The sequence below is a fragment of the Tachyglossus aculeatus genome, chromosome 21 (genome assembly GCF_015852505.1).
Source record: "Tachyglossus aculeatus isolate mTacAcu1 chromosome 21, mTacAcu1.pri, whole genome shotgun sequence".
NCBI classification, from domain to species: Eukaryota; Metazoa; Chordata; class Mammalia; order Monotremata; family Tachyglossidae; genus Tachyglossus; species Tachyglossus aculeatus.
Window position 1 is genome coordinate 8,248,656 of NC_052086.1, and position 143,398 is coordinate 8,392,053.

The 143,398-nt window shown below is 48.8% G+C and overlaps 3 protein-coding genes and 1 non-coding gene across 5 annotated transcripts; all 4 read left to right on the forward strand.

The window, feature by feature from the left end:
* Positions 1-624: 624 nt before the first annotated feature.
* On the forward strand, positions 625-762 carry LOC119942984. The gene has a single exon (XR_005455474.1). It is a non-coding gene; the product is annotated as a small nucleolar RNA SNORA7 (small nucleolar RNA).
* Positions 763-18,434: 17,672 nt separating this feature from the next.
* On the forward strand, positions 18,435-92,515 carry CORO1C (coronin 1C). Its single transcript, XM_038762573.1, has 11 exons — positions 18,435-18,508; positions 41,828-42,027; positions 57,676-57,798; positions 74,081-74,210; positions 76,627-76,808; positions 78,286-78,405; positions 81,309-81,413; positions 83,889-84,034; positions 86,063-86,120; positions 86,812-87,057; positions 89,888-92,515. The coding sequence occupies exons 2-11, from the start codon at positions 41,833-41,835 to the stop codon at positions 90,005-90,007; spliced, it is 1,425 nt and encodes a 474-aa protein (XP_038618501.1). The 5' UTR covers positions 18,435-18,508; positions 41,828-41,832; the 3' UTR covers positions 90,008-92,515.
* A 15,523-nt stretch (positions 92,516-108,038) lies between these two features.
* Positions 108,039-116,141, forward strand: SELPLG (selectin P ligand). The gene is given in 3 exon segments (XM_038763472.1): positions 108,039-108,260; positions 114,281-114,956; positions 114,958-116,141. Coding segments are annotated over 3 exon segments (1,287 nt in total). The 5' UTR covers positions 108,039-108,223; the 3' UTR covers positions 115,532-116,141.
* Positions 116,142-125,191: 9,050 nt separating this feature from the next.
* Positions 125,192-135,776, forward strand: TMEM119 (transmembrane protein 119). 2 transcript variants are annotated; one of them, XM_038763492.1, is made up of 2 exons: positions 125,192-125,287; positions 133,993-135,776. In XM_038763492.1, the coding sequence occupies exon 2, from the start codon at positions 134,020-134,022 to the stop codon at positions 134,914-134,916; it is 897 nt and encodes a 298-aa protein (XP_038619420.1). In that variant the 5' UTR covers positions 125,192-125,287; positions 133,993-134,019; the 3' UTR covers positions 134,917-135,776. The 2 variants fall into 2 exon arrangements, with proteins under 2 accessions (XP_038619420.1, XP_038619421.1); XM_038763493.1 differs by lacking the exon at positions 125,192-125,287 and adding an exon at positions 133,070-133,111.
* The last annotated feature ends 7,622 nt before the right edge of the window (positions 135,777-143,398 follow it).

Genomic DNA, 143,398 nt, shown 5'->3' on the forward strand with positions numbered 1-143,398 from the left:
GCTTGGCATGTAATAAGTGCTTAACAAATACCACCGTTATCATTATTAATCCTAACTGAATCAAGGGACCTATCGTGCCACCAGAAAGAGTGAATCATCACCGCATATCAGATCAACGCTCTCGGTGGTATTGGCCCCAGATTTCTGATAATTGCAATGAAATTATGTAGGTGCGGTCAGCATCTCTCCGAGATGTAGTCATCTCTCTAACCCTGCTCTGGGGATCGGGATGCCTGAGTTATGGTTCCGGTTCTGCCTGTAGGTAACAGGGACAAAGGCTAAACTCACCCTTCACCGTAAACTGCACACTCACCTGTCCTAGCCCAGACTGGGGGGTAGTAGTAATAATTTGTGGTATTTTATTTAAGGAAGCAGTGTAACCAAGAATCTGGGAGTCAGAAGGACCTGGGTTCTAAAACCATCTCCGCCACTTTTCTGCCATGTAAACCTGGTCAAGTCACTTCACTTCTGGGCCTCAGCTACCTCATCTGGAAAATGGGGATTAAGACTGTGAGCCCCATCTGGGACAGGGACTCGTATCTACCTCAGCACTTATTGCAGTGCCTGACGCATAGTAAGCGCTTAACAAATACCATAAAAAAAGCACTTGCTACGTTCTTGGTACCCCTCTCAGGGTCGTACTTGGAGAGTTTCCAGTACTCTTCCAGTCTCGACTACGGAAGGGAGAGTCAAGCAGAGGCCTATCCGTTCCATTCCTAGCTTGGGCAGTGGCTAGCAAGTGGAAGGTAATCTGCTACAAGTCAAAACTCAGCCATGCTGGGTAGCTGCTCCCCGGGAGAGAGTCAAGAGTGGAGACTCGAGTTTACTCTGCGGAAGGAGGCAGTGGTAAACCACTTCTGGAGTTTTATCAAGAAAACTATGGATGCACTACAGAATGATTGCAGATGGAGGTGGCGCATTCTGGGAGGTATGTGTCCATGACTTCGCTATGTCGGAGATGACAGCAAAAGACAAGATGTTCTTGGTGTGTTGTTTTTTTTTAATGGCATTTGCTAAGTGCTTACTGGGTGCCAGGCACTGTATTAAGCACTGGGATGAAAACAAGATAATCAGATTAGACACAGTTCATGTCCCATGTGGAGCTCACAATCTTAAACTAGACCGTGACCCCCATGTGGGACAAGGACTGTGTCCAGCTGATTATCTTGTACTTACCCCAGTGCTTAGAACAATAGTTGACATAGTGTTTAACAAATACCACAAAAAGAAAAAAAAAATCCCCATTATACAATTGAGGTAAGTGAGGTACATAGATGTTGTGACGTGCTTAAACTCATAGCAGATGTGGCAGAGCCAAAATTAGAATCCAGGCTTCCTGGCTTGTGCTCTTTCCACTAAGGCCACGCTGCTTCTCAAGAACTGGGGAGGTAATGAAATCATCAGAAATAGGCCCTCCCCTATGTGGAGTTCACAGGATAAGGAGAAGGGAGAACATTCATTTTCTCCCCATTTTACTGGTGAAGAAATTGAGGCCCAGAGAGATGAAGTGACTTGTCCAAGGTCTCACGGCAGGCAAGTTGCAAAGGCAAGATTAGAACCCATATCTCCTGACTCCTGGGCCTGGGCATTTTCCACTAGCCTATACTGCTTCTATTCCTGATGGAAGAATCTATTATCTGTCACCTTTCCACAGAATTGCTGTAAATAAGCAAAGCTCACGTGCAGTTATTGGGGAGAGTAGCCTAGCAGTTATTAGCTTGATTCCTCAGTCCCAGGTATTAAGAGTAAAATACCTTCCAACTGGGAAGGGGAAATTGGACCTAACATTTACCGTCTATGTGGATATGTAGTGTAGCAGATGTAACTCAGAAAGCTGAGGAGAGTCTAAATCCTACCATGAGATCTATTTAACCTTCCAGGTTCAGGCGGAAGAACGGTAATGGCGCTAAATACCACTGACTGATAGATCGATTAGAAGTCAGCACAACCAGGCTCCTCGGTGTTTGTTTTTGAGGTAGTCATTCAATCTTATTTATTGAACGCTTACTGTATGCAGAGCACTGTACTAAACGCTTGGGAAAGTACAGTACAACAGTAAGCACACACATTCCCTGCCCACAACAAGCTTGCACTATAGAGCAGTGGAGGCAGGCATTAATATAAATAAATTCAGATATGTTCGTAAATGCTGTGGGGCTGGGAATGGGGAGAAGAACAAAGGAAGCAAGTCAGGCCGACGCAGAAGGGCATGGAAGAAGAGGAAAGGGGGGCTTAGTCAGGGAAGGCCTCTTGGGAAAGATGTGCTTTCAATAGGGCTCTGAAGGAGGGGAGGGTAATTGTCTCTCAGATTTGAGGAGGGAGGGCTTTCCAGGCCAGAGATGGGTTGTGGGCGAGGGGTCAGCGGTGAGATGGACGAGATTGAGACACAGTGAGAAGGCTAGCATTAGAGGAGCAAAGTGTGCGGGCTGGGTTTTGGTAGTGTTGAGTCTTGCTGCCTTGACGTCTCATAAGGCCCTCTCCATTAAGAATTGAGAAAGTTACACTTTGCTTTATAAGGTGTCATTTTTCTTGGAACCATCAGAAATTTAGAGGCTGAACCAACCAATCCTTGGCATTTAGCTTCTTCCAAGGAATGCAAAATGTGGCTTACGCCTGTCTTTTATCCTCATGGTGGCTTTGGAAGCAACTGAACACCCCCATCTGAGACAGAGTAGCTCACAGGCCCTCTACCAGCCCAGAGCGCAGTCTCCTGTCAGAACCTGGGCCCTTCCCAAAGCATCATAGGATCTTCCACCACGAGATTCCAAAAGATGACCGACTGGAGAGGCATCTTTCTCTCGAGACAACCCCCCTGCCCCCCGCATAAATGACAGGTGATTCCAAAACACCAAGAGGGGCTGCAGAATCCAAGACTCCTCAGGATCCACTCGCTAATGCCTCACTCCAAGCTAAAGGGATACACTGGGGGCATATTTCTTTTCAACAGTCCTTGCCACATTTCGCCTTTAAAGGCAAATGGTTTGCACAATTTATGCTTGTAAGGAATCCAGTTTCAGCCTGGAATGGTGTTCGCTCTGTAAACTGCCCCAGTGGAGAAAATTTCTGTTTACGTTGGCAGGGGGACAGCGGAACACCAGTGGTGTTCTTGGGGTCTAGGCACGTTTTTAAATTGTCCGCGTGAAGGTAGCTTATTTGAAGAGATCAAATCCTGCCTTTTACGGGTAACTGAAATGGGTAGTTTTCTTGAGATGGGAGATTGGATTGAAGGAGGTTGAATTGGATTAAACAGGTCTGGGAGACTGGCCCTTTGTTTAATTGTTAGTTTTTGGTCATCAGTTTAGCCTCATCTTTCCTCTGGGACCAAGAGGTCAGTCTCTGAGGTAGATTGTCTTTCCTTGGCCTTTAATCACTAGCTGACAGCAAGGAAGCCCCTATGGGCGTATCTTTAAACTTGGTTGCTTCCCCAATTTTTAAGGTGTTTGTTAAGCGCTTACTGTGTGCTAGACACCTTACTAAATGCTGGGGTAGATATGAGATGATCGGCAGGAAGACAGCCCATGTCCCCCCGTGGGGCTCACAGTCTTATTCCCCATTTTGAAGATGAGGTAACTGAGGCTTGGAAAAGGTAACCGACTTGCCCAAGGTCACACAGCAGAGCAGGATTAGAACCCTGGTCCTTCTGACCCCCAGGCCCGTGCTCTATTAAGTAGGCCACATTGCTTCTCATAGCCTTAGTGGCGTTATACTTGAACGTCCGTCTCCCCGGGTCGATTGTAATAATAATAATAATCATGATGGCATTTGTTAAGCGCTTACTATGTGCAAAGCACTGTTCTAAGTGCTGGAAAATAATGGTGGTATTTGTTAAGTGCTCACTATGTGTCAAGCACTGTTTTAAGTGCTGGGGTAGATACATGGTAACCAGGTTGTCCCACATGGGGCTCATAGTCTGAATCCCCATTTTACAGATGAGGGAACTGAGGCCCAGAGAAGTCAAGTGACTTGCCCAAGGTCACACAGCAGACAAGTGGCAAAGCCGGGATTAGAACCCACAACCTCTGACTCCCAAGCTCTGGCTCTTTCCACTGACTCATGCTGCTTCTCTGTAAGGTCCTTGAGGAAAGGGATTGTATCTCCTGATTCATGTACCCTCTCTAGCGCATATCGCACACAGATCGCAAGCTCTTCAGAGGCAGGGGGTGTGACTTTTATACTCTCACAGGCCCTCAGTAGAGTGTTTTGCACAGAGTTTTCAACCAGTTCTACAGAGTGATTGATTGTAATATGGATGTGAACGTTGGCTGATTGATTTTGGATTCCGTGAAGATGCCGTTACTGATACAATTCTAATAACAGGTATAAACAGGTGTGCAGTAGACTAGATTTTTAAATTTATTTAACCCGCTGCTCTGGGATCAGTAGTAGAAAATAATCAAGAGAAGCGGTCTTAATGGATAGAGCATGGGCCTGGAAATCAGAAGGACTTTCACATGCCTGCTGCTTAACCTTGGGCAAGTCACTTCACTTCTGGGCCTCAGCTACCTCATCTGCAAAATGGGGATTAAGGCTGTGAGCCCCAGGTGGGGCATGGACTGTGTCCGACATGATTGGCTCGTATCAATCCCAGCACGTAGAACAGTGTTTGTCACTTAGTAAGTGCTTACCAAATACTATTATCATCATCTGTAAAATGGGGATTAAGACGAGGGGGCCCCAGGTAGGGCACGGACTGTGTGTCTACCCCAGCCCTTAGTACAGTGTCTGGCTCATTGGTAAGTGCTTAACAAATACCATTAAAAAAACTCCCCATTTTCAGCTGCATGATAGAAGCAGCATGGCATGATGGATAGAGCCCAGGCCTGGGAATCAAAAGGTCATGAGTTCTAATCCCAGCTCCTCCACTTATCCGCTGTGTGACCTTGGTTAAGTCACATCACTTCTCTGTGCTTCAGTTCCCTCATCTGTAAAATGGGGTTTGAAACTGTGAGCCCCACGTGGGACAGGCACTGTGTCCAACTCGATTTGTTTGTGTCCACCCCAGTGCTGAGTATAGTGCCTGGCACAAAGTAAGTGCTTAGCAAATACCAGTTATTATTATTATTGTTATTATGGCTATGACTCAGACACCTTTATCTCCAATGTTTTCATTTCCAGAGCTCAGCTTCCCTCAGCTCGGCTCCTGCCGCCAGATTTCTCGGCTCGGAAGTGGAGCCCTGGTTTGCAGGGACCGGGCAAGGAGCACTAAGGCTCTGGAGCAAGTAGGAGATGGGTGGCCAGGAGTCCCCACAGAGAAACACTGTGTGCTTCTGCCAAATAGTGGTTATAACATCATGCCAGGAGGCTGCATTCCCAGGTGGACGGGCATGATGTCATATTGACTGGAATTCCAGATGGCTGGCAGTACCCGCCCCAACTGTGACTGTGAATTAAAACTTCATTCATGCATTCAATCATTTATTGAGCGCTTATTCTGTGCAGAGCACTGTACTAAGCACTTGGGAGAGTACAATACAACAATAAACAGTGATATTCCCTGCCCACAATGAACTTACAGTCTAGGGTGGGGAGACAGACATCAGTGCAAATAAATAAAATGACAGATATGGGACATAAGTTCTGTGGGGCTGGGAGGGGGGAAGAGTAAGGGGAACAATTCAGGGCATTGCAGAGGGGAGTGGGAGATGAGGAAAAATGGGGCTTAGTCTGGGCAGGCCTGTTGGAGGAGGAGATGTACCATCAGTAGAGCTTTGAAGGTGGGGGAGAGTAATTTTCTGTTGAATTTGAGGAGGGAGGACGTTCCAGGCCAGAGGCAGGATGTGGGCGAGGGGTCGGTGGTGAGACAGCCGAGATGGAGGCACAGTGAGAAGGTTAGCACTAGGGGAACCAAGTGTGCAAGGCTGGGTTGTAGGAGAAAAGTGAGGTGAGGTAGGAGGGGGCAAAGTGATGGACTGCTTTGAAGCCAATGGCAAGGAGGTTTTTTTGATGCGGAGATGGGCCACCACTGGAGTTTTCTGAGAGGACCATGACGTGTCTCGAATGTTTCTGTAGAAAAATGATCTGGGCAGCAGAGTGAAGTATAGACTGGGGTGGGGAGAGACAGGAGGTTGGGAGGTCAGCAAGAAGGCTGATGCAGTAATCCAGGCGGGATGGGATGAGTGCATGGATTAAAGTAGTAGCAGTTTGGGTGGTGAGGAAAGGACACTTCTCCTGGTTTGCAGAGAAAAATGGACTTTTTTAAGCCCAGGAAGTTCAGTACCGGAGAACGGTGCTTTGTTCACAGTTAGCACTCAAGAAATACCATTGATAGATTGATTGACATCAGGCAGGAGCCCATTGGAGTGCCAGACTGAGAGTGTTCATTCATTCAATCGTATTTATTGAGCGCTTACTGTGTGCAGAGCACTGTGCTAAGCACTTGCGAAGTACAAGTGGGCAAAAACGGTCCCTACCCAAAAACGGCTCACAGTCTAGAAGGAGGGAGGAGTGTGTTGCAAGGGCAACCCCAGGCCTGCCCTGTTGCTGTAAAGCCACAGCATTCCCCATTAATAGAGGTTTCCCTTCTGATTGGGGCTGGATCCTTTCAAATAGCTCATAGCTGCTGCCCCAAAGGCCTGGGGTGGCTCAGTAATAGAACAGTTGTGATTCTTTTAAATGGTATTTAAGCCCTTCCAATGTGCCGGGCACTGTACTAAACGCTGGGATAGGTAAAAGATAATTGGGTTGGACACAGTCCCTGTCCCACATAGGGCTCACAGTCTTAATCCTCATTTTCCAGATGAGGAAACTGAGGCATAGAGAAGTGAAGTGACTTACCCAATACCATCACACAGCAGACGAGTAGCAGAGCTGGAATTAAAACCCAGGTCTCTGGCTCCCAGGCCTGTCCACTTTCCACTAGGCCAGGCTGCTTCTCTTGTTAAAGTGCTTACTATGTGCTGAGTGCTATAGTAGATACAATACAATCAGATCAGACACACTCCCTGTCACAGGGCTCACAGTCTAGCGGGGACAAAGAACGAGTATTTTACTACCATTGTTCAGGTGAGGATACTGAAACAGATAAGTAAAGCGATTTGCCTAGTGTCACCCAGCGGATAAGTGGTGAAGCTGGGATTCAAACCTAGGTCTCCTGGCTCCCCTGGGCTATTTCTACTAGTAGCAGCTGGCCCTGAGCACAGGGAACCCAATGAAAACACTCTAAACTTTGCAGTCCAATATCAATCAATCACGAGTATTTACTGAGTGCCTAATGTGTACTGTGTATTAAGACATTGAGCCCATGTGGGTCAGGGCCTGTGTCCAACCTAGTTTGCTTCTGTCCACCCCAGCGCTTAGTTTGGTGCCTGGCACATAGCAAGCGCTTAACAATGCCTATAATTATTATTACTAATATTATTATTGTTATTGAGCCCTTGGTAGGGTACAGTGGAGCTGATAGACATGCCTCCTGCCATCAGAACTTGCAGTCTGCTGTGTGCAGAGCACTCTACTGAGTACTTTAGAAGCACGAAAGATTACTCTCCCCCTCTTCAAATCCTTATTGAAGGCACGTAACCTCCAAGATGCCTTGCCTGACTAAGCTCTCCTTTCCTCTTCTCCCATTCCCTTCTGCATCACCCTGACTTGTTCCCTTTCTTCATCCTCCCCCCCAGCCCCACAGCACTTATGTCTATAGCTGTCATTTACTTCTACTAATATCTGTCTCCCTCTCTAAACTGAAAGCTCACTGTGGCCAAGGAATCTGTTTTTTTGTTATTTTGTACTTTCCCAAGCTCATAGTACAGTGCTCTGCATACAGTAAGTGCTCAATAAATACGATTGAATGCATGACATTTAGTCAACCTGATTCATGCCCTTGAGGTGCTTCCAAACTAGGGGAGGATGTAACTGCCAAAAAAAATTACAGATTGGACTGTGAAATTTCAAAAGCTTTTCACAGAAGCAGTGGTCGAAGCGTTTACGTATCAATTGGAGAATTTCCTAGAGTCGCCTAATGATAATCCCCTAAATAACCAGTTTCAATTGGCACACACCGATAAAAACACATTGCCTTGACACTGTCAAAGATTTTCTAGCAGTGTTTCTGGAAAATCACTTCACAAGAACATAGGTAGCTTATTGCGACTGCAGTAAAGTCATATTGGGATGGCCAACCCAAGACATATCTGTTTCTAATAATAATAATAATGGTCATTATTATGATAATAATTATGGTACTTGTTAAATGCTTACTTTATGTCTTGCACTGTACTAAGCACTGGGGTAGACACAAGATCATCAGGTTGGACACAGTCCCTGTCCCACGTGGGGCTCACAGTCTAAGCAGGGGAGAGGAGGAGGGTTCAGTCCCCATTTTATGGATGAAGAAGCTGAGGCCCAGTGTGGGATTCGAATCCAGATCCTCAAACTCCCAGGCCCGGGCTCCTTCCACTAGGCCATGCTGCTTCCCACACTGCCCTAATGAAGAAGCTGGCAAGCACCAAGGCTCAAGAAAAGTAGGCAAGCTCTGGGGGAATTAACTCTCCTAACCCTCTATTTTCAGACACTGTAAAGCGTTTACAGATCTGGTGGGGAAGAACCTGGACTCCTTTTTTGGCCGATGGGTTTTCAGTTCACAAAGGCCCATGTTTGGTGCTTTTCTAAGCGCTCCCCAGAGCTGGCTGTCCTAGCTGTCTGGGGTGATGAGCTGCACAGAAGCAGGGCGGCCTAGTGGAAAGAGCCCAGATCCGGGAGTCAGAGGACCTGGCTGCTAATCCTGGCTCCATTCCTTGCCTGCTGTGTGACCGTGGGTAAGTGACTTCACTTCTCTGGGCCTCACTTTCCCCATCTGTAAAATGGGGTTCTACCCCCTACTTATATGGTGCAGGACAGGGGCTGTGGTCTGATTATCTTGGGAAATAGCATGGCATAGCAGAAAGAGCAGGGGCCTGGGAATACACGGGTTCTAATCTGTTTGGTCAATTGCTGATGTACCACCTCTGTGTCTCAGTTTCCTCATCTGTCAATGGGGATTCAGTACCTGTTCTCCTTCCTCCCTAGACTCTGAGCTCCATGTCAGACAGGGACTATGACCAGAGTCTGATTACCTTTTACCTACCTAGTGCTTAGTACAGTGCTTGGCTCATTGTAAGAGCTTAATAAATACTACAAATACGAGAGAAGCAGCATGGCTCAGTGGAAAGAGCACGGGCTTTGGAGTCAGAGGTCATGTGTTCTGCCACTTGTCAGCTGTGTGACTTTGGGCAAGTCACTTAACTTCTCTGGGCCCCGGTTACCTCATCTATAAAATGGGGATTAAGACTGTGAGCTCCCCGTGGAACAACCTGATGACCTTTTAACCTCCCCAGTGCTTAGAACAGTGCTTTGCACATAGTAAGCGCTTAATAAATGCCATCCTTACAATTATCATTATTACCGTTACTTTCTTTGACTCCTAATAACAGCCACTTTTTGTGGGTGGCATATGGTCATTAATAATTTTGGTATTTGGTAAGCACAGCCAAGCATTGTGCTAAGCACTGAGGTAGGTACAGTGTGATAGAACGAGGTACAGTCTCTGCCCCCAAAGGGGCTCACAGTCTAAGGGGGAAGAAGAACGAGTATTGAATCTTCATTTTACAGATGAGTTAAGGGACTGATCTGGTTATCCTGTACCTACCCCAGTGCTTGGCACAAAGTTTACACTTAATAATTTTTATTATCATGATGATTACATAGCACAGCCTGCTGAGAAACAGCATGGCCCAGTGGATAGAGCAGGGGTCTTGGAGTCGGAAGGACATAGGTTCTGCTCCCACCTCCGCCACTTGTCTGCTGTGTGACCTTGGGCAAGTCACTTCACTTCTCTACACCTCAGTTACTTCATCTGTAAAACGGGAATTGAGACTGTGAGCCCCACGTGGGACAGGGACTGCATCCAACCTGATTTGCTTGTGTTCAGTCCAGCACTTAGTACAATTCCTGGCAAACAGTGAGCGCTTAGCAAATGCCACAACACGAGAAGCAGGGAAGCAGTTTGCCTAGTGAAAAGAGCACAGCCCTGGAAGTCAGAAGGACTTGGGTCCTAATCCCGGCTCCGTCAAGCTGTGTGACCTCGGCCAAGTGACTTAACTTCTCTGTGCCTCAGTTCTTCCATCTGCAAAATGGAGATTCTGTAATTGTTCTCCTTCCAACTTAGACTGTGAGCCCTATTTGGAAACTGTCAATCTTGTATCTACATCAGTGCTTAGTACAGTGCTTGGTACACAGTAAACCCTTAACAAATACCACAGTCGTCATTACTGTTATGAGTCCATTAAAGCTACGTTCCCCCAAGAGGCAGCAGATGCACTAATAGTGAATCGTATTTATTGAGTGTTTACTGTGTGCAGAGCACTTGGGTGTCTGTTTATTGTTCTATTGTACTCTCCCAAGTGCTTAGTACAGTGTTCTGCACATAGAAATTGTTCAATAAATACCATTGAATGAAGGAATGAGATTACAATATAATATAGACACATTACATTCCCTGTCCACAATGAGCTTACAGTCCAGAGGGGGAGGTAGACATTAATAGAAATAAATAAATTACAGATATTAATTGAGGGACTAAGGAAGAATCCAGACGAGCACATTTATTCATTCAGTCGTATTTCATGTTTATTCATTCAGTCATATTTATTAAGCACTTACTAAGCTCTCGGGAGAGGACAATACAACGGTAAGCATCACATTCCATGTCCTGGGGGAGAAATCAGGCAGGATTTTCTACGCTCTTCCTGAATCCAACCCTGGGGAAAAGAGAGTCCTCTGGGCCTAGACAGGGAGCGGTTTGCGCTGCTCAATTTTTGCTCCCAAGCTCATCTGGAACCAAAGCTGGGCGCGGGGCTGCCGTTCAGGAGAGGAGCGGCCCATTACCGTTGTGTCCAGTGTTCCTTGTTATGATCGAAAGTCATATCCTGTTATGACGTTGCTATGGCAAAATGAAACAACATCTGGAACAACAGAAGTTTTCTCTCTGCTCGATGACTGGCACGGAGGCTATTTATAGGCTGGATTCTGGACGGTTCTGGGGGAAGACAAAGCGACGAAGGGCTGGGATTCAGAATAAAAGCTAGGCCAACCAGGATGATCCACCCATGGCATAGAACGGAATCACCCCCCTGTCCCTAACAGCACGGGAGTTGGGTCGAACCGATCACAACCACCAGCCTCGTTTTTGACGAGTTCCACCGATGGGGTGGAGAATAATACTGTTCTATTGTGTTCTGGAGGACGGGACAGAACAAGGTCATCGTGTCTGTCCTGGTTAAGGCATTGACTTCCTGTGGGAGCAAAAGCTGAGTCCTTAGGATAACTTTGGTGAGGGCTGTGTATAATAATAATAATTATTATTATTAAAAAATGGTACTTGTTAGGCGCTTACTGTGTGCCAAGCACTGTTCTACGCGCTGGATTAGGTACAAATTAATCAGATTGGGCAAAGTCCCTGTCCCACATGGGGTTTATACTCTTTATCCCCATTTGAAAGATGAGAAAACTGAGGCCCAGAGAAGGAAGTGACTTGCCCTAGATCACACAGCAGACATGAGACAGAGCCAGGATTAGAAGCCAGGTCCTTCTGATTCCCAGGCCCGGGCTTTATCTACTAAGCTACACTGTTTCTGTAACCTGAGAGGGGTGAGAATAACAATTAATAATGGTAATAATAATAATAATGACAGAGAAGAGAGTCTGGTTCTCAGTCCAATTTTTCACTCTGCGGCGGGGTGGTAATAATATATTGCTAATAAAGATTGCCCTATGTTAAGGGCTTCCTATGTACCAAACACTGTACAAGGTGGACACTATCCCTATCTCACATGGGGCTTGTAATCTAAGAGGGAGGGAAAATTGATATTGAATGCCCATTATGTAGATGAGGAAACTGAGGCACAGAGGAATCAAGTGGCTTGCCCAAAGTCACATGACTGGTAAATGCAGAGCCGGGATTAGAACCCAGGTGCTCTGACTCCCAGGACTGGGCTCTTTCCACTAGCTTCGGACCAGGGATTTAGGGGGATGAGGACCAGGAGGGGACAAACTTTGATGAGTCAACAGACCTGAGAGTCACCATTTTGGGTCATTTCATGAGAAGCAGTGTGGCCTAGTGGCAAGAGCCCAGGTATGGGTGTCAAAAGGACCTGGGTTCTAATCCGAGCTCTGCCACTTGTCTGCTCTGTGACCTTGGGCCTCACAGTCTAGGTCTGATGATAATAGCAGAAATCATTATCTTCACCCAGTTTGTGGGTCCCCCAGATTCTGACCTCTGGCCATGACTGGACGGGGGTTGACGGTCTTGTTAAATCTATTCTATGCAGCCTTAATTATAATAATAATGATGATATTCAAGCCTTCCTTCAGTGTGCAACAGAATAGCATGGTTAATGGTGCTATACAGAAGCAGCATGGCCTAGTGGATAGAGCGCAGGCCCGGAGTCAAAAGGACCTAGGTGCTAATCCCGTCTCTGCCTCTTGTCTGCTCTGTGATCTCGGGTAATTCTCTCCCCGTCTAGACTGTAAGCTCACTGTAGGCAGGGAATGCCTCTGTTTATTGTTATACTTCGCTCTCCCAAGCGCTTAGTACAGTGCTCAGTAAGCACTCAATAAATATAATCGAACGGCTGACTGAAGTCACTTCACTTCTCTGGGCCTCAGTTCCCTCATTTGTAAAACTGGGATTAAAACCAGGAACCTCATGTGGAACATGGACTGTGTCCAACCTGATTAGCTTGTATCCACCCTAGCGCTTAGTACAGTGCCTGCTACATAATAAGTGCTTAATGAGTGCCAAAATGATTGTTTTTATTCTCCTCCTTGGCCACCATCTCTAGGGTCGAGTGGGGAGGGGAAAAGGTTGGGTGACAAGAAGTCAGTCAGCACTGTGTTGGAAATGCGGCCCTTTTGACTTGCGGTTTGGGTGTGTTGGGTGGTTTCTCCTAGTTTGCATGAACGACCACATGCTTCCGGCCCTGATTCAGCTTGTCTTTGCAAGTGGGAAGAGGAGTAGGGACAGTGACATTTCTGCTGCCTTTGTGGAACTGTACTGGCCATTAGAGGGTGGGAACGCCGAACCCTTACATTTTCTACCTTGGCTGTGGTCTCATTGATCTTTGCTATCCGGCCCTTTGACAACGTCCTCAACTCCTCCGGCCCACAGCGGGAAGGGCTGAGGAGAAGGTGGTCCTTCCTTGTTTAGAGGAATTGTGGGGGGAGGGTGGTGGTTATAGGTTTTCCTTCCTCCCTTTCCCAAATCTTTTTCTTCAGGGCCCACAAAACAGAGTGAGAGGTGGTGTGCCTTGTAGATTGGGAGTCAAAGGACGTGGGTTCTAATCCCATCTCTGTACCTTGGAAGAGTACAGTGGAACATCAAACAGACACATTCCCTGCCTATCACAAGCTTACAATCTAGAGGGACTGTAAGAAAAAATTCATCTGGGAATAGGCTATGAGAGAATCCATCCTCTGAGCCTCCATTTACTGTGTGTCAAGCACTGTTCTAAGCGCTGGGGTAGATACAGGCTAATCAGGTTACACGCAGTCCCTGTCCCATATGGGACTCACAGTCTTCACCCCCCTTTTTTTTTTTTTACCTATGAGGTAACTGAGGCCCAGAGAAGTGAAGTGACTTGCCTAAAGTCACACAGCAAAGTGGCGGAGCCAGTATGAGAACCCAGGTCCTTCTGACTGCCAGACCTGTGCTCTATCCACTAGCCCATGATGCTTCAAACTCTCCCCACTGAAAGTTGCCTTGGCATCGGAAATTCCTTGTTGCTTTCCGCTCAAGCAGCAGCACAGACCATGCCAGGAAGACAGGGTGCTGAGCAGAAAGCCTTCCGAACCACCAGCATACAGTCTCCCCTTGCAGGGGAACCTGGGAACGGTTAAATCCTTGGCTTCTAAAGCCAGATACTTTCTCCCACAGGGGTGACTTCAAAGAGCTCTGTCTCCTGAGCCTTGTAGTCAGACAAGTGTTCCTGGGGTGGGAATCAGAAGCCGCCCTGTCCATCTTGGCATAAAAGGCAGGCGTCAGAGCTGGGCTTGGGTTTCACCCCGTCCGGAAACAAACGCCACAGAGAGGCATTTTTCTATCTTTAGAGAAGTCAGTAAATCATATTTATTGAGCACTTACTGTGTGCAGAGCACTGTACTAAACGCTTGGGAGAGTATGATAGAACAATACAGCAGACACATTCACAACCCACAGTCCAGAGGACAGTCTAGGACAATCAGCACTTATGTATATATCTCATTTTATTTACTGCTGTCTGTCTTTCCCATTCCAGACTGTGAGCAGGTTGTGGGCAGTGTTTTAAGAGTTTGTCCGTACTTCCTCTCAGAACTCTCCTTCCCCCTTCACATCTGGCAGCCCTGCCATCTTCAAAGCCCTACTAAAACCACATCTCCTCTAGGAAGCCTTCCCTGACTAATCTCTCCTTTTCACCCTATGCCCCTCCACCCTTTATTTTGAATCCTCACCTTCCAATAATAATAATAATGATGATGATGATTGTGGTATTTAAGTGCTTCCTATTTGCCAACCACCGCACTAAGAGCTGGAGTAGATACAAGAAAATCAGGTCCTACACCAGGCTCACAATCCAAGTAGGAGGGAAAACTGGTATTGAATCCCCATTTTTCAGATGTGAGAACTGAGGCACAGAGAAGTGATGTGACTTGCCCATGGTCACATTTCAGACAGGTGGTCCTTGTCCCACATATGGCTCACAGTCTCAACCCCCATTTTACAGATCAGGTAACAGGCACAGAGAAGTGAAGAGACTTGCCTAAGGTCACACAGCAGAGAAATGGTGCAGCAGGATTAGAACCCATGACCATCCGACTCCCAGGCCTGTGCTCTATCAGATCAGGTCCTTCTGGCTCCGAGGCTTGTACTCTACCCACCAGCCCATTCTGCTTCCCTACTATAACCCAATCCACAAACCCCCGCTCTCCTCAGGCTAAACTATTCTCTGTACCTCATCTATCTCATCCTGAACATTTGCCCACATCCTCCCTCCGGCCTGGAAATCCCTCCCCGCTTACGCAACAGATCTTCAAAACCGTCCTAAAAACCACATCTTCCCCAAGAGGCCTTTGCTAAGCCCTCAATTTCCCCTATCCACCCTCCCCTCTGTGTCACCTATGTACTTGGCAGACTCACCCCAGCCCCACAGCACTTCTGTAAAAATCCTTATACTCTGCTATTTTCCCCAGCTGCAATTTATTTTAATATGTCTCCCCCTGTAAACTGTAAGCCCCTTTTGAGAAAGGGTCAAGTTTACCAACTCTGTTATATTATCCTTTCCCAGGCACTTAGTATAGTGCTCTTCCCGCAATAAGCGCTGTTACCATTGATTGATTGATTGGATTAGTATGGTAGTTTGGATGGAGAAGGAAGGGCGGGTTTTAGAGATGCTGTGAAGGTAGAATTTGACAGGATTTGGTGACATTGAATGAGAGAGGTGAGTTGAGGATAATGCCAAGAGATAGGGAGGATGGTGGCATTATCCTCCTATCTCTCCGTCAGAGAGATAGGAGAACCAGAAGAAGACAGCGTCAATGAAGCTGAGGTGAGATAGTATTTCAGTGTAACCTAATGGAAAGAGCACGCACCATCTTGGGATTCAGAGGACCTGGGCTCTAATCCTAATGCGGCAACTTGCCTGCTGTGTGACTTTGGGCGAGTGATTTCACTTCTGTGCCTCAGTTTCCTCATCTGTAAAATTTGAATGAAATGGCTATTTTTCCTCCCTCTTAGACTGTGAACCCCTTTTGGGACGGGACCTATCTAACCTGCGTTTGCGTTTCATGAATGCTCAGTACAGTGCTTGGCATAAACACAAGTATTATTATGATACGGAGATCGACTAGGGGAGGGAGGAGGCCCCAAACGCTTCACAAATGCGGTCAACTGAAGCCCAGCAAAACGAAGAGGAGGGTCAGGTCCCTCTGAGGAAAATAGAATGGGGGTTCCAGGTAAGTGCTCAGACCAGGGCTCCACGGGGAAGCTCGCCAACCCCTCTGTCTTGCCACAGGCCCCTCGTCCACATCCTCCCTCTGGCCTGGAATGCCCTCCCTCGTCAAATTCCACAGTCAATGGACTTTTCCCCTTCAAGGCCTTAATGAAGGCCCATTTCCTCCAAGAGGCCTTCCATGACTAAGCCCCCCTTTCCTCCTCGCCCACTCTTCCGTGTCGCCCTGACTCGCTCCCTTTATTCAACCCCCCCCTCCCAGCCACACAACACTTAGGTCCAAATCTGTCATTAATCGATTTCGATGAAGGTCCATCTCCCCCCTTTGGACTGTAACAAGATAAAATAAATAGAATAGATATGTACAAGTAAAATAGAGTAATAAATATATGCAGACATATGCATATAGTATACATATATGCACATCAATCAGTCGCACTTATTGAGCGCTTACTGTGTGCAGAGCACTGTACTAAGCGCTTGGGAAGTACAAGTTGGCAACATATAGAGACAGTCCCTACCCAACAGTGGGCTCACAGTCCCGGCTCCGCCACATGTCTGCTGTGTGACTTTGGGCAAGTCACTTAACTCCTCGGAGCCTCAGTTCCCTCATCTGTAAAATGGGGATGATGACTGTAAGCCCCCCGTGGGACAACCTGATCACCTTGCATCCCCCACCCCAGCGCTTAGAACAGTGCTCTGCACATAGTAAGCGGTTAACAAATGCCATCATTATTATTATTATTAAAAGACTGTATACATCATCATCATCAGTCGTATTTATTGAGCGCTTACTATGTGCAGAGCACTGTACTAAGCGCTTGGGAAGTACAAGTTGGCAACATATAGAGACAGTCCCTACCCAACAGTGGGCTCACAGTCTAAAAGGGGGAAACGGAGAACAAAACCGAACATACTAACAAAATAAAATAAATAAATAGAATAGATATGTACAAGTAAAATAAATAGAGTAATAAATATATACAAATACATATATACAAACATATATATGGATGGGGCAAAGCCTACCTAGGGGGCAGGGTGGGATAAACCTTCCGAGTGGGAGGGGGGGAATGGGCGGGGCCAAACCTTTCCCACGGGGGCGGAATGGGCGGGATTAAGCCGTTTTGCGTGGGGAGTGGGTGGGGCTAAACCAATCAATCGTATTTATTGAGCGCTTATTGGGTGCAGAGCACTGTACTAAGCGCTTGGGAAGTACAAGATGGCAACATATAGAGACAGTCCCTACCCAACAGTGGGCTCACAGTCTAAAAGGGGGAGACAGAACAAAACCAAACACACCAACAAAATAAAATAGATATGTACAAGTAAAATAAATAGAGTAATAAATATATGCAGACATATATACATATAGCATACATATATACATATCAATCAGTCGTATTTATTGAGCGCTTACTGTGTGCAGAGCACTGTACTAAGCGCTTGGGAAGTACAAGTTGGCAACACATAGAGACGGTCCCTACCCAACAGTGGGCTCACAGTCTAAAAGGGGGAGACAGAGAACAAAACCAAACACACCAACAAAATAAAATAAATAGATATGTACAAGTAAAATAGAGTAATAAATATATGCAGACATACATACATATAGTATACATATATACATATCAATCAGTCGTATTTATTGAGCGCTTACTGTGCAGAGCACTGTACTAAGCGCTTGGGAAGTACAAGTTGGTAACATATAGAGACGGTCCCTACCCAACAGTGGGCTCACAGTGTAAAAGGGGGAGACAGAGAACAAAACCAAACACACCAACAAAATAAAATAAATAGATATGTACAAGTAAAATAGAGTAATAAATATATGCAGACATGCATACCTATATACACATCAATCAGTCGTATTTATTGAGCGCTTACTGTGTGCAGAGCACTGTACTAAGCGCTTGGGAAGTACAAGTCGGCAACATATAGGGACGGTCCCTACCCAACAGTGGGCTCACAGTCTAAAAGGGGGAGACAGAGAACAAAACCAAACACACCAACAAAATAAAATAAATAGATATGTACAAGTAAATATATGCAGACATATATACATATAGTATACATATATACATATCAATCAGTCGCATTTATTGAGCGCTTACTGTGTGCAGAGCACTGTACTAAGCGCTTGGGAAGTACAAGTTGGCAACATATAGAGACGGTCCCTACCCAGCAGTGGGCTCACAGTCTAAAAGCCTGTATACATGGATACATTCACACGGAAGGGAATGGGCGGGGTTAAGCCGTTCACGTGGGAGGGAAGGGGCGGGGCTAGTCGATCGCGTGGGAGAGTGGGCGGGGCTGGGGTGGTCACGTGGGGGTGGGCGGGAACAACGATGACGTAAGGTGGTGGGCGTGGCATGTAGGGGGCGTGTCCGTGCAGGGCGCGGTCTGTGGCGGGGCGTGTCCAGCAGGGGGCGTGTCCCGCGGGCGGTGGCAGCGGCGACGGTGCCGGTCCTGCTGCAGAGGGAGGGCGGGTGGTCGTCGGGGCTGAGGGGAGGCCGGCTCCTCCGTCTGCTGATCCCGGGCAAGGGCCTCGTCTGGTGAGCGATGAAGGGATTTGGGGGGTGTCCGGGGGGCTGCAGGGCGGGGCTCAGGGGGTTGAAGGGGTTGCTAGGGGGTGGATGGAGGGATTTGGGGGTGGCCAGGGGCTGCAGGGAGAGGGGTTGAAGGGGCTCAAGACCGGCTAGGGTCTGCTGGGGGGGAGGATGAAGGGGGCCGGGGGGGGCCGGGGGCTGCGGGGGAGGAATAAAAAAGGGATTTTGGGGGTGGCCGGAGCCTGCTGGGGGGCAGAAAGGAAGGGGATCAGGCCTGGCCGAGGTCAGCTGGGGGAGGGATGAAGGGATTCAGGGCCGATCGGGGTCTCCAGGGAACGGTTGAAGGGGTTCAGGGGTCGCTAAGGGGTGGATGGAGGGATTTGGGGGGGGCCAGGGGCGGCAGGGAGAGGGTTGAAGGGGTTCAGGAGTGGCCAGGGGCTGCACTAAAGGCGTTCAGGGAACCCACGGGAGGAGGGTTGAAGGGGTTTGAGGGGGGTTGGGGTCCACGTGGGAGAGGGAGGGAAGGAGGGAGGGAGGGAAGGAGGCCTCCGCCTCACCGCCGCTGACCATTGGAACAGGCCAGGGGGAGGTCAGATGCTCCCGGTGGGAATGTAGAGCGGCCAGCAGCCCACCTCCCCCAGCCCATCCCCTGGGTCCCCCAGATCTCCCCCCCTTCCCCACCCCTGGCTGTCCCCTCCCCTGCTCTCTTCCCTTCCCAGCCACGGCCGCCTGGGCTTTACCGAGGAAGAAGCCTGGCAGGTAGGCTGCCAAAGCCAGGAAGAAAGGGGCTTCCTGGGGCCGGGGCTAGTGGAGGGAAAGTGGGGAGAGGGTCCCCGGGCTGGCCTGCCTTCCTGGGGGAGTGGTGACGTCGTCCCGTCCCATCCCGGGCCTGGAGATGGGGATGCAAGTGGGAAGTGCTGGCCGCGCCCACAATCCCATCCTCTTCGTGGCCCCCATGGAAAGAAGAAAGGCGGGCTGCCCCACTGTTTTGGGGTATGGAGCCAGGCTGCTTACTTCCCGAACAAATTGGACCGTGTGTGGATCCTTCCCCGCCCCCCGAGGATGGGGCTGAGGGGGGCTCTGTGAACCCCTGCCTCTATAGATGGGGTCTGGGGGGGCTACCCGTGGTACTGTCAGCGTGGCTCAATGGAAAGAGCCCGGGCTTTGGAGTCAGAGGTCATGGGTTCAAATCCCGGCTCTGCCAACTGTCAGCTGTATGACTTTGGACAAGTCACTTCACTTCTCTGAGCCTCAGTTCCCTCATCTGGAAAATGGGGATTAATGTGAGCCCCCCATGGGACAACCTGATCACCTTGTAACCTCCCCAGTGCTTAGAACAGTGCTTTGCACATAGTAAGCGCTTAATAAATGCCATTATTATTATTATTATTACTCTCCCCTCTAAGGACAGGGCCTAGTGGGTCACCTATGATCCTTACTTCTGAGGAAGGGGACCAGGGAGCCCTATGACCTCTGAGGAGCCCACTGTTGGGTAGGGACTGTCTCTATATGTTGCCAATTTGTGCTTCCCAAGCGCTTAGTACAGTGCTCTGCACATAGTAAGCGCTCAATAAATATGATTGATTGAGGAGGAGGCCCCTCCATTGAAGAAGGGCCGTCGGCTAAAACACATGGCCAAGTACTCTTTTCCCCACATGGCAGTGGCATTCGAAGGTGTGTTTCGGTGTGGAATTTTGCACAGTCGATTCCGATGTTTTCCAAAATGTGTAGCCGGTGAAAATACACGTTGGAGAGAGAGAGAGATACTGTATTTCAAAATCCTTTTATGGCATGTGCTCCGTGCTTGAGCTAGCGTTTTTTGTGCTCTCTAATCAGCGACTGTCCTAGAAGAGGTCTTAGTCATTCCAGAACTTGGGCCCATCCTCCCCCTCCAACAGCAAAGCACTCCTGACACCACTGCTTGGTGTTCAGAGAGAGAAAAGAGACAGAAAAGAACCCACAGGGCCAGTCCTGGAAGGGTCTGCCCCGTGTTCAGCGGAAACTGCAGGGATGGGGAGAGGTTTTCTTGGATTTGATTCTTCCCAAGCTCTGGATATTTATTTCAAAAGATACTGAGTTACCGCCAAAAGTTTTTTTGGTGTGTTTTTTTTTTTTTAGGCTGGCCTTAAATCAGCCTCTTTTGAATTTTTGATGAATATTTCGATGTGAGTGCTGAGCAGAAAATATCAGCGTTGGAGTGGCCAGGGGGTAGGGGGGATGTGGATGAAAAATGAAATCGACTTACATATGTCATCCAATTTTGCTGTAGTTGATAGCCGTATTTACTGAGGGCTGTTTAAACAGAGGTATAAAGGTCAGATCCACACCTCGATGACAAATTCCACTGGACTTTTCTTCAATGTACGGAAAGTCTAGTCTTTTTGACTTTCGTAGGCACCAGGAAGTTGAATTAGCTCTGCCCCATTGGTAAATTTTAATGGTCATTCGTTGCTCTGCAAGCCAATTGCTTTCATCAGCATTTATGGCTGCCGTTTTATGTATGGGCCCGTTTAGCTTCTCTTCTAGCAAATGGCCAGCCCAAACGGGATTGAATTTTTCTGAGTTATGTCTACATGCTTATTGCAAGTGCTACTTCTGGGATTCATTCCAAGCGTGAACGGGGAGAGCCACTGCAATGGCAATGAGATAGAAGGCTCCGAGAGTATAAACCATCAGTTCGGCATTGTATGACAGAAAATGGAAAGACTATGAAGTTTAATAGCGACTCGATGCTCATTGTTTAATGTAGGCATTTTAATTGCGATCACAAAACTGATTTGGTTCTTGTACGCTGGGCTTATTAAGAACCCTTATTACACCTCTGGTCATTTTTTTGTGAAGCATGGGTGGATTTTGGTGACAGCTTTTCCGTTTTGAATCATTCAACCAATGGTATTTATTGAACACCGTATTAAACGCTTGGGAGAGTACAACGCAATAGAATTAGCAGGTACGTTCCCTTCCCTTAAGAAGCTTACAGAATGCTTACTACAGTGCCCTGCACACAGTAAGGGCTTAATAAATGCCATTGATTGATTTTTGAGGAGTGAACCATGAGTAGTAATAATAATGATAGTACTTGTAAAGCACTATATGCCAAGCACTGTTCAAAGCACTGGGATAGTTAGAAGTTAATCGGCTTGAACCCAGTCCATATCCCACCTGGGGCTCGCAGTCTAAGTAGGAAGCCCAGAGAAGTGAAGCGACTTGCCCAGGGTCACAAAGCAGACCCATGGCAGAGCCTAGATTAGAACCCAGGTCCTCTGTCTTCCGGGCCCGGGCTCTTTCCGCTAGGCCGTGCTGCTTCTCTGTAACAAAACAGTTAAACGCAAGGTTTCCATTTGCTGACCACAGTAGGTGCCCCTCCCAGAATTAAAAATGCTGTTTCACAGACTTGCAAAGAGAGCCTCTATAGCGGAAAGCAATTATAAAGATTCCCGAGTATCTCATATAATAAAGGATGAAGATTCCTCTGGAATATTTCAGCGGCACTATTGTAGCAAAGGGTATTTATTGCCCCGGCGGAAATCCTTTAAAATGACGAGTAAAATTCTAATGCGTTCTTCAGTGCTTCCCCATTCCATTCTCAAATTTTCCTGTACTGTAATTATGAGTAACAGTCACACTAGTTAGAAACCATTTAAACCTTAAATGTACAACTTCATCAGTTTGTGGAAAGCAAATGCATCAGAGTGGGGAAAAATGTGATTTGAGTCTTAGTAAAGATGTTCCTTAGATGAGAACAAGATGTGTTGAAGTCAGTCAGTTCTCCAGGCCCCTTCCAGTAAAGGTGAGGTGACTTTTTATGCTCATGTTTGATGTAAACGATCCTCTCCTTTACCCCAACTCTCAGAGCCACCGTCAACTGTTCTGAAATTGTGACAGTTGTCAAAACAATGTATTACATGTTTTCCTCAGGGCAGAAAATCCTTGTTCAGGTGGTTTATTAGGGCAGATTGCCAGGGAATATATTTAATGTGGTAAGGGATTGCTGGACTAGAGGTTTTCTCAAAGTTCCTCCCAGCTCTGTGATGCTAGTACAGCAGTAATGCTTTGTGCCGATTAAAATGGGTGGTAGCGGTATTAATAATAATAATAATAAATGGTATTTGTTAAAGTGCTTACTATGTGTCAAGCTCTGTTCTAAGTGCTGGGGTAGGTACAAGGTAATCAGGTTGGATGCAGTCCCTGTCCCACATGGGGCTCAAGGTCTTAATCTCTATTTTACAGATGAAGGTACTGAGGCCCAGAGAAGTGAAGTGACTTGCCTAGGGTCACACAGCAGCAAAGTGGCAGAGCCGGGGTTAGAGCCCAGGTCCTTCTGGCTCCCAGGTCCGGGCTCTGTCCTCTAGGCCTTCCTGCTTCCCAAGGCGCTTAAGAAGCCCTCACTTTGCGCAGAGCACTGGGAGAAAATGCCCCAATGAGGATTCAACCCGCTCCCTGTCCTCAGAGCCTCATTATTACCTCCTGCTAGTGGCTGGGTCATTAGGGAACCTTTTATGGGTAAAACGTCCCAAGTGGAGAGACGGTGTGGGCCAGTGGAAAGGGCAGAGGTCTGGAATGGGGAGACCAAAGTTTGTCCCAACTCTGCTGCAGCAACAGTGGAATTTGCAGCCATAGCAGAAGCACATACTGAGCAGCCGCATGGTGCAGGGCAACATACTAAGCGCCTGGGAAGTACAGCGTGATGAGCTGACACATTTCCCGCCCACCAGGAACTTAGATTTGAACGGGGGAGACAAACGTGAAAATATTTATAACCAGAGTCGTCAAAATAAATGCATGGAACAGACACATTCCCACGAATGCTAAAGCAGGTGTAAATGAGTTTCTGCCAGTGTTGACTGAATGTATGATGTGGTTCAGGGTGAAGGAAAGTGATTTGGGGAAAGCCCGTGGGACCTTGGGAAAGTCACTTGACCTCTCTGGGCCTCAGTTCCATGTCTTTAAATGATCTATTTATTATTATTATTTGTTCATATTGATGTCTGTCTGCTCCTCTAGACCATGTAATATTATTAGTGGAGAACGTGACTGCTAACTCAGCTGTATTGGACTCTCGCACGCACTTAGTACAGTGCACTGCACAAAGTAAGTGCTTGATAAATACCATCAACTGATTCCCTTGTGGGTCAAATGGGGATAAGACCACTGCTGGTGCCCATGTGGGACAGAGACTGCCTATTATCTGATTGTCCATTATCTACACCGGCCCTTGGCATATAGAAAGCGCTTAATAAAGCCATCATTATTTATCATCGGTAATAAAACGTTGTCAGTCGGTTGAGCCTTCTGGTTCTCGTCACTCCTCACGGGCCTGGATCCAACCAAGGCGATCCGGCCTCAGAGAGGGTTGCGTTCCGCCGGTGGTCGCTGAATTGGGAGAGAGGTACCAGCTCCATCCCTGGCACACAAGGCCCAGGTTGATTCCGGCTTTCCCAGGAGGCCGGTGGCGTTCTCCTGCCTGCCTGATGGCGCCTCGGGAGTCTGGAGACATCTGCTGTCGTGGCTCCGTCACGGGGAAGTGTACACCGTTGGCAGGGCCCAGGGTTTGAGAGCATTACGGTGACATACCACTCTTCGTTAACATGTAATACGGAGGCTTTTCCCCTTGAGAGAATTTAAGGAGAAACAGCGTGGCCTAGGATTTGGAAGGACTTGAGTTCTCATCCCGGCTCCACCACTTATCTGCCATGGGACCGTGGGCAAGTCACTTCACTTCTCTCATCTGTAAAATGGGGATTAAGGCTGTGAGCCCCATGTGGGATAGGGGCTGATTAGCTTTTATCTACCCCGGCCTGATGAGCTTATATCTACTCCAGCGTTTAGTAGAGTGTCCGGCACATAAGGAGCACCAGATACCATGATGTAGTGGATAGAGCACAGGTTTGGGAGTCATGCAGTTATGGGTTCAAATCCTGCCTCCATCACTTGTCTGCTGCGTGACCTTGGTTAAGTCACTTTATTTCTCTGGGTCTCAGTTACCTCATCTGTAAAAGGGAGATTGAGACTGTGAGCCCCACATGGGACAGGGATTGTGTCCAGCCGATTTGCTTGTAGCCACCCCAGCTCTTAGTACAGTGCCTGGCACATAATAAGTACTCAACACCTACCACAGTTATTAAATAACATTTAAAAAAAAAACAAAACCTGGTCTGGTCACTTGAGGTTGTGGATGACATTGGGTTGGGTCCGGATCATCCAGAGTGACTGTTTGTGTCCTCCCCGGTTGGGCCCTGCTTGGGTTGGAACAGGACTGGCTTTGCAGCCCAACCCTCTTCCAATTAATCAGTCAGTCAGCATGGCCAAGTGGAAAGAGCCCAGGCCTGAGAGTCAGAAGGACCAGGGTTCTCATCCCAGCTCCGCCACTTGCCTGTTGTATGACCCTGGGCAAGTCACTTCATTTCTCTGTGACTCAGTTATGTCATCTGTAAAATGGGGATTAATTATCTGTACCCCCTCCTACTTAGATTGTGAGCTCTGTGGGGGACAGAGACTGTGTCTGACCTCATTATGTTGTATCTTCCCCAGCACTTAGAACAGTGCTTGACCCAAAGTAAGTGCTTAACAAATACCACAGTTATCATCATCATCGATGGTATTTATTCATTCATTCATTGTCGTATTTATTGAGCATTTACTGTGTGCAGAGAACTATACTGTGCACTTGGGAGAGAACAATACAACAGAATTTGCAGATAAGTTCCCTGCCAGTAACAAGCTTACAGTCTGTCAGTGAGTCTTTGTTGGGATGAGCTTTTTCACAAAGGGTAATGATGATCATTGGGGCATTTGTGGAGGGCTCACTCAGTGCCAAACACTGTACCAAACGCTGGAGCAGGTACAGTGTCAGGGGCTTAGACCCCTTCCCTACCCCATATGGGGCTCACTGTCTGAGGAGGAGGAAGAATAGATATCTTATCCCCATTTTACAGATAAAGGAACTGAGGCCCAGAGAAGCGAAGTGAGTTGCCCAAGGTCTCACAGCAGACAACTGGCCGAGCCGGGGTTGGAACCCCGCGGGATCGTGAATTGGATTTTGCTCACCATAGACTTCAGGCTAGACTGTAAGGTCATTGTGGGCAGGGAATGAATTTACCAACTCTGTTGAATTGTACTCTCTCAAGCACTCAGTACAGTGCTGTACACACAGCTCTCGATAAATATATATAGTTTTTTCGTATTTTTTAAGCACTTATTATGTGCTAGGCACTCTTCTAACCACTGGGATAGATACAGGATAATCAGGCTTGACACAGCCCCTGTCCCACATGGAGCTCACAGTCTTAATCCCCATTTTACAAATGAGGGAACAGAGACATAGTGAAGTGGTTTGCCCAAGGTCACACAGCAAACAAGTGGCAGAGCCAGGATTAGAATTAAAATCCTTCTGACTCCCAGGCTCTACCTACTAAGCCATTTGCTTAACGGGTTTTACAGTGCTGTGCACATAGTAAGTGCTCAATATATACCATGGATTGATTAATCTCATTATTTGACAGTTGCATTTTCGCTTGGGAAGCTACTGACCAATGCCTCTTAACCTCTAAAACCTAAAGTACTGTTTTGGGGTGGCTTATTTGGAAGTCACTTGGGGGGCATTCTTTTACCCGGAGCAACATTTCTTGGGAATTTCTGAGAAACAAGTTGGCTCCTTATTGGGTGCAGTTTCTTCCCAGGATGGTCTGTCACCAATAACATTGTAATTGTGGAATTATGGCAAGGAACTAAATGGAAAAGCATTTTCTGTTGGGGCAAATTAGACGTGATGAATTGTGAGAACACCATTTGAAGTTTCTTGCTCCGAGGGGATTTTACATCTTGAGAGACAAGGGCCCTTCCAGAAGTCCATTAATCAACCCGATTCTGAGGAACAAAACCAAGTAAGATTGACCCACAGTTGATCTCTAATGCCAAAGAGGCAGAAATCTTTTTTTCCTTTTCCTCTCCCATTGCGGAACAGCAAAATCAAAGCCAAATCGATGAGTTGTAAGGGCAAGGAGGGGGGAAAAAAATCCGTTCTTAAGCAGATTGGGGTTTGGAACACGGGGCGTGTGATTTGTTTTGCCAGAGGTGGATAAACACGGTCGAAATGGGCTTTCTGTCATCCAAACCAAGTGCTTTTTAGGGAAGAGCGTTGCCGTCTTGGCAAGAGGTCGATGTCATGATGATCCCAAAGGAGGTTGTGCTGCTGAGTGTTGGGAGATGGCACATCTGGCCATCATGTGAATGAGAGCATTGTGGTCATGAGGAGAAGGCTTTCTGCAAAAGAACACTGGAGCAGGGTCCTTATCAGTAGAGAAAATAGTCTCTCATCCTGCTGTAGAGATGCACAATTCTAGGCAGTTCAGCTAAGGCAGCGGGGAGCCTGAGAAACTGAAAGCTAGAAGATCCGGTCCCAGCGGCAAGAGTTAAAACCCCATCATTCTCTCTTTCATTCAATCCTTCAATCGTGTTTATTGAGCGCTTACTGTCTACAGAACACTGTACTAAGGTCTTTGCAAGGATGAAGTCAGCGTCGTATTCTTGAAATAAAATAAATCAACCGTTGGTTTTGGTCCTGTAAACCAGGCCCAAATGCCCCACTTTTCCATTTAGGAAAAGTGGCTCACTTGTGGTAAGCATTTTTCTTTTTTTCCTTTCTCAAGTGGGCTAAGGCTGTATAGAGCGTGAATTCATTCATACCTAGTCGCTGCCTTTCACATTCCTCGGGGCAGTCTTGGTTTCACACCCCAACATTCCCCGTCAACTGGTCCCTTATATCTTCAGACAAAGACTTTATTCTTTCCCATCAACACAGTCTCATTTTGCGCGCATTAAATAATCTATGAGGTCTTGGCCCAGATTCTTATGGAATCCACTGACATCCTCCGACCGGGACTATTTAGAAAGCTTTTTGCGTTAATTATTCTGTAACGGGAATGCTACATTACAATTTGCAAGATGTGCTTTTGGAAGAGCCGTGTTCCCAAATCCATTTGTAGGGAACCGTTTCCTTCACTGGCCACTCTCTCCCTGGCTTCGCAAGCGGGCTCACCAGTACATCGCTCTCACTCGCTTCACAAACTCGGACCAGAGGCGATCTGGTCATCCACGGTGCTTAGAAAGCCCAGGAAAAGCCACCACAGTCGGGCAAAATCTCGGGATGGGAAAAAATTTCAAGGGACAGCCCCGAGGAGCCCACGTCCGGGACCGATAAAGCCTCCCAGATTGTAGCAGACGTAATTAATACCCTGGGAGATTGGCAGGAGATGATAATGGGTTCAGAGCCGGAGCGGTCTGTCTCCGGGGAACAAAGAGAGACCGGCGGTCTGTGCACGTGACAGCTTCGCATGGGAATCTTTCACCGACATGAAATTGGACATGGATTCCCTCTGTCTGTACCACTGTCGCTTCACCCTCCCGCTGACAAAGCCGCGCTATTTCCGGGTTCTGAAAATGCCGTCGTTGCTGGCGTAATGTTGAGGGTACGGAAAGGGACCCATGGTTCAAAACGTGGACTCCTGGGCTGTTTCCGCTCCTGACATTGAGATCTGAGGGGAGCCGTAGGGGCCGCACAACCTTTAAAAAAATGAAGGCGAACCCTGATTGTTCTCGTCTCTCACGGTAGTAACGGACTCAGTGTGTTTGGTTAAAACTCCCTGTTATGTAGGCGATAGAAAGGCAGTTGGTCTGGGAAGCTTCTGGGAGAAGAACAGTGGAATGAGGGGAAGTTAGGGTGCAGGGGGAGAGTAGAGAGACCAAGCTATCCAGCATTCACTGGTCTTTTTGCTTCTCCTCTCCCAAGCCTCTCTCCAGCTGCTTCCCTGCTATCCCTACTGCTCTGGCTTCCTCCTCCCTCCTTCCCCTATTGTTTGACTGCTGCTTACTTTAGGTAATTGGAAGGGCTTCCAAGCATCTAGCGGAATTATGTAAATGTAAAATCTGTTGGAGGGTCGTTTCTGCCCAGTCAGTCACTGAAAAAGAGGATCACCGCTTCAGATGAGAATAACTGTGAATGTCAGACAGCCTGTTCCACTGTCACGTTTACTGAGCGCTGCCTATGGGCAGAGCGCTGTACTAAGTGCTTAGGAGAGTACATTCTAAGTGTCTGTAGACCTGTTCCCTACGTATAAGGAGCTTACAATCTAGAGGGAGAGGCAGAAATGAACATAAATAAATTACAGATACTTATGTAAGAGCTTTGGGGTTGAGGGCGGGGTGACTAATTAGGGTGCCAGTCCAAGTGAAAGGGTGACACGGAAGGAATAGGGGAGATGAGGGTTTATTCAGGGAAAGCCCTTTGGAGGAGAGGGGCTTTTAATAAGGCTTTTCCAGGCTCACAGATGGTGGTTCCATCATGTCTTGGGAGCTTAAAATCTGAGGAGAGGTTTTCCTTTTTATCCAGAATGCTCAGCAATAAAAATCTTAGCAATAAAACTCATTCTGCATCCCTAAGCCATCATCACCAACAAGCGGAGGGATTTCTGAAGACACCTTGTCACTTTGCCATCTCGATTTCAGTTTTAACTTCTCAGTAAAGACAATCTTTAGGCGATGACCTGCAAGCTTCTCTCGGCGAGTGAGAGGGAAACTAGAGCCCACCTCTCCGGCTGTGGCTTTGCGAGGCGATGCTCAAATAAATAGCCGTATTAGAAAACATCTGTATCACGGACTCCCTCTTCGTATCTGTAAGGCGAGACTCACGTTTCTCCTAGCTGTCATCACCTTACAGTGATTCCGCAGCCGGTTCTTTCCAAGGAGAAGATTAAATGCATCTGAAGAGCTCTAAAAGCAATGATTATGAACGTGCAGGGTTGAATAATTCAGTGATAGAGTAGACTAGATAAAACGAGACCTCACTGACAGAGGACAGTTGTAAATCGCCTGGTTTTCCTCTAAATCTGCATCGTTCCTAGCAAATCCAGCTTTTGAGATAGCAAGATATCCGGCTGGGGGTCGCCTCTGGAATCAAAGCAGAAGGGGTGTAACGCTAACTGGTGGGTGGCAGGATTGAGTCATTGGCAAACAGCCAAGTGTTAACCGAATGACCAGAGCCAAGAACTGGATTGGCAGGCAGTGACTTCAGGATTCCCGGTTGGGAAAGCCTTTTAGCCTTTGTTCCTCAGTTTCCCCAGGTACCTCCCGCAAGTGTTCTGAGGATAAAGCCAGAACAACAGAGAAACAGCATGGTGCAGTGGATGGAGCACGGGCCTGGAGGTCAGAAGGTCATGGGTTCTAATTCTGACTCTGTCACTTGTCTGCTATGTGACCTTGGGCAAGTCACTTCACTTCTCTGTGCCTCAGTTACGTCATCTGAGAAATGGGGATCAATATAGCCCCACATGGGATAGGGAGATGTGTCGAATGCGATTTACTTGTATCCACCCCAGCACTTTATACAGTGCTTGGCTCATAGCTCTTAACAAATATTATCATTATTATTAATAATAATAATAATAACAACAACAGCAACACCTTTATCAGGGGTTGCCAGGCATTGCTTCCCAACCTGTCCCTTCCATTGTGCTTCATCTTCTGCAGGAATGGAATATTTATATTAGTGTCTATTTTCCCCTCTAGACTGTTAGCTCATTACGGGCAGGGAACATGTCTGCTAACTCTGTTGGATTGTACTCTCGCAAGCACTTAGAACAGTGCTCTGCATGTAGTAAACACTCAATAAATACCATTGATTGATTGATTACTCATGAAGAACAGCACCCGAGTGACCCAAGAGTGTCCCTCTCGCTTCCCTCCCCCACGACACAAACCAATTCGGGTTTGGGGCAGAAGCGTCTATTTCCAACAGTCCAGTTGCTTAGACCACCGTAATGATAATAATTTGATTATTTAAGTGCTTACTGCACGGTAGGCCCTGTACTAAGTGCTGGGGTAGTTACAAGATAATCGGATCAGACAAAGTCCCTGTCCCACACAGTGCTTATGGTTCTAATCTCCATTTTACAGATGAGGTAACTGAGGCCTTGAGAAGTGAAGTGACTTGCCCAAGGTCACCCACAAGGGGTGGATCTGGTTAGAGCCCAGGTCTTTCTGACGCCCAGGCCCCGGGCTGTTTCTCAGAGCCACCGGGCACGTGGGGCACCTGTGCCCTGGGCTAGAGCGAGCATGATCAGGAGCTCGCCTGAGCAAATGCAATATGATCCGAGATGGCGTGCCACAATTCTCCCAGCTTCCTGTGCCGTTCTGGCCGGGAAAGTGCCGCCGTCAACTTTTGCCGAGAGCCTTCCAGGGATTCATTTTGAAGCCTTTCAGATTTAAGGTATTCTTCCAGTGGGATGGTTTTTAATGCCACAGGAAGTTCTCTGGAACGGGCTTGGTTATTTGCAGCAGGATCAATAATTTTGATTACCCGCACCCCCAAACCACAAACACACATCGCTTTCTATATGATATTTACATAGCTTGATCTTTAAAGCTCCTGCCAATTGGGCTCGATTTCCAAAGCGTAAGTTTGGGGAGGTTGATTTGTTCCATTGAGTTTTATCTGACAGGAATCCCCAGACTCCTGTTTCGAGTCATGTCTTCGGGCAATTTCAGGTAGTTGTCCAGATTTTCTTAAAAAAAAAAAGCGGGGGGGGGGGGCGGCGGGGGGGAACTCTGTCGGACAAGAATGGAGATGTTGTTTTTTAATTATGAAATGGGTGAGCATCTTAGGAGCAAAAAACCCGGGGCCCTTCAGGAGGGAGAGGCCCAGGCTGGCACCCACATCCAGGACTTGGCTAGATACCTTTGGCTTGGCAGCCCCAGGGACGGGAGAGTGCCCGTCTGGCTGTGCTGTCTCTCCTTCCTCTGCGTCCCCTGATACCTCTGGCTCCATCTGGATTCCTGGGATGCACTGGAGAGGCCCAGATGGAGGGGTTCATGGAGAGGAGGAGGAAAGGGAAGGAAGAGCTGGAGGAGGAGGAGGCCATAGAGGTGCCCATGGGGAACAATCCCTTACCTGAGCAACCGTGGGCTGGGCCCTGCTACCCCAGGGTCTGGGGTGAGGGGGGAAGGAAGCGGAGGAGGCGGAGAGGTGGGGCTTCCCAAATTTGCCTTCCCCCATCTCCATCTATGACCACCCGGGATCACCTCTCATTGGAGAGACTCTCCCGGAGCGCCCCCTCCCCTCCCCTTTTCTGGTTTAAAGAGAAAATCTTTTCCTTCCTTCTAATGCTGCTTGTTGCCCCTGAGGCTGGAATAAAGACTACAAGCTGGAGTGTGGTGGCTCACAGTTTGCTGAAGCTTTATGGTGGCCATTAAGCGACCAGCCTGTAGGTACAGGGATTTTAATTCTGGTTACCATTTGTTGTCTGTCCATTAGTGGTATTTATTGAGCACTTTCTGTGTGCGGAGCACTGGACTAAGCACTCAGAAGAGTGCAGTACAACAGAGGTAGCCTGATTCCCATTTGGTGACCAATCTGATGGTTTTATCCCTCTCCCAGCGCTTTGTACAGTGCTTGGCTCAAAGTAAGTGCTTAACCAATATGACGCTTAGTATTATTAATAGAGTTGGGGTCCCAAGCGTTTAGTATGGCGCTTTGCACACAATAAGCGCTCAACAAATGTCATTGAATGGACAGGATCCCTGGTCTCAAGGAGCTTACAGTCCTAGGTACTCTGTTTTAGAAGTCATTTGGCATGGGATGGCATGGAAGTTCAAGTGTGTATGGTCAGGGTGGCCCCGTGACCTAAAATCAATGAAAATTTTTTGTTTGAAAATCTAGCCATTTCACTCTCCAGGTCTCATGACTCAAAATGGGAGCGCGAATGAAGAGCAAATTGATTATCGTAGCCTTAAGTTGGGGGAGTTGAGCAGAAGCCCGTTTTACTAGTGAACACTACATAGCAATTGCATAGAGTGAGAGACCCTTTGACCTTCAGTAGCTCTGGACAGCGACTTTGGCACTTAGAAGGAGGAAGCCTTAAGATAAAAGAACATCTGTAAGGAAGGAAGCATGTTTTGAGCTTAAAATGAAAGTCTTTGTTAAAACAGATGTCGGAGACAGGGATTGAAAATCACGTTAGCAAATTGAATTATCCGGGTTTCCATTTAAGGTCTATGTGTATCTGTTTGGGAAGTGTGGTGGGTCAACTAAACCAGAAATGTCAGTGTAACAATGAATTCGGAGCCAGAGTTGTTGCCAGAAGGGCCTGTTCAAAATATGGAGCAATCAGTCGATTATGACTTCATCATTTTGTAGTTTGGTTGACTTCTTTATGATTGATTTTTCTCAGTTGTCGGGTTTTGTTTCTGGAGCGGTATCTCTGTTCCACCGTCACTCCATCACCGTCACTCTGCCTTTCGATTCTTTGGAGTGACCTCAAAAAGCTTTGAAGGCAAATATGCTCATATACCCTTTTCCTGGCTGGAAAGAGATAGGAGGGGCGGAGGGATTGGAAGGATTTGCTATCAGTCTTGTAGACACTCTAAATGTGGTAAAGATGAAGTCCTTTGTTTTGAGGCAGGTTTTTCAATCTGCTCTATTCAATCCCGGGATTTTGTTTTGGAAAACCTGCATCTGCTATTTTTCTCTCAGTATATTGTTTTTTATTGGTATTTATTAAGTACTCACTATGTGCCAGGCACTGTACTAAGCACCGGGATCGATGCAAGCTAATCAGGTTGGACACTGTCCATGTCCCTGGTGGGGTTCATCATGCCCATCCCCATTTTACAGGTGAGGTAACAGGTCCAGAGAAGTAGAGTGACTTGCCCAAGATCACACATAGTAAGCACTTAATAAATGCCATTATTACTATTATTATTATATGTACCTAAGTGCTCCATGGGCGTGGCTGGTTTTACTGGCAGGGCAGTAGCCTCACTGCTTCCCCTGTCACCAACTGTTTCTTTGCCAGTCTAGAGATTGCCCACCTGCCCGTCTCTCCCGCTTGGCAAAGGAGTGGAGCCTAGGGAAGAGGTGCGGGGAGGAGAGGGAGGGGTGGTGAAGAACAGGGGCACCTCAGGGACAGGCAGTTCATCTGGGCTCACTCCGGCCTCCCTACCCTGCTGAGGCAACGGAAGCGGCGTGGCCTAGTGGCTAGAGCCCAGTCCTGGGAGTCAGAAAGACTTGGGTTCTAATCCTGCCTCTGCCGCTTATCTGCTGTGTGACCTTGAGCGAGTCCCTTCGCTTCTCTGGGCCTCAGTTCCCTCATCTGCAAAATGGGGATTGAGACTGTGAGCCCCACTTGGGACAGGGGCTGTGTCCAATCCGATTTGGTTGTATCCATCCCAGCACTTGGTACAGTGCCTGGCACATAGTAAGCACTTAAATACCACAGTTGTTATTCATTATTATTATTGTTTCAGGGGAAGTTGTCTAGAACAAACTGAGATCTTAAGTAAGCAAGGGATTGGAAGGAGTAAAAACTTTTTTTTTTTTTTTGGCAGTGAAGTAGTTGTGTGCCAAGTTACATTCTTTTAGTTTCTAGAGTCTTTGCTGCACACTTAAGCATATGGCTTTTTTTTTTCCTCTGAAGGGGGAATGTACCCTGATAAGGGAATAATTTGAAAACAGACCAAAAGGAATCAGTAACCCGGATGGCCTATTGTTTTTTCCTAAAGGCCAATGAAAATGATCAAGTTTAAGGTGTGACAAGATTTTCGTAGCCAAATGTGTTAGAGCACGGGCCTACGTGTCAGAAGGACCTGGGTAAGGACCTGGCTCAGTCACTTGTCTGCTGTGTGACCTTGGGCAGTCACTTCATTTTTCTGTGCCTCAGTTCCCTCACCTGTAAAATGGGGATGAAGACTGTGAGCCCCATGTGGGACGTGGATTGTGTCCAGCTCAATTATCTTATATCTACCTCAGCGCTTAGTGCAGTGCTTGGCACATATTAAGCACTCAAATACCATTTAAAAAAAAAATCAGTGGTATTTATTGAGCTCATTCTGAGTGTAGAGCACTGTACTTGTCTGCTGTGTGACCTGGGGCAAGTCACTTAGCTTCTCTGTGCCTCAGTTACCTCATCTGTAAAAATGGGGATCGAGACTGTGAGCCCCATTTCGGCTGTGTCCAACCCGATTTGCTTGTATCCACCCCAGCACGTAGCACAGTGCCTGGCACATAGTAAGTGCTTAACAAATCCCATAATTACTATTATTATTGTTATTATATTGTAGGGCAGGGAATGTGTCTGCCAACTCTACTGTATCGTACTCTCCCAAGCACTTAGTAAAGTGCTCGACACACAGTAAGCATGCAGTAAATAATAATCGATTGATTGGGAGAGAACAGTTCAACAAACCTATCAACGTCCCTCCGTCCCACCGGGTTTTCTTTGGCGGAGATTGGCATGGCAGGATGGCACCACCTCTTTAAGCACGTTATGTCCAAACGCTCCCTGTTCATGAACTCGCGGAGAAGGAGCCATGCATTGTAGTGGTTTGATCAAGGGTCACATTTGAAGGATTGGCTAGGATAGAGCATGGGCCTAGGAGTCGGGAGGATCTGGGTTCTAATACCGGCCATGCCAGTTGCTTGCTATGTTTCTGGTATTGTGCAAAAACGCTCTGGGCATGTTACTTTGTGCAGAAACGCTCTGGGCATGTTACTCCCCTCCTCAAAAATCTCCAGTGGCTACCAATCAACCTACGCATCGGGCAAAAACTCCTCACTCTCGGCTTCAAGGCTGTCCATCACCTCGCCCCCTCCTACCTCAACTCCCTTCTTCCCTTCTCCAGCCCAGCCCGCACCCTCCGCTCCTCTGCCACTAACCTCCTCACTGTGCCTCGTGCTCGCCTGTCCTGCTGTCGACCCCGGTCCACGTCCTCCCCCTGGCCTGGAATGCCCTCCCTTCGCACATCCGCCAAGCTAGCTCTCTTCCTCCCTTCAAAGCCCTACTGAGAGCTCACCTCCTCCAGGAGGCCTTCCCTCTCCTTCCTCTCCCCGTCCTCCCCCTTCCCCTCCTCCCCGCCTTACCTCCTTCCCCTCCCCACAGCACCTATATATATGTATATATGTTTGTACATATTTGTTACTCTATTTTACTTGTACATATTTATTGTATTTATTTTATTTTGTTAATATGTTTTGTTTTGTTTTCTGTCTCCCCCTTCTAGACTGTGAACCCGCTGCCCTTCTACACTGTGAACCCGCTGTTGGGTAGGGACCGTCTCTATATGTTGCCAACTTGTACTTCCCAAGCGCTTAGTACAGTGCTCTGCACACAGTAAGCGCTCAGCAAGTACAATTGAATGAATGAATGAACCTTGAGCAAGTCACTTCATTTCTCTGGGCCATAGTTTCCTCAACTGTAAAGTGGTGGGGTGCCTATTCTCCCTCCTGTAATCTCGTAGTCAGGGAATGTGACTGTTTATTGTTATATTGTACTCTTCCAAGAGCTGAGTACAGTGCTCTGCACGCAGTAAACACTCAATAAATACGATTGACTGACTGACTGAATGAATACTTAGACTTAATTAGACAAAGCGGGCAAACGGCAGAGCCAGGATTAGAACTCCTGACCTTCTGACCCCCAGGCCCTGGATCTTTCCAGTGGGCCATGCTGCTTCTCCATGCTGAGAAATGCTAAAGGAAGGCTTTGACGGTGTGTGACTATCATCTGGGGAAAGAGTAAGCAGAGCAGCAAGTTATAGCGGGATTATACAGTGTGCGCTTTGCTCAGCTCTTGATAAGAAAAGTAGGTCATTGGTATAGAGCGAGCACTTTATTTCTATCGGAGTCTAGGATTGCTTTTTTCAATGACAATAATAATAATCATGGTATTTGTTAAGCACTGTACTAAGTGCTGGGATAGATCCAACATAGTCAAGTTGACCACAACCCCTGTCCCACGTGGGGCTCACGGTCTTAATCCCCATTTTACATTTGAGGGAACTGAGGCACAGAGAAGTGAAGCAACTTGCCTAAGGTCTCAAAGCAGACAAGTGGCATCTGATTCCCAAGCCCGTGCTTTTGTCACCAGGCCATGCTGCTTCTCATGGCTGGGTTGAGAAGCTCTTCCCCTCTGCCCTGAGCTCGTTATGGGAAGGGAATTTAATTCTGTTGGATTGTCCTCTTCCCTGCACTTAGTGCTGTGCACATAGTAAGCTCTCAATAAATACCATCGATTGATCGCGCAGGCACTCATCCCTGTGCTTTGTAAATTATTTGGGGCCCGTTTTGCCTGGCGGGGCGAATATCAAATGTCCAAAGGTCACAGACCTATGGGCGGAGAAGACACAGAAAGGAGAAGGAACCGGGCAGCAGCACGATGTAATGGTTAGAGCCCAGGCCTGGAAGGTCATGGGTCCTAATCCTAGCTCTGCCGCTTACCTGCTGTGTGACCTTGGGCAAATCATTTCACTTCTCTGGGCTTCAGTCCCCTCATCTGTAAAAATGGATTAAGACTCTGAGCCCTGTGTGGGACAGGGACCGATTAGCTTGTATCTGCCCCAGCACTTAGAAGAGTGCCTGGCACATAGTAAGCGCTTAACAAATACCCCAGTATTAGTAGAATAATAAGAGAGGGCTGAATTGGGGAAGGCCTCTGGGAGGAGCTATGTCTTTAGGCTGACCTTGCTTGACACTTGACCATGCGTACGGCCATTTAGAGGACTCTCCCCCCTCCACATTTGATGGGTCCCAATTCCCCTAGTGCATGAGGGTTTGCCATCTGTGACAGCTTTTTATTAAAAGCAAAGCCACGTTTCCTACCAGTCAATTTAGTCAATCAGTCACTGGTGTGTATTGAGCACTTAACTGTGTGCAGAGCAGTGTACTAAGAGCGCGAGAGAGTACACAACAGAGTTCATATCCCCCATACCCTGCCCTCAGGGAGCAGGGGGAGGCCCACATGAATATAAATGAATAAATTATGGCTATTGACATAAGTGCTGTGGGGCTGAGGGTGGGGTGACTAAAGGGTTTAAAGTGATTCTTCAGTGAAGTCTTCAGCTTTCTTTCACAAAGGGAAAAATCAAGACTTGAGAGTTAAAGTGAAGTAGATTTTTTTTTCCATCCTCTGTCTCTGTTGTGCTCTGTGTGGAGATTGTTACCATAGCAGTTTGTCAGATAAGTGGTATTTCTTTAACAAACGAAAAGGCATACTTCTGCAGAAGGCTCATCTGTCCTCTCCCCTCCTGCAGAGCCACCCACTATTCTTTTGCCTCAGACAGTTTTCGCCACTTGAAAAAGGGACCATTTCTTTCCTTGAAAGATGTTCCATATCTTTTTTTCACACCGGAGTGCTCAGCACAAGTGCTCCGCACCCAGTAAGGTGCTCAAACAGGGCTACGATGGGTGCTCCCAGGCAAGACTTTCCAGGCATTATGCTGTCACCCTCTCCGTGGCACGTGCTGTGGCCCAAAACCTGGGCGTTGAATAGCTTTCTTTATTTCCAGAGTGAGGTTCCCATTTTACCAAGCAGTCGGATTTATTGAATGCTTAATGCGTGCACTCGAGAAGCAGCATGGCTCAGTGGAAAGAGCACGGGCTTTGCAGTCAGAGGTCATGGGTTCAAATCCCGGCTCCGCCAATTGTCAGCTGTGTGACTTCGGGCAAGTCACTTAACTTTTTCTTCCCCTCTAGACTGCGAGCTTGTTGTGGGGATGTCTCTACCAGCTCTGTTGTATCATATGCTCCCAAGTGCTTAGTACAGTGCTGTGCACACAGTAAGTGCTCAATAAATTTGATTGATTAATCGGTAACTGTACCTCACTCTTGACTCCCCCCACCTCCAGCCCCTCCCTGTTCCTCTGATTTGCATCTCCCTCTCTACTGCTCCCGCATCCCCAACAAAATCAATCGGTTGGTGGTATTTATTGAGCACTTACTGTGAGCTGAGTACCTGCACTCAGGAGAGGAAAATGCAGTAGAATTGGTAGACATGTACTCTGTTTCAGTCAACAATAATAATACTGAAATAGAGAAACTTGCAGACAGGCCTATGGAGCTCACCTCAAAAAACAGCCCAAAGGTATCACAGAAACTCCTTCCTGGTGATGGGGTTTCTGAATTATAAATCTACCCCTGGATGGTCTTGGGACCCATTGTGAATAAATAAAGCATGGATTTTCAGCTTTTTGAGGAACTGGTGACAGCCTGAGAAGGAATGTTTTCAAGTTGTACAAAAAACCCCAAACCACACAACCAAACAAGCACTTGAACTCCATAAAACTAGCTATTTGTTGGACTGTGATGTGCAGGGGGAGATCTCTTGTGCCTTTGGCAAAGTAATAAATGTAGCATTTGGTAAGCTCTCACTATGTGCCACACACTGTACTAAGCTTAGATACAGCACAGTCAGATCAGACATAATCCCTGTCCCATATAGGACTCACAGACAAGCCATTCTAATGACTAAGTAGCTCATTATTCCTTTCCTAAGGAAATTCTCAGCCACATTCAGCATCCTTAGCTCAGTGAGATTCGTATTCCCGAAGAGAAAGGAATCCTGCATCAGGACAATGGTGAAAATTGCCTGCTTTTGTTTAGAATTAATGATGATAATTTCTCTGTCCTTCTTGGCAGTGTTTGCATCGTTCCTCACCTTTGATTTTTAAGCCCCCGAAATTTTTTTTATTTGACAGTTTTTATTTTATTTTGACATTTAATAGCCCTTAAACAGTGTTTATTAGAGCCCACATGGCTGTCTTTTCCCGGGGCGTGGCGGGGAGGTGAGCCAAGTCGAAAGGCTTACAGCCAAAGGCAAATGTCCCTTTGCAGTGGAAGTACGCCCTAGTACATCACGTCAGTATAAGTTCAACATACACAGGGTTCCCCGAGAGAAAGCCAAGTGGGATTTTTGGGGTGGGGGAGACCCTAATTTTTGTGCTTTGGATGCTGTTCTTCCCAGTTAAGATGGCTTTTTAGTAGTTTTGATAAATTGTTGAAAATTAAGGGGGCTTTTCAGCCATCTCCTAAATAATAATGATAATAATAATTGTACATTATATCGTTATTATATATGAATATACATATATCATACAAATGTTTATAAATACATGTACATAATATATGATTATATAATATATGATAATGTGTAATGATGTAATATGAATAATGTTATAAATGGATGTTATATTAATGTGGTATGTTATATATGGCATATATGAGTATACAGATATGTGTAATATAAATGTTATGGGTATAAATATAATATAATGTATATATACATAATATATATGTAAATAATGATTATTATTATTGCATTTGTTAAGCGCTCACTGTGTGCCAGGCAACGTACTAAGCACTGGGGTGGATACAAGCAAATCAGGTTGGACACAGTCCCTGTCTCATGTGGGACTCACTGTCTCAATCCCCATTTTACAGATAAGGGAACTGAGGCCCAGAGAAGTGAAATAATGTGCGCAAGATCACACAGCAGACAAACGGCAGAGCTGGGATTAGAACTCATGTCCTGAACGAATTGGGGTAGAAAGACAAACTGAGCATGGGAATTTAAAATCTGCAGCAATTTGGGGATGGGTAAAAAATTTTGTCTAATCTATTTACAATGACTAGAAATGGCTTGTGGGTTTGGGGTATTGGAGATTAAGTGTCAGCCTTGTTAGAAGTGGGATGGTAGGAGGGCTTTGAAAATGGGGACAGCTAGGAATTGAAGGAGGGAGTGCTTAGTACAGTGCCCTACTTGTAGGAAGTGCTCAGTAACTATGATTGATTGGAGGTCTGGACGGGGCAGGAGACAGCGAGAACAAGGGGCCCTTAGGTCAGATGGGAGGAGCCGAGGGAGAGAGTTGGGGAGTAGAAGAGACAGCTCTGCTCTGTCCAGCTTGCGAACTCTTCCATATATTCATTCAATCGTATTTATTGAGAGCTTACTGTGTGCAGAGCACAGTACTAAGTGCTTATTCTTTTGGGGTTCGGGGGGGGGGGGGCACACAGTGCTGTTGCATCTTTAGATTGGAAGCTCTTTGCGGGCAGGGAATGTGTCACTTGGTGGTGTATTGTATAGGGCACAAGAAACCATTTCCCTGCCCCGGGCAAATTCTAGAGCGGGGAATCCGCTCCCTCCCCCCATCCCCGTAAAAAATGGTGAGGTGAAGAATACCCTATGTTTAGGCATCAAATTTACATTCACATCTGGTGATTTTAGAATTGCTCCAGAGATGGCCCTGAGGGAGACAGATAGCACTCAAGGCACACTCCCTCAGCCCACCTTTGCCGCTGGAGGCATGGAGGCATAATCAATCAATCGTATTTATTGAGCGCATACTGTGTGCAGAGCACATAGTGCAGAAGGCTTTCTTCTCTCCATTCTGGCCTGCAAGTTGGGGGCAGTTACAAGCCATGGGGCTTCTTTTTTGGAAGAGCAGTGTGGTGGAGTGAAAAGAGCCCAGGCCTGGGAGTCAGAGGACCTGGGTTCTAATTCCACCTCTGCCACTTGTCTGCTGTGGGTACTTGGACAACTCACTTCACGTTTCTGGGCCTCAGTGACCTCACCTGGACAATGGGGAATAAGACCGTGAGCCCCATTTGGGACTGGACTGTGTCCAACCTGATAAGCTCGTATCAATCAATCAATCAATGCTTAGTAAAGTGCCTGACACATAATGAGTGCTTAACACGTACCATAGGCAAAAAAGAGCAGAGAAGAGCCTAGCCAAAGAGCTGGGTCTGGTTTTCCTTCAGGAGGAGCTCGTGTCTACCCCAGCGCTTAGTACAGTATCAGGCACACAGTAAGTGCTTAACAAATACCATAAGAAAAAACAGCATGAGAGCCTGGCCACAGAGCTGGGCCCGGTCTTCCTTCAGGAAGCATCCAAGTACAAAGCCTTTCCTGGCTTCGGATGTAAAGCATTTTGGACTTTAAAAATGGCCCGCGGCAGGAAGCCTGGACGCCTGAGATCCGCCACTTTTCCCCCAATCTGAAGTAGCAAGTTTGAGACGAGCTGGGTGCCGCTCCACTGTGAAACCAAATTCTCTCCCAATTGAAGTGGTGTTTCGTTAGCGAGAGTCACACTGAAACAGTTCCCGTGCCGTGTTGAAGGGAAAATGAATGAAGCCTAGGAAATGGCCCTATTGTTAGCAGGTTGCTTTCAGCTCTAAAGCTGCCGGGTATGTTTCCACCCTTTTTCCTTTTTTTCTTCTTTCTCCACACCACAGTCAAACTCGCAAATGGGTAACGGATGGGGACTCAGAAGGGATTTGCTGCTCTTCGAATAGTTTCCTTGAGAGCCTGTGCCATTTCCCTTGGGGCGCACGAGCCAAGTGAATTTTGGAGGCCCCCATCCGAAGGGTGACAGACCAGAGCCCGAAATGACCCCATCTCTTGGGTTTGGTTTCCTGTACGGCGGAGCTCTCCGTTGGTGGGAAGGCCACCCCCCCGGTCCCAGCCCAGCCCCTGATGTGACCCGACTCTCCTTCCCCGGCAGACACAATGAGGCGAGTGGTTCGTCAGAGCAAGTTCCGGCATGTGTTTGGGCAGGCGGTGAAAAACGACCAGTGCTACGACGACATCCGGGTCTCCCGCGTCACCTGGGACAGCTCCTTTTGCGCCGTGAACCCCAGATTCGTGGCCATAATCATTGAAGCCAGCGGCGGGGGAGCCTTCTTGGTCCTGCCTTTGCACAAGGTAAGCTGTGCTGCCCCCCTAATTCGGCTCTGACCCCCTCCTCCATTCCCGGATCGGTCTAGACCATTCCACAGGGTGGTTTGGGCGATCGTTGAGAACCCCAGACTCTGAGGCAGTTTAGGTTCAGCTCCACATGCATAGGCAATCCACGTCAGCCTTCCCCCAAGAAACATTCATTCTTTCAATCATTTAGTCCTATTTATTGAGCACTTACTGTTTTTAGACTGTGAGCCCACTGTTGGGTAGGGACTGTCTCTATATGTTGCCAATTTGTACTTCCCAAGCGCTTAGTACAGTGCTCTGCACACAGTAAGCGCTCAATAAATACGATTGATTGATTGATTGATTGCAGAGCACTGTACTAAACAGTGGCCTCATGGATAGAGCATGGGTCTGGGAGTCAGAGGGACCTGGGTTCTAATCCCGGCTCCGCCGTTTGTCTGCTGCTTGGGCAAGTCACGTCACTTCTCTGGGCCTCAGTTCCTTCATCTGGAAAGCACGGATTAAGACTGTGAGGCCCGTGTGGGACAGGGATTGTGCCCCACCTGATGATCTTGTATCTACCCCAGCGCTTAGTACAGTGCTTGTAATGGCATATAGTAAGCACTTAAAAAATACCAAAAAGAGGGAAAAAAGAAAAGAAAAGTACACATTTCACTGAACTATTCTGGGTGTGCCATCTTTGGTTGAAAAAAGATTTTGTTATCGAGCTCCCAGGGGGCCAGGATCCGGTCATCTCACTGGAGCACTCACCCAAGCAGTTGGTACCGCGCTCTGCGCATTTGGGTGCTCAGTAAATGCCTTTGTTGCTTGATGGACGTGACGGTCTTTTCTGTATTTTAACTTTATTAGTAAAATCCTCTCTTTTTCCGAAGACTTTCCATGTGTCATTCAGCCTTTAAAGTGATTGCATTTTAACGCAGTACAGTACAGTGAGTACTCTCCCTCTAGACTGTAAGCTCGTTGAGGGCAGGGAACATTGTCTGCCAACTCTGTTGTATCGTCTTCTCCCGAGCGCCTACTACAGCTCTCTGCCCAGACTAAGTGCTCAATAAATAAAGGCAATTGACTGAAGTGGTTTGGGCTCAAGGACGTAAAGGTACAGTTGCATCCTGGACACGCAAGAGATGTGGTCCAGCTACTGGCCCAGATCCTGGAATCTGGCTCATCCTCAGCCGGCTTTATCCCGAGCGGGGTCTCAGATCCCTTATCACAGATCCTTATCCAAAGAGTGGACTGGCACCTGGTGTCAGAGAGCAGCAAAGCCTGGCAAAGCCAGACTTCCAGAGCTGGCACAGTTCCATAAGTGACCAACCCCTTCTTTTTTTTGGTAGTATTTGTTAAGCACTTACTGTGTGCCAGGCACTAGGTAGATACAAGTTAATTAGGTTGGACACAGTTCATGTCCTATATGGGGCTCACAGTCTTAATTCCCATTTCACAGAGCAGGTAACCAAGGCACAAATACGATTGAATGAATGAAGTCCCAGCAGCCTACCTGAGGCAGTGGGCGCCAAGCTGGTTCCTCCGGTCCCGGCTAAGGTGCAGGCCGGATTCAGGCTCACATTTCAGAGGTTTGGCTCGAGTCGGGCTCGTGCCAAATTGTGCCAGGCAGGGTGCTGAGAGGCTTGGCTACTATGGGGGGCTTTATCCTCCACACCCACGGAGGCTTGAAATGAATCGAGGGGATGCCGGCCGACCCCCCTGGCTGGCAGTGGGTCCGGAGCCTTGGGGAGTGCCTCAGGAAAATTAATCCTGAAAATTCAGGCTCCCAAGTTTGAATTCTGTGTTGCCCTTTTCATCGACAGGTGGAAGAAATGGATCAGAATTATTTCTATTAATGTCCATCTCCCCCTTTAGACTGTAAGCTCATTGTGGGCAGGGGGTGTGTCCCTTATATTGTTCTTTTGTACTCTCCCAAGTGCGAATTACAGTGCTCTGCACTCTCCCAAATGCGAATTACGCTCAGTAAGCAGGATTGACTGACTGACTGGAAATGGATCTTTTGGTATTCGAAGTCAAGTATTATTCTAAGGCTTTTTGTTGTTGTTGTTCTTTTTGGCGCCTCAGGTATTCTCTCTGCGGGTATTAAACGGGTTCACTCACCATCTCAGCCCAGAGCGCTCTACTAGATTTTTATCTGAGGAAATCCCAGATTGGTAAATAATGAGAAGATTGGGCTGAGGAAGAGAAAACTGGAAATAATCACTCAAATACTTTCCTAGTTCTTAGAAGGGGAAGTGACTGTGCTGTGTGCTCAGTACAGTTACCAGGAATTTGGGCAGTCGGTTTCTTCTGATTAACGTGTTTACATTTAGAAAGCTTTGTACTCAGCTGAAGAATGGAAAAGGGGGCTTTTCTGAGCTTGGAAAACATGAGCGGAATGTTACCCTGCATTTATTGATTTATTTATTTTTAATGGCATCTTCTAAAAATAAGAAGCGACTTATAGTTCTCTTTGTACCCTTCTCCTCAATAGCACATTGCGCCTTTCCTTGAAAAAAAAAAAATGAGGATTCCGAAGTTTGGCGTACAGTTAGCCACTTGCTAATTGAAGCGGGGATTCTTTTGAATTCCAGGGTTTTAAGATTAGTCGCAGGCACTTCCTGGAGGTGAGGAAAGGCCAGCTTGTTGGTTACTTCTAACATCTTCTCCCAGATGCCCCCGGGATGCGTTTTGGCACAGAATGCAGGGGCAGTCTGCTTACGCATGTCTATCCAACATATCAACTGCTGTTTGCTAATTCTGTTGAATTGGACTCTCCCAAGCTCTTGGTACAGTACTCTGCACATCATAAGCGCTCAATAAATGCCATCGATTGATTGCTGCTGCAGAAGGTTCATCCTGTTTGCGTGTGGTACCTCGTTTGGAGGGCCCTAATCTTCCACACTTCTGTGCTATATTTCAGCTGCTTCGACATAAAGTAGAGAAGCAGCGTGGCCTAGCGGAAAGAGCCCAGGCCTTGGAGTCAGAGAAACTGGATTCTAAGCTTGGCTCTGCCATCTGCCTGTTGTGTGTCCTCGGGCAAGGCACTTCACTTCTCTGGGCCTCAGTTTCCTCCTTTGTAAAATGGGAATGAAATACCTGTTTCCCCCCTTCTTAGATTGAGAGTCCCGTGTAGGGCAGGGACTCTGATGGACCTGATGATTTTAGATCTGTCCCAACAGTTAGTACAGTGCTTGACATTTAGTAAGCATTTAAATTCCTCCTCCTCTTCTCCTCCTCTCATACTCTTCTTCTCCTCCTCCTCTTCTCCTCCTCTCCTACTCTTCTTCCCCTCTTCCTCCTCTTCTTCTTCTCCTCCTCCTCTTCTCTTTCTCCTCCCCTCCTTCTCCTTTTTCTCCTCTTCTTCTCCTCTCCTCATTTTCTTCCCCTCCTTCTCCTCCTCTTCTTCTCCTTCTCTTCCTCCTATCCTCCTCTCCTCATTTTCTTCCCCTCCTCCTCTTCTTCTTCCTGGCCCAAGAAGATCTCTGCAACCTATTTTTCCAGAGCAAGATACTGTTTCCTAAACTACTAGTGGTGGGCCACTCATATTGAAACAGCAGGGCATAGCCAAAAGAGTTGGGGGCGAGGAGACCAGTGGGCTCAAGTTGTAGCCCCAGGTGGACACTGGCTTTCTGTGAGCCCCGGGGCCCAGGTTCAATTTCCCTCATGTGTCAAATGGGGAGCTAGGTGCTCTCCCCTCATGACCATGGTAAGCGCTTAACAAATGCTCCTATTAATATTATTATAGTTACTAGCAATGCAGTTGGCAAGTTCACTGCAACCTAGTCTTTCTCCCCTACCCCCAACTTCCCCATCAAGCAATGCTGGATCTACTCCTAGGGAGTGGGGGGCCCCGCCAATTGTCAGCTGTGTGACTTTGGGCAAGTCACTTAACTTCTCTGTGCCTCAGTTACCTCATCTGTAAAATGGGGATTAAGATTGTGAGCCCCCCGAGGGGCAACCTGATCACCTTGTAACCTCCCCAGTGCTTAGAACAGTGCTTTGCACATAGTAAGCACTTAATAAATGCCATCATTATTATTATTATTACTGTATGCGGAGCACTGCACTAAGCGCTCGGGAGAGTACAACAGAACAATAAGCAGACACATTCCCTGCCCACAGTGAGCTTCCAGTCTCGAGGGGGAAATCCTCGCTCAAAGCCTGACTCCCCTCTCACCCTAGCCCTCCGAATGAAATGTCAGAAGCCTCGGGTGGACCGTGATGATGGGGTGGTTAACTGTGCACCAGGCTGGTAGAGAATGATGGGGGTCCTTGTCTGCCCAAACCCTCACGCCCCACCCAACTCCCTTCCCTAGAGAGTTTCATACTCTGGATGGTGGGAGGGGAGAGCCCCCTCCGTGCTTAGATCCACGATTCTGTAACGCTAGAGTTGGGAGAGAAGCGGAAAGAGGAAAGCGCTAGCTAAGACAGTTGGGTGCTGAGTTTGCCTCTCGGTCCCGGAAGGCTTGTTGGGGAGGTGGGATATTTGGAATGAGGAGGGAAGGTGGAGTGAATGCTCCCAGCTGAGAGGATTCTCCGCTACGTGGTCTGCCCGGGCAGGTTCCAGACAACCCTCCATGTCGGCTTCAGGGCTCGACGGGGCTGCCAGCCCTCGGCACAGTCGTCCATTTGTAAAGAGGGCGACTCCGAGGCATTTTCAAATTTCTCCGCATCTCTAGCTGTTCGCTCTGAATGTACAACTGTCGGTTCTCCCAGACGGCATTCCAATTTGCAGTTTTGGCTACGAGGCAGGCTTTTTGACTCGGTGAAACTGCAGAAGGCTCCCTCCTCTCTCATTAACAAAACAGGTTTCCAACCCCTGTGGAGCCCTGACAGGCTTGGCCCCAACACGCTTCTTTGCCTCTTCCCGTATGGCCGGCAGCCCACGCCGATGATGCCATCCTGACTCATCCTTGAGTCCCTTGTGAGAGCATAGACGGGTCCCTGATAGTGCATCCAGAGGTCCCAGCAAGTGGCCTCATGACCGTTCTCCCAAAATCAAGCAGGCTTTTATTTGGAAAAGCTCGTGGAAGTTGGATGCAGACTCTGGGTGAGACCTGACTGTTGGAAAAACTTCCTGTTTGCTAGACAAACCCCGTATATAATCTCCTCCATTAATCGCGTGGCGGAAGGATCCTTTCGGTAATGCGCTTGTGCCCGGTCACCGTGGGGAGCATCTTGAGTCGGGACTGGACTCTAGACTGTAAACTCGTTGTGGACAGGGGATGTGTCTGATATACTGTTTTATATTGGACTCTCCCAAGCGTTTAGTACAAGTGCTCTGCACACAGTAAGCGCTCAACAAATATGATTGCCAAACTCTTTGAGCTTCCCTTAGTTAATGTCACCTCTGGTGAAAGAGATCTGTCCCATGATCCTTTTGGCCTGACCAGCCTTGGTGACTGAAAATGGAAACTCAGCTGTATCAAGAAGTGGGTGGGAGGGCGTGGTGCTTTATAGATATTAGCCAGGTGTATCGGAATGATCAAAAACCATTCCCTGTCCACTGTTCTTTCTGGGTTGCTTTGTTTGGTTTTTTGTTTTTTTTCTATTTTTTAAATTTCCATCTTGGTCAGTATGGCCTAATGAAAAGAGTGCAGAACCTAGAGTTGGGAGATGTGGGTTCTAATCCTGAGTCAGCCACTTGCCATTCTTTGTCTGTTTCCCTTAATGTCTGTTTCTCTCAGTTTCTCAATGCCTCAGTTTTCCCATCTGTAAATTGGGTATTTAATGCCTGTTCTCCTTTCCACTTAGACTATGACACCCCCACCCACCCACCTCCACATGGAACAGAGACTGGATCTGATTCAATAGTATTTTTTCTACCCTTGCACAGTGTTTGGCACGTTTCAAGTCTTTAACAAATGCTACAGTTGTTATTATTAAGCATCAATAATGGGGGTAGTTTAAATAATGATCACTGGCTTGAGGAAGTTCAAAGAGTTTCCTCTCTCTCTCTCTCTCTCTCTTTCTCTCTCTCTCTCATAGGATTGTAGGAATTCTTGGAGTATGTGTTGTGCTTCTGTTTTACCTTCCCAAGTGCTTGATACAGTGCACTGCACTCAATAAATAGTATTACACCTACTACATAGTAATAAAGGGCAACCAAATGATGTCACCCAATTGCAGGAGCAAATGGTAGGTTAATATTCCAACACCAATGCTATAAAACCACCATCAATCAATGGTATTTATTGAGCACTTACTATGTGCAGAGCACTGTACTCTAAGGGGATTGGAGAGCATTCATTCATTCATTCAATCATATTTATTGAGTGCTTACTGTGTACAGAGCACTGTACTAAGCCCTTGGGAAGTACAAGTTGGCAACATATAGAGACGATCCCTACCCAACAGCGGGCTCACAGTCTAAAAGCAGACTCACAGTCTAGCAATACAACAGAATGAGTGGGCTTGTTCTCTGTCTATAATAAGCTTGCAGTCTAAAGGGGGAGACAGGCATTAATGTAAATCATTTATATCTAATTTAAAGATATGTACGTGCCACGCTTGATTCCCATTGTATCCAATCATTCATAATATCCCAGTGAAGCACTTTCAAACATAATGTTGCTATATCATCTTAAGCAGCATGGCGTAGTGGGAAGCACCGTGGCATAGTGAATACAGCACGGGCCTGGGAGCCAGGAGGTCACGGGTTCTAATCCTGGCTCCGCCACTTGTCTGCTGTGTGACCTTGGGCAAGTCACTTCACATCCCTGGGCCTCAGTTACCTCATTTATAAAATGGGGACCGAGACTGTGAGCCCCACATGGGACAGGGACTGTGTCTGTCCCGATTAGCTTGTATCCACCCCAGCACTTAGTATAGTGCCTGGCACATGGTAAGCACTTAACAAATACCATTAAAAAGGGAGGGATTTTAGTTGTATTCATGTTGCGTGATTTAGGGTGATCCTGCAATAATGGTAGATCGAAAGGAATTTAAACTCTAATTTCCCACAGTGAGCTTTTTTGGAGCCTCTCTAGAAATGTTTCCCCCTCTCACTGTATCCCGATCTCGTCTATCTCGCTGCTGCCCATGTCCTGTTGTCCTGTCGTCCTGTTGCTGGCCTGGAAGTCCCCCCCTTCACATCCGACAGACTCCCTCCTCACATCCCGGACTCCCTTTTCACATCCGACAGACACTTTCAAAGCCTTTTTGAGGGCCCATCTCCTCCCAGAGGCCTCCCCCCACTAAGCCCTCATTTCCTCTTTCCCCACTTCCTTCTGAGTCGCCCTTGCACTTGGACTTGCTCTAATTGTTCACCCCTCCTTCGGCTCCACAGCACTTATGTCCATATCCATAATTTATTTATTCATTTATAGTAATGTCTCTCCCCCTCTAGACCATAAACTCATTGTGGGCAGGGAATGTGTCAAACCTACTACTCTTTTCATTTAGTCAGTCGTATTGAGTGCTTACTCTGTGCAAAGCACTGTACTAAGTGCCTGCGAGAGTACAGTACTACAGCAGACACATTCCCTGCCCACAATGAGCTTACATTGTTGCCTCCTAAGCACTTAGTACAGTGCTCTGCACACAGTAGGGACTACATAAATCCAGTTGATTGATTCTAAAAATCAGGCAGAGACTGTAAGGGTTGAAGAGCGGCAATGTCCTCTCCTTGGGGTTCCTTAAACTACGAACCACCGGAAGGATCGATACCCTGCTAACTGTAGACTCCTTAGGTCCACCTCCCCCTCTGCCAGCATGCTCTCCATCTCAATCTGCTCTCAGAATTCATTTCAGAATCGGAGGGAGGCAGCAGCTATTTCTAGTGGGACAAAAGCTAACATCCCATTGGGAACTGGATTAGCAATGCTGATAGCTCCCTTTGTCCTCCCTCAGGCCTGGTCAGATGGCCGCCCCAGTTCATTCTGGAGGTGAATTTGGGCCCCAGGTCCCCAGGGGCAGCCCGGCGCCCCATCAGTCCTCCGTGTACTGGGGTCCTCTCTGTGTGTCATTCCGGGGGGCTTTGAGAGGTAAAATGGAGGACCGGCAAGGGGTCCGGCTGCCCAACAGCTTCCATGTTACGCCACCATCGTGCTAGCACTGCGGAGCGCTCATCAATCTCAATGACATGGGAAGCGTCACAAAACCCGACGGCCTTTGCGTTTTCTCCGTATGAATACGTTCACCATATTTCTTTTTAAAAAAAAATAAACAAAAACCGAAACCCAGGCACGACAAGCACAGAATCCTGGCAGGGAGAAGGCCACAGTGTATCCCTGGGCTATTTTTGATGCTAGTGAGCAGTTGCACTGGCTGATCAGAGTTTTTTCCCCTCCCCTAGAGATGAGCAGCCCTAATGATTATAGGGTTTTTGTATTTTTTTTTTCTTTTCTCCTTGGGCCCTACCCCTCTCTGCTCCTGCTGCAGTTCACTGATATGTCTTACAACAGCAGTCCGCCCTGCAGGGCTCTGGCTCTGACAGTGGTTTTTTTTACCATATATGGTCATCCCAGCATTTGGGCTGTCAGACATCCAGAATAATTTCCTCCCAGTGCTTTGATTGGCCACTCTTGGCTGGGCCCAGAGGATGGTGGGATCTGGGAGTGGACTGGAAAGGAAAAAGCCACCCAATCAAGTGCAAAAAAAAAACAAAAAACATGCTTTTAACTCTTCCTCTCCTGGGTTTTGCCATCTGAGGGTTGGAGGAGGGGCGGAAGGTCTTCCTGTTACACACAGGCGTGTCATCCTCGATCTGAAGCCAGGAGAAGGGCAGAAATTTCTCTCCTGACCCTGGACGCCCTCTCCGGGAGAAAGGGAGGTTTCCAAATTGAAGCTGCCCGCTTGATTTTCGCCAGTTTCTCTCGTTTATTCTTTTAACAAGGCCGCTTTTGCCTCAGCAAAACCGTTAAGCAATACGTGACATACAGTGCCTGGCGCACAGTAAGCGCTTAACAAATGCCATAATTATTATTATTATTCTACCCCAACTAGAAGGCCACATCCATGTCCATCGAAGCTCGGGGCAGGTTCCCTGAGGGTGGGTGTCCCCGCTCTCCATGTGGAAAGGCGACTGGAGTCTCTTTGCCGGCTCAGCTTGGCGGGGAGGTTAATTGACAGCAACTACTGCATAGGGCCGAGAGCGCCGTGCTCATTATTCTTCAGAACAGCTGCCTGGGTTCGAACAGGCTGGTGCTTTCTTCTCCGTGCCTCATGCCCCGTCATGCCCACTGCCAATTTTTGTCTTTGCAATCCTCCCTTCCCCCCGTCGAAAAGGGCGGAGTTTTGCCATGAGGTTTCTGGCCATTGACACGGGGAAGGGTTTGGAGACACTCAGCCCGTGTTCCGTGGCCCGACAGGCACAAATCCCCAGTGGCCGGCTGGCTAGGGGCTCCTTCTGTAGCCAATTGTTTCCCCTCTCCGGCCTGATATCGAAGGCTTTGTCTTCATTTCCTGTTTTTGCTCACACATCTCTCCATCTGTGACCAAAAATTTACTTCCAGTGTGACTGGAGAACTAGAGATTTTTTTAATGCAATTTTGCCTGAGTGCCTACTTAATTTTTGATTATCTGTCCTTGCCTGGTCCTGGTACTAAGTAGGCAGTGTGTTGTGCAAGAAGCATAGTTTTCATGGGGAGGAAAAGCCAAGAAATTGTGAAATAGAACCCCAGGCCACTCGGCGGTGCTGCAAAGCTCAGGCCAGGTATTCAGGCTTTTGGACTTCTGTGTGACCTCTTGGTAGAAGCATCATGGCCTAGCAGAAAGAACCTGGGCTTGGGAGTCAGAGGACCTTTCATTCATTCATTCATTCATTCATTCATTCATTCAATCAATCATTTATTGAGCGCTTACTGTGTGCAGAGCACTGTACTAAGCGCTTGGGAAATACAAGTCAGCAACCTATACAGACGGTCCCTACCCAACAACGGGCTCACAGTCTGGAAGGGGGAGACAGACAACAAAACAAAACCTGTAGACCTGTGTTCTAATCCCTGCTCTTCCTCTTTCATTCATTCATTAATTCAGTCGTATTTATTGAGCGCTTACTATGTGCAGAGCACTGTACTAAGCGCTTGGGAAGTACAAGTTGGCAAAATATAGAGACGGTCCCTACCCAACAGCAGGCTCACAGTCTAGAAAGGGGAGACAGACAGCAAAAAACAAAACATATTAACAAAATAAAATAAATAGAATAAATATGTACAAGTAAAATAAATAAAGCACTTGTGTGCTGTCTGGCCTTGGCCAAGTCACTTCACTTCTCTGTGCATCAGTTACCTAATCAGTAAAATGGAGATTAATAATAATAATAATGATGGTATTTGTTAAGCGCTTACTATGTGCAAAGCACTGTTTTAAGCGCTGAGGGGGATACGAGGTGATCAGGTTGTCCCACGTGGGGCTCACAGTCTTAATCCCCATTTTACAGATGAGGGAACTGAGGCACGGAGAAGTTGTGACTTGCCCAAAGTCACACAGCTATCGATTGGCGGAGCCAGGATGTGAACCCATGACCTCTGATTCCAAAGCCCATGCCCTTTCCACTGAGCCACACTGCTTCTCTAACTGTGAGCCCCACATGGGACAAAGATTGCATCCAACTTGATTATCTTATATCTACCCCAGCGCTTAGAACAGTGTGTGGCACATAGTAAAGTGCTTAAATTCCATTATCATTATTATTATTAGAACGTGAAGACAGGGCTTTGACTTGCTGTTTTTGTAGCCCCTCTGCTTGAAGGATTTTGAATCACACTGTTTACCCACCATTGTCCTGAACTCCACTAAGGGAGGAACCAGGCCCAAGTGACTTGCCAAGTTCCGTGATTCATTTCCCTCTCCGCCTCCAAAACCCACACCTTGTGACTCACCACCCGTGCCCTGACTCCCAGGCTCCCACAGCACTGCCTTCCCCGAGACCGTACTGCCCCTCACGGTCACTGTAGCCACCCACTTTTTTTAGCCACTGTACTAAGCGCTGGGGTAAACACAAGCTAATCAGGTTGGGCACAGTCCCTGTCCCACGTGGGGCTCACAATCTTAATCCCTGTTTGACGGATGAGGGAAATGAGGCTCGGTGAAGTGACTTACCCAAGGTCACCCAGCAGACAGGTGGTGGAGCCGGGATTAGAACCCAGGTCTTTTGGCTCCCAGGCCCGTACACTTTCCTCTAGGTCACACTGCTTTGTCATATAAACTTCTTGCACGCTTGCCAAACACAATCTTTTGCATTGTTTCAGGGGATTTTTTCCCCCCTTCCTCCCCTCCAGGTGACCCTTGTGTCAGCTCTAGTTTTAGCTCCTTTGAGTGTACTGACCGTGCTATTTTATCTTAAAAAATCTGTCCCAGCTTGCACTGGTGTGTCATTATTTTACCCCCACTGCTGCCCCCCTAAACACATACACAGTCACACACCCCATTCTGACAAATCTACCTCCCTCTCCAGGCATCCTTGCCTTTCTGTTTATTTTTTTTTTAATGGTGTTTAAGCGCATACTATGTGCCGGGCACCGTGCTAAGTGCTGATATAAGATACAAGCTAATCAGGTTGGACACAGACCACGTCCCACATGGGGCTCACAGTTTTAACCCCCATTTTACAGTTGAGAGAACTGAGGCCCAGGGAAGCAAAGCGACTTCCCCAATGTCACACAGCAGGCAAGTGGCGGAGCAGGGAGTAGAGCCAAGGTTCTTCCGACTCCCAGGCCTGAGCTCTATCCCTGCGGCAACCGGCTTGGAGATCCCAGCCGGAAGCTTGGAGACCCCAGCCAGAGGCCCAGAGTGGAGTAGAACGTTTGTCGGTGTTAATAGTAATTAGAAAAAGAAAGTTGGAAAAGAAGGCAAGCCCACTTCAATAGACATCCTTTTGGGTCCTTTGGACTCGGTACCCAGTGAACTCGGGACCCCTGTGCTTGCGCTGAAATTTTCCCTCGTCTCCGCAACACGTCAGCATGCTGTCCGCTTGCCTGGGGTTTTTTTCGTTGCTCCCCAAACCAGCCAAAGTGGCAGGACTTTTTTCGCACAAGGCCCCAATTCAGGGTAAAAGTTTCCCAAAGCCCAATCCCAACTGAATCGGGCCCGCCGTGGTATCGTGAGCTATAGCTCTTCAATCGATCGTACTTACTGAGTGCTTACTGCGTGCAGAGCATCGTACGCTGGGAGGGTACCGTAATACGGAGTTGGACACATTCCCTAATCAAAAGCAAGGTGGGTGAGAAGCAGTGAGACCTAATGGAAAGAGTACGGGCTTGGGAGCCGGAAGACCAGGATTCTAATCCCACTTTTCTACTTATCTGCTGTGTGATTGTGGGCAAGTCATTTTGCTTCCGGACTTGAGTTTCCTCATCTGTAAAACGGGGATTAAATCCTTCTCCCTCCTACTTAGACTGTGAGGGATGGTGTCCAATACGATGAACTTGTCTCTGGCCCAGCACTTAAAACTGTGTTTGACACATACTAAGTGCTTTAACAAGTATCATAATAAAAATAAGATGATTCAGAATCAGGCTTTTGAGTTGTTGGATGGCAGAATGGCCCATGATAAAGCACAGCCTAATGGATAGAGCATGGACCTGAGAGTCAGAAGGACCTGTGTTCAAGTCCTGGTTCTTCCACTTGTCTGCTGGGTGACCTTGGGCAAGTCACTTCACATCTCTGGGCCTCAGTTACCTCATCTGTAAAATGGGGATTAACACTGTGAGCCCCACAGTGACCACTTGAAAAATCCCCTAAAGCACAGTCAAATGGAAAAAGGTGTGTTTCTTCTCTGGACTCTGCTCTTACATGGATCTCTGAGGGGGTTTTGGTAGAGTTCTGGTGTAAACTGTCAGGATTTTTGACAGAGCATCAAATTTTTGACAGGTGTTGCGGAAGTAAAGACTTAACCGCGGCTAGGCCGTTGGATACAGAGAATGAGAGCACGGAGCTCCCTTGCATGGCGAAGAGAGATGTTCACAACATTTCAGCATTCATAGTCATGAGAGTTGGCATGGCAAGGTGATAATTCCTGGGTATGCATCTGCAAAAGCCATTTAATTTGTCATCAGCTCTATAAATAACATACTCCAACCTACCTACCCCCTCAAGAAAATGCCATTACAATGTATTTGTGTTTACATATGCCGTTCCATTTAAAAAGTAGAAGATAAGTTCACTGGCCTGGAGGCAGCTTGAACTGGGGTGGCCAGTTGCCGGTTTTCAGCTGTCCTGTCTGATTCCGGGACCGAACCAGATGCTCCTGCATCTGGGTTTTTTTTGTTTGTTTTCTTTTCTTTTTGACCCCAGATTTTTTGCTTGTCTTGTTGTTTGTCTTGTCTTGCAAAGCAGCCCAAGGATTCATTTTTCTAGCTCCCTCCCTTCTGATCCCAATCAGAGGGCGATGGAACAGCTCTGCCATGGTGCCCGTTCTTGCTGCTGAATAAGCTGCGGGGAGGATTCTGCTTTGCACCATTTTATTGCCACGTTGCCTGTGACTCCACACACACACACACATAAACACACACATGGTCACCCAAAAACCTCTGTTAAGCAACTGGTCAGAACCCCCCGCAAAACCCACATAAACAGCCCTCCCTTTGCTTGTCACTCCGGCCGAGATGGTTTTTCTTACCGAAACTAACTTGCTAAGAAAATCTTTTCTCTGGAGGTAACTGACAATCTGACAAGGATAGACTCTTCTGGAGCAAATAACCATCCCTGTATCCCTAACAAGCTCAGTAATTGAGAGACAAGTCAGTTGTTTAGCCCAACATCCGGGCACTGAGCTGTAGATGGTAGAATTATGTTCTTCTCCCAATTCTCCGTGACGAATGTGCTTCACAGGTAATGGTGAGCGACTGCCATTTAGCCTTCATTTTAGCCCTCTCCTCACTTTATTAAAGAACAGTGCTCTGTTATATTGTACTCTCCCAAGTGCTTAGTACAGTGGTCTCCACACAGTAAGAACTTAGTAAATACCACTGATTCATTATTCCCCGTTTAGGACAAAAGGAAGTTTTTAGGAAGGCAGGGTCCTGTGTCTGAGGTGTGCTCGAGCTGTCAGTCAATGGTATTTATTGAGCGCTTGCTGTGTGCAGAGCAGTGTACTAAATGCTTGTGAGAGTGCAGTATAACAATAAACAGACACATTCTCTACCCATAATAAGCGTACAGTCTAGGGTGTTGCAGGGTGGACAGTCTAGAGCTAAACCTGGGGGTTCAGGGGTTCGTGTTATTGCCCATTTTGTGGGGGATAAAGATATGGGTTGGGAGGGAAACTAAGCTCTGTGTTTGAAATAATCACTCTGTACTCCCAACCCAGATTTTTGTGCTGCTTTCTTTCCCCTTTCACTTCTGTTCCTTTACTGGAGTCCCTTTCAGTTGGGTAGCCTCATGCCACGGTCCTCATCTCATATGTTGGAAAACACACTGCCCAGTCAGAAGATGCAGGTGCTCTCTGAATTTTTTTTTTCATTCTTTAATCCATGAACTGTATGTTTCCGATGGCCAGAAGTCTTTTCTTGGCTAAAGAAGCCAAGTGTTGGGTGTGGGGGGAGAAAAAAGTTAACCCCCACATGGCCTGTGAGTTCTCCAACCCCAGTGGGTCCCTTTACCCTCGGTCCTCCCTTTGGGCTTACTTAGACGGAACCCCATGTGGGACAGGGACTGTGTTCAAACTTATTAGGTTGGATCTACCCCAGCACGTAGTCAACGCCTAACAGGTACCATCAGGACACAAGGTGTGGAAAGCAGCATGGCCTAGTGGATAGAGCACGGGACTTGAAATCAAAATAACCTGGGTTCTAATCCTGCCTCCGCCACTCGTGTGCTGTGTGACCTTCGGCAACTCACTTAACTTCTCTGGGCCTCATTTACCTCATCTGTAAAAGAAGGATTAAGACTGAGAGCCCCATGTGGCACAGGGATTGTGTCAAACCCAATTTGCATACCCACCCCAGCACTTAGTACAGTGCATGGCACACAGCGCTTAACAAATGCCACAGTTATTATTATTATTATTATTATTATTACTACTATTATTTTGAAGAAGAAGTAACTGTCTCCTCTGAACATAAGAGAATTTGGATGGGCGGAGATTGTGTTGCCAACACATCGGACCGCCCTAATTAACATTCTAGATTAGACATTCTAGACTGTGAGCTCGTTGTGGGCAGGGAATGTGTCTTTTTGTTGTACTCTCCCAAGTGTTTACTACAGTGCTTTGCACACACTAAGCTCTCAATAAATGTGATTGAATGAATGAATCCTGCCCAGAGCAAGTCAACGGATGGGATGAGCTTTAGGGACCGCCCCACCTTCTCAGCCCCGAATCCAATCGTGGTAAATGAAGGTTGGGGGAGGGCACCCATTAACTAAACTGTTACTGTCATATCTCCCTCCGCCATCGCAGTGAAATGCTTGAGCCCATAAATGCTTCGGCATTTTGGACACTAGACCACCCCGGGGGCATGTCTGTCGTCTGGCCAGCCAACGTGGACTTTTCCTATCCTTTTTTGGCTTCCTCCGGGCCAGGCCCTTTGTTCTTCCCTTCCTGAGGCCCAAGGATGAATCTGGGGTGGTCACAGTGGTTAGGGAGTTGGGGGGGGTGGGGCATACAGGGCTAGAGGAGGTCCAGTGTCCAGTGGTTTTGGAGGGCCAGGCAGGCAAATTAAAAATGACAAGGAAACGCCAAAGGAAATATTGACCGTGTCGCTCTATTTCTCTCCCCAGACTGGTCGGATCGACAAATCCTACCCAACGGTATGCGGCCACACAGGTCCGGTGCTCGACATAGACTGGTGTCCGCACAACGACCAAGTCATTGCCAGTGGCTCCGAGGACTGTGCGGTCATGGTAAGCCCCCGCCCTGAAGCCTCCTCTCCCCATCCAGCGTCAGCCTCCGGGGCCACCACCACAATCTAGGTTTTCATCAAAACATTTGGAAAAGCAGTATGGTGTAGTGGATAGAGCCCAGACCTGGGAATCAGAAGAGCATGGGTTCTCATCCTGGCTCAAACACTGGTCTGCTGTGTGGCCTTGGGCAAGTCACTTCACTTCTCTGGGCCTCAGTTCCCTGATCTGTAAAATGGGGATTGAGACTGAGCCCCACGTGGGACAGGGACTGCATACAACCCCATTTGCTTGTATCCACCCCAGTGCTTAGTACAGTGCTGGGCACTTAGTAAGTGCTTAACAAATACCACAATTATTATTATTATTGCTATTTATTAATAAAAATAATCATAAAAGGAGTTCATCAACATGATGTTTTATGCACCTGATATCGGCCCATGAGAGGGACTCGGTCGGGTTTAAAAGCTTAATGCAAACACGCCCACTAAAAGAGGGGAGAGCCCCAGAAACCAATTAGTCAATCAATCGATGGTACTTATTGAGCACTTATTATGTGCAGAGCATTGTACTAGGTGCTTGGGAGAGCCTAGGACAGCAGAATTAGCAGGCACGTGATCAGGGAGGAATCACCCCCCCCATTCCATTGGAGCATTCTCTGCCAGGGTGAAATCGGGGAGGGGGGCTTCCGACGGTCCCATTGAGGCTGTGGGACATTCAGTTTTTTGAAAACTTTAGGTTAGTAAGGGACACTATTTAAAAGCAGGGCCCAAAATTATAGCCTCCAGAAAGATAAATTCTTTGTGTCTTTTGCCTCAGTCTTTCATTTAATTCAGTCGTATTTACTGAGCACTTATCGTGTGTGGAGCATGGTACTAAGCACTTGGGAGAGCACGCTACAACGATAAACAGACACATTCCCTGCCCACAATGAGCTTACAGTCTAGAGTGGGGAGATGGACATTAATGTAATAAATTGCAGAGGTGGACATAAGTGCTGTGGGGCTGGAAGGGGGGAATGAGAAAAGAGAGAAAGTCAGGTCAACGCAGAAGGGAGTGGGAGAAGAATACAGGAGGGCTTAGTCAGGGAAGGCCCCTTGGAGGAGGTGTGCCTTCAATAAGGCACCAAAGAGGGGGAGAGTCATTGTCTGTCAGATATGAGGAGAGAGGGCGTTCCATGCCAGAGGCAGATCGTGGCCGAGAGGTTAACGGTGAGATAGACGAGATGGAGGTTTAATGAGAAAGTTAGCATTAGAAGAATGAAGTGTGCTGGCTGGGTTGTACTAGGAGAGTAGCGAGGTGAGGGTGGATAATCTACTCATTTTCAGTGCAGAATCTAAATGGCCTTTTCAGTTAATAGTATTTATTGAGCACTTATGTGGGGCAGAGCTCTGTATTTAGCACTTGGGAGAATAGAGTCAGTCAATCAATCAATCAATCAATCGTATTTATTGAGCACTTACTGTGTGCAGAGCACTGTACTAAGCGATTGGGAAGTACAAGTTGGCAACACATAGAGACGGTCCCTACCCAACAGTGGGCTCACAGTCTAGAAGGGGGTACAGAGAACAAAACAAAACATATTAACAAAATAAAATAAATAGAATAGATATGTACAAGTAAAATAAATGAATAAATAGAGTAATAAATACGTACAAACATATATACATATATACAGGTGCTGTGGGGAAGGGAAGGAGGTAAGGCGGGAGGGATGGAGAAGGGGAGGAAGGGGAGAGGAAGGAGGGGGCTCAGTCTGGGAAGGCCTCCTGGAGGAGGTGAGCTCTCAGTAGGGCCTTGAAGGGAGGAAGAGAGCTAGCTTGGCGGATATGGGGAGAGGGGGCATTCCGGGCCAGGGGGTGCATGGCGGATGTGTAGCGGGCCAAAAGTGAGTAAAGTTGAGGAGCTGGATGTTCCCCAATACTGCAGGTGCGAGATCCAACTTTTCTTCATCAAACCGAGTAACTAAGCAGAAGCCATCGTGAGGCAAAAATGAAAGGGTTCTGCTGAAGCGGTAGCAAGCCGAGACTAGATGGCTCCATCTTCACGTCTCCTAAAGATGATTTCTTCCTTTGTCATCGGCAGGCATTGACTGAAAACGTTTATCTGTGGGGTGTCAGGAAACCAATCCAATAATCTGTTTTTAACGCCCAATTCCTCCTCTAAACTCCTTGTGGGCAGGGGTCCCATCTACCAACTCTGTCGGAGTTTACCCTCCCGAACGCTTTGTGCGGGGCTCTCCACAAAGCAAGAGAGCACTCAGTACATACCAGAGATCAATCGATAACCATCGATAGATAAGCAGTATGGCATAGGGAAAGAGCACGGGCCTGGGAGGCACAAGGTTTGCTGCCATTTGTCTGCTGCATAGGGTTAGGGCACGGGCCTGGGAGTCACAAGGCTTGCTGCCATTTGTCTGCTGCATGGGGTTAGGGCACGGACCAGGGAGTCAGAAGGTTTGCTGCCATTTGTCTGCTGCATAGGGTTAGGGCACGGGCCTGGGAGACACAAGGTTTGCTGCCATTTGTCTGCAGCATAGGGTTAGGGCACGGGCCTGGGAGTCACAAGGTTTGCTGCCATTTGTCTGCTGCATTGGGATGGGGCACGGGCCTGGGAGTCACAAAGTTTGCCGCCATTTGAGAGAAGCAGCGTGGCTCAGTGGAAAAAGCATGGGCTTTGGAGTCAGAGGTCATGGGTTCAAATTCCGGCTCCACCACTTGTCAACTGTGTGACTTTGGGCAAGTCACTTAACTTCTCTGGGCCTCAGTTCCCTCATCTGTAAAATGGGGATGAAGACTGTGAGCCCCACATGGGACAACCTGATCACCTTGTAAATTCCCCAGCACTTAGAACAGTGCTCTGCACATAGTAAGCGCTTAATAAATGCCATCATTATTATTATTATTATTATTTGTCTGCTGCATTGGGTTAGGGCACGGGCCTGGGAGTCACAAGGTTTGCTGCCATTTGTCTGCTGCATAGGGTTAGGGCACGGGCCTGGGAGTCACAAGGTTTGCTGCCATTTGAGAGAAGCAGCGTGGCTCAGTGGGAAGAGCAGGGGCTTTGGAGTCAGAGGGCATGGGTTCAAATCCAGCCTCTGCCACTTGTCAGCTGTGTGACTTTGGGCAAGTCACTTTACTTCTCTGGGCCTCAGTTACCCCCTCTGTAAAATGGGGATGAAGACTGTGAGCCCCCGTGGGACAACCTGATCACCTTGTAAATTCCCCAGCGCTTAGAACAGTGCTCTGCACATAGTAAGCGCTTAATAAATGCCATTATTATTATTTGTCTGCTGCATAGGGTTAGGGCACGGGCCTGGGAGTCACAAGGCTTGCTGCCATTTGTCTGGTGCATAGGGTTAGGGCACGGACCAGGGAGTCAGAAGGTTTGCTGCCATTTGTCTGCTGCACAGGGTCAGGGCACGGGCCTGGGAGGCACAAGGTTTGCTGCCATTTGAGAGAAGCAGCGTGGCTCAGTGGAAAAAGCACGGGCTTTGGAGTCACAGGTCATGGGTTCAAATGCCGGCTCCACCGCTTGTCAACTGTGTGACTTTGGGCAAGTCACTTAACTTCTCTGGCCCTCAGTTCCCTCGTCTTTAAAATGGGGATGAAGACTGTGAGCCCCACGTGGGACAACCTGATCACCTTGTAAATTCCCCAGCGCATAGAACAGTGCTCTGCACATAGTAAGTGCTTAATAAATGCCATTATTATTATTATTATTATTATTGTTATTATTGTTATTATTATTATTTGTCTGCTGAATAGGGTCAGGGCACGGGCCTGGGAGTCACAAGGTTTGCTGCCATTTGTCTGCTGCATAGGGTTAGGGCACGGGCCTGGGAGTCAAAACGTTTGCTGCCATTTGAGAGAAGCAGCATGGCTCAGTGGAAAAAGCACGGGCTTTGGAGTCAGAGGTCATGGGTTCAAATCCCAGCTCCACCACTTGTCAACTGTGTGACTTTGGGCAAGTCACTTAACTTCTCTGGCCCTCAGTTCCCTCATCTGTAAAATGGGGATGAAGACTGTGAGCCCCATGTGGGACAACCTGATCACCTTGTAAATTCCCCAGCGCTTAGAACAGTGCTCTGCACATAGTAAGCGCTTAATAAATTCCATTATTATTATTATTATTATTTGTCTGCTGCATAGGGTTAGGGCACGGGCCTGGGAGTCACAAGGTTTGCTGCCATTTGTCTGCTGCATAGGGTTAGGGCACGGGCCTGGGAGTCACAAGGTTTGCTGCCATTTGAGAGAAGCAGCGTGGCTCAGTGGGAAGAGCAGGGGCTTTGGAGTCAGAGGGCATGGGTTCAAATCCAACCTCTGCCACTTGTCAGCTGTGTGACTTTGGGCAAGTCACTTTACTTCTCTGGGCCTCATTTACCCCATCTGTAAAATGGGGATGAAGACTGTGAGCCCCCCGTGGGACAACCTGATCACCTTGTATCCCCCCAGTGCTTAGAACAGTGCTTTGCACATAGTAAGCGCTTAATAAATGCCATTATTATTATTATTATTTGGAGTCAGAGGTCATGGGTTCAAATCCCAGCTCCACCACTTGTCAACTGTGTGACTTTGGGCAAGTCACTTAACTTCTCTGGGCCTCAGTTCCCTCATCAGTAAAATGGGGATGAAGACTGTGAGCCCCCCGTGGGACAACCTGATCACCTTGTAAATTCCCCAGCGCTTAGAACAGTGCTCTGCACATAGTAAGCGCTTAATAATTGCCATTATTATTATTATTATTATTATTTGTCTGCTGCATAGGGTTAGGGCACGGGCCTGGGAGTCACAAGGCTTGCTACCATTTGTCTGGTGCATAGGGTTAGGGCATGGACCAGGGAGTCAGAAGGTTTGCTGCCATTTGTCTGCTGCATAGGGTTAGGGCACGGGCCTGGGAGGCACAAGGTTTGCTGCCATTTGAGAGAAGCAGCGTGGCTCAGTGGAAAAAGCACGGGCTTTGGAGTCACAGGTCATGGGTTCGAATCCCGGCTCCACCACTTGTCAACTGTGTGACTTTGGGCAAGTCACTTAACTTCTCTGGCCCACAGTTCCCTCATCTTTAAAATGGGGATGAAGACCGTGAGCCCCACGTGGGACAACCTGATCACCTTTTAAATTCCCCAGCGCTTAGAACAGTGCTCTGCACACAGTAAGCGCTTAATAAATGCCATTATTATTATTATTATTATTATTATTATTATCGTTTGTCTGCTGCAAAGGGTTAGGGCATGGGCCTGGGAGTCACAAGGCTTGCTGCCATTCATCTGCTGCATAGGGTTAGGGCACGGGCCTGGGAGTCAGAAGGTTTGCTGCCATTTGTCTGCTGCATAGGGTCAGGGCACAGGCCTGGAAGTCAAAAAGTTTGCTGCCATTTGAGAGAAGCAGCATGGCTCAGTGGAAAAAGCACGGGCTTTGGAGTCAGAGGTCATGGGTTCAAATCCCAGCTCCACCACTTGTCAACTGTGTGACTTTGGGCAAGTCACTTAACTTCTCTGGCCCTCAGTTCCCTCATCTGTAAAATGGGGATAAAGACTGTGAGCCCCAGGTGGGACAACCTGATCACCTTGTAAATTCCCCAGCGCTTAGAACAGTGCTCTGCAAATAGTAAGCGCTTAATAAATGCCATTATTATTATTATTATTATTTGTCTGCTGCATAGGGTTAGGGCACGGGCCTGGGAGTCACAAGGTTTGCTGCCATTTGTCTGCTGCATAGGGTTAGGGCACGGGCCTGGGAGTCACAAGGTTTGCTGCCCTTTGTCTGCTGCATAGGGTCAGGGCACGGGCCTGGGAGTCACAAGGTTTGCTGCCATTTGTCTGCTGCATAGGGTTAGGGCACGGGCCTGGGAGGCACAAGGTTTGCTGCCATTTGAGAGAAGCAGCGTGGCTCAGTGGAAGAAGCACGGGCTTTGGAGTCAGAGGTCATGGGTTCATATCCCGGCTCCACCACTTGTCAACTGTGTGACTTTGGGCAAGTCACTTCACTTCTCTGGCCCTCAGTTCCCTCATCTGTAAAATGGGGATGAAGACTGTGAGCCCCACGTGGGACAACCTGATCACCTTGTAAATTCCCCAGCGCTTAGAACTGTGCTCTGCACATAGTAAGCGCTTAATAAATGCCATTATTGTTATTATTATTATTATTATTATTATTATCATTATTATCATTATTTGTCTGCTGCATAGGGTTAGGGCACGGGCCTGGGAGTCACAAGGCTTGCTGCCATTTGTCTGCTGCATGGGGTCAGGGCACAGGCCTGGGAGTCACAAGTCTTGCTGCCATTTGTCTGCTGCATAGGGTTAGGGCACGGGCCTGGCAGCCAAAAGTTTTGCTGCCATTTGAGAGAAGCAGCGTGGCTCAGTGGAAAAGGCACGGGCTTTGGAGTCAGAGGTCATGGGTTCAAATCCCAGCTCCACCACTTGTCAACTGTGTGACTTTGGGCAAGTCACTTAACTTCTCTGGGCCTCAGTTCCCTCATCTGTAAAATGGGGATGAAGACTGTGAGCCCCACGAGAGACAACCTGATCACCTTGTAAATTCCCCAGCGCTTAGAACAGTGCTCTGCACATAGTAAGCGCTTAATAAATGCCATTATTATTATTATTTGTCTGCTGCATAGGGTTAGGGCACGGGCCTGGGAGTCACAAGGCTTGCTGCCATTTGTCTGCTGCATAGGGTTAAGGCACGGACCAGGGAGTCACAAGGTTTGCTGCCATTTGTCTGCTGCATAGGGTTAGGGCACAGGCCTGGGAGTCACAAGGTTTGCTGCCATTTGTCTGCTGCATAGGGTTAGGGCACAGGCCTGGGAGTCACAAGGTTTGCTGCCCTTTGTCTGCTACATGACCTTGGGCGAGTCACTTAACTCCTCTATGCCTCAGTTCCCTCATCTGCAAAATGGGGATGGAGACTGTGAGCCCCACGTGGCATAGGGAGAGGGTCCAACCCAATTTGCTGGTTTGCACCCCAGCTCTTAGAATGGTGCCTGGCACGTGGTAAGTGCCTAGCAAACAAATAATAATGTTAAACAATAAGTTCAACAATGAACTTGGCTGTGTACCTCTAAACACCCTGTTACTCCCCCCAGCTCCACAATATGGGAAGCAGTATAGCCTACTGGAAAGATAATACAGGCTTGGGAGTCAGAAGGAACTGGGTTCTAATCTTGCCTCTGCTACTTGTCTGCTGTGTGACCTTGGGCAAATCACTTAACTTCTCTGGGCCTAAATTCCCTCATCTGTAAAACTGGGATTAAAACCGTAAACCCCCAAAGGGCATGGATTGTGTCCAATCTGATTAGCTTGTATCTATTCCAGCACTTAGTACAGCGTCTTGCGCATAGTGAACACTTAACAAATAGCTTTAAAAAAATGCTTATGTAGACATTCTATACTACACTGGTTCCCCTATGTCTAATTTATTTTAATGTCTTTCTCCCCCTGGAGATTGTAAACTCCCTGTGGGCAAGGATTGTGTCTATAATAATAAATAATAATGATGGCATTTATTAAGCACTTACTATGTACAAAGCACTGTTTTAAGCGCTGGGCTCACAGTCTAGAAGAGTGCCCTCATAATAATAATAGCAGCATTTGTTAAGCGCTTACTATGTGCAAAGCATTGTTCTAAGCGCTGGGGAGGCTACAAGTTGATCAGTTTGTCCCATGTGGGGCCCACAGTTTTCATCCCCATTATACAGATGAGGTAACTAAGGCATGGAGAAGTTAAGTGACTTGCCCAAAGTCACACAGCTGACAATTAGCAGAGCCGGGATTTGAACCCATGACCTTTGACTCCCAAACCTGGGCTCTTTCCATTAAGCCACGCTGCTTCTCTGTTGGCTGTGTGACCTTGGGCAAGTCACTTAACTACTCTGGGCTTCGGTTTTTCCATCCCCTTCACCTAGCCGCTTTAAGCATCAAGAAGAAACGTGCTGAGCTTTTTGTCCAGAGATACTTTTCCATCTGACTTGCCTGCAAGAATTGTGGCAGAAAAGCCCCAACAGGGGCCTATGGACTAATGCTGGGCCACTAATGCTCCTAAAGATGATTTCTTCCTTTGTCATCGGCAGGCATTGACTTAAAACGTTTGTCTGTGGGGTGTGATGAAACCAATCCAATAATCTGTTTTTAATGCCCAACTCCTCCTCTAAACTCCTTGTGGGCAAGGGTCCCATCTACCAACTCTGTTGGAGTGTACCCTCCCGAGTGTTTTGTATGGGGCTCTCCACAAAGCAAGCGAGCGCTCAGTACATACCAGAGATCAATCGATAACCATCGATAGATAAGCAGTATGGCATAGGGATAGGGCACGGGCCTGGGAGTCACAAGGTTTGCTGCCATTTGTCTGCTGCATAGGGTTAGGGCAGGGGCCTGGGAGTCACAAGGTTTGCTGCCCTTTGTCTGCTGCATGACCTTGGGCGAGTCACTCAACTCCTCTGTGCCTCAGTCCATAGTCAATCAATCAATCAATCGTATTTATTGAGCACTTACTGTGTGCAGAGCACTGTACTAAGCGCTTAATCTTTAAAGCTAGTCTTTATTGAGACTTTATGCACAGTACTGAGAAGCAGCGTGGCTTAGTGGAAAGAGCCCGGTCTTTGGAGTCAGAGGTCATGGGTTCTAATCCCGGCACCGCCAATTGTCAGCTGTGTGCCTTTGGGCAAGTCACTTAACTTCTCTGGGCCTCAGTTCCCTCATCTGTAAAATGGGGATTAAGACTGTGAGCCCCCCATGGGACTAACTGACCACCTTGTAACCTCCCCAGCGCTTAGAACAGTGCTTTGCACATAGTAAGTGCTCAAGAAATGCCATTATTATTATTATTATCATTATTATTATCATTATTATTATCATTATTACTGTATTAAGCACCTGGGAGAGTAGAACAGAGTTAGTAGACATGATCCCTGACCTCAGATATTTTACGGTCTAGCAGGGGAGACAGACACTAAAATAAATTAGAGCTAGGAGGAATCAATCATATTGATTGAGCACATTCTATATGTACTAAGCAATTGGGAGAGGACAATACAACAGAATTAGCAGGCCCATTCCCTGCCCATAATGAGCTGATAAGCAAAAAGTTCAAAACTATGTACCTAATGCTTAGTGAGTGAGAACTCAAGTGCATAGTTGATTCAGTAATAATAATAATTATGGTATTCGTTAAGCATTTACTATGTGCCAAGCACTGTTCTAAGCTCTAGAGTAGATACAAGGTAATCATTCATTCATTCAGTCATATTTATTGAGCACTTACAGTGTGCAGAGCACTGTACTAAGCGCTTGGGAAGTACAAGTTAGCAACAATCTGTCCCACATGGGGCTCACAGTCTTAATCCCCATTTTAAAGCAGGTGAGGTAACTGAGGTACAGAGAAGGTAAGTGGCTTGCCCGAGGTCACACAGCAGACAGGTGGCTGAGCCAGGATTAGAACCCAGGTCTTCGGACTCCCAAGTCCATGCTCTTTCCACTAAGTCACATTGCTTCTCCGCAGTCTGAGTGGATATAGCATGGGGAGATGGAAAATTTGTAAGGGAAGGGAGAAGATGGCTTTGAAGATGAGGAGAGAGTAGTGGACTGCTGGAGGGGAATTTTCCCGAAACGATCCAATGATCCTAGCTCTTAAACTATGCCTTTTTCACCAAGTGATCTTTTTAGCATCCTGCTGTAATTGCTTAACCTTTCCAAATTCTCAACCAATCTCTTATTTACTCAGAAGTGATGCCAAACCCATCATGCTGTGGTAATTAAAGGGCAAGCTTAGAACTTGGTAGAAGAAATGGATATTCTAATCTAAGCATGAGCACCATATGAAAACGTTTCAGTGAGTAGATTGGAAATCTCTTGGTTTCCCCCCACTTCTATTTTTCCCATGAAGAGCCAAGAGAGAAGGCAGGGGTGTGTTTGTGGTTGTGTCTACATGAGGACTTTGTAAGGAAATTGTGGGAAAGAACCATTTTTGGCACAACTGTACTTGAGACAAGTCCAATACTGCACTAATAATAAAAATAATTGTGGTATTTAAGTGTTTCTTATGTGCCAAGCACGGCCCTGGGGGCTAGAGTAGGAACAGTTCACAAACTGAGGCCCAGAGATGTCAATCAATCAATCAGTGGTATTTATTGAGCAAAGCAGCGTGGCTAGGTGGAAAGAGCACAGGCTTTGGAGTCAGAGGTCATGGGTTCAAACCCTGGATCTGCCAATTGTCAGCTGTGTGACTTTGAGCAAGTCACTTAACTTCTCTGTGCCTCAGTTACCTTTTCTATAAAATGGGGATTAAGACTGTGAGCCCCACGTGGGACAAGCTCATCACCTTGTAACCTCCCCAGTGCTTAGAACAGTGCTTTGCACATAGTAAGTGCTTAATAAATGCTATCATTATTATTATTACTAAGAGCTTATAACAGGCACATTCCCTGCACCCACAGTGAGCTTACAGTCTAGAGGAAGCGATTTGCCCAAGGTCACCCAGGAGGCCAGTGGCCGAGCCAGGCGTAAGCCCACTCCCCGTCCGATGCCATTGTCGGGCTGGGCAGCCTTGGGGCGGTCTCCGCCTCTGGTGGGCACACTGGAGGTCGGGGTGGATAGGCCTCGCACGGGCCTGCCGGTGGCCCGCGGGGGGGAGGTCCCACATGGCCACCGTTAGCCGGCAGGCCAGCAACCACCCGAGGCAGCAGCCCGGGACTCAGTGGCCCCGGCTGGCCTGGCCCGACTTCCGTAAACCCACCTGAGTATTCGCTAATCCAACTGCTACGTCATAACCTGAAATCAATCGCTCCATCAGTCAATCAATCATATCCTTAATTCATTTGTTAGAGCTGTAATTTATATACATTCATGTCCGTATATGTGGACACATTCGTGCCCACAATGAGCTCACAGTCTAGAGGGGGTGATGGACATTAATTGTGGCTCAGTGGAAAGAGCACGGGCTTTGGAGTCAGAGGTCAGGGGTTCAAATCCTGGCTCCGCCACTTGTCATCTGTGTGACTTTGGGCAAGTCATTTAACTTCCCTGTACCTCAGTTCCCTCATCTGTAAAATGGGGATTAAGACTGTGAGCCCCCAGTGGGACAACCTGATCACTTTGTAACTTCCCCAGCACTTAGAACAGTGCTTTGCACATAGTAAGCACTTAATAAATGTCATTATTATTATTATTAATATACATAAATGAATAAATTACAGATATCACACTTTAATTTTAGGCAGTTCCTTTAATCACCTTTCTATAGGCACAATTTAGCCTCTGAAGTAAATTGAAGAATGGCATTTTCATTTCAGGAAATAAAGGAATGATTTAAGCATTCATGCTTAAGGAGCCTGTAAATTTTCCTGATGTGCTCAGGGAATTTCTGTAGTGAGGGTCTTTATTCCCCAGGAAAGTATTTGCTCACATACTAGGCTCAGCCAGCTAAAGCAAACTAGTCTTTTCACTCCAGGGGAATTAATATCAGCATGATAAGACTAATGTTGCAGATAACACTGACCGCTACCAGGGTCCACAAAGGTGCCGTAAAGGACCGATGTCAAAATTGCTTTCGAGTCTGGGTAGTGATGGGGAAGAAAATGGAGTCAGAAAGGATAATAATAATAATTATGGTATTTGTTAAGTGCTTACTATGTGCGAGTCACTGTACTAAGTACTGGGGTGGATACAAGCAAGTCAGGTTAGGGACAGTCCCTGCCCCACGTGGGGCTCACAGTTTCAAACCCCATTTTACAGATGAGGTAACTGAAGCCCAGAGGAATGAAGTGACTTCCCCAGGGTCACACAGCAGACAAGATTTTCCTCACTAACCCCACTTTTTAAACCACCTTCCCTCCATTTTCTTTCTCCCCACCCCTCCAATCAATCAGTCAGTGGTATTTATTAAGGGCTTGCTGTGTGCTGAGCACTGAGGACCTGGGAGAGTACAATACAACAGAATTGGTAGACACGGCCTCTGCTCATAATGTGCTTACAGTCTAGCTCTACTCCCACAAGCTCCCCTTTCATTCATTCAGTCATATTTATTGAGCGCTTACTGTGTGCAGAGCACTGTACTAAGCACTTGGGAAGTACAAGTCTTCATTCTTGAAAACTTGCATAGAATATTTGGCATTCAGAACTGAGGAGTCTAGAGAAGCTCTGAGTGGTGAGAGGCAGCAATCCTCAAATTCCACATTTGGTTCCTGCTTAGGGGTCGTCACCTGATGGACATAGTAATTATTATTATTTTTATTATTATTGTGGTATTTGTTAAACACTTACTATATGCCAAGCATTGTACAGTATTAAGACTGTGAGCCCCACCTGGGACAATCTGATAACCTTCTATCTCCCCTAGTGCTTAAAACAGTGCTTGGCACATAGTAAGCGCTTAACAAGTACCATCATAATTACAGTGCTTGGCCCATAGTAAGCACTTAACAAGTATTGTTATTATTATTACCATTATTATTATGATGATTTTACCCTCCTCTCCCCCGGAAAAAATTCAGGAGTTCAGGATGTGGAGTATTGAGAGTTGGAAACGAAGACTATTGTAATAATAATAATGGTATTTGTTAAGCGCTTACTATGTGCCAGCACTATTCTGAGTGCTGGGGTAGTTACAAGGTGATGAGGTTGCCTCATGAGGGGCTCACAGTCTTCATCCCCATTTTACAGATGAGGTAACTGAGGCACAGAGAAGTGAAGTGACTAAGACTGTGAGCCCCCCATGGGACAACCTGATCACCTTGTAACCTCCCCAGTGCTTAGAACAGTGCTTTGCACATTGTAAGGGCTTAATAAATGCCATCATTATTATTATGAGGTCCCACATGGGGCCCACAGTCTTAATCCCCCTTTTACAGATGAGGTAACCGAGCTACAGCAAAGTGAAGCAACTTGCCCAAAGTCACACAGCCGCTAAGTGGCGGAGCTGGGATTAGAACCCACGACCTCGGACTTGCTTGGCTCGGCTTGCCACCAAGCCACGCTACTTCTCCGTTTTATATTAGGAGCAAATGTTTGACAAGCCCTATTGCCTACATCCTCCTGATTTAGACGGATTTCAGAAATGAGACGTTTCACGCTGGAGGGTTTTGGTTTTGGCTGAATTTTCCTGCCTGCACGGAGGGAGCAGACAGACGTCCAGGCCAGGACTGCAGAAAATTGCAGCAACCTGTAGCTGTACCCCCATCTAGCGGTTTCCCGATGCTACTGAGAGAGCCCTGTTCATTCAATCCTATTTATTGAGCGCCTACGGTGTGCAGAGCACTGTACTAAGCGCTTAGAAAGTACACCTCAGCAATAGAGACAATCCTTCCCCACAGTGGGCTTATATAAGAAAATCAATCGATCGAATTTATTGAGTGCCTACTGTGTCGAGAGCACTGTACCAAGTGTTTAGGAGAGCCCTCAAGCTAGGCCAGGAAAAAACAAGTTGCTACCATAATCCCACACAGGAGCCCCCCCCTTTTTTTTTAAACCGGCATTTCATTCATTCAATAGTATTTCATTCATTCAATTGTATTTGTTGAGCTCTTACTGTGTGCAGAGCACTGTACCAAACACTTGGTTTATGGAGCGTTTACTGTGAGAAGCAGCGTGGCTCAGAGGAGAGAGCACGGGCTTTGGAATCAGAGGTCAGGGGTTCAAATCCCGGCTCCACCAATTGTCAGCTGGGTGACTTTGGGCAAGTCACTTAACTTCTCTGTGCCGTAGTTACCTCATCTGTAAAATGGGGATTAAGATTGTGAGCCCCCCCATGGGACAACCTGATCACCTTGTAACCTCCCCAGAGCTTAGAACAGTGCTTTGCACATAGTAAGTGCTTAATAAATGCCAACATTGTTATTATCATTACTGTGGGCAGCACACTGTACTAAGCACTTGGGAAAGTACGGTACAACAATAAACAGTGACATTCCTGTCCACAATGAGTTTAAAGTCTGGGGAGGGCTGGGGAGACAGATGTCAATACAAAGAAATAAAATGACAGATTTGTACATATGTGCTGTGGGGCTGGGAGGGGGGAAGAGCAAAGGGAGGAAGTCAGGGCAATGAAGGAGGGGGTGGGAGATGAAGAAAAGTGGGGCTTAATCTGGGAAGGCCTCTTGGAGAAGATGTACCTTCAATAAGGCTTTTATTAAGCACTGACTAAGTGCTTGCCTATGCGGCCTTGGGCAAGTCATTTCACTTTTTTGTGCCTTAGTTGCCGCATCTGTAAAATGGAGATTGAATCCTCCTCCCTCCAATTTAGACTGTGGAAAAGGGCCTGTGCCCAACCTGATAAACTTGTATTTGCCCCAGTGCTTAGAACAGTGCCTGACACATAGCAAGCACTTAACACATACCATGAAACAAACAGAAGGTAGGGCATTTTGTAGAGTAGTAGAGTAGTGGAGTAGGAATTTTTTCCTCACACACTTATTGCTAATTGCGAGATTTCCAGACAATCCAAGCAATAATAAGGTGTCACCTTCTGTTCAAGTGTGTCAAGAGTTAAGGGGATGAGGCTCCAGATCATTAGCAAATCAGCCAAGGTACAAAAATGTCCACCCAGCCTCCCCGCGGTTACCATGCTAACCAGTGGTTGCGGATTGTGCAAGTTGTGTTGAGCAAGTGGCCCCCAAATAGAAGTTAGGCTGCAAGGAACCTCAGCTTCCGTGTCTGCCAGACCCAGATTCCGCATCTGCCAACGGTTCTGCTCACGGTGTGCTCCCGTGTGTACAAAGCATTAATACAGGGCATCACTCACACTTTTTTTACTGCAGTTTTCCAGCAGCAGGCCGAGAAACACTGTGGCCTAGTGGAAAGAGCCCAGACCTGGGAGTCAGAGGACCTGAGTTCTAATCCCGGTCCCGCCACTTGCCTGTTGTGGGACCTAGGGCAAGTCCCTTTACTTCTCTGAGCCTCAGTTTCCTCATCCGTAAAGTGGAGAATAAATCCTACTCCCTCCCCTTAAACTGTGGGCCCTATTTGGGACGCGTTTGACCCATTATCTTGTATCTACCCCAGAGCTTAATACAGTGCTTTGCACGTAAGTACTATTGTCACTATTATTATCTTCATGGTTATGTAATAGCATATGGAGAAAGATTTGTACAAAAGTGCTAAACGGGGTGAGGGGAGGTTATAAGTATTTAAGATTTAAGGTGACAGAGAAGTACCGAGATAGTAGCTGGGAAGATTAAAAATCAATCTGGGCAGGCTTCCTGGAGGAGATGAGGTTTCAAAAGGGCTATGAAGGATGGGCGAGTGTTTTGGCCATGAAGGGGGAGGGAGTGCCACTGCCCGGCAGTAAAAATTCTTACTTTGTAGGCCCCACTATTTGTAAATGCTTGGCTCTGTATTTCCCCACCTCTAGACTGTAATCTCGGGACAGGGACCAGATTTTTTCCTTCTGTTGGACTCTCCCTAGTGCTCAGCACAGTGTTTTGCACCCAGGAGGCCCTTAATCAATCCTGTCAAGTGAATGCAGGATCCTGAAGTTGTTGAATAGAGGCAGCGTGGCCTAGTGCCGAAGCCCGGGAATGGGAGTTGGAAGACGGGCTCTAAGACCAGCTCTACCGCTGGGAGAGCACAGTACAAAAGTAGACCCGATCCCTCTAGGAGCTTACAATCTACCTTACCATCAGCAGGCTCCTCTTCCTTGCCCGGCCTTTGGAGATGAATTTTATTCTTAATTGTTTTTCTCTCCTTGAAGCTCTAGGATGTAATCTCATTTTAGGCAGGGAACATACCTATAAACTCTGTTGTATTGTCCTCTTCGAAGCACTTAGTACAGTGCTCTGCACACAGCAAGCGCTCAAAAAATACCATTGATTTACTACAGAGTCTTTCCCTCTCCAGTCGTAAACACTGTCGTGGTGGAATATTTATTCAGCTCCAACAGAGGGCTTAGTCCTGGCCCGGCCGTGCTGATGACTCAGCCCCCTTCCTTATCGGCATTTATAGTTCCAACTGTCCAAACCTCTTCTCATAGACTTATTTTTGGGCCTCCTAATCATTTGCTATGTTTCTCCTCAGCTCCTCCACATTCCTCTAATTGTGGAGTTCCAATCCGAACACGGCTTGGGAAACAATGGGGCGATAGGTTCGAGGATAAGAAGATTATTTCCTGCATCTTGTCCATCTGTGAAGTCATCCTGTGAAGTCATCACCCTTCTAGGACTGACTCCTTAGTCTGTCGTGCCCTCAAGCCTTTCCTGCCATCCTGGGGCTTAAATAGTCCTAAAAGCAGGCGGTCACGTGAGGCTTAGATGGTAGCGGACGGAACAGCCGCCAACCTTCTGCTTCCCTCACCGACAGGTATGGCAGATTCCCGAGAATGGACTCACTCTTTCTCTGACGGAACCTGTGGTGGTTTTGGAAGGCCATTCCAAGAGGGTCGGCATCGTCGCCTGGCACCCCACGGCCCGCAACGTGCTGCTTAGTGCAGGTAGGCACGGACCTCATGCCCCTGGAAGTCTCTTCCCTTGTCTCGCCTCTCTCCCCTCCTGTCCTTCCTCTCCACCCCTCCCGTACAGTGCCTTAGTTCAGGCACCGTACTGCGCACTGGGTTGGACGCAGTCCATCTTCCACAAAGGGCTCACAATCTTAATGCTCATTTTACAGGTGAGGTAACTGAGGCACAGAGAAGTGAAGTGACTCTAGTTGAGAAGCAGTGTGGCCTAGCGGAAAGAGCATGGCCATAGGAAATAGAAGTGCTTGGCACATAGCGCTTAACAAATGCCATCATCATTATTATTAAAAGACCTGGGTTCTATTCCCAGCTCTGCCACTTGTCTGCCACGTGACTTGGGGGCAAGTCACTTGATTTCTCTGGGCCTCGCTTACCACCTCTGTAAAATGGGGATTAAGATGACGAGTCCCATGTGGGACATGGACTGTGTCCAACCTGATTATCTTGGATCTACCCCAGGGCTTAGAACAGTGCGTTGGAATAACTTGTGAATTTTAAGTGAAGAGGTTTTGGCTGCTTGTCTGCTTGGGACCGAGGCCAGTGGCAGTGAGCTTGTTTTTCTCCCTCTAGACTGTGAGCTCATTGTGGGCAGGGATAATGTCTACCAGCTCTGTTACATTGTTCTCTCCCAAGCACTTAATACAGTACACACAGTAAAACGCTCGATAAATGCAGTCATTTGATTGATACTTTGACTGTGAGCCCCATCTCGGATAGGGACGGGGATTGTGTCCAACCTAATTAATTTATATCTACCCCAGATCTCCCCTCTCAGGGTTGCACCTGGAGAGTTTCCCATACTTTACCAGTCCTGACTATGGGAGGGAGAGTCAAGCAGAGGCCTACCCATTCCATTACTAGCTTGGGTAGTGCTTAGCGAGTGGCAGGCACTCTGCTGCAAGTCAAAACTCACCTGTGCTGGGCAGCCATGGCACGTGAGAGAGTCGAGGGCAGAGACTCAAGTTTACTGTTTGGAAGGAGGCAGTGGTAAACCACTTCCAAATTTCTATGGATCCACTACCAAAACGATTGCTGATGGAGGTGAGGCGTTCTGGGAGAGATGTGTCTGTGGCATCGCTAGGTGTCGGAATCAACTCAACAGCGTAAAACAAGACCTCAGCTCTTAGAACAGTGTTTGGCAGATGGTAAGCGCTTAACGAATACCATTAAAAAAAATACACAGAGTTGTATTTACCTGCCCACAAGTAATAGTATTTATCAGTTAGTTGATCAATGGACTTTATCGAGTGCTTTTTGGGTGAAGAGCCCTCTTCTAAGCAATAGATTGATTGATAAATACCATCAGTATCAGGAGGGTACAATACAACAGAGTTGTTGGACCCATTCCCTGCTCACAAGAAGTTTACAGTCTAGAGGGGGATTTTATTAAGCACTAACTGTGGGAAGAGCACAGTACCAAGGACTGGGAAAAGGTATATGGTGGGAATTAGACATAGTCCTCATCCCTTGTTGGTTTACATTCCAGAGGAAGAATATGGGCTTGGGACTCGGAGGACCTGGGTTCTAATCCCAGCTCTGGCACTTGCCTGTGGTGTGACCTTAGGCAAGTCACTTCTCTGGGCCTTGGTTTCCACCTCTGTAAAATGGGGGTTCAGTACCTGTTCTATCTCCTATTCCATGTGCAAGAGGGTCTGCGTCCAACCTTTTTTTCTTTCTTTCATGGTATTTGCGAAGCACGTAGTATGTGTCAAACACTGTTCTAAGTGCTGGGTTAGATACAAGTTAATTAGGTTGGACACAGTCCCTGTCCTGCATGGTGCTCACAGTCTACGTAGGAGGGAGAATAAATTATCTCATATCTACGCAGAACTTAGTACAACACTTGTGATGCACACATTAAGCACTTAACAACGTCTTCAAATGCCGTCGAATCATTTCCAATCCTTAGCTTAACAACAACCACAGCGATTATTAAGTAACGTGGCCTAGTGGATAGAGCACAGGCCTGGGAGTCTCCAGCACTTAGACCAGAGCTTGGCACTTGGTAAGTGCTTAACAAATACCATTTAAAAAAAAAAAAAGGACCTGGACTGGGTTCTGATCCCAACTCCGGAGGCCACTTGTCGGCTGTGTGACTTTGGGCAAGTCACTTAACTTCTCTGTGCCTCAGTTCCCTCATCTGTAAAATAGGATTATGACTGTAAACCCTATGTGGGACAGGAACTTGTATCTATCCCAGCACTTAGAACAGTTCCTGGCATCTAGTAAGCACTTAACAAATGTTCAAAGGCATAGAGCTGAGTGTTCCCAAAACTATTGATCTGAGAAGCGATTTTTCTAGTGTAATTCCACCGTGGCGAAATTGCAGTGCCGTCCGGCAACCTCGACCGTTTGCCATCAGAACACCTCCCTTCCGGGTTTCTCCCTTTAGGCTGTGACAATGCCGTGATCATCTGGAATGTGGGGACGGGGGAAGCCCTCATCAACCTGGACGACATGCACTCCGACATGATTTACAACGTCAGCTGGAGCCGCAACGGCAGCCTCATCTGTACCGCGTCCAAAGACAAGAAAGTGAGAGTCATCGACCCCCGCAAGCAAGAGATCGTGGCTGTAAGTCGCCTAAATTCAGCCCCCTAAACCTCTAACCCAGAGCAATACTCTTCTCCCCCCATTTCCCCTGCTGAGGGCCTGCCACCCCAAGGCTTTAGTTGAGACTTGAGAAGCAACATGGCCTAGGGGAAGGAGCTCAGGCCTAGAAGTTGGAGGGGTCTGGGTTCTCATCCCGGCTCTGCCACGCATCTGCTGAGTGAACCTGAGGGAGTCACCTCACTTCTCTGGGCCTTGGTTCCCTCATCTGTAAAATGGGGATTCAGGACCAGTCCTTCCTCCTCTAGACTGAAAGTTCGATCCAGGCAGGGAACGTATCTGGTAATTCTGTTGGATTGGACTCTCCCATGTGCTTAGTACAGTGCTCTTCACATAGTAAGCATTCAATAAATACTGTTGACTGATTGATATTTAGACTGTGAACCCCATGTGGAACAGGGGCTGTGTCCAACCTGATTAACTTGTGTCTACCTCAGTGTTTGGAATAGTGCTTGGCACATAGTAAGCACTTAACAAATACTATTGTTATCACTACTGATAGTGATAGTGATTATTACTACTGATAGTAATAATAATGCCTACTATTAATAATAATAATAACATGGGCCTAATTCTCTGCATTCTCCATCTGTGAAACCTAGTCTTACCTTGTTCACAGAGTTTGAGCAGCAGTCTTTCTGCTCTTGATCATGCCCATTTCCACCAGGCCGCTTAACAGTATCCCTCTACTTTAAGGGAGATGGTTGAACCCTAATGGGGTCCATCTTCCTGAACTCTTGAGTACCTCCTTCTTCCCCCTGCAACATCTTCTCCGAAGCAGGACCCTTGCCCCAGTCTTCTTGTTGCCACGGGCTATCTCAGTCTATCAATCAAAGGTACTTATTGAGCACTTACTGTGTGCAAAGCATTGATCGAAGGACTTGGGAGAAGACAGACTGTCACATCTGACAGAATTCTGCTCTCCCATTTTCATAGCCCTTCAGAAAGCACATCTCCTCCAGGAGACCTTCCCTGATTTAATCTCTACTCTCCCCTGATGAACCCTGGCTCAGACTTCCTATCTGTAATTGATTTTCATGACTGTCTCCCCCACTGTACTCTCAGCTCCTCGAGCACCAGGATCGTGCTTAATAATTCCACTGCACTCTCCCAGGCGTCCTGTACAGCGCTTCTCACATAGTAATAGGCACCCACCAAATGGTTTTGATTGACTGGGGGATAGGAGGAAGTAATAGAATATAAACCTGTGCACATAGGTGATATGAGGAGGGGGTGGAGAAGAGGGGAAGGAGTGAATACCCAAGCGCTCCAATGAAGCCAAAGTGGCAACTGGGGGAGGCGAAGGCGAGGAGATGAGGGAATCGGGAAAGACCTCCTGGAATTTCAGAAGGGCTTTGAGGGTGGGGAGTCCACAGTTTCTGACTGCCTGCCATGTTGCTTCTATCTGCCTGACACCCCGACTTGTGCTGTGGTTTTTCAGGAGAAGGAAAAGGCCCACGAAGGAGCCCGGCCCATGAGGGCCATCTTCCTAGCAGATGGAAATGTCTTCACCACTGGTTTTAGCCGCATGAGTGAACGGCAGCTTGCCCTCTGGAATCCGGTACGATAGCATTCAATTTAGATCCTACATATCTCCTCAGTTATTTCCCCAAAAGGGAGTAAAGCAAGTAAGAAATTGTCAGTTTCTTTTGAAGTCACTTTCTCCGGAGTCTGCCTTTTACACCCGTTGGCCAGTAGCTCTTGGTAATTTGTTATATGAAGAGGTGGTCTATTTTAGGCTTCAGTCAACTTAGGCTATGAATATTTCCTCCAACTAATCGTATTTATTGAGAGCTTACTGTGTGCAGAGCACTGTACTAAGCGCTTGGGAAGTACAAGTTGGCAACATATAGAGGCGGTCCCTACCCAACAACGGGCTCACAGTCTAGAAGGGGGAGACAGACAACAAAACAAAACATGTGGACAGGTGTCAAGTCATCACAATAAATAGAAATAAAGCTAGATGCACATCATTAACAAAATAAATAGAATAGTAAATATGTACGAGTAAATATGTACAAATATGTAAATATTTGGTCCTTTTGACCTTCCAAAGATATTTAAGGCTGGGCTTAACTTTTTGAAATCCACGTTTTTAAAGAGATTATTTGTTGCTGACTGGAAAGTATTTCACAAATCATGTTCAGTAGGGCCATAACCACATAACCACTATGCCATGTAATGTGTATATAATGTTATATTGTACTCTCCCAAGCACTTACTGCAGTGCTTTGCACATAGTAAGCACTCAATAAATACAAATGAATGAATGAATTTGGCTCTCCAGCTAATGGCCCAGCCAGAGTTAGGACTCTGATGGTGGTGACAGATTGTGTTTTGAGGATGTGGACCCTGCTTGCCTCCCTTGATGTCCATTGGTCAGTCAGTCAAAGGTATTTATGGAGCACTTACATGGAGAAGTAGCATGGCCTAGTAATAATTATGGTATTTGTTAAGCACTTACTATGTGCCAACCACTGTTCTAAGCACTGGGGTAGATACAAGCTAATCAGATTGTCCCACATGGGGCTCACAGTCTTAATCCCCATTTTACAGATGAAAGAGTAGAAAGAGTATGGGCCTGGGAGCAGAGGTTGTGAGTTCTCATCCCGGCTCTACCACGTCTGCTGTGTGATCTTGGGCAAGTCATTTCACTTCTCTGTGCCTCAGTTACCTAATCGGTAAAATGGGGTTTGAGACTCAGAGCCCCATGTAAGACAGGGACTGTGTCCAACCCAATTTGCAGCACTTAGTACAGTGCCTGGCATATAATAAGCGCTTAACAAATTCCACAATTATTGTTATTATTTGTTAAGCCCTTACTAAGTGCCAGGCATTGTACTAAAGGGCTGAGGTGAATACAAGCAAATACAAGCACTTGGGATTCACAGTCTCAATCCCCATTTTACAGATGAGGGAACTGAGGCACAGAGAAGTGAAATGACTTGCCCAAGGTCACCCAGCTGACAAGGGATATAGCCGGGATTAGAACCCGATTAGAACCCAGGCCCCTGCTCTATCCACTACTCCAAGTTACATCTTGGCTGCTGTACGGCTTTGGGCGATCACGTAACTTCTCTGTGCCTCGGTTTCCTCATCTGTAAAATGGGGGTTCAGTGCCTGCGCTCTTCTCTGCTTAGACCGTGAGGCCCGTTGAGGTCAGGGATTGAGTACGATCTGATTGTATTGCATCTACCCCAGGGCCTGGCACCGTGGTTGGCATATAAGTAAGCACATAACCAGTACCGAAATTGTGATTCTTCTGCTCCTTTCCGACAAAATCTAGCCCTCCCATTGGCCTACTGGGTCTCACCCTCTAGACTGGAAGTTCGTTGTGGGCAGGTAATGTCTGCCGACTCTGTTATATCAGACTCTCACAAGCACTTAGTACAGTGGTCTGCACACGATAAATGCTCCATCAGTAGCATTAACAATGATGGTGGTGATGATGCCCCATGGTTAGGCCCCATCCAGAATGGATGATTTTAAAGATAATTCAGCCACGGACTCAGCCATCAGTCACAGCTGACTACTCTGAGCCCACTGGCTTATCATCGTATTTGGGGTGATTTGCCCATGCCCTTCACTCCCCAGGGGGACGTGATCTCCCTGCCACCACTTTCTGACAACCAACCATCCCAAAAATCTCTGTGTCCATTGCCCACTCTCCCATCCAGAGCTTTCTGAAGATGGAAAACAAACCAGTCCCAACCCTGAGGTCTCCCCTATGTACATTTCTCCATCCCAAAACTTTCCCCCTCTACCTTTGGTTTCCCTGTCTTTTAAGTTTTCCGTCTGACTGAACCTTCTCTCCGATGCCATGATTACTCAGTTTTCTTTAACAAAGAATGAAAAACAAATAGATAAATTAAAAAATGCCTCCCCCACCCTGTTTTTGCGTACCCATCCTGTTAGCAATTATGCAGTTATCTGGAAACTCCAATGCCTCCCTCTCCATGTCATGTATTTTTAACGTCCATTTTCCCCACAAATTAGAAGGTCCTTGAGGGCAGGATGGCGTCTGCGAAGTCCGCTGGATGCTCTCAAGCACTTAGTACAGTGCCCTGCACAGAATAAGCCCTCAATAAATGCTATTGATTAACGGGTTGACCCAGGATCAGATCGTGATATTGGCGAGCGGGCATTTTTAAGATCCAGAAATGAGGTGAGTCATAGAGTGGAACTGAGTGAGATATTCTTGCACCGAACATTGCGTTCCCTCCTTTTGCCCACGTTGCCAGAGGGGTATCGCTCATTGTTGTCTCCAGAACCTGAAATGAAGCTTTATCATCATTTTAGAAATAATAATGATAATTATGGTGGCATTTGTTAAGCACTTACTATGTGCCAAGCACTGTTCTAAGTGCTGGTATGTTTCAAGAGGTCCGTCCAGAAACCCGGTGAATTTCCTAAGCCCTGGAAAACTTGCCGAACATCCTGACAGTCGCCCTTCTTGTTTTGCAGAAGAACATGGAGGAGCCGATCGCCCTTCACGAAATGGACACGAGCAACGGGGTGCTATTGCCGTTTTACGATCCCGACACCAGCATCATTTACTTGTGCGGAAAGGTGACGAGTGACTTCCCGGCCTGCGGCCAGAGAAAACACGGTCCTTTTAACGCACTCCGAATCGAGGGGGAACGGTTCATGATGTCATCGATAAAGAATCATGGGCAACAAGGGAGAGGAATCAGCAGCTTTGTGTCCTGTTGGTTCTGGAAATGGCCCCCAAGTTCCCAGAGAGAAGGGGACACCTTTCCAGGCTTACTCTTAGAAGGAACCGCTTTTAAGAGCTGCCAATGTTCATTTATTTCATTGTATTTATTGAGTGCTTTCTGTGTGCAAAGCACTGTACGAAGCACGAGAGAGTACAGTATAATGATAAACAGACGCATCCCCTGTCTGATAAACTTGTGTCTACCCCAGCGCTTAGAACAGTGCTGGACACATAGTAAGTGCGTAACAAATGCCATTAAAAGAAAAGCATTGTTTAGCACAGGGCTCTGCACACCGTAAGCTCTCAAGAAAAGCCATTGATTAGTTGATACTCAGTTTAAAAGATTTGAAAGAGTCTAGCATACATGTTTGAGAACCTTCACAATGTGACTAACTGGAGGATTTAAAGTTAAATGAAAAACTGAGTCCCACGTGGAATAAACTTGTATAAACTTGTATCTGCCCCAGTGCCTGATACATAGTAAGTGCTTAACAAATACTATAAAAAGCAAAGCAAGGCAAAAAACAAAGCAGGGCAAAAAACGAAACCACCCTGGGTCACCAGCTTTGAATTTAGAACTTCTCCATTTGGTAAACGGTAGTGAAAATGGCATAAGATTTTCCCAGAAGCTCCAAAACCTTTGTTTCTTTCAGGGGTTGGCTGTGATTACGGGAGATTTAAGCGAACTAGAGCAGTTGTGTACTGTTTTGCTGCCATGTCGGGCATCATCCTCACAACGTGGTTTAATAATCGTGATATTGCCTAAGCGTTTATTATGTTTCAGTCACTATACTGAGCGTTGGGCTGGATACAAGCAAATCGGGTCGGACACAGTCCCTGTCCCATGTGGGGCTCACACTCTCCATCCATTTTACAGTTGAGGGAACTGAGGCCCAGAGAAGTGAAGTGACTTGCCCAAGGTCACCCAGCTGACAAGTTGCACAGCCAAGATTAGAACCCATGAACTTCTGACTCCCGGGCCCGGGTTCTGTCCATCAAGCCACGTTTGCAGTGGGACAAAGGGACCTCTGGGACGTCTTCCCTCCCGCCCTAAACTGACAAGTGACGGGGCCGCTGGACCCCTTCCCCTCCCGAGTTGAGTCACGAGGGAGGCTGGGAGGTTGAAAGCGATCGCTCCCGGTCGTGAACTGCATCACTGCTTTCCCAGGCTGTCTTAAGACAGACGGGCCAAGATGAGCACCACCACCACTCAGTTGCCCATATAAGTCGGTGGAAAGCCATTTTCTTTTTAATAGGCAGATAATGAGTCAGATTTTCCATTCCTCTTCTCTCCTGTCGCGTTAGTCATCGGAACACCGGCGTCCCGAGGCCCGGCCCAGGGAGGGCACTTGAGTTGATTCAGTCTGGAGACGGGACTACCTTTTGGTTCAGGCCAGGGTATCTGCATTTATCGGTGCTGTCAGTTTCCCCTGCTAAACCTGTATCGTTTGGTGATACAGTGTGGCCTAATGGCAAGAGCATGGACTTGGGAGTCAGAGGACCAGGGTTCTAATTCCAACTCGGCCTCATAATAATAAATTATTGTAGTAATGGTATTTGTTAGGTGCTTAACTATATGTCAGGCACTGTACTAAGCACTGGGGTGGATACAAACAGATTGGGTTGGACACAGTCCCTGTCCCACATGGGGCTCACAGTCTCAATCCCCATTTTACAGATGAGGGAACCGAGGCCCAGAGAAGTGAGGTGACTTGCCTGAGGTCACAGAGCAGATTGGTGGCAGAGCCAGGATTAGAACCCATGATCTTCCGACTCCCAGGCCTGTGTTCTATCCACTACACCATGTCTTGTGTCTGCTGTGCAACCTTGGCACATAGGTCAAGTGTCCCTGAGAGAAGGGGACCCCTTTCCAGGCTTACTCTTAGAAGTGCAGAAGGAACTGCTTTTAAGGGCTGCCAATGTTCATTTATTCCACTGTATGTCTCTGGCCTCATGTCTTCTTGTCTCTAGCCTCACTTACCTCATCTGGTAAACGGGGGTTGAGGCTGTGAGCCCCATGTGGGACAGGGATTATGTCCAACTCAATTGGCTTGTGTCCACCCCAGCACTTAGTACAGTGCCTGGAACACAGTAAGCGCTTAACAAGTACCACAATTATTATTATTATTATGGAGACCACCCGTTTGTTCACCAGGGAGACAGACCCGGCGCCTGGCAAGCAAATGGAGAAGGCTATGGGGTTCCAGTCTGACGGGGTCCTGGTCCAAAGTTTAGCCTGTTGGGGAAAGGGGGGAGGGACCAGTGGAGCTGAGTGGGGTTTGGGTACATCCAGCCCATTTAAGACCTCATCTTTGGATTTCCCTCAGGGGGACAGCAGCATCCGCTACTTTGAGATCACGGACGAATCCCCATACGTTCACTACCTCAACACCTTCAGCAGCAAAGAGCCCCAGAGAGGGATGGGCTATATGTGCAAGAGGGGTCTTGATGTCAATAAGTGTGAGATCGCCAGGTGAGTAGAAGAAATCACGCTTCGGCCCAGGGAACACAGCCGCCATGCCGGGCCTCGACTAGGCCTATTTGGTGCCATGGGTCGCCAATTCCTGCGGCGTCTGGGTGGGTCAGAGGGGAATGTAGAAGCGTCTTCTCAGGAATAGGATGAACGGGGAATAAACCGCTGGTCTTGGGCTAGGGCAGAGTGGGAATTGGGTGTCGAGAGCTTCCGTGTTAGGAATATCGCAGCTGCCCAGAGATTCTGCCTTCCACATGGAGGATGGTGGCTCTCGAATTTCTTTGCCCTCCCAAATCTGCCCAGGGGTCATTCCAGGCTTCTCAGCCAATGCCAACACCAGTGGCTAGAGCTTAACTAGCCAAACTGTCGGCAGCCTGGAATATCGGACCACTGGGTACCCTGCGTGGAAACGCTGGGTCGGAGTTTTTGGTTGCAGTGTGATAAAGGAATGGTGGCTAAATGAAAGAACTTCCAGGCCCGATTCATTCCTACAATTGTATTTATTGAGTGCTTACTGTGTGCAAAGCACTGTATAAAGCACCCGGGGGTGTACAGTATAACAGTAATATAACAAGACATCTGGAGGAAGAGAACCTGGGTCCTGGGGAGACACACTCCATTTTCAAGGGGTCAGAATGGATCCACAGCCCCACTGATGAGGCAGATCGGGAAGAAAACATCTGGAACCCAGACTAGTCTAAACCTGTGGGGAAAAGAGAAGAGGACTGGTTAAATGAACAACATGGGACCCGTATCCAAGAAAGTGAAACCCAATTTAGTTAAGCTTTGATGATTTGAATCGAGCTCAGATCCTGATTGAAATAGGAAAGTCCCAGCTATTTGATAAAAAAAACACTCTGAGTTTTCTGCTCTATAAAGATACCGATGCCGAGTAAAGCTATTAAAGACATTCTTTTCACTAGTTTGAAACAATAGCCCTGGGTAGCTGTTAACCATCAAAAAGCAAAAAGTGGACATCCATTGTAAGCATTGTACCGGGGGATCAAATGTTCCTTTGGGGCATGGAGGTGGTGGGAGGCGGAGAGGGGTCAGTCAGTCATATTTATTGAGTGCCTACTATGTGCAGAGCACTGTGCTAAGCACTTGGGAGAGTACTGAGGAGGGGCAAGGAGAAGGGAGGAAGGGAAGTGGAGAGAAAGGGGAAGGCCATTTCTTTCCCCTCTTCCCCTGTTGCCTTTCTCTCCTCCCTGGGGCCAGATGTCAGAGGTTTCTCTTGCTCCTAGGAGCTCTGCCCAATCAGTCCCCGCAGCTTGGGGAGAGGTTGGGCAGGGGCACCTGCCCTACTGGACACCCTGGGGCCTCGCTCCTTGTGAGCCTGCTGGCAGTGGCCGTCCTGGTGGCCAGCATAGCCGGGACTCGTGCAGTTAATTCCCTGGGTGGCCCTGATGTCAATCCTTGTCCCCTCATCCCTGGTGGATCCCCCAGGCTGCTCAGGCAAAGCTAACCGAGGCAGAGCCAGCCAGTCCAGCCAAGCAGGCAGGAGACGGCTCCTCATGGGGTTTCAAAACGGGGTCAGTGGAGCTTCTCGGTTCCCCTCCAGGGTACCGAATAGATGACAGTGATGTCATCCATCCTCTTCCTCCCCCTGCTTCCCTCCTTCCTTGTTCTCATCTTCCATTTTTTCCTCCTCCTTCTCCTCCTCTTGCCCCCTCCCACCTTTTCCTCCTCCTTCCTGTCCCCTCTCTTCCTGTTTCTGCTCCTCTCCCCTCCTCATCCTCCACTTTTTTCCCCTCCTCCTCCTGCGGGCCAAAGACAAGAGACAGAACCACCAGAGCTGCCCAGCTTCTGACCCCTTTCTGGGTTCAAGGAGCAGGATGGGCTTCAACTGCTCCTCCTACCCCTTCATTCCTTGCTCCCTGGGAGGCGGCCCCGGCATGTAGGACCGCTTTGTCCGGTCAAAGCTTCTTTGCGGCCACCCAACATTAATTTCCGGTCCACAAAGGCGGTGTTAGCGGTTGGTTTCTTGTAAGTGGGACTCAACTTTGCTTCCCCTCCTTTCTTTGTAAGATTCTTCAAACTTCACGAGAGAAAATGTGAGCCCATCATAATGACTGTCCCCAGGAAGGTGAGTATATCACTTTCCCCAGAGACGAAGGAGCGAGAAGACACAAGCACTGAGGCCTGATGGACTTGCAGAAAAAGCAGGGGCCTGGGAGTCGGGAGACCTGGGTTCCAATCCTGGCTCCTGGCTCTGCCACTTGCCTGCTGTGGGGACCTTGGATAAGTCACCTCACTTCTCTGGGCCTTAGTTTCCTCCTTTGTCAAATGGGGGTTTAATATCTATTCTTCCTCCCCCTTAGACTGTAAGCCCCATGTGGGACAGAGATCGGATCCAACCTGATTATCTTGCACTACTCCAGTGCTTAGTGCAGTGCTTGGCACAGCTTAAACACCTAACAAATAGCACCCGTATGAGAAGCAGAGTGGTTTAGTGGATAGAGAAAGTCCTGGGAGTCAAAAGAACCTGGTTCTAATCCTGGCTCCACCACATGTCTGCTGTGTGACTTTGGGTAAGTCACTTCACTTCTCTGGACTTCAGTTCCCTCATCTGTAAGAGTGTGAACCCCATGTGGGACAGGGGCTGAGTCCAACCTGATGATCTTGTATCTACCCCAGTGCTCAGAACAGTGCTTGGCACATAGTAAGCGCTTAACAAGGACCCTAATCATGATTAGTAGTAGCAGTAGTACTAGTAGTAACAGCAAGTCTTATTTTTCCCAGGCCTCACCCATCCACCTAAGTTTTCTGTCTTGTAGTCGGACCTTTTCCAAGACGACCTGTATCCAGATACGGCGGGTCCCGAAGCCGCTCTGGAAGCCGAAGAGTGGTTTGAGGGGAAGGACGCCGATCCGATCCTCATTTCCTTGAAGCATGGATACATTCCGGGGAAAAACCGGGATCTCAAGGTGGTGAAGAAGAACATACTGGACAACAAACCTGCAGCCAACAAGAAGTGTGACCTGCTCAACGCCCCGAAGAAAGCCGCGGATACTTCCAACATTGTGAGTCCAGTCTGGTTGGGGGGTACCCACCCCGTTGTTCAGTACAGTGCTTTGCACATAGTAAGTGTTTGAGAAGCAACGTGGCCTAGAGGGTACAGCCCGAGTCTGGGAGTCAGAAGGACCTGGGTTCTAATTCCTCTCCGCTACGTGTATGCTGCTGGGTGACCTTGGGCAAGTCACTTCACTTCTCGGAGCCTCAGTTAACGCATCTGTAAAATGGGGATTAAAGGTGTGATCCCCATGTGGGACAGGGACTGTGTCCTACCTGATTAGCTCCTGTCTACCCCAGTGCTTAGTACAGTGCCTGGCACAGAGTAGGTGTTTAACAAATACCACTGGAAAAAGAAACAAAAAAACAGGCGTCACGACAATGTTGTGCAGGAGTCTGGACTGTGTGAACACCGGGAGGCCTTTCTTCTGCCGAAGGATTGAAGCAGGCAGTCCGATGTTTGGTGGGAGCGGGGACGGAGGGAATTCTCGTTTGAAGCGCAAAGCCTAAGACGCGATCCTTAGTGCTGATTCTGTTTATCAGTCCGTCAGTCGTATTTATTGGGAGAGTCCAATATAACAAAGCTGGTAGACATGTTCTCTTCCCACAGACGAGCTTACAGTTTAGAGTGGGAAACTGACATTAAGATAATTTCCTCAACTGTGTGTGAGGGCTGTGGGACTGACAGTGGGGTGAGTAAAGGCTACAAATCCAAGAGCCAGGGCAACGCAGAAGGGAGAGGGAGTAAGGGAAATGAGGGCCTAGTTGGGGAAGGCCTCTTGGACGAGACGAGGTTTGAATAAGGCTTTGCTCGAGAGGTGGGGGTGCCTAGCTACATGATGTAGACACTCCTTGTTTTCTGGCTACATAACAGCGGAAGGTTCTGGGGCTTTCTCCTGCAGCATTCATTCAGTCGCAATCATTGAGTGCCTCCTCTGTGCCGTTGGGAGAGTATAATAATAATAATAATAATGGCATTTATTAAGCACTTACTATGTGCAAAGCACTGTTCTAAGTGCTGGGGAGGTTACAAGGTGACCAGGTTGTGCCATGGGTGGATCACAGTCTTAATCCCCATTTTACAGATGAGGGAACTGAGGCACAGAGAAGTTAAGTGACTTGCCCAAAGTCACACAGCTGACAATTGGCAGAGCTGGGATTTGAACCCATGACCTCTGACTCCAAAGCCCGTGCTCTTAATAAAACAGTATAGCGGACACAATCCCTGCCGACAAAGAACTTACAGTTTAGAGGGGCAGGCATGGAGAGCAGGCTTTGCTCTTAGCTCTTCCCCACCTCCAGGGCCTCCCAAGTTCCCATTCTGGTTTGGATCCTTGAGAAAAATACCCAGTCTATAAAGCCATTCCCGCCGTAGGTTATCACAGTGTGTTTGGTCTAGAACGAAAGATTCGTAGTGACCCCATCTCTAATTCATTTTAGCGTCTGTCTCCCCCTCTAGATTGTAAGCTCCTTGTGGGCAGGGTTCATGTCTGCTGACTTTATGGCACTCTCCCAAGCGCTTAGTACAGGGCACTGCACACAGTAAGCGCTCAAGAAAAATACCATTGATTGATTGACCCACCTTTACACGTCAGGGCTAAAAGGCCTTTGGAGGTGAAAAGTGTGTGGGGATGGAATTAATAATTAATATTAATGGTTCTTGTTAAGCACTTACTGTGTGCCAAGCACTGTTCGAAGCACTAGGGTAGATGCGAGTTATTCAGGTTGGAATCAGTCTCCGTCCCACGTGAGGCTCACACTTTTAATCCCCATTTTACAGATGAAGTAATCGAGACCCAGAGAACTTAACTGGCTTGCCCAAGGTCACACAGCAGACGTGGTGGAGCTGGGATTAGCACCCAGGTCTTTCTGACTCCCGGGCTCGTGCTCTAACCACTAAGCCACGCAAAGGCACATGGAGATGGGAGAAAGCTAGGGATGTTTAGCGGAAGGCACAGGAGCAGCCAAGTGGAACCACTGGGTCTCTTGGTCGCAACCCACAAAGCCTCACATCCCTCTCTAATCGAGGGGCTGTGGGACCCCTCCGGGGCATCGAGAAGCAGTGTGGCTTTGTGTCACACACTGCTCCCTCACTTCCTCAGAATTCAGCAGCAGAATGGGCAGGTTGTTTGAGCAGTTCGTTGCATAGTGATTCATTCCTGTTTCCTGAAAACGTTTGCTTCCCCCCACAAACCCCTTTCCGCCCCCCCCCCGCCCCCATGAACACAAACACATTGACACATCCAGTGCTCTAATTGGATTTGCAGCGTGCCTCTACACAGAGAATTGGAGAAGCAGCATGGCTCAGTGGCAAGAGCCCGGGCTTGGAAGTCAAAGGTCTTGGGTTCGAATGCCGACTCTGCCACTTGCCAGCTGTGTGACCTTGGGCAAGTCACTTAACTTCTCTGTGCCTCAGTGACCTCACCTGTCAAATGGGGATGAAGACTGTGAGCCCCACATAGGACAACCTGATGACCCCGGTGCTTAGAACAGTGCTTGGCACATAGTAAGCACTGAACAAATACCAACGTCATTATTATTATGATTCAGGTCAGCTCTCAGAGAAGCCAACAAACGGTCATTCTTTGGATCCTGAGCGCTTAGCACAGAGCTTTGCACACAGTAAGCGCTCAATAAATACGAGCGATTGCTCGGAGGTCCATGGGTGGTAGGTTTGCTCAGATTTTACCCAAGGGCCCCCCCGGAGCCCTCAGAGAGACTTCTCCCGCAAACCAAGAGGGAAGAACACAGAAACGATGGTCTGGCTTAGCATATGTGAAACTCGCACTCTGTTGTATTCCTTTGTAAAACCACCCTTTCCCTCTCCCTCTCTCTCCTCAGCAAAATGAAGCCAAGCTGGACGAGATTTTAAAAGAGATTAAATCTATAAAAGAGACAATCTGCAATCAAGATGAGCGTATTTCCAAGTTAGAACAGCAGGTGGCGAAAATAGCAGTCTGAAGGCACAGGCACACACACACACAAACACACAAACACACACAGACACACACACACACACACACACAAAATGGGAGCAAGAACTTGTGCTTTGATGGCTGGTTGTTCGTCTGAGGGAGGGCCAAAGGAAGGCACTGCCATGGAGGTACATTCAGTTTCAGATCGGTCAACCAGAAAAATGCCACATTCCAATACGAACTCTTGATTATTCTCCCAAATTAACATAAACGAAACGCGATGATTTGAAAAGCCGGGCTTTTTATCCGAAAGCTCTTCTGTTTTAAGTGTTATGTGACTGTATGTTGAACTTTTAAAAGAGAAAAGAGTGCGACTTTTACATTTTACTCCCAAATGTTATGAATTTTTGAAAACCAACCGTTGGGGATTGCAGTATTGTGCCCAAGAATTGTTGTTGTTTTTGGTTTTTGTTTTTTTTTAAAAAAAAACAAATAGGGACCAATGCCACATTGCTGTGTATGTCGATTTTTTTTTCAAGTTGCCAAGAAACCAAAAGTAGCCTCTTTCTTTGTGTCTCGCTACTTTGCAGTATTTGCGTGGGGTGGTTTGGTTGTTTTTCCTCTTCGATTTGAAAGAGACAGCCCCGTGTAGGTTTCTAAAGTAAATGAAGAGACGATGCTATTTGGTATAACGCATTCATCTCTAAACAATCAGAGCAGTTGCTACACAGGGCTGCCTCTCCCGTGGATTAAAACCAGTCATTTGAACAAGCTGTCCAACAGAAAACCGGTAACACCAAACCTGAGGCCCTTCTAATCACTCCCTTTCCCCGTCCCCCCACATCCTTTCACTGCATCTTTCCCTTTCTTTCCTTCGGGCTAGAAGCCCGGGCTTGGGGGTGGGGGTTTGTCCCAGGCATGGTCGGCCCTTATCAGTCATCTTTGCTTTAAACGCTGATCATCTAGTCAAAGCGTGGCACAATGATGTAGGCAGTTTTGGCCCGCTCAGAAAGTCCATCCTCTTTCTCCTTTAACGTCAGGTTTCAGGCTTCGGTCAAGTAACCCGACAGGCTCCGCCCCACAACAGCGAGATGCGATACTTGTCTGGAACAAGTTTTGTTGTTTTGGATGTTAACTGCCGTCGTGCCTGGCTCTGAATTCTGCGGGCATATACGTTAGGGTGCTGAAACTTGAAGGGGGAGTCTTATCTAAGCACATCAATCTTTTCGTTTTTACTTCCTGCCATCGTGTTTGCCGAATTACTGGTCTCGCCCTGATCGCTGGGCAAGGAAAGACTGACTAATATCTCCCTGGTGGTAAATTTCCCTTCCTTCTCTGCCAGCTCCCAGATAAGCATTGATCTTTCTCAGGGCCCCACTCTCCCACTGCCTTCTCCTCTTCTTTCCCGCCCTCTCCCCTACATCAGGCCATGGGCAGAATGGCTTCTCACCGAGCCAAGACCTGGGCCCAGAGAGCACTGGCCCTATCAAGGCAGAGCGTTGGGGCCAAGAGAGACACCAGGTTTCTAATGGAACAAGGCCAGCAGGAGTCAAGTCGGTCCTTAGGCCCGAGAGAGTCTCCTTCCAGTTTTATCTCCCAACATCCCAGCCCATCTGCGCACGATGCTAGCACGCTTGATTTTTTTTTTGGTGTTTTTTTTCTTTTGTTTTGTTTTCCCAGCTCTTGCTCCAGGGGCAGACTTCAGGGTGAGCCAAAGGCCGAGCTGTGAAAACATGAAAATCAGTTCCCTTTTTAGGTTAGCTAGAATGGCTCGGAGTTTTCCACCTGTCCCCACGCCACATGCACAAAACGGAACCTCGTGATTTTCCATCCAGGAAAGTTTGGAGCGGAAGATCAGGGGCGGGACATGGAGCTCCTCTGGGACCAGCGGGCGCTGTTTTGGGGAAAAGGCAAGTCGAAAGAGAGGTCATGGTTAGCGGGTAGGTCAGAAACCAGGAACAGGCTGAACGCGAAGAAGGTGGGGGCGTCCGGGTGGGTAAAGATGTTGGCATCACTGCCTCCGCGATTTCAGGGTGTCTGAATGTTTGATGTAGTGGTTTTGGGGGGGTTCTGTTTTTGTATTGAAGTGGCTAACGAACTGTGTCAAGGAAAACAATGACTAGAATGATTTTTAGGGAAATCTGCCTAAATTGCTTCATGCACCCAATCTGCCGCCGACCATCATTTTTAATACCCCGGAAATAATCGGGGATTCCGCTGTCAGATTAACCATCTAAACAAAATCGGTGGAGGTGAAATACTGTAGGGGTTATGGTTCAAGGGACAAGGTTATCTGTATTCAGTGGGTTGCCTTGTGTTTTATTTAAATGAACCAATGCCTAACCAGGCTCAAACAGAGTCAGTGCCTGAAGCTTTGTGTCTTCTTCTTTTTTGGTCGGTGTTTTTTTTAAATAATTTTTTGTTTCTGAAAGCCGTGATATCCCAGAGGAGAACCAGTGAATTATTCCAAGATCGGCTCTTATAGAGCGGCCATAGTATTCTGTCAAAATATCTGCTTCCATTTTCAAAGATAAAGTCATTGATTACAAAGTCACGTCTCCTTGTTTCTTTCACCACCACCACCCTTGACTCTTTTGAAATAGCCCACCCTTACGCCTGTCCAGTAGCCACCGGTTGACTCGTGACTTATAGCAACAAGGAGAAATCAGTCCACCGGTGGTATTTTATTGAGCGCTTACTGTGTGCAGCTGTGCTAAGCACTTGGGAAAGTACAACAGAGCTTTGAGGCTCAATTCTAAATCTATTTCCATCTTTTGAGACTTCCGTCTTTTCCCTGGGCGAACTCATCCTCTCCCATGGCTTCATCTGCCACCTCTATGTGGATGATTCCCAAATCTCCATCTCCAGCCCTGGTTTCTCTCCTTCTCTGCAATCTCACATCTCCTCCTGCCTTCAGGACATCTCTAAGTGGGTGTCCCACCAACACCTCAAAGTTAATGTCTCAAACAGAGCTCCTCATCTTCCCACTCAAACTCTATCATCCCCGTGACTTTCCCATCACTGTAGACAGCACCACCACCCTCCTTGTGTGACAAGGCTGGAACCTTGACAAGCTTGACTCATCTCTCTCATTCAGTCCCCATATTCAGTCTGTCACCAAATCCTGTCAGTTCCCCCTAGACTGAAAGACCGTGGTGGGCGGGGAATGTGTTTGCCAACTCGATTCTATTCTCCCAAGAGCTTAGTACACCGCTCTGCCCATAGTAAGTGCTCAATAAGTACCATTGATGATGATGATGATCTCCACAGCATCACAATAATCCACCCTTTCCATCCAAACCTGCCTAGATTACTCCATCAGCCTCCTTGCTGACCTCCCTACCTCCTGTCACTCCCTTACTTCAGTTCATATTTCACTCCGCTGCCCAGATCGTTTATCTACAAAAACGTTCAGTCCATGTCTCTCCACTCCTCAAGGACCTCCAGTGGTTGCCCATCCACTTCTACATGCGATAGAAACTCCTTACTCTTGGTTTTAAAACACTCAATCAGCCCGCCCCCTGATTTCCTACTAAAACCCAGTCCACCCGCTCTGCTCTTCTAACACCAACCTACTCGTTGCACCTCGATTTTGCCTATCTCTCCACCTACCCCAGGCCCATATTCATTCCATTCATTCAATCGTATTTATTGAGCACTTGCTGTGTGCAGAGCACTGTACTTAGAGCTTGAGAGAGCACAATAAACAGACACATTCCCTGACCACAACGAGCTTACAGTCTACTCACCCCATCCTCAGCCCCACAGCATTTAGCGTCCTTACCGTAATTTCTTCATATTAATGTCTGTCTCCCCCTTTAGACTATAAACTCAGCGTGGGAAGGGAATGTGTCTACCAACTCTTTTGCATTGTACTCTCCCAAGTGGTTTAGTACAGTGCTTTATACACAGTATAAGCATTAAATAAATACTATTGACTGATTAACCGAGTTGGGTATATGGGGTCCCTGCCCACAGGGACCAGTGTGGACCAGTCCCTGTATACAGACCAGTGGAGAGAAGAGGTACGGAGGTACCAATTTGTCCTGAGAAGAAACAGAGACAGCTGATTGGGCACGTGACATCCCAGATTTTCTGGGACAGTGGGCAAAGAGCAAATTGGCACAGAGCGTTATCAAGTTGCCACCACCCCGCACGCTTTTGTGATCTTGATTAGCCATCTAGCACCCACCCAGGACCCGAGACTGGTGTTCTGGGACTTCCATTTGTTTTTTGCAGCCGATGTCAGCGAGGAAGGGAAAAGATCAGATTGAGGAGATTATCGAGCTGTCTCATTACTCTCTGCTGCCGGCCAGGTCAGTCAATCAATCACTTAATGGTATTTATTGAGCGCTTACCGTGTGCAGAGCACTATAGTGGGCACTTAGGAGAGTAATAATACTTACGGTATTTGTTAAGCACTGGGGTAGATTCAAGGTAATCAGGTTGGAACTAGTCCCTGTCCCCCATGGGGCTCACAGTCTTAATCCCCATTTTACAGGAGAGGTAACTGAGGCCCAGAGAAGTGAAGTGACTTTCCCATGGTCACACAGCAGATAAGTGGCAGAACCGGGATTAGAACCCACATCCTCTGACTCTCTAGCCTATGCTCTTGCCACTAGGCCATGCTGCTTCTCTCCGCAGAATTAGCAGTCATGTTCCCTGCCCATGATGAGCTTATGGTCTAGAGGGACTAGCAAGAGTCATCCAGGCTGGGTTGGCTGCTAAAGAATGTCGTCGGGTCCTGGGATCATAGTGTGGGGAAGGGTGGTCAGGGCCCAGCATGACCCCAGCTTGACTGCCTGCCAAATCACGCCTCCAACCTCTCACCCACATCCTGCCTCTGGCCTGGAACGCCCTCCCTCCTTAAATCCCACAGACAATAACTCTCCCCTCCTTGAAAGCCTTATTGAAGGCCCAACTCCCCCAAGAGGCCTTCACTAAGCCCTATTTTCCTCCCCTCCCACTCCCTTCTGGGTCACCTTGACTTGTTCCCTTTATTCATTCCCCCTCCCAGCCGCACAGCACTTGTGCATATCTGTAATTTTATTTATTTAGAGTAATGTTTGTCTCCCACTTTAGACCGTGAGCTCATTTTGGGCAGGGAATACGTCTGTTATATTGTACTCTCCCAAGTGCTCTGCACACAGTATGTACATATATGTATATCAAGTGCTATCGAGTTGTTCCTGATTAGTAGCGACTTTATGGACATACTGTCCCCAGAACGTCTCATCTTCTGCCATAATCTGTAGCCTTGCTAACTACTCTTCCGTTATCATTGTTATGGTTTCTATCCATCTAGCCGCTGGTCTGCCTCTTCCACGTTTTCCCCGGACTTTTCCTAGCATTAATGTCTTTTCCAGAGAATTAGACCTTCTGAGGATGTATCCAAAATATGCTAATCTAAGTCACATTGCTAGATCATATGCTAAAGACCACATTGGCTTAATTTGCTCCAGAGCCCATTTGGTTGTTTTCCGGGCAGTCCATGGTATTCGCAAAAGCCTTCTCCGACACATTTTAAAAGAACCGATGCTCTTTCTTGCCTGTTTTTTTATTGTCCAACTTTTGGATCCCTGCGGTGACACTGGGAACACCATAGAATTGAGCCAGTAAGCACTCAATACGATTGACAGACTGACGTACTATCCGATGTACTCTCCAGCCAAGAAGACGTAGGCCTTACACAGACTCCGTCGGCTCCTTGGGCGGTCCTGCCGGTGGTGCTTCTGGGCCAGACTCGGTATTCAGTGAGAAGATTGCAAGCAGTGAAGCCCTGGAACATATAATCCCAGCACACAGGAGAAGCGGCATGGCGTAGCGGATAGAGCATGTGCCTGGGAGTCAGAAGATCATGAGTTCTAATCCCCGCTCCTCCATTTGTCTGCTGTGTGACCTTGGTCAAATCACTTCACTTTTCTGTGCCTCAGTTACCTCATCTGTAAAATGGGGATTGAGACCGTGAGCCCTACGTGGGACAGGGACTCTGCCCAACCCGATTTGCTTGTATCCACCCCAGTGCTTAGTACAGTGCCTGGCACATAGTAAGCGCTTAACAGCATGGTGTAGTGGATAGATAGCATGGTCCTGGAAGTCAGGAGGTCATGGGTTCTAATCCTGGCTCTGCCGCTTGTCTGCTGTGTGACCTTGGGCAAGTCACTTCATTTCTCTAGGCCTCATTCCCTCGTCTGTAAAATGGTGATTGAGACTGTGAGCCCCACATGGGACAGGGACTGTGCCCAACCCAATTTGCTTGAATCCATCCCACAGCTTAGTACAGTGCCTGGCACATAGTAAGCACTTAACAAATGCCTTAGTTATTACTATTATTATTATAGTCAGTCTTCTAACAAGCTGGGAAGCAGCATGGCCTGGCAGCACCAGCACCAGCATGGGAGTCAGAGTACATGGGTTCTAATCCTGCTTCTGCTTCTATATCTGCTGTGTGACCTTGAGCAAGTCATGTAATTTCTCTGGGTTTCAGTTCCCTCATCTGTAACATGGGAATTAAGAGTGCGAGCCCCACGTGGGACTGGGGCTGTGTCCAACCTGACTACCTTGTATCTATCCAAGCCCTTAAAATAGTGCTTGGGACATAGCGTTTAACAAATACCGTTATTATTATTATATTATTATTATTATTAACATCAAAGCTCCGCTCACTTTAACACAGCCGCCATCTGTTTATTTTTATACTGTAATAACGATGGCATTTATTAAGCGCTTACTATGTGCAAAGCACTGTACTAAGCGCTGGGGAGGTTACAAGGTGATCAGGTTGTCCCATGGGGGGGCTCACAGTCTTAATCCCCATTTTACAGATGCGGTAACTGAGGCCCAGAGAAGTGGAGTGACTTGCCCAAAGTCACAGAGCTGACAATTGGTGGAGCCGGGATTTGAACCCATGATCTCTGACTCCAAAGCCCAAGCTCTTTCCACTGTGCCAGGCTGCTTCTCTTACTGTACTCTCCCAAGCACTTAGTAAAGTGCTCTGTACACAGTAAGGTCTCAGTAAATATGACTGACTGATTGATAGGAAACTGAGGCATGGAAAGGATAAGTGACTTGCCTAAGGACACACAGCAGGCTAGTGATGGGGCTGGAATTAGAATCCGGTTCCTCTGGCTCCCAGGCCCATGCTCTTTCCACTAGGTCACATGGCTTCTCTTAAATGTATCTCAAGCATTTGCCCAAATGGGAAGGCTTTACTTTTGGAATGTAGTTGACCTTACTTCGAACACATTCAGTTTCGTCTCGTGAATTGTTGATTTCCTGTAAGTCACTTTGCAGCCTTTTTTTTAAATGTTATTTGTTAAGGTCTGTTCCAGGCACTTTGAGCCTTGACAAGGTAAGTGTGTTTTTGGATCCTTTAAGGGTATCCAGAATGCCCCAGGGCAAACCCACTCCCAGAAATGATGAGAATACTAACTGTGGTACTTGTTAATCACTTACTATGTGCCAAGACTGTACTGAACTCTGGGGTAGAGACAAAGCTTTTAGGTCGGACACAGTCACTGCCCCAGCCAGGGTACAGATTCTAAGTGTGAGGAAGAACAGGTATCGAATCTCTGTTCTACAGAGGAAGAAACTGGAGTGCAGAAGTGAAGTAACTTGCTCAGGGTCACCCAGCAGGCATGTGGCAGAGACAGGAATAGTATGACTCCTAAGCCCTGGGTTCTTTTCACTAGGCCATGATGCTTTTATTCATTCATTTATCATTTATTAAAATTCATTCATTTATTTACTCTGCGTGTGGCAGAGACAGGAATAGTATGACTCCTAAGCCCTGGGTTCTTTTCACTAAGCCATGATGCTTTTATTTACTCGTTAGTTCAATTGTATTTGAGTGCTTACTGGGTGCAGAGCACCATACTAAGAGCTTGGAAGAGTACAATATAATAATAAACAGGCACATTCCCTGCCCGTGATGAACTTACAGTCTAGAGGAGCACTTGGGAGAATCCAATATAACAATAAACAGACCCATTCCCCGGCCACGGTCCCTAGCTTACAGTCTAGGGAGCCCTAAGGAAATCTCCCCCAGGTGCTTTGGGAACTGGCAGCCCCAGAGCTTGGCGAAGCTGATCTGCTGGGAGAAACCAGGAGCCCGTCACCCAACACGTCCATACCCTGCCCTGACCCTTCTCGGAAGAACACACCGGTGTCGATAAATGTCCCGGCACCGTTCCAAACTCTTCACCACCTAGTTTGCTGCTGTAGGCGTCTCTGAGCAGGTGGGAACAGAGGCGGAGGGGAAATGAGTGGCCCAAAGGGATGGTATGGGGCAACCGGCTGAAACCGCAAGCTTCCCAGTCAGGACACGTGGCTGGAGAGGTGGGGGTGGGTCAGAGACAGACCAGAGAATTTGGAGAGCAGTGAGATAGAGTTTGGGGAGCAGTGAGATGGCAGAGGGGGCACAAGTCCACAGCTGTGTCTTTTCACTTCATCTTCTTTCAGGAGATGACTGTGGGTTTTTTTATTTTACAGAGCCTTTTTTATTTTTCCAAAGTACTTTCACATCAGTGATCTCTAGACTGTAAGCTCCTTGTGGGCAGGGGTTGTCTATTGCGGTATTGTACTTTCTAAGCGCTTAGTACAGTACTCTCCACATCTGCACACAGTAAGCGGTCAATAAATACGATTGAATGAACCTCATTCTATCCTCTTGGTTTTGCTGTGAGGTAGGGAGAGACGGGGAAATGAGCCCCGTTTTACAGACGAGGAAATGAATAGTAATAATACATGTGTATGGGTGTACTCAATCATTTATGTTGGACACTCTAGTTGTAAATATTCTGGGGTTTGTAGACCCTATTAAGCTCCTTGTGGGCAGGGTCTGTGTCACTTGGTTATTCCATATTTCCTAAAAGTTTAGTGCACTGCTCTAAATGGGCACACCATAATGCTAGAAATAACAATAATGGTGTTTATTAAGCACTTACCATCCGCCTAATATCATGCGTATTTTTTTGTATTTGTTAAGCACTTACTAAATGTCAAGCACAGTTCTAATCGCTGGCATAGAAACAAGGTAATCAGGTTGAACACCTGAGTGGTTTGGTTTTTATGGCACTTAGTATGTGCTAGACACTGTACTAAGTACTGGGGTAGATACACGCTAATCAGGTTGGACACAGTTCATGTCCCACATGGAGCTTGCAGTGTTAATCCCCATTTGACAGATGAGGAAATTGAGGCCCAGAGAAGTGAAGTGACTTGCCCAAGGTCACACAGCAGACAAATGAAGGAGCCAGGACTAGAACCAATCCAACAGTGGTTTTAACTAAGCGCTTACTGTGTGTACAGCACTGTACTGAATGCTTGGGAGAGTACAATACTCTCCCAATGCTTGAGAAGCAGCGTGGCTTAGCGGATAGAGCCCGGGCCTGGGAATCAGAAGGACCTGCGTTCTAATCCCGGCTCCATCACTTGTCTGCTGAGCGACATTGGGCAAGTCACTTCATTTCCCTGGGCCTCAGTTCCCTCAGTTGGAAAATGGGGATTAAAACTGAGATCCACATGTGGTACAGGGACTGCGTCCAACAAAATTAGCTTATATCTAACCCAGCACTTAGTACAGTGCCTGGCACATAGTAAGCACACACAATTATAAGGAATACCACACATTATTATTATAATTATTAATGCAACAGAGTTGGTAGACACGATCCCTGCCCACAAGAAGCTTACAAGAAGCACATTAAAATAGATTAAGGATCTGGGGTGGAGTAAAGTCTAAGGATTTTTACAGAAGTGCTGTGGGGCTGTGAGTATCAGAATGCTTTGGGAGTCCAGCCAAGTGCACAGTTGATGGAGAGGGGAGGGAAGAAAGGGGAAATAAAAGAGTTGAGTCTGGTAGAGAAGTAATTACTGGTGGGGAGGGGGGAGGGGAAAAGTCCACTCTAATTAGAGGAAGAGCAGGTAGAGAGGCAGAATGAGAACTAAGAAAGCACTGAGAGTCTAAGTCAGGTCACAGAATTTTGCAAGTCTCAAAGGGTAGAATGATTAAGCAGATAGCATCAGTCAACAGCGTTAATTGGGCAGTCGTGTGCAGAGCACTTGGGACTTGATCTCTGCCTTCACAGACCTTGCAGTCTTCTATGTGCAGAACACTGGGCTAGACACCTGGGACATGATCCCTGCCCTCAAGAAATTTAAAATCTGCTGAGTGCAGAACACTGTACTAGGCAGTTGAGACATGATCCCTGCCCTCAAGGATCTTACAATCCTATTTATTGAGCACTTACTGTGTATAGAGCACTGCTAAGCGCTTGGGAGAGTACAGTATAACAATAAATAGATCTATTCCCTGCCCCCACGAGCTTATGGTGTAGTGGGCGAGTTTACAGTCTAGAGGACATGATCCCTAACCTCAAGGAGCTTAGAGAAGCAGCGTGGCTTAGTTGAAAGAGCTCGGGCTTGGGAGTCAGATGGTCGTGGGTTCTAATCCCGGCTCTGCCGCTTGTCAGCTGTGTGACTTTGGGCAAGTCACTTAACTTCTCTGGGCCTCAGTTACCTCATCTGTAAAATGGGGATTAAGACTGAGCTCCATGTGGGACAACCTAATTGCCTTGTATCCACCCCGGTGCTTAGAACAGTGTTTAGCATATAGTAAGAGCTTAACAAATACCAACCTTATTATTATTTTATTACAGTCTACTGTGTGCAAAGCACTATACTAAGCACTTGGGAGAACATGATAGAATAAGACATGATCCTTGCTCTCAAAGGGCTTTCAGTCTACTGTGTGCAGAGCGCAGTACTAAGCACTTGGGGGAGTCCAACAGAGGTCTAGGACACAATCCTTGCACTCGAGGAATTTATAATCTAGCACGGGAGACACACAAAGTAAATTACAGAGGGATGGAAAATGAGAATGGGAAAATGGACCTGAGGTTGAGAGAGGGTTTAGTCGAATCATTTGGGTTTTTCTTCGTGTTGTTTTTTTTTTTTTTAACAGGGATGTGAAACGTAAAAACTAGAGGAGTGGGGAGAATTTTGTCATCGCAGCTGACATCCTAAAGGGGCTAACCAGCCGAAGGGAAACCGCCCTCAGAAAGACCCTGAGACGATTCCAGAAACCGAAACGGAGCAGATGGCTGTGTGGGAATGCCGAGGACCATGACAAAAGGGAAATGGCCCCAGAGGTAACAGGAAATGGTTGCAGACTAGATGGTGATGTCATCTGAGGGAGAAGCACGTGGGCACTTCGTGCCCAGCGCACCTCCCATCCTCCACCAGTCCAGTTGACAACACCCTGAAAACGAAGGTTCATTGTTCCTGCAGAAAGTGGGAATGTAGTCGTCCTATTCCAACTTGCAGAAATAGCGTGACCTAGAGGAAAGAGCCCGGGCCTGGGAGCCAGAAGACCTGCGTTCTAATCCCGGCTCCACCACTTCCCTGCTTTGACACCTTGGACAAGTCACTTAAATCTTTTGCGCCTCAGTTTCCTTGTGTGTAAAATGGGGATTCGATACCCATTCTCCCTTCCCTTACAGGGAGCCCCAATACTCTCCAAGGGCATAGTACAGTGCTCTGCACACAGTAAGCTCTCAATAAATAAGATTGAATGAATGAATGTGGGCCAGGGACTGTGTCTGACCTTATCATCTTGTGCTTACCTCAGTGCTTAGCATAGTGCTTGGCACATAATTAGCCCTTAAATACTATGATGATGATTTCTCCTGAACCCCTGATCTGGTACATGGCCCTGGAAGGGGAACTTGACCTTGACATTTTCCTCGCTGCCTATAACCACACTAATGGGTGAGTCTCAAATGTTGGCCGTGTCACTTCTGAAGAGAATCTTTTTTTAATGGTATTTGTTAAGCTCTTACTATATGCCAGGCACTGTACTAAGTGCTGTGGTAGACACAGGGTAATCAGGTTGGACACAGTCCCTGTCCCACAAAGGGCTCACAGTCTTAATCCACATTTTACAGATGAGGTAACTGAGGCCCAGAGAAGTGAAATGACTAGCCCAAGGTCACATAGCAGATGAGCGGCAGAGCTGGGATTAGAACCCAGTTCCTTCGATTCCCAAGCCCGGAGTCTTTCCTCTAGGCCATGCATGAGGAGGACCAGACACCTTTAATCTTCTGTCCTACCCCCCTCCTCATCCACAACTTCACAAACCCTAAATGTGTCAGTCACTAATATTTGCTGAGCACTTACTGAGTGTAGAATACTGTACTAAGTGTTTGAGGAGAATCCAATATAACAGGGTTGATAGAAACATTCCCTGCCTACAAGGAGTTTGCAGCCTAGAGGGAATTCTCAGCCTAAACTCTATCTTCCCCCAAGACAGTGGCCTCTGAATTTCAAGACTAACAATCAGTCATCTCAATCGTATTTCTTGAGCACTTACCACGTGCAGAGCACTGTACGGAGTGCTTGGGAGAGCGTCCTCTCCCAAGTGTACAGCAGAGTTGGCAGTCACATTCCTTGCCCACTATGAGCTTCCAGTCTAGAGGGGGAGACACACATTAATCTAAATAAATAACGTATAGCATTGTACCTAAGTGCTGCGGGGCTGAGGGTGGAGAAAATAGCACATGCCCAACGGGGACAGATCCAAGTGCAGAGATGATACAGAGGCAGCCAGGAAAAAAGAGGTCTTAATCTGGGAAGGCATTTTGGAGGAGATGTGACTTTAATAAGGCTTGGAAGGCCAGAGGGCAGAGCACCAGATCTGTGGGTGGTTCCAAGCTACAGGAGCGTGAGGTGAGTTCCAAAATGCTCAGTTCCTCTTGGAGAAGGAGAAATGAGCATTAGCTAGGACATATGCCGAGAACGAACTCACAATTTCCCTGAAGGACCCTGAGGTGGTTTTGGAAGGCCATTCCAAGAGGGTCAGCATCGTCACCTGGTGCCCAACGGCCCGCAATGTGCTGCTTAGTGCAGGCAGGTGTGGGCCTGATGCCCCTGGAAGTCAGTTTCTCTCCTCCTCCCCCATTATGGGGTCCCTCTAAACCCTAAGCTTGTTGTGGGCAGGAAATATGTCTATAATATTGTACTCTCCAAAATGCTTAGTAGGGTGCTCTGCACAAAGTAAGCATTCAGTAAATATGACTGACTGACTGACTCTTTGAAGTGTAAACTACTTTGTAGATTTCTGTCCTGGTTAAGAGTGGGAGGACCTGGATATTGCCAGCAATTCATTGATTCAGTTGTAGGTATTGAACACTTATTGTGTGCAAGGCATGTACGAAGCACTTAGGAGAATACAATATAACAATAAACAGATGCATTCCCTGCCCTCAACAGCTTCAGCCTAGAGGGGGAAACAGACAAGATAAAGACACAAATTACAGATTTGTACATAAGTGCTTTGGGGCTGGGAGGAGGAATGAATAAAGGGAGAAAGTCAGGGTGCCGCAGAAGGGAGTGGAAGAGGAGGAAAAATGGAGCTTAGTCAGGGAAGGCCTCTTGGAGGAGATGTGCCTTCAATAAGGTTTTGAATGGGGGGAGAGTAATTATCTGTCAGATTTGAGGAGGGAGGGCATTCCAGGCCAGGGGCAGGATGAGGGTTGGTGTTGGCAGTGAGCTTGGCAGTGTGCAAGCATTTCTGGGTGAGCCTCTGCTTTGGGGAATTTCCCTTTTCCATCTATATTCTCCCAAGCGCTTAGAACAGTACTCTGCACACAGTGCTCAGTAAATACCATCAATTGATTGAAAGATGCCACTTGCAGCTTAGTCACATCTACCAGTTTCTTCTTTAGCTTAGGGGACTCACCGTGACTCTACCTACCCCTGGGTGAAATAGCTCAATCACCTACCATGTACTACTGAATCATTGCAGTTTTTCAAACAGTCATTTCTATTTATTGAGCGCTTACTGTGTGCAGAGCACTGTACCAAGTGCTTGGGAGTACAATAGAAACAATGTAACAGACACATTCCCTGCCCACAACAAGCTTGCAGTCTAGAGGGGGAGATGGGCACGAATATAATTATTGAGTGCAGAACATCGGACTCAATGCTTGGGAGAGTCCAATAATAATGATGGCATTTATTAAGCGCTTACTATGTGCAAAGCACTGTTCTAAGCGCTGGGGAGGTTACAAGGTGATCAGGTTGTCCCACAGGGCCTGACAATCTTAATCCCCATTTTACAGAAGAGATAACTGAGGCACAGAGAAGTGAAGTGGCTTGCCCAAAGTCACACAGCTGACAATTGGCGGTCGGGATTTGAACCCATGACCTCTGACTCCAAAGCCCATGCTCTTTCCACTGAGCCACGCTGCTTCTCAATAATAGAGTGGGTAGGCCTGATCCCTGCCCTCAAGGGATTTATGGTCTAGCATCTAAACGGTGATGTTGTCTACGATGACAAATAATTGTCCCTCCCCCAGCCCGGATGTTTCATTTTCTCAGTAGAATGAGCACTAGAAAGCTTTTGAAGGGGCTCATTTGCATGGGCAGATCCAGGTTCTACCCAAAATTTGCCTAACCTAACTTTTTTAGATCGTATTTATGTAGTACTTACTTTGTACCATAAACTAGGCAAAGTATTGGGCAGACAGAGGATACTGTCCCTGCCCTGTATGGGGCTCTTTCTCTCAGAAATGCCAAAACAGATGGCTCCACTTCATAGGTGAGGAAACTGAAGACCGTCATCTCATTACAGACAGGTAATATGTTCTCTAATTCTTTTGGATCGTATTCATTCATTCTTATTTATTGAACGCTTAGTGTGTGCAAAGCCCAGTACTAAGCACTTGGCAGAGTAAAATGTAACAACGAACAGACACATTCCCTGTCCATTCATTCATTCAATCATATTTATTGAGAGCTTACCGTGTGCAAAGCACAGTAATAAGCACTTGGTATTAAGTGGCGGAACGGGGATTAGAAACCTCACGCTTTGACGCCTGGGCCTGGGCTATCTCCCTTAGGCCCGGCTGCCCGGCTCTTCAGGAGAGGTTATGTGGAGGGGGGAGTCCAGGCTAAAGAAGAAGTTAAGGGCTTCATCCCTCTGATAATAATAATAATGATAGCCTTTGTTAAGCGCTTACTATGTGCGGAGCACTGTTCTAAGCACTGGGGAGGTTACAAGGTGATCAGGTTGTCCCACGGGAGGCTCACAGTCTTCATCCCCATTTTACAGATGAGGTAACTGAGGCACAGAGAAGTTAAGTGACCTGCCCAAAGTCAAATAGCAGACAATTGGAGGAGTCAGGATTCAAACCCATGACCTCTGACGCCCAAGCCCGGGCTCTTTCCACTGAGCCACGGTGCTTCTCTATGGCTTGCCTTCTCCCTCAGTGGGAACCACCAGCCAGATAAGCAGCAGAAGTGGGTTTCTCTTGAAATTTTTGGGTCCACTGAGCTAGCATGAGCCAGATGGGTGGAGCTGACCATGGGCCAGTCTACCAGTCTACAGCCTCCTCATTTCTCCTCAAGGTGAAAGTCCCTAGACTCTCCTCAGCCTGGCTTCCATGTCCTCCCCGACCGGGCTGGGTGGGTGGGGTGAGGGGACCTGCTCTCCCCCTCAGCTTTTTTTGGCTCCTTCTGTTATCCAAGACCCAATGCTCCAGGTTTCCCCTGGCAGACAACCACAATTTCCTGTGGGTGGTTCCACCCTGCGCCGAGCCCTGCGCCGAGCCCTGCACCCTGTACACTCCACTACAGGAACCTCGCCTCGCAGGGGGGCCGACTGCACTAGGAGGGACGGTAAGGGGAGGCGGGGAAGGCAGGTGAGATGTCGAGAGTCACATTCAATTCCCTCTTATTGCTCCCAGTCCAGAGAGGGGGTGGGGGAGGTTGAGGGAGCTGCAGCGTGGCATAATGTAAGCTTTTGTGGGCAGGGAATGTGCTTAGTACAGTGTTTTATAAAGCGCTCAATATAAGTGCTCAGTAAATACGATTGAATGAATGAATAGAACACAGGCCTGGGCATCAGAAGGTCTTTGGTTCTAATCCTGGCTCCGTCGCTTGTCTTCTGTTTAACTTTAGGCAAGTCACTTCACTTCTCTGGGCCTCAGTTACCTCATCGGTAAAGTGGAGATTGAGCCCGTGAGCCCCATATGGGACAACCCAATTTGCTTGTATCCACCCCAGCCCTTAGTTCAGGGCCTGGCACATAGTAACTGCTTAACGAATACCACAATTATCATTATTATTATTATCGAGGGAGACCCCTTTATCAATGGAACTGCTCCAGTGATCTCTGGGAGGGCCATACTCAGAGGCTCAGGGGAGCGGGAGGAGGAGAATAAGGGTAGGGGACCAGACGCTGATTGTCTTGTATGTCCCCTAGCACTTAGTACAGTGCCTGGCACAGAATAATATAATAATAATTACGGTACCTGTCGAGCACTTACTATGTGCCAACTGCTGTTCTAAGCGCTGGGGTAGACACGAGTTAATCAGGTTGAACCCACGTGGGGCTCACGCTCATAATCCCCGTTTTCCAGATGAGGTCACTGAGGCCCAGAGATGTGAAGTTACTTGCCTAAGGTCACACAGCAGACTTATGGCAGAGCCAGGAGTAGAACCCAGGTCCTTCTGACTCCAAAGAGCTTAACAAATAGCATAATAGTACATATATTAGAAGTGTTCCCTTCTCCTCCCCTTCCTGCTGCCCTGTCCAGTCAAGGTGGGTAGCGGTTGGTGAGGGGCTTTGTGCCTCTGACGCTCTGACATGGATGCGCTTCGGGGGGTGGGGGATGGGGGGGACAATAGAACAATAGACACATTCCCTGCCCACTAGGAGCTTGCTACAGTCAAACCATGGATCAGTCAATCAGTGGTATTTATTGAGCTCTGACTGTGTGCAGAGCACTTGGGAGAATTCAATACAGTGGAGTTTCATGGAGGTTATATGGACTTGTGTGTTTTTAAAGGCATTATGCCTAACTCCCCACCTCAAACAAAAATGAAAAGAATCTTGATCTTCAGCCCTCCCCAGCCCGGCGCAGTGCGGATGTTGGTGTCCGATTTGGGGCAAGAAGAGAAAATGTGCCCGATTCTTATCTTGCTTGTGAGGCAGGCCCGGGGCAGGTCAGCACTCTCCATCGCATAAGAGCACCAAGAGGCAACTCTGCAGCCAGAAGTGAGTTGTGGAGGCTGGGCAATAGCCTTTCCCCACAGTGGGACTGGTGGCTCGGACAACCTCAAAAGCCTTTTCTCCTCCACCCCCGCCATCTGCATCCTGGGCAGTCAATCAATTGTATTTACTCAGCGCTTACGGTGTGCAGAGCGCTGAACTAAGTGCTTAGGACAGGCCCATATAGCTATAAAGCAGACATTCCCAACTTTTAACAAGCTTGCATTCTTTTATTGCCGAAGCGTCTTTCATTAGTTATTCTTATTTACTCCCAAAACCCTCTTGCAAAGTGGGGTTCAGGTATTATTAATCCCCATTTTACAGCTGGGGAAACTGAGGCATGGGGAGGTTAAGGGGCTTGCCCAAGGCTACACAGTGGACAGATGGCAGAGCTGACACTAAAACCCGACCTGCGGGGCCTCTGCTCTCCCCACTACACCACACTGCCCCCCCCGTGTGGAGAGAGGAGGGGCAAGAGCTGCCCAATCAGTCAGTCTGTCGACTGCATTTATTGAGCGCTCACCGTGTGCAGGACACTGTACTAAGCGCATGGGAGAGTACAATACAGCAGTATAACAGACCCAGTCCCTGTCCACATCAATCTTACAGTCTAGAGGCGGAGACAGACATTCATAGAAATAAATAAATGAATGACAGATGGGGAGGTAAGTGGTGTGGGGCTGGGAGGGGGTAATGAATACACGGAGCAAGTCAGGGTGAAGCAGAAGGAGTGGGAGAAGAGGGAAAGGGGGGCTTAGTCAGGGAAGGCCTATTGGAACCACTCTGCTCCTCACTCCAAACGAGGCAGGCCTACCCCGCCGTGGCTCGGCCTTTCCATGGAGGGCTCGCTAGGCTGGTGGGGGTGGGGGAAGGGGATGTCACATGGCCCACAGAGACCACACCCGAGCTTCCTCCTTTCGCACACCCCGGGCCCTGGTTCCTGGAGCATCAGGCGGGGCTGTTCGCGTACCCCAGGCCCTCAGCCTCTCGCTCCCCCACGGAAGGACGGTTTGCTGCAGGGGCAAGGGTGCGGCCTACTTCCGACGCCGCCCAGTCCTCCCTTCCTCCCTCCCTGCCACCCGCCCACCCTCTCCATCCATCCAGCCCAGCCGGCCAAGGTGGGCAGCAGGAGTGGCCGCGGGCCAGCGGGCCATGAGAGTGGGCTAGAGGACCCCAGAAGCGCCCCTCCACCCACCCAGTAGGGACGGCATGACCCACCCTCCTTGCCCGCCGACGAAGGAGGCAGGTGAGTGTGGCAGGGCAGGGGCAGAGCCAGCTTGTCTTCCCTCCTGCTTTTCCCAGCAGCCATCTGGGGTCTGTTTCGGGTCGTCCTCTCCCTGACATCTGTAGTTCATTCCCATCTGTCTCCTCAGCAGGACTGTCAGCTCTTTGATGGCAGGGATCAGGTCTACCAACTCTCCCAAGTGCTTAGAGCTCTGCAAACAGAAGCTCCTTAAGGACAGGAATCCTGTCTACTGAGTCTATCGTACTCTTCCAAGTGTTTAGTACAGTGCTCTGCCCACAGTAGACTGTATGGTCCTGGAGAGTAGGTATAGTGTCTTCTAATTCTAATATAATCTCTCGTGCTCAACTGTATATGTATACATATACAGTGCATATAGTAGATTATAAACTCTTTGAACGAAGTGACTGTCTTCTATTTTGGACTCTTCCAAATGCTCAGCAGAGTGCTCTGCACAGAGTAAGTGCTCAATAAATGTCACTGATTGAACGATTTCCTGTAGCCCAGCTTTGCCGGAGAGAGTCTTGAGATCTCCCCAAACTCACTGCCGGTAGCAGGAAGGAAGGTGATTTGGATCCAGGACCTTGTCCTCATTTCCCCTTCTGGGGGTGGGGGTAGAAAGTAGCCCCCCAACACACACGGCTTGCTCCTTCCTGGTGGATTCAGAGACCCCTCTACTTTGGGGCTCCATGGTTGGGAAGCTACACTGGGGCTGGTTTCCAGGGTTCTAGACTCTAAGCTCGTTGTGGGCGGGGAATGCATCTGTTATATTGTTAGAGAAGCATAAAGGGAAAGAAGCAGCGTGGTTTAGTGGATAGATCATGGGCCTGGGAGTCAGAAGGACCTGGGTTCGAATCCCAGCTCCGTCTTTGTCTGCTGTGTGACCTTGGGCAAGTGAGCCCACTGTTGGGTAGGGACTGTCTCTATATGTTGCCAACTTGTACTTCCCAAGCGCTTAGTACAGTGCTCTGCACACAGTAAGCGCTCAATAAATACGATTGATGATGACTTCACTTCTCTGTGCCTCAGTTACCTCATCTGTAAACCTTATGTGGGACAGAGACTGTGCCCAACCAAGTTATCTTGTTATCTACCGCAGCGCTTAGTACAGTGCCTGTCACATAGTAAGCCCTTAAGAAATACCACAATTATTATTATTATTATGTTATATTCTCCCAAGCTCCTAGTACAGTGCTCTGCTCATAGTAAGCGCTCAATAAGTACGATTGTCTGACTGACCTTGGTCCCTGAGCTGCTAAAGGGTGGTCCCGGGGGGCAGGAAGGCGCTTCGCACTGGCCTGGCTGATGTAACTGTGGAGAGCGCTTCCTGGAAGTCCAGGGCTCTGGGGGAGGCCCTGGACCCCTCCTCAGTAGTGTTCACAGCCCTGGGCTTTTTTGTTAATGGTATTTGTTAATAATAATAATGATAATGGCATTTGTTAAGCACTTACTATGTTTCTAGCACTGTTCTAAGAGCTGGGGTAGATACAAGTTAATCACATTGGACACAATCCCTCTCCTACGTGGGGCTCACAATCTTAATCCCCATTTTTCAGAAGAGGTAGCTGAGGCCCAGAGAATAATAATATTAATAAAGATGGCATTTGTTAAGCACTTACTATGTGCCAAGCACTGTTCTAACTGCTGGGAAGTGAAGTGACTTTCCTGAGGTCACACATCAGGCAAGTGGCAGAGCTGGGGTTCAAACCCAAATCCTTCTGACTCTCAGGCCCATGCTGTAACCACTAGGGAAGGCTAGTATGTGCCAGGCATTGTTCTAAGCACTGGGGTAGATACGAGATAGGTTGGACACAGTGTCTGTCCCACACAGGGCTCACAGTCTTAATCCCCATTTTAAAAGATGAGATAATGGAGACACAGAGAAGTTAAGTGACTTGCCCAGGGTCACACAGCTGGCAAGTGGCAGTCGGGATTAGAACCCAGGTCCTCTGGGAGAGTCCAGTGTGACAGAGTTGGCAGACATGTTCCATACCCAAAGGGAGGTTCCAGTCTAGAGGGGGTGGGTCCCAGGGGTGGTCTGTCTGTCTACCTGGCGGAAGAGCTGGAGCCGGGCTCGCTGGGATCTGCAACAGCAGGGGAGAGCGGCCTAGTGGTAGTAGAGATAGCACTGATTGAGGGCCAACTGGATGTGGTATACTCTACCAAACACTTCTCTTCTCCTGCCTCAACTACTGTATCAGCCTCCTTGCTGACCTCCAAGCCTCCTGTCTCTCCCCAGTCCAGTCCATACTTCACTCAGCTGCCCACATCATTTTTCTACAAAAATGATCAGGCCATGTTTCCCTTTCCTTAAGAACCTCCAGTGGTTGCCCACCCGCCTCCACATCAAACAGAAACGCCTCACCACTGGCTTTAAAGCTCTCAGTCTCCTTGCCCCCTCCTACCTCACCTCACTGCTCTCCTGCTCCAATCCAGCCCACACACTTCGCTACTCTAATGCCAACCTACTCACTGTACCTCCATCTCATCTATCTCATCGCCAACCCCTCGCCCACATCCTGCCTCCGGCCTGGAACGCCCTCCATCCTCATATCTGATAGACAGTGACTCTTCCTGCCTTCAAAGCCTTATTGAAGGTACATCTCCTCCAAGAGGACCTTCCCTAACTAAGCCCCCCTTTTCTCTTCTCCCACTCCCCTCTGTGGCACCTTGACTTACTCCCTTTCTCCAGCCCCCCTTCCTGCCCCTCACCATTTATGTCCGTATCTGTCATTTTATTTATTTCTTTTAATACCTGCCCCCCCAGACCCTAAACTCGTTGTGGGCAGGGAATGTATCTGTTTTATTATTCTATTGTCCTCTCCCAAGCACTTAGTATAGTGCTCTGCACACAGTAAGCGTTCAATAAGTACAATCGACTGACTGACCAGATCCCTGCCCACTGGAGCCTGCCAGTCTGGAGCTGCCAGAGCCTCTGCAGACCCTCCCCCTCTGGGTCCGAGTGAAGCTAAGTAGACACCACCCTCCCAGAAAGCCTCTGTGGGTCGGTCTGCCTGTCTGTTTGTGTCAAACCCCCCTCGGGGCTCCAGGAAGTGGTTTAGAGTCAACTGTAACAGAAACACCCAAACCGATTCCAGTTATTTTGCTCTGTCTCGAAACAGCAAATGACAATCAAGAGCGGGTTCGGAGCGGAGCTGACCCCCGACCCCTGGGGTCCCAGGCAGCCCTACCGTGAGCCCACCCCGCTCCATCTCGAGGAAATGACTCATCCCTGCACAGAGGGACCGCTCCCCGGGAGGTTGGGGGTCCCTGGGGAGACCCTTCTATCTGCATTGATCTCTCTGTCATCTCATCTTCTTGGAGAAGCAGCGTGGCTCAGTGGAAAGAGCCTGAGCTTTGGAGTCAGAGGTCATGGGTTCAAATCCCAGCTCCGCCAACTGTCAGCTGTGTGACTTAGGGCAAGTCACTTCACTTCTCTGTGCCTCAGTTCCCTCATCTGTAAAATGGGTATTAAAACTGTGAGTACCCGTGGGACAACCTGATCACCTTGTAACCTCCCCAGTGCTTAGAATAGTGCTTTGCACATAGTAAGCGCTTAACAAATACCATCATTATTATTATCTCTCCCAGAGGGCCTGTTTCACTCATTCATTCAACTATATTTATTGAGCGCTTACTCTGTGCAGAGCACTGTACTAAGCGTTTGGGAAAGTACAATACAGCAATAAAGAGAGACAACCCCTGCCCACAACAGGCTAATGGTCTAGAGGCGGGGAGACAGACACCAATACAAGTAAAGAGACATCGATGTAAATGAATAACATACCGCCAACTCCGTTGGTCTCGCCCCAGCGCTTAGTGCGGCGCTGTGTGCCCATCTGGGTAGGGTGGGGGGCGGGGAATGTCCAATCAGGGCCAAGGATCGTTGGATCAGTGATTTAATGAGAGCTGTCTGGCTCCACATGGCCTAGTGGAAAGAGCCCGGGCTTGGGAGTCAGAGGTCGTGGGTTCAAATCCAGGCTCCGCCACTTGTCTGCTTTGTGACCTTGGACAAATCACTTCACTTCTCTGGGCCTCAGTTCCCTCATCTGGAAAATGGAGATTAAGAATGTGAGCCCCACGTGGGACAGGGACTGTGTCCAACCCGATTTGCTTGTATCCACCCCAGGGCTTAGTCCAGTGCTTGGCACATAACAATAAGAATTATGGTATTTAATAAGTGCTTACTATGTGCCAGGCACTGTATTAAGTGCTGGGGTGGATACAAGCAAATCAGGTTGGACACAGTCCCTGTTCCGGGTGGGTCTTTCAGTCTCAATCTCCATTTTACAGATGAGGTCACTGAGGCCCAGAGAAGTGAGGCTACTTACCCAAGGTGATACAGCAAACAAGTGGTGGAGCCGGGATTAGAACCCAAGTCCTTCTGATTTCCAGGAGGGACTGAATATTCTGTATCTGCCCTAGTGCTTAGTGTAGTGCTTGGCACTTAGTAATAATAATAATTATGGTACTTGATAAGCGTTTACTGTGTGTTCTAAGCACTGTTAGATACAAGTCAGTCAGACCTTGTCCCACATTGGGCGCACACTCTTAATCCCCGTTTTACAGGTGAGATAACTGAGACCCAGAGAAATGATGAAGTGACTTGCCCAAGGTCACACAGCAAACATGCGGCAGAGTCGGGGTTAGAACCCAGGTCCTTCTGACTCCCAGGCCCACGTTCTAGCCACTAAACCACCCTGCTTATCTACTTAGGAAAGGCCATCAGTATTACTATTAATAATAATAATAATAATTGTGGTATTTGTTAAGTATTTACTGTGTGCCAAGCACTGTACTAAGCACTGTGGTGGATACAAGTAATTTGGGTTGGACACAGTCCCTGTCTCACGTGGGGCTCACAGTCTCAATCCCCATTATACAGAAGAGGTCACTGAGGCACAGAGAAGTGAACTCTGCTGTGTACCCCGGGGCAAGTTACATAACCTCTCTGGGCCTCAGTTTCCTCGTCCATTAAATGTGGATGAGACTAGCTACTCTCTCTACCCCTAAGAACATGTGCCCCGGGTGGGACAGGGACCCTGTCCAACGTGATGATCTTCTCTTGAGCCTAGCATTTAGGCCAATGCTGGGCACCTAGTAAGCAAGACTGGAGGATTGTTCAAACCTGGGGGTCTCAGCACTTTCCTCCCCAGGCCACAGGCTCTGCGTGAATAATAATGATGATAATAATAATAATAATAACAGTATTTGTTAAGCTCTTAGAGAAGCAGCATGGCCTAGTGGATAGATCAAGGGCCTGGGAGTCAGAAGGACCTGGGTTCTAATCCCTACCCCGCCACTTATCCGCAGTGTGACCTTGGGCAAGTCACTTCACTTCTATGTACCTCAATTCCCTCATCTGTCAAATGGGTATGAAGACTGTGAGCCGCATGTGAGACATGAGCTGTGCCCAACCTGATTAGTTTGTCTCTACCCCAGGGCTTTGTACAGGTGCCTGGCACATTGCAAGCACTGAACAAATACCACAGTTATTATTATGTGTCAAATAATATGTGCTCTGGGGTAGATATAAGTTAATCAATCAATCAATCATATTTATTGAGCGCTTACTGTGTGCAGAGCACTGTACTAAGCGCTTGGGAAGTACAAGTTGGCAACATATAGAGACGGTCCCTGCCCAACAGTGGGCTCACAGTCTAGAATCAGGTTGGAGACAGTCCCTTTCTCACATGGAGATCCCAGTCTTAATTCCCATTTTACAGACGAGGGACCTCAGTCCCAGAGAAGCGAAGTGATTTGCCCAAGGTCACACAGAGGATGAGTGGCGGAACTGGGTATAGAACCTAGGTCCTTCTGACTTCTGGGCCCGTGCTCTTTCCACGAGGGCACACAGCGTCACGTGAATCTGCTTCTGTCAAGACTCCGAGAAGCCCCCTCGGCATTCAGACTCTCATCCAGGGGCTCATCGGGGGGCAATGGGGTGGATCATCTGCTTCTTCTGCCCCGGGTCCAACTCGACTGACTCTCCCCTCCCCTTCTTTCTTGTCCGCTCCTCTCAGGAACCATGTCGGTGAGCCCAATGGCTCTGCTGCTGCTACCGCTGCTGTTGCTAACCCAGATGGCTTGTGGGTCCAGGCTGCCCACAGACCAGAACCGTTTGAACTGGATGTCAGGCCTGGGGAACTCGACGCCTGCCTGGGGCAGGAGAAATTTCCTGAACAACGAGGTAACGACTCCCGAGAAGGATATAGATTACCACTTCACCTACCAAACGGAAGGTCCGGAAGTCCTGGTCAACAACACCCCCGCCTCGGCCCTGCCGACCCCAGCCGGGACGGAGAGCTTGGAGCCGCTGACCACTGGCGGGCCAGACCCCGGGGAGGTGGCCGACACTTCCTCCCCAGCCGTAGCCATCCTAAATGCCTCTGCCAGCGAGCCTGGGCTTTCTGCCGTGCCTGGCGAACCCACCTCTGAGCTCCCCACCGCCACCAGCAAGCCTGCCTCTTCCTCTGTGACCTTTGATCCCTCCTCTCTGCCCATCACCCCCACTGACCCCTCCTCTGAGCCCACTGGCCACCCGGACAACCTCACCCTCTCCGCCCCCACCACCACCGGTGGCCCCTCCTCCGACCCCACCAATACCACTGGCCCCTCCTCCGAGCCCACTGGCCCCCCGGACAACCTAGCCTCCTCCGACTCCACTGCCGCCAGTGACCCCTCCTCTGCCCCCCCCCACGACCGATGCCCCCTCTTCTGCCCCCCTCACCACTGACACCCCATCTTCTGCCCCCACCCCCACCAGCGATCCGTCCCCCAAACACCCTACCTCCAACGAGCCCAGGAAGGTCCCGCCCCCTACAGCAGCCTCCCGGGCCCCCACGAGCCCCGTACAGACCAAAACCCAGCCCGGCCTCTACTTTCAGCAGACCCGGGCAACCGACCCTCCGGGCCCCGAGGCGACGTCCCATCCCCCAGCCCCGGTGCCCAGCGGCAGCTCTATCCCGGTCAGGCAGTGCCTGCTGGCCATCCTCATCCTGGCCCTGATCGCCACCACATTCCTGGTGTGCACTGTGGTCCTGGCCATCCGCCTCTCCCGCCAGCGCCACACCTACCCAGTCCGCGGCAACTACTCCACCGAGATGGTCTGCATCTCCTCCCTGCTGCTGGATGGTGAGGGGGCGGCCGGGGCCAACGGGGCCATCGGGGGCCCGGCCCGAGACAAGGCTCCGGGCTCCAGGCCAGGCCGGGGCCACACGGAGGACTGCGAAGGGGATGACCTGACCCTGCACAGCTTCCTCCCGGAGCAGTAGTGCCTCACCCCATCCCGGACTGTCCCCGTGACCCCTGACCCCTCACCCCCGGCCCCCTCCAGGGAGTGCATCCCAGGGACTTTGGCTCCGCCGAGGGGACAGGCCGGCCCCCCGGACAACCTCGCCCTCTCGCTTCCGCTTCCCTCTGCTGGAGCCTTTGGGGATGCTGGGATGGCGGGAGACCACTGGCATCCTACTACTGGACGGAGGAGGCCTCCTGTTGTGCCTTGGGGCTTCTCTCATGAACTTCCCTGAGGGGGAGACGAGGGAAGCTGATGGAGTCTCCTCAATCTCTCCTGTCAGATTCTGCTACAAATTAGGCCCCTCAACCTTCTTCTGTAAGCTTGTTGTGGGCAGGGAATTTGTCTATCATTGTATTGTATTCTCCCAGGTGCTTTAGTACAGTACCCTGCACACAGTAAGCGCTCAGTAAATACCGCTGACTCAAGGCAAAAGTCAGTCCCTGCTCGCTTTTGGCCAATCTAAACTGCGGTGGGGTCAAGACTTGGGGTTCTCGCCAATACTGGGGGAACACATCATACTTATTATGACTATTGTATTTGTTGAGCACTTACTATGTATCAAGCACTGTTCTAAGCGCTGCGGTAGATACAAGTTAGGCTGGACATGGTCCCTGATCCACATGAGGCTCACGGTCTAAGTAGGAGAGAGAACAGGTCTCGAATCTTCAGTTTGCAGTTGAGGAAACTGAGGCCCAGAGAAGTTAAGTGACTTGCTCAAGATAACCCAGCAGGTAAGTGGCAGAGCCGGCATTAGAACCCGGGTCCTCTGACCCTCAAGGCTTGTGTTCTTTCCACTAGGCCACCCTGCTCCTGAAAACCTCCCTCCTCTCTCTCCAGCATGACCCGTGGCTCTGGGGTCTCTAAGAGTGCCATGGTTCAGTCTAATTCATTCTCACCCCTGGGGCCGTTTTACCTGTAGGGATCTTACCATTTGCCACCATCTCCTGAAACCACCCCCTCTGCCGCTCGAACTACCCTGCTCCTGCAGAGCAAGGAGGCAATCGATCGGCGGTATTTATGGAGGGCCTTCTCTGGGCAGGCCACCCTACTAAGTGCTTAGGAGAGGAGGAAAGAGTAAGTAGAGCTAATCTTTGCTTTCAAGGAGCTAACGATTGAGCCCGGGAGAGCGACACTAAAATAAATAGCAGGTAGGAGGAAGTAATAGACTTTAAAGTTATGGACAGAAGTGTTGTGAGGTGTGTGTGTGTGTCTGTGTGTCTGTGTGTGTTGGAGGGAAGGGTGTCCCCAAGTGTTTAAGACTCCCAGGAGATAGGATTCCTCTGGGCCTCGAAGATGCTGTCTTGTAAGCTGTCTAGACTGTAAGCGTACTCTTCCAAGTGCTTAATACGGTGCTCTGCACAAGAAAGTGCTCAATAAATACTCTTAATTGATTGATCAATTGATCTGGTGGATAGGAAGGGGGAGGAAATTCTCCAGCCAAGCATCTACCCAGCCCCAGATGGGGCGTTAGGGTCAGAGTCAAGGAACCTGGTTTCCAGTCTCAGCTCTATCCCTGGCCGGCCCGGTGACTCAAACCGATCGTCTCACCTCAGTGTCCACCTTGGCTAAATAGGGCTACAATCCCTGACCGGGATTGTTGGTGAGCTGGAATGGGGCGGCTGAACTTTGGGAAAACCCGGGGGCTTCTGGGAAACTTCTCATTGGCTCCCCATGGCAGGGTTGACAAGGGGAAGAGGCCCGATGCCTGGGGTTGGGGTTGGGGATGGAAGCTCCCACCCTGCTCTGGGTGTGACTTGGTGGCCTCTTCCTCCTCAGTGAGTCTCTTGCCGTTGGGGTGGGGCCTTGGCCCTGCGGCTGGTCGCCTCCCTCCCTCTCGCAAGGTCGGGGAGGGACGGATGGAGGGACGGATGGATGGTGGAGGGTGGACAGAATGGGGGGCAGGAAATGGGGGGAGAGGAAATCTGGGGCAGAGTGCGATGATACTCGAGGGCTCCTGCTGCTCCGGGTTGGGGGGATGTGTATGGCACGGGCTGGTTGAGGGTGGAGAAGCTTCCTCCTTCCCCCCAACCTGAGTACTCAGTGCGCCCTCCCATGGGGAAACTGAGGAGCCGGGAATCCCGGTTGGGGACCAGGACGCCTGGGGCCAATCCTTCATCCCACCTCCGGCTCCTCCATGGGACTCCAGGAGAACCAAAGTTTGCGAGGAGATAGACGAAGGGGCAGCTGAGTTATCATTATTATAATGAGTATTGTATTAATATTAACATTACAATATATGATGTAATAATCATGATAATCATTACTGTGGGGTTAAGAACTTGCTGTGTGAATGCAACGCCTTGAATATAGTAAGTGCTTAACAAATTCCATAATAATAATAATAACATATGTTCCAGGCTCTGAGCTAAGCGCTAGGGTAGATGAAAGCTAATCAGGTAGGTACAGTCCCTTTCCCGCGTGGGGCTCACAGTCTCAATCCCCATTGTACAGATGCGGTAACTGAGGCACAGAGAAGTGAAGTGACTTGCCCAAAGTCACACAGCAGCAAGTGGCGGAGACGTGATTAGAACCCATAACCATCCAGCGCTCTCACTCTGTGTCAAGCACTGTGGGATAGAAGGTCATCGGAAGGACAATGTCCCTGTCCACACGGGGCTCATTGTCTGAAGGGTGGGGGGCTGGGGACGGGGTGGGGGTGGGCAGGGATCTCCCTATTTTGCAGAGAAGGAAATTGAGGCTCACTGTGGGCAGGGAACAAGCCTAACGACCTCTCATGTATTGTACTCTCCCAACTGCTTAGTACAGAAATCTGCACACAGTGAGCACTCAATAAATACGATTGATTGATTGAGGCTCAGAGAGGTTGAGTGAGCAAGACAAAAATCACACTGCAGGCAGTGGCAGAACAGGAATTAGAACCTGGGTCCCCTGATGCCCTGACCTTAGCCCTTTCCACTATGCCACTATGAGATGCAGGCAGAAAATTAGGGTATTTATTAAACACTTTCCATGTATCAAGCACTGTGCTGCACACTGGGGAAGGTTCAAGATAGATCAGATACAGTCCCCTCTACTGGAGGTCACATTCTAAGGGGGAGGGAGAATGGGGATCTGATCTCCATTTTACAGATAACGAAACTGAGGGTCAGAAAAGCAAGTGACTTGCTCAATGTTGCAAAACTGGCAACTGCCGGAGCTGGGATTAGAACCCAGATCTTCTGACTCCTAATCCCGTGGTCTTCCCATGAGCCCATGCTGCTTCTCTATTGTACTCCCCCATGTGCTTAGCACAGCACCACACTGCTTCGCTATTGTACTCCCCCCAAGTGCTTAATACAGCTCTCTCTATAAGAGTAAATGCTCGATAAATATTATCAATTGATCCCCAAATACATAGTACATAGTTGCCAGCAGGCTCTTTGCACCCAGTAGGTGCTCAGTAGAGCTCTGCACCTTTTTTCTTTGTTCATTTAGTTTTTTTTAAATATGGTACTGGTTAAGTGCTTACTACGTGCCAAGCCCCTTACTAAGTACTGGAGTGAATAAGACCCAATCCCTGTCCTATGTGGGGCTCTTAGTCTTAATCCCCATTTGACAGATGAGGCAACTGAAGCGCAGAGAAGTGAAGTGACTTGCCCCAGGCCACCTAGCAAACAAGTGGCAGAGCCAGGATTAGAACCCCAGCCCGGACTCTATCCACTAAGCTGTGCTGCTTCTCTTGAACCAAGCGGGCACTCAGTATATTCCACTGCTGCCCGGCTGGAGGTGGGAGGGAGGGAGGGCGGGCTGGGGAGCTTTCAGTGTCCCACCGAGGACCCCAGAGAGGCGACGTCAGGCTCTAATCAGGAGCCGGGATTGTGGGGGCGGGGAGGATAGACTGAGGCAAACTTCGGGTAAGTTGTCGCCTCTTGGAGGTCCTCGGGCCCGGGGGGACTTTCCGCTCTTCCGACTTTCCACTCTTCCAGTTGTCGCTGCTTTCAACAACTGGAACCAGGGTCTCCTGATCCAGCCCCGGGGTGACAGCGGGGGGAACCAGAGCCTCCGAGAGGGGCTTTTCCGGCCCTCTCGGCTGCCTTCTCTGACAAGGCCCAGCCGAGCCCTTCCCCGAGGCCCAGACGGGGTGGCACCACTCTGGGCAGGAAGCCTCTCCAGCATCCAGAGGGGCTACGGGTTTGCCAGAGGGGTGATGGGAGAAGGGCAGGAACAGGGCAGGGACCCCTGCAACCCAGGGAGAGGGGTCACCAGGTCAACTCGAGACCAGCTTGAGATCAGCCCACCTGGGATCTCCCCCACATTCCAGGGAGTCAGAACCCCCGGCAGTTGGGAAGCGGAACGCGGAGTGGAGATGTATCGTGTTTACATTCCTCCTTCGCAGCAGAGATTTTCCATTTGGGTCTAATAAACGGCAAATTCTCCACCGCCTTTCTCGTGATGGATGGGAATGTTTACGGCTAGTCTGCATCTGGTGAGCCTGTGGTTGCAAGAGCTAGAGGTTTGGACGATTAATGGACGCAGCGGGCCGGAGGGTCAGGGGCTGCGGGTCAGGGGTCAGGGGGGCTGGAGGGGTGGCGCGAGGAATCGTCCAGCAGGGTTTTTTCCGTTGCCCTCCAGGCCTCGTGTAATCCCAGGACTTGGCAGTTTCACGTCCGTGAGGGACGACGTAGAGATCGGATGTCGGGCAGATGTACTGCTCGGAGAAGGAGAGGAGGAGGAGGAGTGGGGGGAGCCGCTGAAGAGGTTCTGCATTTTAGGATGCGGGCTGAAATGCCTCGGCGTCTGGGGAATGCTTCTTAAGGTTCAGTCCCTCCCCCTGGGACAACTAGGCCACAATAGGAAGTAAGACGGGCGAATTCCCTGGAGGATCGGGCAGTGAACATGTTGGTGTTTGAAGAGTTCATATGAGGACGGTCTCTTCCTCAGAACCAGGGAGGATACAACTAGACACAATGGGTTGAAATGTAACAAGAGGATAAAATCCTGTCCCACTGTTGGGTGAATAATAATAACGACAAGTGCGGTATTGATTAAGTGCTCATTTTGTAAGCACAAAATCCAAGTTGTGTGGCATAGTGGAAACAGCAAAGGCCTGGGAGTCGCGGTTCTGATCCCAGCTCTGCCACTCGCCTGCTGTGAGACCTTGGGCAAGTCAATCAATCAATCAATCAATCAATCGTATTTATTGAGCGCTTACTGTGTGCAGAGCACTGTACTAAGCGCTTGGGAAGTACAAGTTGGCAACATATACAGTCCCTACCAAACAGCGGGCTCACAGTCTAAAAGTCACTTCTTTATACTTCAGTATCCTCAACTGTAAAATGGGGTGGATCCAAGCTAATCAGGTTGGACACAGTCCCTGTCCCACATGGGGCTCATAGGCTTGATCCCCATTTTACAGATGAAGTAACTGTGGCCCAGAGAAGTTGAGTGACTTGCTCAAGGTCACCCAGCCGACAAGTGACGGAGCCGGGATTACAACCCAGGTCCTTCTGACTCCCAGTCCCGGGCTCTGTCCACTAGGCTGCTCTGCTTCTCATGTAAATGGGGAGGGGGTTCCAGGCCAGAGGGAGGATGTGAGCTAGGGGTTGACAGCAGAAAAGACGAGAGCAAGGCCCAGTGAATAGGCGGGGATTTAGTGGAGCGAAGCATGCGGGCCGGGTGGCAGTGGGAGGGCAGCGCGGAAAAGTCCAGGGACCGAGCTGATTCAGGGCCTTGGATCTGGTGGCGAGGAGTTTCTGTTTGATACGGAGAGGGACGGGTGGCTGCTGGAAGGTCCTGAGGAGCTGGGAGATGTCAGCAAATGGGCCTCCGATCCACGTGGACAACGACTGGGTGAGGTCACGTGTGCCCAGAGAGCAAGACCTTTGCATGTCCGTGCCCTGGGCTGCCTCTGCCCTCGGGCCCGGCCCCACAGAGGTCATTGAAAGAATAGGGTCCATTTTGTGGTGGCCCCCAGGGAGCCCCTTGCTTGGCTCCCTGCGGACAACCAGGCAACCCCCGACTCCATCCTTGGGGGGCTCCCAGCCCAGACCGCTCCAGCTCCTGGGAAACGGTGCCAATTTCTTTAAGGGGAAAGGCGGGGGGGTCTCTCAGCCCCACCCCTGCCCTGCTGCCCGCCACCCTGCACCTCACCCCCAGGGCTGAGCTGGGCAGTGTCTGAGACCACATGAGAGGCTGGCTGGGTAATTAGAGCCTGCGGCCCCTGGGCTCTGGGCTAAATTCGGGGCCTGGGGCCTACTGAGGGGGGCTGAGGTGGGCTGGGGAGGGGCTGACCGTAATTGTGCTCTCCCCGGCAGCCCGGTGGGCGGGCGGCGTTGGCGGTGGGCGGGCGGCGTTGGCGGTGGGCGGCCACATAGCAGAGATCCTCAGAGCTGCCCCTGGCCCACCCTGACTCTAATTTTCCGACCTCCGGGAGAAGGCAGGGAATGAAGGAGACAGACAGTCTTCCCCAACCCAAGATAGAAGCTCAAGCCACATTGAGGCCACGGGGGCAGCTGTTGCCACCACCACCACTGATCCTGGACATGCCAAGTGCCTGCCTACCCTGGCCCAGCCCCCACGGGGCAAGAGCAGAGCGATTCCCTTTTAAGAGTTAGGCATGGTGCCCCTTAATAACCTAAGAATGCCCAAGCAGGAGACCCCCATGGATTAGGTAGGAAAGGGCATGGAGGGGCATCAGTTAGGATTTTTTGTCCCTTGATATATGCCCATATTATTATTATTATTATTATTAGTAGTAGTAGTAGTAGTAGTAGTAGTAGTAGTAGTAGTAGTAGTAGTATTGTCAAGAGCCTACTCTATGGCTCCCGGGTGCCATCTGTCCATCCTTGGAGGGATCCCGGAGGAGGCCGGCCCAACTCTGGAGTGAGGGGTCATCTGGGGAACCCCCGGAAATCATTCCAGCTCCTGAGGGTTTTCTACAGATATTTTGGGATCTAATCCAGGCTCTGCCACTTACCTGTTGTGTAACCTTAAGCACTTGACTTCTCTGGGCCTCAGTTTCCACATCTGTGTGATGGGGATTCAACACCTAGACTGTGAGCCCTGTGTGGGACAGGGGCTGTGTCTGACCTGATCATCTTGTATCTCCCTCATTGCTTCAGGAGCACGTGACCTCTGCAGCCTCACCCTCTGACCCCTTCTGCCCCTCATAGGGCTCCAGGACCTTGTGCCCCTGGTGTCCCTACCCCCTGGTTTCAGAAACCATGACCCTCTGGGGCCCCGGCCTTGTGACCCCTGAGGCCCCACCCCTCAGTTCCAGGACCCATGACCCCTGACAGGTTCCGGACTAAGCCCCCCTTTTACTCAGTTCCCCCTCCCTTCCCTATCGCCCTGACTCACTCCCTTTACCACCCTCCCCGCCCCATAGCACTTGTGTATATATGTATATATCTATAATTCTATTTATTTATACTGATGCCTGTTGACTTGTTTTGATATGCCCCCCTTACCCCCCACACTGTAAGCCCGGTGTGGGCAGGGATTGTCTCTTTTTATTGCTGAATTGTACTTTCCAAGCGCTTGGTCCAGTGCTCTGCACGCAGTAAGCACGATTGAATGAATGAATTAATTAATGAGTCTTTCCCTGGATCCTCCTGCAGCATGCTGGCCAGGAATCATTGGCAAGTCTGGACACACGCATGTGTGCGCACACAAACACACACACAAATGCATGCAGGCACACACTATTCATGTGTGTGTCTGGATCCCGCTTCGGCCCCGCAGTCCGCTTCCCCGTGCAGCCGTCGGCGCCCCTGGAATCCCCCCGGAAGCCCACCACAGCCGGCTGGTCTGCGGCTGTATAGCAGGTGCTCAGAATTTGTCGCCCAAAGAGGGGGCCACTTGCTCCATCCTCCGCCCCGCCGCCGCCAGCCGGCCCCCGGTTGCCAGGGGTTTGACTGGCAGAGGGGCAGGGGATGGAGACGAGGTGGTGGGGGGAGGGCAGGCCAGGTGGGGCCAGGGGAGGAGGGGGTGGTGAGTGGCAGATTTTTTTGGTTGGGAAACTGTCCCGGGTGATGAGGGGGAGGGCGAGGCGGCTGGGTGGGGGGGTGGACTCCATTTGGAGAGAAGGCAGGAGCCTCCTTAAAGGCCGGAGCCATTGGGAAATGGGATTCTTGGGCAGATCCGGGCCCTGGGTGGGGGTCAGCCAGGCAGAGGGGTCATCCCAGGCCTGAGGTGACTCCTGAGACCCTCCGTCAATCATTCATTCATTCAATCATATTTACTGCGCACTTACTGTGTGCAGAGCTCTGTACTAAGCACTTGCACTGTACTAAGCAATCCGTACATCTGTGCGGGTCTGCTTGGACACAGGCCCTGGAGGGATGGATATGAGTCTGACCCAAAAAAAGAGCCCCCTGCCAAGCCTTCTGTTCTGCTTGCTGAAAACCATTTACAATAATAATAATAATAACAATAATAATAATGATAATAATAATATGGCCTAGTGGATAAAGCACAGGCCTGGGAGTCAGAAAGTCATGGGTTCTAATACCAGCTCCACTACTTGTCTGTTGTGTGACCTTGGGCAAGTTGCTTCACATCTCTGTGCCTCATTACCTCATCTGGGAATGAAGACTGTGAGCCCCATGTGGGATAGGGATTGTGTCTAACCGATTTGCATGTATCCAACCCCAGCGCTTAGTAGAGTGCCTGGCACATCGTAAGCACTTAACAAATGCCATCACATGACAATAACAATAATAACAATGATGGTACTTGTTAAGTGTTTAGTCTGTGCCAAGCACTGTACTAAGTGCTGGGGAAGATGCAAGACAATCAGGCCCCAAATGGGGCTCATGGTCTAAGTAGGAGGGAGCGCAGGTTTGAATCCCCATTTCGCAGATGAGTGAACTGAGGCACAGAGAAGTGACTTGTGTCTGTTATAGTGTTCTACTGTATGCTACACACTGTAAGTGCTCAATAAATGTAATTGATTGATTGATTGCCCAAGGTCACACAGAGGAAAATTGGCAGAACTGGGATTAAAACCCAGATCCCGGACCGGTGCTCTTTAGACCACACTGTTTTACTTCACGTCAGAATTCCACCTCCACTTGGGTGCGTGGGGAGGCTATGTCCCCAAAAGACGGAGTTTGGAATTGATCGTTGCAACAGCAACAATGAGTGCTCCATTGCAATTAATTGCCATTAATTGACAGACTGAGCATAGGGAAATGCAATTAAAAAAACCTCCCAGCCCCAGCTGCACTTTGCAGAGGAGGAAAAGTCTAGGAATTAAAGAGGTTGTTGGCAGGGGGGAGACCACGTGTGTGCGTGTGAGAGAGAGAAAAAGAGAGTTTGGGGTAAGCGGGGTGTGCAAATGGGGAGCTACAACTCAGCCCTCATCACCTCTGCCTCTCTCTCAATCCAACCATCCCTCTCATCCTCCCAATCCCTCCTCCTCCTCCTGGCCCTCATCCTGGTCCTCCCACCCGCCTCCATCCCCACATCAAACCGGCCTTAATGAAAACAAGCTGTCCAGCCGGGCTGGGCCGGGCTGGGCAGGGCCAGGCCGCCACGAGCTCTGTCTCTCTGTCAGCCAGCGTGGGGCCAGAAGCCAGGAGTTGGAAGCAGGAGCCAGGAGGAGGGAGAGAGACAGGGAGGGAGGGAAGGAGGCAGGGGGGCAAGGAAGGGGGAGGGGGGCTGCAGGCGGGGTTCCGGGAATCCTTCAGGAGTCAGTGTCCCTCCTGGTCCCCACTGAGGAGAGAAGCCCACCCAGACCACGCTCCCCCGCTGGCCAGAGAGCCCCAAGAGTCCTGCTGCTCCTCCTCCGGTAAGCTGAGCTTCTCCTGGGGTGGGTTGGTGGGTCTTTGGAGAGACCCTCTTGTTTGGGGGGAACATCCCCTTCTCCCAGGAGCTGACCTGGGCTTCAGATGGAGGACCCCAGGGCTCCCTCTGATCTGGGAAGAGCCCCCAGACCAGCTGGCCCCTACAGGGAAGGGAGGACTACAGGCCACCAACCTGCTGACCCCGGTCGGGAGGAGCCCGAGACCGGGCCCCAACCTGAACCCGAACCTCCGATTCACCCCCAAACTGGACCCCGAGGTGGGAACGAGTGTGGGTCTGAATCTAAGGGGGGTTCTTGGCCAGCCTAGGGGAGGGGCGGGACCCGGGGGCCTGCAGCCTGGGGTCTTTAGGGAAGTTCAGAGCCAGTCCGGTCTTCTAGATTAACTAACTCAGCGCTCCCCTGCCTCAGATCCAATTTCCCCCTGTCTCCAACCCACTGCTCCCCCCGTCTCTGTCCTAGTGCTCCCCCATCTCTTACCCAGCACTCCTCTGCCTCAGACCTGGCATTCCCCTGTCTCAGATCCAGTTTTTTTAAATAGCATTTATTAAGCACTTACTATGTGCAAAGCACTGTTCTAAGGCAGTTCTCCCTTGGACCCAGAGCTTCCCGGTCTCTGATCCACTGCTCCCCTGTCTCTGATCCAGTTCTCCGCTGTCTCGGTCCCAATGCTCCCCTGTCTCTGACTCACTGCTCCCCTATCCCTGATCCACTGCACCTCTATCTCGGTCCCAGTGCAACCCTGCCTCTGATCCACTGCTCTCCGGAGGATTGAGAGTTTGGGAAGAATCTCAGCCCGGGCTGGGAGGCCCCCAGTGAAGACGGCAGTTCTACCTCTGTCTGGGAAGTTGCCCTGGCAGGAAATGTCCCATTTACTCCTGCCCCCACTTTCATCCACCGATGCCCTGTTCCCCCCCAACCCCCCTGCCCCTTGAGGCCCAGGGCAGCCCGAGTCCTAACAGCTGCCGAAGGGGATCTCCGATCCCTGCCTGACCGAGGGGCTGGGGGCTGGGCCAGCCGGACCCTCTCCCAGACAGTGCAGGAGCCCCCCACCCCAGGCCCCCAGGGAGCTGCTGGGGGTGGGGGGGGGGGGGAGAGGGAGGGCCGTCTCCTCCCCCAGCACTGCTCAGCCTTCCCGGTTCAGCCTCCTCTGCTGTTGCTGTAATTGAAACCAGATTTTCTGTGTGTGGTTTCCCTCCCCCTGCTCCCCAGACCCTCCGGTCCACCCTTCCCCCACAGGCCTGCCCGTGGTGGTCGTGATGGTCGTCGTGGCACACGGGGGGTGGCCGCCCCATCGTGCCAGAGGGCTGGGCAGGCTGCTCTCTAGTCTGGTCCTGAGGGTCTCGGCATTGGGGTCGGTTGGGGGGGAAGAGGCGGAGCTGGTTGGGATGGGCAATGGGAGAAGAGACGGAATGTGAGAGATGGATGGGATGGGGGTGGCATATGGGGCCCTGACCATAGAACACTGGCCATAGGCCACGGGCGTTGATCGCGGGGTACTAGCCAGAGGCTATTGACCTTAGGACACTGGCAATAGAGCACTTGCTATAAGACACTGGTCATACAGTCAGTTAATCAATCAATCAATCAATCAGTGGTATTTCTTGAGTGCTTACTGTGTGCAGAGCACTGTACTAAGTGCTTGTGGGAGTCCAATACGACGGAGGTGGTAGACGTGGTCCCTGCCCAAAAGGAGCTTACAATCTAGAGGGGGAGAAAGACATTACAATAAATTATGTACATTACATATATACATTACAATAAATTATCCCCCTTTTAGACTGTGAGCCCAATGTTGGGTAGGGACTGTCTCTATATGTTGCCAATTTGTACTTCCCAAGCGCTTAGTACAGTGCTCTGCACATAGTAAGAGCTCAATAAATATGATTGATTGATTGATTGATTATGGCCACAGAGCACTGGCCATAGGACACTGTGAGCCAGTTGTGGGCAGGCAATGTGTCTGTTGTATTGCACTCTCCCAAATGCTTAGTACAGTGCTTTGCACGCAGTAAGTGCTCAATAAATACTACTACTACTACCACTACTAATAATAATGATAGCATTTATTAAGCGCTTACTATGTGCAAAGCACTGTTCTAAGCACTGGGGAGGTAACAAGGTGAACAGGTTGTCCCACGGGGGGCTCTGAATACTACTGAATGATTGAATGAATAACACTGACCATAGAGCACTGGCCATAGGTCACTGACCACAGTTCACTGGCCATAAAGCAGTGGCCACAGGATACTGGTCACAGAGCACTGGACACAGGGCAGTGTCCACAGACCACAGGCCAGAAGGATGCTAAAAAGCAAGGGGCCCTGCCCCAACCCTGGGTATTTGCTCTTGGGCCAGGCAGAATTTGGAACTTCCTTCCATGCTGAAGAAGAACTCCTTGAGCCAGTCTGAGCTGTCCCAGAGTCAGGAGGACCTGAGTTCTAATCCCGGCTCTGCCACTGTCTGCTGTGTGACCTTGGACAAGTCCCTTCACTTCCCTGGGCCTCAGTTACCTCATCCATAAAATGGGGATGAAGACTGTGAACTCTTTGGGGACATGGACTGTGTCCAACCTGATTAACTTTTATCTACCCCAGTGCTTAGGACAGTGCTTGGCGTATAGTAAGCACTTAACAAGCATCATTATTATTATTATTATTATTGTTATTATTATTATTACTGGGGGACAATGTGTGGAACGAAGCAGGGGCTCCCTGCTTTCCCAGAACTTCCAATCTGTCCCCCTGGGCAAGGGAGTAGGGAAGATTGTGACCCCAGGAAAAGGGGCCTTTCTTCTTGTGCTGCCACCAAGGAGAGCTGCTGAGATTTCCTCTGCAGGACTTCTAATAATAATAGTAATCATAATTGTGGTATTTGTTAAGTGCTTACCAGGTGCCAGGCACTGTACTAAGCACTGGGGTAGATACAAGGTAAATGTGTTGGACATAGTCCCTGTCCCACACAGGGCTTGCAGTCTTAGTCCCCATTTTCCAGATGAGGAAACTGAGGGCCAGAGAAGTGAATTAATTTGCCCAAGGTCACAAGGCAGACAAGTGGCAGAACCAGGATTAGAACCCAGATCCTTCTGATTCCCAGGCCCGTGCTCTATCCACTGGTCCACACTGCTTTCCTTAGAGAAGCAGTGGAGTCAGAGGTTGTGGGTTCAAATCCCAGCTCCGCCACTGTCAACTGTGTGACTTCGGGCAAGTCACTTGACTTTTCTGTGCCTCAGTTACCTCATCTGTAAAATGGGGATTAAGACTGTAGCCCCATGTGGGACAACCTGTTCACCTTGTATCCTCCCCAGCGCTTAGAACAGTGCCTTGCACATAGTAAGCACTTAACAAATACCAACATTATTATTATTATTTACCTCGGTTTCTTCATCTGTATAATGGGGATTGTGACTGTGAGCCCCACAAGAGACAGGGAATGTCTCCAACCTGATTTACTTATATTAATCCCAGCACTTAGTAGAATGGCTGGCACATAATAAGCTCTTAATAAATACCACAATTATTATTATTATTACATTCCTGGCACGTGCCAGCACCTTCATGCTTGTGGGAAACCCAGAGGCCCAGGTGCCAGAGAGCACTGGCCTTCAGGTCCGTGGTAGCTAGTTGGGTGCCCCAGGGGCAAGGATCAGGCACCGTTAGTTCATTCATTAATTCATTCAATCACATTTATTGAGCGCTTATTGTGTGCAGAGCACTGTACTAAGAGTTTGGGAGAGGACAATATAACAATAAACAGACACATTCCCTGTCCACAAGCTTACAGTCTAGAGGGGGAGACAGACATTAATATAAATAAAGAAATTATAGATCTGGACATAAGTGTTGTGGGGATGGGAAGGGGGATGAATAAAGGGAGCAAATCAGGTTGATGCAGAAGGGAGTGGGGGAAGAGGAAAGGAGGGCCTAGTCAGGGAAGACCTCTTGGGGGAGATGGGCCTTCAGTAAGGCTTTGAAGAGGGGGAGAGTCATTGTCTGTCGGATTTGAGGAGGGAGGGCATTCCAGGCCAGAGGCAAGACGTGGGCGAGAGGTTGGCAGCCAGATAGACGAGATCTCAGCACAATGAGAAGGTTAGCATTGAGAAGCCCGGAGGATAAGGCCTGGGAAGGGACAGACTTCAAGGAGCAGCAGCAAGGAATAGTGGAAAGAACCCAGGACTGGGAGTCAGGGGACCTGGGTTCTAATCCCAGCTGCGTGACTTTGGGCTAGTCAAACTGCCCTGGGCCTCAGTTTCCTCACTGAGTGTTTACTGTGTACAGAGCACTGTACTAAATGCCTGGGAACCTTGTGGGCACGGAATATGTCTTCCACCTCTGTTGTATCGGACTCTCCCAAGGGCTTTGTCCAGTGCTCTGCACGCAGTGAGCGCTCAATAAATGCCAGCGATTGATGGATTGGGTGGCAGGATCCCTGCCCTCAGAAGTTTACAACCTAGCTATTGTCGGGGAGAGGCATGAAAATAATTTTGAGGTGGGGGAAACAGCGGAGGATCAGGACACAGCCATGGTGCAGTGGAGGCAGATTCCCAGTACTGACCCCCAGCCCCCTGACCCCCCAAGAGCTGGGCGCAGCCAGCTCTGTGCATCACAGTTTTCTCCACAAGCCTCCTCATCTGGCAGTTGCTCATCGGGCCAACAAATCCCTGCAGATGGGACAGTGGCATCCGGGCACCCCCCCTTCACCACGCCTGGAACCGGCTCCATCCCCTCCCTTTCTGTCCATCTGAGGGTCTTCCTTTCTTCCTACAGCAGGGTTGTCTCATCTGCTTCTCTTCTCCGTGGCTGTCTGAGGACGTGGCCTCAGAAGCCCTCCTCCTTCTTCCCCCGGGGGACAGGGGTGAGATCAGGGGACTTGCTCAAAATGATTTCAGTTTTTCATTCATTCAATCGTATTTATTGAGCGCTTACTGTGCGCAGAGCACTGGACTAAGCCCTTGGAAGAGTACAGTACAATAAAACAGATACAGTCCCTGCCCACAATGAGCTTACAGTCCAGAGTGGGGGAGGCAGACATTAATATAAATTAATAAATTACAGTTATGTACATATGTGTATACGTATGTATGTGTAGATATACATATAAATCTGTAATTCATTCATTTATTTACCTTTTTATATTAATGTCTGTCTCCCCCTCTTGACTGTGAGCTCGTTGTGGACAGGAAATGGGCTTGATGTTATATTGTATTTTCTGAAGTGCTTAGTATAGTACTTTGCACACCGTAAGCTCTTAGTAAATACAGTTATTAATAATAATGATGATAATAATAATAAGTGCTGTGGGGCTGGGAGGGGGGGGGGATGACTGAAGGGAGCAAATCAGGGTGATGAGGAAGGGAGAGGGAGAAGGGGAAAGGGGGGCTTAGTCAGGAAAGACCACTTGGAGGAGATGGGCCTTAAATAAGGTGCTGAAGGAGGGGAGAGTCATTGTCTGAGGGTGATTCGAACTCAACCAAGGGGCTCCCAGATCCCCCTTTGGAGTCCTGGGCAAAGAACCACCAGGGTCCCGGGGCCATGAGACCCTGACTGGAGAGTCAAAGCTGAGGGAACCCGAAGACCTGGGGAAAAACGGGGTTGGAGCCACAGAAAAGAGGGGGAAACAGCTGTGGTTTTCACTGTTGCTTTCCCTTTAGTGAAGAGACGTGGTGGAGGGAAAAGCCCACAGGATGGGAGTCAGGGAGACCCCGGTACTAGTCCCAACTCCTCCCCTTACGTGCTGGGTAACCTTGGGCAAGAAACTTTCCTCCCCGTTCATTCATTAATTCACTCAATCGTATGTATTGAGTGCTTACCGTGTGCAGAGCACTGTACTAAGTGCTTGGGAGAGGACGATACAACAATAAGTAGAAACATTCCCGAGTAACGAATTTATAGTCTAGAGGGGGAGACAGATATTAATATAAATAAATTACAGTCAAGTGGGGATAAGATTAGATTAGACGGCCAGATGACTCGATTTCGATTAGCATATTTTGGACACATCATCCAACTTGTACTTCCCAAGCGCTTAGTACAGTGCTCTGCACACAGTAAGCCCTCAATAAATACGATTGAATGAATGAGTAAATTATAGCTGTGTGCTGTGGGCTGAAGGTGGGGTGAATATCAAGTACTTCAAAGGAACGAATCCAAGTTCAAGGGAGAGAGATAAGGATTCCTCCTTCTTCCTGCTCCGGCTATTTGTAAACAATTTGAGTCCAATTTCCATTTGATTGGAAACCCCTCGAGGGCAGGAAACACGGGTCTTGCTTTTTTGTTATCCCTCGGGTGTTGAGTAGTGCACTGTGGTCATGAGATGGTATATAATAACAATAATAATGATAATTGTTAAGCTCTTACTATGTGCCAAGCACTGGAATAGATAAAAGACAATCAGATACCACATGGGGCCCACAGTCTTAAGGAGGAAGGAGAACAGGCATTGAATCCCCGTTTTGTGGGTGAGGAAACTGAGGTACTGAGAAGTGAAGTGATTTGCCCGAGGTCACACAGCAGACAAGCGGCAGTGCCCGAATTAGATTTAACAACAGTGGTATTAGTTAAGTGCTTACCAAGTGCTTGAGAAGTAGTATGGCTCAGTGGAAAGAGCACGGGCTTTGGAGTCAGAGGTCATGGGTTCAAATCCCTGGTCTTCCAATTGTCAGCTGTGTGACTGTGGGCAAGTCACTTAGCTTCTCTGAGCCTCAGTTACCTCATCTGTAAAATGGGGATTAAGACTGTGAGCCTCCCGTGGGACAATATAACCCTTGTAACCTCCCCAGCACCTAGAACAGTGCTTTGCACATAGTAAGTGCTTAATAAATGCCATTATTATTATTATTATTATTATTATTACTACTTACCAAACTCTGTACTAAGTGTTGGGGTAGATACAAAATAATCAGAGAAAAGTTGTTCATGGGCTTCTATTCAAAGGGGGAGGGAGAACAGCTATTTAAACTCCATTTTACAGATGAGGGATCTGAGGCCCAGAGAAGTGTAGTGATTTGCTCAGCAGATAAGTGGTAGAATAGGGATTAGAATTATTACTCTATTTATTTATTTATTTTACTTGTACATTTCTATCCTATTTATTTTATTTTGTTGGTATGTTTGGTTCTGTTCTCTGTCTCCCCCTTTTAGACTGTGAGCCCACTGTTGGGTAGGGACTGTCTCTATGTGTTGCCAATTTGTACTTCCCAAGCGCTTAGTACAGTGCTCTGCACATAGTAAGCGCTCAATAAATACGATTGATTGATTGATTGATTGATTAGAACCCACGTCCTCTGACTCCCAGGCTTGGGCTCTTTCTGCAAGGCCTCCCTATCTTCTATCAGCCTCCATATCTTTAGTTTCTGATGCTGCCTAGATTTCTTACCATCTGAAGATGAGAAAGTAGGTTGACAGGAGAAATTACTAACTAACCACTGGCTTTGAGAACTTCCTTCAACCCTCTCCTTCGTACTTACCCACTCTTTTCTCCCACTGCACCCCTTTGCTCCTCTGAAGTTCAACCTCGCACTGTGCCCCTTTTTGGTCATTTTTTAATGGTATTTGTTAAGCGCTTATTATGTGCCAGGCACTGTACTAAGCACTGGGTTAGATACAAGCTTATTAAGTTGGACACAGTCCCTGTCCCCCATGGGGCTCACAGTCTTAATCGGTGCTTGGCACATAGTAAGCGCTTAAAAAATGCCATCATTATTATTATACAGCTGAGGGAACTGAGGCCCAGAGAAGTGAAGTGACTCACCTAAAGACACACAGCAGACACGTGGCGGAGCTGGAATTCGAACCCAGGTCTTTCTGACTCCAGGTCTGTGCTCTATCTACTAAGCCAAGTTGCTTCTCTAGATGGCTAAAGGGTCCCGCTATTTACTAAGGGATGGGATTGCTCTGCCATTAATTAATTGGATTACAGTGCTCTGCGCACAGTAAGTGCCAAATAAAGCTGGAACTCCCCTTTCACATCGGACAGACCACGGTTCTCCTCATCTTCAGAGTCTTTGGAAATCACCTCTCTTCCAAGAGGCTTTCCTCTGATTCATTTCTACTCTCCCTAGGTGACAGGCCTCCAACTGCTACTGGGGAAATTCTAAGAGAAGCAGTGTGGTCTAGTGGAGTCAGAAGGATCTGGATTCTAATCCCTGCTCCACCACATGTCTGCTCTGTGACCTTGGGCAAATCACTTGACTTCTCTGGGCCTCCTTACCTCATCTGCAAAGTGGGGATTGAGACTGCGAGCCCTTCATGGGATAGGGACCGTGTCCAACCTAATTTACTTGTACTCACGCTAGCGCTTAGTACAGTGCCTGGCACAAAGTAAGTGCTTAACAATGCCACAATTATTATTATTAATAATGATGGCATTTATTAAGCGCTTACTAGGTGCAGAGCACTGCTCTAAGCGCTGGGGAGGTTACAAGGTGATCAGGTTGTCCCACGGGGGGCTCACAGTCTTCATCCCCATTTTACAGATGAGGTTGCTGAGGCCCAGAGAAGTGAAGTGACTTGCCCAAAGTCACACAGCTGACAGTTGGCAGAGCTGGGATTTGAACCCATGACCTCTGACTCCAAAACCCGGGCTCTTTCCACTGAGCCACGCTGCTGAGCTCAGCCAATAGCGCCGTCGCCATCATCAAGGGGGGCCCCGTCTCACGATTGACGCTTCCCCTTCGTGTTCTCCGTTTCCTCCAGATCTTGCCGGCAGCCCAGGGAGGCAACATGGCATCCCGGATCCCCTGCTTCCTCCTCCTCCTGCTGCCGCTGCTTCTGAGGGCCGCCCACACCTTCCACACCCCCAGGCTGGAGGATGGCGGTGCCAGCGGGGAGGGCGAGGGCTCTTCGTCGGCCAGCCTCCCGCCCCCCAGTACCCCGAGGCTGAGCCGCACCTCGGCCCAGCCGCGCCCGACACCCCTGGCCGGCCCAGGGGGCCCGGACCCCGCCACCACCAACTTCCTGGACGGGATCGTGGACTTCTTCAAAGAGTACATGCTGCTCATCTCGGTGGTCGGCTCTCTGGCCTTTCTGCTCCTGTTCATCGTCTGCACGGCCCTTATCGTGCGCCAGAAGCACAAGGCCTCGGCTTACTACCCCTCCTCCTTCCCCAAGAAGAAGTACGTCCACCCGAGCGACAAGGCCGGGGGCGGCCGGGCCTTCAGCGAGGTGCCCGAGAAGCCCCCCGCCGCGCAGCCCCAGGAGCCCCTCGATGCCTCTTGCCAGCTCCAGGCTGACATCCTGGCTGCCACCCAGAACCTCCGCTCCCCAGCCAGGGGCCCCTCGGCCGACGGGGACGGAGTCCTGATGGAGGAGAGGCCCCCCACAACACCCCACGGAGGGGACAAGGACCCAGATGGGGCGGGCCGGGGGACCCGGGAGGTGGAGGGGGAGAAGAAGGCCAAGGGGGAACCCCAAGGGGAGCCTCGGGAGGAGGGAGAGGAGGAGGAGGAGGAGGAGGAGACAGCACCGGCCGCCCTCCTGGGAGCGGGATCTCCAGAGGAAGAGTGTCCGGAGGCCGCCCCCGTGGTGGCGGTGGCGGAAGAAGTTGGAGCCAAGGCCGAGTTGCCGCCGGAAGCCCCAGGAGAGGCTTGCGCCTGCAGCAGCCGACCCCCAGAAGCCTAGCAGGTCCGGACCTGTCGCTGAGGCCCTCCCCTCCCTCCCTCCCCCATCCCCACAGGACCCCAAGACCCTCACCGGACTGCCCCAACATAGCCACCTAAACCCACCATGCCCCCAAGACCGGATTCTCACTGAGGCTGGGCTGCCAGGGAGGACTCTTGCCTGGTGGGGATGGGGCTGGCCCAGGGGCACCCGGTGGCAGGGACCCCCCCACCCTAACACTGGTCTGACTGTTCCCGGCCACTGCCGAGCCCCCCTCCCCCCCCAACCCACACCTGCCACTGCCTCCTCCGAGCCTCCCACTTGGGAAGCTCTCAGGATCCATCGTCCATCCCAGGACCCCTGGGGACTTGGGGGCCAGTCTCACCGCCCCACCACCTGTGGGGGCCCAGGAGGGGTTGAAACAAGGCTCGGGCAATGACCCCACTCCCCTTCAGACGTTTGGGGAGGCAGACCGTATTTATGACGTGATGGGACCTGCTGTTCCATCAAAAAGACAAGAGAAGAGTGTGAAAGGTGTGGATTTGGGTGGGGTCATGCGGGGATCCCCCGTTGGATGGGGGCCCCCCTTTTGGGGGAAATTAACCCCTCACAGCCTGGCTTCCACCGAGACCCGGGGCCTCTCCACTCAGGTGGAAGGAGCCTCTGCCTGATCAGGGCCTTCGGGGGGGCCACCACCTGCCTGAAAGACCAGGGGTGCCGAGCCCCCCCCAGAATCCCTCCTGGCCTTTTCTCCCTCAACAGCTCCACGGAGGAGGGTGGGGGCGGGTCTCCCCATGGCTCCAGATCGGAGTTGGTGGCCGGGGTGGGCTGGGGCCAGTGCGGGCCACACTGTTGCCAAATAAACCTTTTCTCTTCTATTTGTCCCGGCCCTGGGAGTTGGCTTTCCTTTGGGGCCGGGAGTAGGAGTCCCTAGGATTCCTGGGAGGAAGGCGGGCTCCTCGCAGTGGGGGTTTGGCTAGGAGGGACTCCGGGGACTCTGAGGGAGTGGAATGGAGGCCCACCGCCCATGCCGGTATTCCGTGGGGCCAGGAAGAGCTAGGCAGTGGAGCAGTTTTCTCCTGAGCTAGAGAGTCCCAGATTCTGACCCCCTGACCAGATTCTAACCACAGTGGGTGAGACCCCACAAACTCTGGCTACAGACACCACTTCCTGTGTCTTCCCTGTCCTGCAATCCCTCCCTCCTTACCTTCCTTCCTCCCTCGCTCCCTTCCTCTGTCTCTCTCTCTCTCTCCCTCTTCCCTCCTTCCTTTCCGCTTTCCCTTTCTCCCTCCTTCTTTTCCTCCCTCCTTCCTTCTCTCCCTCCTTCCCTTCCATCCTCCCTCCCTCTCTCCTTCCCTCAGTTCCTCCCTCCCTCCCTTCCTTCCACCTTCCCTCTGCCCATCCTTCCCTTTCTCTGTTCCTTCCTTGACAGAGCCTCCTCTAAGGGTAGGCCCTTCTGAGGCAATCAAACAATCAGTCAGTGGTATTATTGAACACTTACTGTGTGCAGAGCACTGTACTAAGTGCTTTGGAGAGCCCAATAGAATAGAGTTGGTAGGCACATTCCCTGCACACAACGAGCTAACAGTCTAGAGGAAGAGACAGACCTTAAAATAAATTACAGAGCGAGGAAATGGCGGAGTGTAGAGCTATGGACATAAGTCCCACAGGGCTGAGAGTGGGGTGCAGATCAAGTGTTTGAGGAGTACAGATCTGAATGCATAGGCAATGCAGTGGAGAGGGAGAATAAAGCAAATGAAGACATAATCTGAAAGTGAGACTTTCCTGATGGGGGCCTGAGAACCCCTCCACCAATCAATCAATCATATTTACTGAGCACCTCTAAGTGCTGAGCACTGTACTGAACATTTGGGAAAATACAATAGTGTTAGGAGACGATCCCTTCCCTCAAGGAGCTTGCAATCTACCAGGTGAGAGCACTGCCCTGAGCATTTGAGAGAGTCCAGTCGAGTGAGTAGATAACGATTCCTACTCCAAAGAAGCTTACATTCTACTGTTTACAGAGCACTGTTTTAACTTAGGAGAGTCCAATAAAGTAAGCAAACACAACCCCTGCTCTTGAGGAGCTATTCATTCAGTTTTATTTATTGAGCGCTTACTGTGTGCAGAGCACTGTACTAAGCGCTTGGGAAGTACAAGTTGGCAACATATAGAGATGGTCCCTACCCAACAATGGGCTCACCGTCTAGCTATCAGTCCAACAAGGGAGGCAGAAGGAGAATTTAGTCTTTCTCTTCTCTCCATGAAGAAAGTTTTTCTTCGTCCCACTTGGGGGTGGAAGAGGGAGTAAGTTGAGTTGGGACTGAGGGACTGCAAGGATCTGGCTCTGTTAGGGGGTGAATGACAGTAGGGTCTGGGGTCCATCCCTCCTGCTAGGCCTGGGGCATTTGGGCACTGTTGAATGGAACTGCCTGAGTTAGTTAATCGTATTTATTGAGCGCTTACTGTGTGTAGAGCACTGTACTGTGCACTGTGCTCACTGGGGTGAGCACAATATAACAATAGAACAGACACAGTCACTGCCCACAATAAACTTATAGTCTAGAGGGGCAGGAGAACAGGTTTCAGCACACGCGTGTGACTAAGGGTCTTGATAGTTGGCAAGAAGAAAACCTCCTGGGAGTCCTTAACCTGGGCTGGGGGACAGCCCCTCCCCTTCACCCCCACCCCCCACCGTGGCCCTAGAGGACTGTGGGACACCGAGGTCTTTCCCCAGGGCTCCAGCCATGTCTTCCAGACACAGAGGAGACACGGACAGGCCACAGTCACCAGCTGGCATAGGGGGCTGTGTGTCGTGGCTGGGAGCCCCGGGGGAGGTGAGGTGGACAGTCGTGGTTCTATAGGATGGTTCTGCGGCCCCCTGCAAAGTCCCTTTCAAGGGGGACCTGAGGATAGAGTGGTGGAGGGGCCCAGAGTTGCCCTGGACAAGAGAAGTTCCCTGGGCCCAGCTCCCTCAGCAACTGGAGGAAGGATGAGAGGGCTCCCGCCTCGCTGATCCCGGAGTCCGGAGAGAGCTGCTAAGGGAGAGACAGAGGCGGGCCAGGCGGGAAGGCGATTCCGGGATCCCATTCCCCAAAGCAGGCCTTGAGGTATGTTCTGGTCTCTAGGCACAGGTTACACTGAGACTGAGCCCTAAGGGAGGATGAGGGATGGTGAAAAGCCTGCCCAGGGGCCCCTGAGAGCTCTCCTGGGCCAGTGCAGACCCAAACCAAGCCCCTGGGAGCAGGCCCTGGGGGATTCGGGGAAAACCCTCCCAACTAGACCATCCATGGAGGCCCAGGAATGTCCCCCAAGCTTCCAGGGTGAGGAGGGTGAGGGTCTCCAGCTGACCACCATGGTTACCGGAGAGAACCCCCCACCCCCACACCTACCACTCCATTGCCCAGGTGCAACAGAGACCTTCAGCCACACCAGAAGGGACCTGTACCCATCTTCTCTCTCCCCTCCACCCTAAAGCCCACCCATGGGGTCTCCAGCAGTCAGGGGGACAGGATTGACTGAGCACTACAGAGTGCAGAATGCTTCCTGGAGGAAGGGAGGATTGTGATTTCTTTCGAAGATGGCAAACAGGCTCCAGAGACAAGTTCCTTCTTGCTGCCTCTTAATCAATCGATCCATCAGTCAATCATGGTTTTTATTGAACACCCACCATGTTCGGAGCACTGTGCTGGGAGACTACAGTAGAGGAAGTAGACAAGATCCCTACCCTCAAAGAACTTACAATCTACTGTGTACAGAGCACTGTACAGAGCGCTTGGGATTTTTCAATTAAAGGTAGTTGACACAGTCCTTGCCCTCAAAGAGTTTACAGGGCTTACAGAATAATAATAATAATGATGATGACATTTATTAAGCGCTTAATATGTGCAAAGCACTGTTCTAAGCGCTGGGGAGGTTACAAGGTGATCAGGTTGTCCCACAGGGGGCTCACAGTATTAATCCCCATTTTACAGTTGAGGTAACTGAGGCACAGAGAAGTTGTGACTTGCCCAAAGTCACACAGCTGACAATTGGCAGACCTGGGATTTGAACCCATGGTCTCTGACTCCACGGGGAGTGGCAGGAGCGGGAAACTGCTTCTCTCTGTTCAGTCAGGAATGGGCGGGTCAGAGGAAGTCCCTCACCTGGATCAGTCAATCGATCAACAGTAATTAGTGAGCACAGTCTGAGGGGAGACCCGTGAAATAAGCTCCTGGAGAGGACAGTGGAGTTGAAGACACGATCGCTGCTGTTAAGTTGCTTCCCATCTGTCGGGGGAGACCACTACCAAACCATTTGCCAGCTGGGAGGAGAAAGAGACTGAAAGGTGGGCCTTTAAAATAATGAATGCGTCAGTGGTTCAAGATCAAGATGTGCCGAAATGTTTCGGCGGCACCGTGGCTGCCTGAGGGTAGAGAAGGTAGCCGGAGGGATCGGGGGAGAAGGATTAATCAGGGAAGGCCTCCTGGAGGAGGGGGGGGGATTTCAGAATGGGTTTAAGATGGGAAGAACAGGGGAGGTGGTCTGACCCCAGCCACTCTCATTCAGTCAGCCATTTGCATTTTTTTGAGTGCTTTCTATGCAGCGTCCTGTAGTAAGCGGTTGGGAGAGGACGATATAGCAATGAACAGACACATTCCCTGCCCGCAAGGAGTTTCCAGTCTAGAGTCTCTCCCAACAAGGAGCCATTAGTGGTCATTAATGATGATGATGGCATTTGTTAAGCGTTTACTATGTGCAAAGCACTGTTCAAAGTGCTGGGGAGGATACAAAGTGATCAGGTTGTCCCACGGGGGCGGGGGGAGGGCTCACAGTCTTAATCACCATTTTACAGATGAGGTAACTGAGGCCCAGAGAAGTGAAGTGACTTGCCTAAAGCTACACAGCTGACAATTGGCGGAGCTGGGATTTGAACCCACAACCTCCGACTCCCAAGCCATTGCTCATTCCACTGAGCCACACCGTTTCTCTTAGCGCTTGGAACAGTGCTTTGCACATAGTAAGAGCTTAACAAATGCCATTATTATTATTATTATTATTATTATTATTATTATTATTACGGAACTGCTGACGGGCTTCCACATTCCCAGATCCCCTATCTGCCCCTGACGATCGTTGCTGTAACAAACCCTGAACTGCCCCTTACTCAGGGCTGTTCATGTCCGGCTCTCACTATGTACCAAGCGTTGGGGAGAGGCACAAGATCATCAGGTCAGACTCAGCTCCTGTCCCACACTAGTTTCCCGGCCCAGCTAGAAGGGAGAACAGGTATTGACTCCCCAGTTTACAGATGAGGAAACCGTGGCCTAGGGAAGTGAAGTGGGAAGCGGCGGGGCCTAGTGGAAAGCCCCTGTCCCACACTAGTTTCCCGGCCCAGCTAGAAGGGAGAACAGGTATTGACTCCCCAGTTTACAGATGAGGAAACCGTGGCCTAGGAGAGTGAAGTGGGAAGCGGCGGGGCCTAGTGGAAAGAGCCCGGGCCTGGAAGTCCGAGGACCTGGGTTCTAATCCTGGCTGTAGCACTTACCTGCTGTGTGACTGGACAAGCCACTTCCCGAATGATAGGGGAGTGAGGAGGAACATTAATCTAGATTGAAATCTACCTGTTCAGCACTTCAGTATTAGCCTGATGTTTTACAAAACCCAATATTTCTCCACTGCTTCTCTCTGTCTCTGTGCCACTCTGTCTTTGTCTCTCTCCCTGTCTCTGACTTTTTGCCCATCTCTGTCTCTCTCCCTGCCTTTCTGTCTCTCTTTCTCTCCACCTCCCTATCTCTCTGCCTTTCTGTCTGTTTCTCTGCCTCATTGCCTTTCCCCCCTTCTAGACTGCGAGCGCGTTGCGGGCAAGGATTGTCTCTGTTGCCGAATTGTACTTCCCAAGAGCTTCATACAGTGCTCTGCACATAGTAAGCGCTCAGTAAATATGATTGAATGAATGAATGACTGTCTCTGCCTCTCTGTCTCTGCCTCTCTGTCTCTTTTTCTGCCTCTCTGTCCCTCTTTCTGCCTCTCTGTCTCTCTTTCTGCCTTTCTGTCTCTCTCCCTGTCTCCCCCCTCTTTCTCTCCTCCTGCCTCTCTGTCTCTTTCTGTCTGTACCTCAATCCCCCCTCATCCTCTGAAGGAGGGACGTTCGGAACGCTAGCAGTGCAGACCAAAGCCCTCGGCAGAGAAAGAGGAAAAAGAAGAATTGAAAGAGCCTCAACTCTGCCCAGTCAGCTCTTTTCCATGGCCCCAGCTATGCTGACTATTTCCTGTTTTAATCCCAGGAGAGAAATAGATTTTTCAGGCTGTTTTATTTCCAGAAACAGCCCAAAGACATTCTGAGCTTGGTTTGTAAATGCCAGTTAGAGGCAAGTGGGAGAACTTTTTAATCCCGTGTTTCCCGGACAAGAGGAGGGATGATCAAAACCCCGGTGGTGGCCTGGTGGTGGTGGTGGTGGGTGGATTTTATTTTGAGGGGGAGATTGGTTGGGGGGGGGTTGCTAGGCAGATTGGATAGTGATAATTCAGACACTGGCCAGGAATTCTGTGGTGCAGTTGAGAAGGGAGGAGGCCTGGAGCTGCTTTGGAAAACCATTCCCTGTTTTGGGTGGTACTTTTGCCCAGTGGGTACTGGCCACTGCTGATGGGGCAGTATGGCCCTTTTAATAATAATTATGTTATTTGTTAAGTACTTACTATGTGCCAGGCACTGTTCTAAGCGCTGGGGTAGATACGAGATAATCAGGTTGGACGGTCCCTGTCCCACATAGGGCTCATAATATTAATCACCATTTTACAAATGAGGGAACTGAGGTACAGAGAAGTTAAGGGACTTGCCCAAGGTCACACAGCAGAGCCAAGATTAGAACCCCTGACCTTCCGACTCCCAGACCCCTGCTCTAACCCCTAAGCCACACTGCTCCTCTGCCAGAGGAGTACAGCTGAAAGAGCAGCAATTGTCTTTCTCCCCGTCTAATACTAATAATGATTGTAGTATTTGTTAAGCACTTACTACGTGCCATTCATTCATTCATTCATTCAATCGTATTTACTGAACGCTTACTGTGTGCAGAGCACTGTACTAAGCGCTTGGGAAGTGCACGTTGGCAACATATAGAGATGGTCCCTACCCAACAGTGGGCTCACAATCTAGAAGGGGGAGACAGAGAACAAAACAAAACATATTAGCAAAATAAAATAATTAGAATAAATATGTACAAATAAAATAAATAGAGTAATAAATACGTACAAACATATATACATATATACAGGTGCTGTGGGGAGGGGAAGGAGGTAAGGCGGGGGGGATGGGGAGGGGGAGAGGAAGGAGGGGGCTCAGTGCCAGGCACTGTACCAAGTGCTGGGATGGATACAAGCAAATTGGGTTGGACACATTCTCTGTCCCACATGGGGCTCACAATCTTATCCCATTTTACAGATGAGATTACTGAGGCACAGAGAAGTGAAATGACTCACCCAAGGTCACACAGCAAAGTGGCAGAACCAGGGTTCTCTGATTCCCTGGCCCAAGTTCTATCTACTAGGCCATTCTGCTTCTCCCTAGGCCGTACTGCTTTTCTAGACTATAAGCCCCCTGTGGGAAGAGAACATGTCAACCAACTCTGTTGTTTTGGACACTCCCGAGTGCTTAGTACAGCGCTCTGCATGCCGTAAGTGCTCAATAAATACCACTCATGATGATGAGGATGAGGAATTGATGTCCAAGGCTGTTGAGCTGCAAAAGTAGCTGAATTTAGAAATAAATGCTACAGGTGTCAGTATATTTACATCTGGTTCAGTTCCACTAAGGGACTTATCTAATTTAGACCACCCAATGCATTTTCACAAGATCGATCAATCTACAGATGGTATTTATTGAGTGCTAACTCTGTGCAGAGCACTGTAATCAATCAATTGATGGATGACATTTATTGAGCGCTTACTGTGTACAGACATTGTAATCAATGTTTCGCATCAGTTAATGGCAGAACAATCCCATCCCCTAGTAAATACCTTATACCCTTCAACTATCAATCGAAGCAGGGTGGCTTAGAAGATAGAGCATGGGGCTGGGAACCAGAAGGTCCTGAGTTCTAATTCTGCCTCTACCATGTGCTGTCTGCTGTGTGTCCTTGGGCAAGTCCCTTAACTTCTCTGTGCCTCAGTTTCCTCATCTGCAAAATGGGGATTCAATACCTGTCCTCTCTAGACCGTGAGCCCCAAGTAGGCCAGGGACTGTGCCTGACCCGATAATCTTGCATCTACCCTAATGCTTAGAATGATGCTTGGCACAGAGTAAGCGCTGGAGAACTACCGCAATTATTGCGATGATTATTCTTATTACGTTTGTTCTGTATTTATTATTAACAAGAATAATAATAGTGGGTTTTTGGAGGGCTTGATAGATACAAATTAATCAGGTTGGATGCAGTCCCTGTTTCACATGGGGCTCACAGTCTTAATCCCCATTTTACAGATGAGGTAACTGAGGCACAGAGAAGTGACTAGAGTTGCCCAAGGT

Coding starts and splice junctions, on each gene's coding strand:
- TMEM119 (XM_038763492.1), top strand. CDS start 134,020: ATGGCATCCCGGATCCCCTGCTTCCTCCTCCTCCTGCTGCCGCTGCTT.
- CORO1C (XM_038762573.1), top strand. CDS start 41,833: ATGAGGCGAGTGGTTCGTCAGAGCAAGTTCCGGCATGTGTTTGGGCAG. Junction 86,121..86,811: donor TAATGACTGTCCCCAGGAAG/GTGAGTATATCA, acceptor TCTGTCTTGTAG/TCGGACCTTTTCCAAGACGA. Junction 87,058..89,887: donor CCGCGGATACTTCCAACATT/GTGAGTCCAGTC, acceptor CTCTCTCCTCAG/CAAAATGAAGCCAAGCTGGA.